The following is a 138,687-nucleotide window of genomic DNA, read 5'->3' as shown; positions in this document are numbered from 1 at the left end:
TAATCAATATATATAATATACATATTATATTATATATATAAATATATATGGATCATGTCACGGGCCACGGGCGGCATGGCCCACTCAGTTGTGTTGTATCGTGCCAACACATGGACCTGAAACTACAGGCCCAACACATCCCATACGATCGTATCGTGCCTAACACGGCTCATAATCCATTGTGCCAGGTCGACTTAAAATTGTGTTGGGCTGCAAGCGACACGGCCCAACTTACACCTTTAATCAATATTAGGCCAGGCCCAACTGAAGAAGGTATATCGGATCTAAATCTTGGTCATGGATGAGACTTGAGTGAAAATCTTGCCTATTGGGCTGGGCCATATTAGGGCCTTGACAGTTGGGCTGGGCCATATTGCAAGCCTAGAAATAAAGTATTATATACGTATTTAATTTAATTTTAATTGATTACCAAAAGAATTATTTTAATATGTATACAACATTTTAAAGGGCAAATTTCATTGCCACCTTTGTTGCCTAAAATTACAAATCTTCCCCAACATTTTAACTACTTGTAATGTAATTGGACCAATAAATTTAAGTATGTTTTCAACATCTCTCCTACAAAAGACAAAATGTTCTAGAACTTATTTTAATGACATTATCCTCATAATAAAACTTATAAAACAAGTTAACCAATGAATGCAATTTTTAACTTCTTCCCCAAACTTTACCTAAAATTACAAATGCTTACTTACAATTTAATTGTTCACATGTTTCCAATTAATTGAATTTTGTTTACAAAATATCCTATGCAAACTTAAACCAATTTTAAGGTTATTTTGATGACTTGTTCACCCCCAACCTATTAGTGTATATTATAAATATAACCACGCCAGATGGCTTCTCCTTTCTCTCTTTACCCAAACCTTGGCTTCTCCTTAGTTCTTCATAATTCCCTTTCTAGCATTCTCCCTAGGCTACGCTAGTAGGGCTTTCTCCCTTGCATTTCCCCTTCAATAATAGAAAATCATGGATTGTTTCTTTTGAGAGAGAGAGACGTTTCCTATTCCAATAATTCTAATAATGTTTCCCTCTGCTTTACCCACTGATTTCTCTCCATCACTCTCCATTATATTAAGATAGATTTATTTCCTTTTTTTCATTATTCATTATTAAGGCTGCGTTTGGAAACGATGCAAATAAGTGTGAATGCAAGTATGTACAGTGTAAAATGGTCCGTATAAATTGCAAAGTTGGGTTAGCTTTGTAATGACAAATTTATCTTCTTACCAAACAAACTTTTGGTTGTAATGGATGCAAATACAAATTTCAATAAAACATATGCCTTTTCTTTTATCAAAAGCCCACTTTAATGCAAATTAACTTCTTTTTTATTGATGTACTTTTACATCTTATTATCAATGTAAATATGCATTGAAAAATGTGTTTTCTATCATTTGTAAATGCATTAATGTAATGTTGCCAAACACAGGCAAAAGTGAACCAGAGTGCAAATTTACCCTAAATCAGGATTTACACTCCATTTGCATTGTTTCCTAACACAGCCTAAAGCACAAATTTCTCATTGTCCATTCTCAATATGTTTTCCAAAGGACTAAATAGTAGAAGAAGATGATGCCCGTGGCAGAATTTCCTCCCATCTTGGATGATGGAGAAGATTCACTTCCTCTCGACATCTTTTCCAGTGAAGCCTTGGCCCATAGTAGACTATCCTAATAGAGTTTATGTGACTAAGGCAACATGGTTTGATTTCTCCTCCAATAGCCGAGATTGGTTTGCATAGTTTCAATTATTAACATTCTTTATCGCAACTAGACCTGTTCATGGGCTAGGTAGCCCGACGGGCCGGGCCGGCCTCCAGACGGGCTTGAACACAGATTTGAGCCCATGAGCTTGACCTCGGGCCTAAAAGCCCGGTTTGAATTTATTTCAGGCCAGGCTTGGGATTTGTCAAAATAGCTTGGCCCGAGCCCAGCCTGGCCCGACCCGACCTTTAAGTTAAACCAAAACCCCTAGCCCTAAATATCTTAACCTCTCTCTTCTCAGTCATCTCTTTCTCTTAGTCTTAGCCGAACCTCAGTTCTCTCTTCTCAGTTTTTACAGTCACAATCTCACACTCTCAGGCAGACAGAATCGGCAAACACTCACCAGTGCAACCAGTGAACTTCGGCAGACCGGTGGTGATCCCTCTATCTCTCTCTCTCTCGTTCCTCTTCTCACTTCTCCTTCTCTCTCGGAATCTCAAATGTAAACTCAGGCACGGCAAGGCGACGAACACAATGCAATTGAACTGTGGAAGAAAGCCCATATGCAACACTCCCTTACCAATTACCATTCTTGAGGCTTGACCCTGAAGTGCAACATGTGGAAGAAAACACAATAGTAGTGCAATTGAACTGATAGGTGAGTTTACTTATGGAGAGCAAATTATGTGTGAATGATGGCACATAAAGAACGTCTCCGGATGAGTAAATCAGGAGCTAGAACAATAGTCCCTCTCTGTGTTGCAGTAATAATATAGCCATCCAGCAACTATAAGAATGGTAACAGATAGTGATTCACAGTGAATTAAAGAATATATGTTGGAGGTCATGTGATCAAACGCTTCAATATCAAGGATCCAAGAATACTGTTTATCAATTGGAGAAAGATGCTTACTAGAAACATTGGTGGCACTAAAGTGTTGGGTATCAGAATTCAAAAGGCATAATAGCTGAGCGTATTGATCTGGCGTGAGACTGCCAATTGAGAATTGTGGAGTCCTAGAGTATCAGTCGTGGTACACGTTACGGCCTGAGAACAGCAACAACGTTTCTAGCTAGTCATGCTTACGAGTGGATGTACCCTTTTCCCAGCCTTCTGGATAGCCATGAAGTTCATATCCCAGCATTCTGTATAGCCATGAAGTTCAAAGCAGCGATCCTTCATATGGCCAACCTTTTCATAGTGGTTGCACTTGTACTAGGAGCATGGGCTATCACTACGGTTCCCATTCTTGGTAGAAATGCTGAAAATGAGAGCACAGGCACGATTGGCACTAGGAAGGGTTTCGAGAGCCAGAATACTTGAATAGATGCTTTTAATGAGTCATTAAGCCCCATCAAGAACTAGTATTGACGATCTTTTTCTTGTTCTGTAGCAAAATCTTTACCCGCACCACATGTATAACCAGGAGTAACAGCAAGATTTATTAGTGCATCCCACAACCCTTTGATCTTGGTGTAGTAAGAGACAATTGAGAGCTCACCTTGGTGGAGGTCACGAGCAAGATAAGTGATGAATAACTACAAGATGACCATGGAGCTACATCTTTCCCAGGCCATCCCTCCGGCTGTTGATAGATCTGGTTTCCGAAGTGATCCATTAATGAAGCCATATTTGTTTTTTGCCTCATAGCTCATTGCCACACGGAGTAATTTTCTCCGGTGAGGGGATGGAGGACAAGAAACTAGCATTGTTCCTGGATTCTTTGAGGGATGCAGATAGTAGGGAGAAGTCTGATTAACTTCTCCGGCCATGGTGAAACGAGAACTCTAAATGACAGAGAATCTCTACGCAACAAACTCAGAATATAGGAACTCAAGTAACAGTCAATCTTGAGCAAGAACAGCAATCATAGTTGTAACCAGGTAGCAACAAAACAGAAGAATTACAACGGATCTTGGATTTGATTGTCACGACTCTAATACCATGACAAACAGTCAAGACGAGTGAGAAAGAAAATTGTATTTCGTTGCATCGATCAAATATGTATTTAAAGATAATACTATGACAAACAGCGAACTCATACTACAATTTCAATCAGTGACGACCTTCCTCCAATTACATTTCTAGCTTTGCTTCATCAGCCATCCAGGTACATGGCTTTCATTTTCTTTGGCTAGAGCACCGATTTTCGACGACTTTTCAAGAGTTGGGTGAGTGGTTAAACCTAGATGAACTCATTTTGCATGTTTTTACTTCTTACATGGTGCTTTTAGCCTCTTTAATATGGCAATTGAAGGTGTTGCAAATCAAACCCATCCTTAAATTAAACCCCCTCCACCATATATAAATGAAGTTTCATGCATCCAACCCATTAATTACACATGCCCCCACCATATTCTTTTACTTTAAAATAATAAATGTTATTAATAATACAAAAGTAATCATGTAATAATCTATATATTTAAAGCGATCATAATAACCATTATAATAATACTATTTTTTAGCAAATTTAAAGTTCATATAAAAATTTGTTATTATTAATAAACATCAAATTAGTGTAATATTAATAAAACGCATTTAAACTAATAAAAATTTATCAATAAATTGGAGCTTGCTCGATTGTTATAGGGTTTGTGTGACATTTCCTATATATTTTGGTTATTAAGAGACATGTACCTGTTTTCTTAACAGATAAGTGAAGATAATGAATAATTCGGGTCCACTTTCACCCATGTAACATCCAACTCCAAGGTTGACCCAACCAGAAGTTCAGTCCATATATTACCAAATCCGAGTTCCCATTTAAATGTATAATTAAGGTTAGGGCTGTTCATAAGAATGCCCAACCCGACCAAACCGACCAACCCGGACCGATCCAACCTGAGTTAGCCGGGTTTTCATCCGTACTGGTTGGTTTTGGGTTGGGCACATACATAAACTAAAATCTCGGGTCAGTTTCGTTTTTTTTGCGTGAAAACCGAAACCAACCCGATCCGAACCGAACTAGTATTCTACTAGTTTGGTAGTTCCTACTTCTTAGTTTGAGTAGTTTCCTAATTCCTAATAGTCTTCTACTTTTGGACTTCTACTAGAACTAGAACTCTAGAAGGCCCATTAGGCAATTACAATTAGAATTCAATTAGGTGTCCTTTTTTAATTTTTTACCTAGATTAGAATTTAGAGGGTTTCTAAATTTTTATTTTATTGATTTACCTACCTAGATTTACCTAGTTTTTTACTCTAGAAGGCCCATTATTGACACTTGTTTTTACATGAAGAATTTATTGATTTTATTCTTTACCTGAATTAAATTTAGATTTATCTTGGACTCTTGAATATCAAATTATCATCTAATTCAGATTTTATTTGGCTTTGTACAGGAGAAAAACCGAAATTGACCCAAACCGATTCAAACTGACCAAGTCGATTTGGCCTGTCAGTGGGTCGGTTTCGGTTCCCACCTTAGCTAACCCGACCAGGTCGGGTCGGTTGGGAAAATCCCAAGAAACTGACCCAACCCAACCCATGAACACCCCTAATTAAGGTGGGGTTTCTTTAACCCATTAGAATATAGACTTAAGGTAATGCTCAACCAAAATCCTACTGTTTGGACAACATGGGCTGCTCAACTTTCTTTAATCTCAAGTCTAATATGTCAATGCCTTAAGGGATGGAGAGCCCACTTAACAAATAATTTATTTAGTTATTTTAAATTAAATAAAAAAGTTTTTTTTGTCTCTATTTGATAAAAGCATATAACAGTTTTCCATTGGATTGATAGGTTCAAATCAGCCCCCCATAAGATTGTCCCCAACAACTTCCCACAGCACATCCTCCCGTGTATTGGGAACATCTCTCGACGATGGATGTACTGTGGGACGTTGTGGGGGGCAATCTTGTGGGTGGCTGATTTGATCTCCAATCCTTTTGGTCACACTTCTTTGGATAATTAATCCAATGTTCTATACTATGCAGTTCTTATGTAAGAATATAACCTTTCTAATCATTTTACTTCAATTAAATATATTGGATGGTAGTGGTAGACCATTAGTGTTAAACTAATTATGTTAACTAAGATATTAATATTTAAATTACTTAAATTAATTAATGTATAAAATACTTAAACCTCCATTAAGATTTGATTTAGAATTTTTCTATAAAATTACAATATTGCCATTACTAATTAATAAATTAATTTTTTAAAATAATAAAAAATTGTTAATTTTAAAATTATGTTTTACTACTTTGAAGCCCATTTAAATTTCATTTCACATAATATACATTAAAATATAATAAAAATATTTATATTACACTTAATTTTTATTAATTTAAAATTTATTTAAGGGAAAATGTCTAAAACTCACCATGAGTTTTTAGCATTTCTCTTAAACACACCACAACTTTTCAAAATGTCTAAAACTCACCATATCACTAACTTGACGTTAAATAGACTAACGGGTGTTAATATATTTCCATTTTAATATTTACACATGAAAAAAAGGAAAAAGTTCAAAAAATATTTTCAAATATAAAATACATAAAAACATAGAAATTATAAAAAATATAAAAAATTAGAAATTTAAAAACAAAATCAGAAAATAAAAATTGTATGTAGAAAAACACAAAAAATTATAGAAAAAACACAGAAATTACAAAAAAATGACAAAAAAATATAGAAAAACTTATAGATTGTAGAAAATAGAAAGTGTAAAAAAACAGAAATTATAAAAAAACATTGAAAATTATAACAAAACACTAAAAATGCAAAAAAAAAACCAAGAAAATTGAAAACTGAAAAAGACAAATTTTCCTCTAACTCATCATTCAAGGGTAATTTGGTCATAAAAATTATTATTTATGCTGACATAGACATCTCTGTTAAGAAGCATTAACGGTGCACTAACGGAAGGTGAGTTTTGGAAAATAAAAATTTACTGACATAGTGAGTTTTAAACATTTTAAAAAGTTGTGATGAATTTAAGGGAAATGTTGAAAACTCATGGTAAGTTTTAGACACTTTCCCTTCATTTAAAAATTAATAAGATATAAAAAATTTGGCCATTCTCATATAGGAATTAGCTTGGTCAGTTTAGGGTGTTAAAGGGTTCTACATATAGAAGAATAAACATTGTAGAAAGGGCAATAGGAAGAGCAATCAAAAGTTTTAATGGCACAAAGAAGAGCAATTAGAAGTTGTAATGTTGGAAGATGAGAGGAATAAGTGGATAAGGAAGTAGGTAGGACAACAAAGAAGGCATCAGACGGATATCGGCTAGTTATTAATTATGATAAGGTGGCATTAAAATGTATGATAAGCTTTAGGGTCACTGGAACTATGATATGACATGTTTTTATGCAATCATGCTAGAGGTGCTTGGTTTGGAAGTGTGATAGGATGCAAGTGGGACAATAGCAGCTTACCTCCCTCCTTTGAGTAAAATGGTGGGTTGACTCACTAGCTAACATCAGAGATCAAAAGAACTTGGCCCTAGACTTTTTAAGCCAGATCTTGTGGCTTATTTGGAAGCAAAGAAATAATTGTGTTTTTGAAAGTATTAATCCTCCGCTAAGAAGAAGGTTCTCTATGCAAATGAAAGTCAGGTGTTGGCAAAATCTTGTTGGTCTCCACTAGCTCGTGGTTGATTAAAAGTGAATGCTGATGCTGGTTTTTGCAATAAGGTCCAACTTCATTTTGGCTTAATAGTGAGGAACCAAAAGGGTTCTGTTGTGGCTGCTAGGTTTGGTCCCATTTCGGTAGTTTCTGCTCGTTGTGTTGAGGCTTTAGCCATTAAAGAAAGTATTCTTTTTGCTTTGAACAAAGGTTGTGATTTTGTCATCTTTGAAAGCGACTACAAATCTTTGGTTGTTGGTCTATCTCAAGAGCATCGCTTTTCTTTTGGTTTTTTTGGCAAAGAAGGAAATAGGGCTACCCATTTTACAGCAAAATGAGGCTTGTTCTCTTCAGGTTTTTTCTTGAGCTTTCTATCTGAGTGGCTTTTACCTGTCCTATAACCATATTGTCTATCTTCTATTAATGCGCTTTTTTTTGTTTGTTATTTTTTTCTTTTAGGTGTTTCCTTACTTTTGTGTTGTCTTGTTTTGTTTGTTCTCAAATGAACTATCAATTCTAAAAAACAAAAAAAAAAAAACGAAAAAACAAAAATATGTCCACATATATCATAGCATCATTAGTGGAATTAATTATGATCCTAAAACCCAAATGGATTCCATTGATTCCTAACTCCCTAACTAATCAGAGTACATAGGTTATAGGTATACGTTTTTTTCTGGTAACATAGTGTTTTCTAGGGTGGCAATCGATGTTATACACCTAGGGTTGTAAACGAATTGGATTCAACCAAATTTGAAACGGATTCTCATGATGTGCAATTGGGTGCTCCTTGCTGGAAGACAACACAGATGTCAGACTGAGTAAGTTGCCTGGTTGAGCTGCAAGAGAGAGAGATCAAAGTGTCTGGGTTGCTTGACATGAGGCAAGCATTCTGATGATTAAATCAATGAAGAGTTTTGAGAGAGCTAGAGAGTTGTGAATGTTAAATCGCCCATACCTTCTGAGGTTGGATGTGAAGCCCTTATATAGGCAAGTTGTCATGAGGCTCACGAAGCACGTCCGAGATCTTTGGCCCGTCTAGTCCAGAGATGGTTTCATGCCTGGAAGTGGACTCCATGTAAGCATGTAGTACTTATCTAGTTGGGCCCAAAGCGGGGTGGGGTGATAATCGGCTCTTCTGACATGGTGTCGACAATAACCCTCTTAAGGAGGAGGTCGCTCGGCACGTCAGGCAGGTCGCTAGCTAAACTTAGGTCAGGTTGGCAGAAGCGGGTTGCCTCTCATGTCGACTTGATGTCTTGCTGGGGCCAGGGCAGTTTGGTGGAAGCAAGTCGCCTCTTACACCGACATGAGGTTCCACCTAGCTATTCGCAGTTCGGTCTACCGGGGTGGTGTCGAGGTAGCTGATGTAGTTGTGAAGTGTTCGAAGTGGTTTGCTTACATTGTGCAGAGGTGTTACCCAATTGTTCTGCGATGCCACGTGTCATGATGTCATTGGAGGACCAAGTTGCCCCTCATTAATTGGCCCCCACTCCCAAGTCCGAGGTGGTCATCCCAGCTAAGGAGTAATTATAACTCAAGGTGATTTGGTCTATTCTCCATCCTCGTTTGTGGTTTGACCAATGGTTCGGGGTCACGTCGGGTTGGTACTGGGGATACACGGATGCCATGCAAACATTAGGTCCCCTGACCCAATGTTTTCTACTAAAAAAAGTACATTAGTGCTTATAGTGTGACTTGAACCCAGATCAATTAATGATAGCGCCAAATCTCTTAGCACTATTTTAAGCCACTAAAATTCCAACTAAAATTTAAAAGCAATCAATACATATATATTACTAACAATTCCAACTAAAATTTAAAAGAAACAATATTTAAAATTAGCATTTTATAACTAAGTGAAATAAACAATCTATTAAATCCAAATTTACATCAAATGATGATTTTAATCCCATGAAATTTATACAAATAAAATATTAATAATAGAATAATTATCTTAGTACTTAAAATTTATAACTTTGTGCATGATATATAATATAATAGGTTCATATTTATGCATCTCGAGTATCGGGCATCGAATACCCTAAAGTCAAAACCCAAACCCTATAAGGTTTTAATCTAAAATCCCAAGCCCTATAGGGTTTTGATAAACGGGTCTTATTAGGGTCGAGACCAGTCAGATACTTGAAAATTCCCATGAAATTGCTATCCCTATCAACTGTGGCACTTCTCTTGGCTAGTTGGCAGGTCGACTTCGATCCTCTCACTTAATGAACTATTTCAAGTAATCTCGGCGGATCAGCTTCTCTATCTCGTCATTGAGCTTATGGCAATTCTCAGTGTCATGGCCAATGTCCTGAAGAAAGTGGAAATACTTGTTCGGGTTCCCTTTAGCAAGATCTCCTTTCATCTGTGGTGGCCATCTGATGTACTCGGCCGTCTTGATTGCTTCAATATTCCCCCCCCTTCGCATTCAACGCAGTGTAGTTTTGATTCTAGACAGGGGGAGTGCAAGAATGTTATCCCGAAGAACTGCTTCTTCTCTGTGGCAACCTACTACGACGGTTGTGGGGGGGACCTATTGCGCCTTGGTGACTTTCTCTTCCACTGTTGTTTACTGCTTCCCGACTTGTCTTTTGACCTATTCTGCTTGCCAATCAGCTCCAACCAGGATCTGAGCACTTCTTCGGCCTTTGTAAACTTCGTCACTTGGTTGAGGAACTCCTCCATGGAGGCCGAAATGTTCGACTTGACCTCCCAATGCAAGTTGGGGTTTCAAACGCCGTTGACCGCTGCAATGAAATTGACGGCTGGATTGAGGTTGGGAATCTAAAGTCACTCCAGGTTAAATCGTTTGATGTAGTCCCAGAGCTTCTCATCAGATGGCTAGACGACATTGAGCAGGCAGGTTGCGGACTTCAGGCATCTCTTGCTTGTGGTGAATTGTGTAGTGAGCAGGTCGATGAACTAGTTTCAACTCTTAATAGAGCCTGTAGCTAACCCCGAATACCACATCCGAGCTATGCCCCGGAAAGTGGTCAGGAAGGCCATGCAAAGGCTCGCGTCATTTGCCTCGTGTAGTTGCATTAGGGCCTGGAAGCTGTCGAGGTGGTCGACCAGGTCGATTGTCCCATCATAGGGTTCTAGGCTAGGGGCCTTAAAGTCTTTCAGCCGTGGGGCCATGAGGATTTCAATAGCCAGTAGCGAAGATTGAGACACCAGCTGTGCTGACGAGGTGGCTTCCTTCTCTTCTTTCTTTTCCGCCTCCTCTGTCATTCGAAGCAAGGTGGCTCCTTCCTATGGTGCGGTGTGTACGTCTGCAGTGCTTTCTCTAGGACCCATTGGTCGAGCTAGTGGCCTTGGTCCCGATTGATGATATGGCCTGACTCAATTCCTCTACCGGGACCTAGTTCTGGTTGTCAGAGCTACGAGGTGGGTCAGGTACTGGGTTCTGATTTTGGTTGTGAGGTTGTTGATTCTGGTTTTGGCCGAAGTTTTGCCCTATGGAATGACCTCACTGTTATTGTTGTAGTTGTTGCATCCCTACCAGGGCGGCAAAGTGTCCTACCCATGTCCTCATCTACAAATTTATCCTATGGACATACTACATCAATTTTTTAAATTGGCATGTGTCGATCCCGACAGGAATCGTTGAGGGTTCGACTAGAGAGAGAGGCACGTTCATGTTGGGCAAAGGGAAGTTGGGATCCTGCATGCAGGGATGCCTAGTAAGGTCAAGGGAACAGTAAACTGCCCAATAGTCACAGAGGGGATCTTTGGGTGCACTACAGGTTGGTCCTGCCCCCTGTGACCAAGTTGTTGTTGACGGGAGCATTGTTGGATGATGCCATTGAAGATATATTTAAAAGGTAGGTGCGAAAGTATGACTTTTTGTATAGTTTCCTACATACAACGCCAATTGATGATGCATGATCTGGTGCTCCCTACTAGCGGACAGCTCGAACGTCGGACTGAGTAGGTCGCTTGGTCGAGTTGCAAGAGAGAGAGATTAGAGTGTTCGAGTTGCTTGACCCAGGGTGGGCACTTTGATGCTTAAGTCAACGAAGAGTTTTGAGAAAGCTAAAAAGTGAGAAAGCTAGAGAGTTGTGAATGCTAAATCGCACATACCTTTTGAGGTTGGAGGTGAGGCCCTTATATAGGCAAGCTGCCATAAGGCTCATGAAGTGCGTCCGAGATCTCTGGCCCGTCTAGTTCGAAGGTGGTTTCACGCCTGGAAATGGACTTCGCATAAGTGGGTAGTGCTTATCAAATCGCGCTCGAAACGGGCAGGGTGATAACCGGCTCTTCTGATGTGGTGTCGTGATCCCAGAGAAGTCAGAGATGATAACCCGCTTAAGGAGGAGGTCGCCCGGCATGTCAGGATGTTGCTAGTTGAACTCGTGTCAGGTCTGCTGAAGCAGGTCGCCACTCATGCCGACTTGATGTCTTGTCAGGGCTAAGGCAATTCAGTGAAAGCAGGTCGCCTCTTACACCGACCTGAGGTCCCACCTAGCTGTTTGCAGTTCGGTTTACTGGAGTGGTGCCGAATTAGCTGATGTAGTTGTGAAGTGTCTGAAGTGGTCTGCTTACATGGTGCCGCCGAGGTGTCACCCAGTTGTTCTCCGATGCCATGTGTCACGATGTCCTTGGAGGACCAAAGTACCCCTCATCAGATTTGATTATTGAAAACTTGCATTTAGGGGTGAGCATAATTCAGTTAAAATCGAAAAAACCGAACCGAATTTTTTATTTAATTGGTTTGGCCTAATCGGTTTTTTGGTCGGGTTTGGTTTTACTATTCGGTTTTTATCTATTTTGGGTTTCTATTTTAGTTACCATATTTGCTAAATCGGTTAATCGAAAAAACCGATTGAGTTTTATAATTATATATTTTTAATATTATTTATATTATAATTTATAATTTTAGATAAATTAATAAATATACTTATATACAATTATACATCGAAGATCGAACATCCATGACCATAATAAGCAATAACATTAATGTAAAAGACTAAAAGTTTTTAATGACTATTGACTAATTTGGGTAATTTCGTATTAGACATGAAAAGTCAAAAACAGGAAAACTCTTCATCTTTCTTCCACAGTCCGCTTCCAGACTCCACTCTCCAAGCTGAGACTAGACTCCAGAAGTCCCAGCCCTAAGCATTCTGCACTCAGGCAAACTTCCGCTTCCGCAGGGTGCAGAGCCGCAGAATTGGTTCCACTCTTCTAGTCTTCCTTCCTCAATCTCTTCTCTGAGTTCTCTCGACTTTCGACTACCGTGCTGCTACCGTCGTTCTTCTTCTTCATTGCTAGTTACAGGCTTACAACAGCCAATAGGTAACTAATAAACTAACTTCTTCTTCTTCTTCTTATTCAAAAATCTAGAGTCCCAGGCACTCAGGCAAACTTTTGCAGCTCTGCTCTTCCATCCTTCCACCGTGCTAGCTGCCGCTGAGTGTCGACTATGTCTGCCTTTCTTCTTCTTCTTCTTCTTCTTCTTCTTCTTCTTCTTCTTCTTCTTCTTCTTCTTCTTCTATGTTTTTGATAGAACATAGACTAACTAATAGAAGACTTGCTCCAGGCTCAATCAGAGCCTGAGAAGACCCATGCGTACTGTCGGCAGCACATAGACTGACTGACTACTACCGACTAACTGAGAAGACTTGCTCCAAGACTGACTGACTACGAGCATATGTGGTGCACATGCAACAGCCAAGTCTCAACCATTCTTCAGGTGGTAAATTGTTGTTCATCCTTTGAACAGGAGCACCCACCAAAAATATTTGGGTTTTAACCAAAAAAATTTCGGTTCAGTTTATTTGGTTTTCAAATATTTTGGTTTTGGTTCGGTTTATTATATAGCTAAATCGGTTTTTAGAATTTTATTTTTTTTGGTTTGGTTTTGAATTGAAAAAACCGAATGCTCACCCCTACTTGCGTTCAAATAATTTTAATATTTCATATTTGAATTCGGATTCTAATGGGTTCATATTTACTTTGATTCCACATTAATTTTTAAAATACAAAAAAAAAATAAAAAAGTTAATTATTTTTTAACTTTTATATAATAAATATATAATATATAAAATATATATTTTTTTAATTTTAAATACAATTATATAAATTCTATATTTTAAAATCAATAAATATTATAATATAATCAGGTCGGATTGAGTCAAATATGAATTCGATCTGATTACATATACATATTATCCAAATCTAAAATAATTAGATCGGGTGATGGAATTTTAGATATCATTGATAGGCCTATATCTACCCTCACCCACCCTAATCCACATTATCGATCTGATTGCATTGGCTCCCCACAAAACACACCCCTCACGTGCCCTGCAACATGTCTCATCCATATAATAGGAAGATCTCCCTAAACACGTATAGAAGATGTTCCCCCATGCACGTCTATGATGCAAATGGGGTGCATTTTGTGGGGAGCCAATCCAAATAATAAAAGTAGAGAAAGAACTTATTTCTTCTAATTGCATATGTCTTGTTCCATTTTGATATATCTTTTATTAATAAGTTTATTAATGAAAGGATGTATAATTCATCAATCAATTTAAATTTATAAACATTAAGAACAACATTCGTTAAGTTGTCTAAAGACAAATATTAAATCATATTATTATCTAATGTAGATTATTATTTATAGCTATTGTGGATAGTTTGGTCATAATTGAATTTACACAATGCATATTATAAAATTTTGTGTTGTATAGTGCGCAAAATTTAGATTTTAAAATGTTTAATCATATTTAAATGTTGGATGGTATTTGATAATGATTAAATAACACCTAAAATTTAAAAAAATATATATATTTTTTTCAAACTTTAAATACATTTAAGACATTGTCTAATTATTGTATTTGAAATAATAATTCAAATACAATTTGTTAAGTTGTTGGTTTAATATAAAACTAGCGAGGAGCGCCCGTGCTCAGCACAGGTGAGTAATACGGAGTAAATAAGATCTTAAAAATTTAACATAAATTAAAAAATAGACAAAAAAATAAATAAGATCTTAAAATTTTATTTTAGAATGAGCCCGCATGGGCTTGTGCCATGCCATGGGTCGAGTTGGTTCGCGGGCCAAATCTTAGGCTAGGCCGGGCCATGAACTGGGTTAAGCCTGTTCATGAGCTATGTAGCCTAGTAGTTCAGCCCGACCCATTAACAATGCTAAATTAATTAATTAAATAATTAGAGATATCCTTTAACAATCTTGTATTAATAATACATAAAGTTGTATTTATTTATTTACTAATTTTACTAAATTATTTAATTAGTTAATAATTTAATAATCTAACAAATTATGATTGCTAGCAAAGTAAGACATAGAATCGTATATATATTTATATTACTTTCTCACTTGATTGTCTATTTATCTCATTTATTTTATAAATTTATTTATTTATTAAATTAAATTAATTATTATTTAATTATTTACAATTATTCCATTATATAAAACAAAAATACAATGACAAAAGTCATCTCTCCCTCTTTCACTCTATTGCCCAATGGCCATAATTATTTATTTATTTAATTACTTATTTATTTTATTAAATTAAATATATTATTGTTCATAAATTTTTATTTTTTAAATAAATATTTTTTCCAATAAACTTTTAATTAAAAATTTTACCTTTCACAAAATGTTTTCCTATATAATAATTTACCTTTGACAAGCCATTTACCATTATGTTTGGTGGTAATATTTACATCTGTTTTTGGGATTCGAAATTTGTATTATCAATGTTCAATATGTAGAAACGAGACATACATGGTTAATAATTACCATTAATGGTTAATATTTTTACCATTTTATATTAACTTATTAATGATATTTAATATCGAAACTGGTCCAAATCCTGATCTAAATCTGATATAAATGAGATTTGATTATAATCCAAATATTAACAGATCAAATTTGGGTCTCATATTCCATCAGTCCATTTGCAACCCTACATATGTCGTGCATTCGTGAATCAGAGCATGTTAATTTATAACACAAAATTGACAGAGCAATTCTTCCGAACAAATCCCTTGGGTTATCTCCCTTGGATTTGAAAATCATCCCGTACACGAAAATCTTGAGCGACTATTTCCCCCACTTATGTTTGAGGAATCGATCAGCCTAAAAAATGAAAATTTTCTAAGTGAATTACCGAATCGGCTGGGGGGAAAGACCAGAAAGCGGAATTGGCAAATCAATTTCTGTTATCATTTCTTCTTTCTCAAAAACCATATTACGTAAAGATGTTGCTACTGTGGTTTTGGTTTTGTGTATAAATAAATTTGGAATTAATATTGTCTGAGACGATTAATAATGAAGTCCGTTTGCCAAACAACCCCTTAATTTCTCAAGTGATAGGAAACCTCTATTTTGATAGGGGTCTGGAATCGAAATGGGTCATTCCAAGAACAAAAATCCCATTCCAGTATTCTCATTCCCGTTTCGATTCATATCTGAACCAAGCAGATTATAGAAATAGACCATTCCAATTCTAATTCAAATGGATTCCAATTTGATTCCAATTGTGACCCAAACAGATCCAACCTATACCATAGATAGGTTCCCTTAAATTGTGGCATCTATTTTGCAGAATCTCAACTTACCACGTGTCATCTATCCAAATCATCATACCCACCGCTAAACTAATTTCGGCCTGAGCTCTACTTCCTTTATAAGAAATTACCTGATGAAGGGTGATTTGGCTTGACCTAATAAAGAGGGGACACATGGACACGACATAACCAAGAGATGACAACTCAGCCTGAGATGACCAGTCCACAATAGATCGAGCTCGGATATTCAACCACCTCGGGATAAGGCGACCTCGGAACAAGGTCACCTTGGTACCAAATCGCAACAGGACCGCTCCTCTCCTCTCCGGGTGCCAAATCGCAACAGGACGAGATCACAAGGTCACGCCGAACTGTAGTTCAAAACAGCCAGCTCACAAGGCCCAATCAGCAAGAACAGGTAAAAGGTAAAGAGGAAGCGAGCTCAGCAGCCACAAAGACCGCTCCTCTCCTCTCCGGGTCATCCCCTTTGTCCTCCGAGCTCCTAGCGACCTCGATGCCGAAGGACTTCAAAATGCCTCCTCTCGACAAGTATGATGGATCTTTTGATCCAAACGACCATGCAGACTCTTTTCAGTCCCAAATGCATCTAGTTGGGGCTGACGAGTCCTGCATGTGCATGGCTTTCTCCACCACATTCAAAGGAGTAGCTCACACATGGTATCGGAACCTCGCGCCAGGAACAATCAGAAGTTGGGCGCAATTCGTAGATTTGTTCACCTCGCACTTCATCACTAGCAAGAAGTGCCCGAGGTCCCAAGAAAGCCTCCTCAACGTAGTTCAAAGAGAAGGAGAGTCTATCAGAAGCTATATCAAACGCTTCAATGACACCTGCCTACAGATCCCCGACCTAGATCCGGAAGTGAGGCTCACGGTAGCGAAGAAAGGTATAAACCACAGGGAGTTCAAGTGGCATGTGGTGGCCAACAAGCCAAAAGACATCACCGAATTCCTCAAGCTTGCCGATCAATTCACCAGGACCGAGGAAGAGATGAATCAGAGAACGGATAATCCGACAAAAAAGAGAAAAAGGGAAGGTGACAACGCAGGCAACGACGGGAACGAGAGAAGAAATAGTAAGTCCTCTACTAGAGGAGGAAACAAGTCTGGAAGCCGAAAGGATGAGCTACACACCCCTCAACGTGAAGCGAGGAGAAATCTTGATGGCGATCAAAGACTCCTCCTACGTGAAGTGGCCACCTCGGTTGAGGGGAGATCCCACCACCAGAAACAGAAATGTCTATTGTCACTTCCACAAAGACCATGGACATAGTACAGAGAATTGCAAGACCCTCCGCGACGAGATCAAGGAGCTCATCCGTTGCGGATATCTAAAAAAATTCATACAGAGAGAAGACAAGAACCAGGCAGATCGCCAAACAGATTGGCAGGGGGCCAAAGAAGAAACGCCCCCGAGTTTAGCAGCAAACAGAGTGAGTAGCCGCCACGGCAGTTGCCCAAAGAAAGGTCGATCTGCAATCAACATGATTACTAGCGGGTCCATCATCGCGGGCTGCACCTTGGTAGCAGGACGAGCTTCAGTTCGCGAACTAGAGAATGAGGAGCAGAATCCGCCGAAGCAACCCAGACTCGAAGACCCCATCTACTTCATGGAAGATGATGCATGTGGGATCCAATATCCTCACGGCGACGCTTTGGTGATAAAGTTGAGGATAAATGATTTCGAAGTTAAGCGCATCCTGGTAGATTCGGGTAGCTCAGCCGACATTCTGTTCAAAGACGCCTTCGACAAACCGCAGCTCCAGATGAGCAATCTAAAGCCAACAAACACTCCCTTGGTAGGCTTCAGCGGCAAGGAGGTCAGACCCCTAGGGCGAGTCTTAGTACCCGTAGAGGTTGGCACGTGGCCAAACATTGTAAGGTTTGAGCATACATTTTTAGTGGTTGCAACTCCCTCCCCGTACAATGCCATAGTAGGTCGGCCCATTACACATGCATTACGTGCGGTAGTATCCAACTACTACTTGACAATAAAGTTCCCTATGGACTATGGAGTAGGGGTGGTGCGAAGCGACCAGCTCGAATCTCGCAAATGCTATGTTGTCGCCCTCAAGGGAAAAGCCAAGCTAGTGGCTAACGTTGAGTTCAAGCGACCTACGGAGTATGCCGAGGAGCGAGCTACATCGACAGAAGAGACGGTTCACATCCCGGTCTCAACAGATGATCCAGCTAAGACCCTCCAGATCGGCGCTTCGATTGAGGAACTGCTTCGCTCTTAGATGGTAAGTTTTTTACTTAAAAATTTAGATGTATTTGCATGGTTTGCGACAGAAATGCCCGGCATAGATTCTAAAATCCTAACTCACAAATTAAATACTAATCCCTTAGTCAGGTTCGTTAGACAGAAAAAATGCAACCTCGCCCCAGAGCGCTAGAGGATAGTCGACGAGGAGGTCGGGAAGCTCCTTGCATCAGACTTTATCAGGGAGGTCCATTACCCGAGCTGGGTAGCTAACCCAGTTGTGGTAAAAAAGGCTAACGGTAAATGGCGCATGTGCATCAATTATACCGATCTAAACAGAGTATGCCCAAAGGACTGCTTCCCACTACCCAAGATCGACCGCCTAGTGGATGCGACCACAGGGCATGAGTTGCTGAGCTTTCTAGATGCTTACTCGGGTTATAACCAAATCAGGATGGACCCTGCCGATAAGGAAAAAACGGCCTTCATAACCGAGCTTGGACTGTACTGTTATAAGGTTATGCCCTTCGGTCTAAAAAATGCTGGGGCAACCTTTCAAAGACTTGTAAATAGGATTTTTGAGCCGTTAATTGGCAACAAAGTTTTATGCTATGTAGATGATATGGTCGTTAAGACCCAATTTTCAAAATTTCTATTGGATGATTTGCAAAATGTTTTTGAAATTTTACGAAAATACAACATGAGGTTAAACCCCAACAAATGTGTCTTCGGCGTCACCTCGGGAAAATTCTTGGGCTACATAGTCAACCGATGTGGCATCGAAGCCAACCCAGAAAAGATAAAAGCCATCTTATATATGAGACCACCTCGCAAACTAAAGGAGGTTCAGAGACTAAACGGCAGGATAGCCGCTCTGAGCCGCTTCGTGTCTAAGTCGGCAGATCGTTGCCTTTCTTCAAAGCCATAAAGAAAAGCAAGGACTTTGAGTGGAGCGCGAAGTGTCAGCTCGCCTTCGACAAGCTGAAAAATACCTAGCTAGTATCTTAGTTCTGACCCGACCCGAGGAGGGTGATATTTTAAAGTTGTACCTCTCCGCGAGTGACGAGGTAGTCAGCTCGGTACTCATAAAAGAGGTAGATCGGGTCCAACGACCCATCTACTATGTTAGCAAAGTTTTGCAGGATGCTGAAACAAGGTATCTAGAGATCGAGAAACTAGCGTACGCGCTTGTCACAGCAGCTCGGAAGCTTCGTCCCTACTTCTAAGCCCACATTGTCATCGTCCTCACCAACAAGCCTCTGAGGTAGATCCTGCTCAAGCCCGAGGTATCCGACAAATTGATGCAATGGGCCATCGAACTTACTGAGTACGACATCCAGTACGAACCTCGAACGGCGATTATGGCCCAAGCCTTAGCCGATTTCGTAGCAGAATGTACATTCGGCATCACAACCCCCGAACTGGTCGAGCTGGAGCACACGGAGGAAGCTTCAACCATTGCGGCACCAATCCTGGTTTGAGCATGTCCGACCTGGGATGAGGAGCCCTGGATCCTCCATGTCGACGGATCGTCCAATCAGCAAGGAAGCGACACGGGCATAATTCTGTACGGTCCAAGTGGGGTGAAACTGGAATATGTGCTCCGGTTCAGGTTCGCAACATCCAATAACGAAGCAGCGTACAAGGCATTAGTAGTCAGGCTCACTTTAGCAAAGTAAAGGCTTAACACCTCATCATCTGCAGTGACTCCCAGCTCGTGGTCAACCAGATCAACGACGAGTATGAAGCCCGCGACCCCACCATGGCTGCTTATTTAGCCAAGGTCAAAGAGGTTCTATGCGGCTTCCAATCTTATTTCATCAGGTAGATCCCGAGATCCAAGAATGCAGAGGCTGACGCCTTGTCTCGGTTAGCCAGCACAAGCAGCAACACCATGCAGACCGTGTACATAGAGGACCTACCTCTCGGGGGGAAGGGGTAGGAGAGGTCTCTCCCATAGCACAAGCAGAGCCGAGATGGATTGACATAGTCGCAAGCTATCTACTTCACGAGACCCTCCCCGCAGATCGCAATGTGGCCTGAAGGGTATAGCGCCAATCAGCTAAGTACGGCATTATAGACGGATAGTTGTACCGAAGATCTTTCACACTCCCCTACTTGCACTGCTTGCAACCCTCAGAGGTCGAGCTCGTTCTTTGCGACACCCATGAGGGCTTGTGTGGCAGACACTTGAGGGGCAGGGCTCTCACGTAGAAGACGCTACGACAAGGGTACTACTGGCCCACAATGAAGGCAGACGCACTCGATCTCGTCAAAAAGTGCCACAAGTGTTAGAGGCATGCCAACATCCACCACCGACCTGCTGCCGACCTCAAATACCTCACCAGCCCATGGCCCTTCGCACAGTGGGGGATCAACATTCTTGGCCCATTCCCGCCAGCGACAGGACATAGGAGATTCCTGGTGGTGGCAGTGGATTATTTCACGAAGTGGGTGAAAGCGGAACCCCTAACGACAATCACAACCCGCAACATACAAAATTTCTTCTGGAGGAATATAGTATGTCGCTTCAGGCTACCTCGGGTACTCATCTCCGACAACAAAAAGCAGTTCGAGGACATCAAGTTCCAGAATTGGTGTGTCGAGATGGGAATACAACAAAACTTCACCTCGGTGGCACACCCCCAGGCAAACGGGCAAGCGGAAGTCACCAATACAGTCATACTCCATGGCCTGAAGGCTCGCTTAGCCCGGTCCAAAGAACTGTGGATAGACAAAGTGTCCAGTGTGTTATGGGCCTACCGGACTACCGTCAAGACCGCCATGGGTGAGACCCCCTTCAACCTCACCTACGGCACGGAAGCGGTGATCCCAACAGAGATCGAGGTGCCAACACTACGCTTGGAGGCCTACAACGAGGAGACAAACGATGACGAGCTTCGTACCAACCTCGACCTGGTGGAAGAAGTACGGGACCTGGCATACATTCGGACTGCAGCCTACCAACAGAGAGTGGCTCGGTACTATAACGCCCGGGCCAAGAAACGACTCTTCCGTGTCAGCGACCTGGTTCTTCGAAAGGTTATGGTACTTAAGCCCGGTGTTGGTAAGCTCAGACCAAACTGGGAAGGTCCATATTGAGTAAGACGGGTATTCGGGGAAGGTACGTACGAGCTCGAGACCCTAGAAGGGAAACAGGTACCTCGAGCATGGAACATCTGCAACCTGAGAAGATACTACCTGTGATCGTCAAACTGGAGAGAGGACTGCGAGTCACTACCAAAAGCCCAAGGGCCATGATGCCGAGCTAACATAAGACCTCAACACTATGATAAGTCCCAGTCGCCTCTTCGGCATAGGCAAATCATCCCCCACGCCTAAGGCATAGATAGTTCGGGTATAAACCCTACGATGTCTAGCCCAGTTCGGCATATAATAATAGGTTGGACCCACTAGCTTTAAGGGACAACCGATATATAAGTGAGTAGCCCGTGTGCAGACAGGTCAGGTATATACCCTACAATGTCCGCTCACCCCGGCGTACATTATGCGAAGTTACCCCTATTGATAGTCTAGCTCGGTAGCTCGACAGTTCGGGGTAACCTACACATTTCTACTCCTACTTGGTTATTTCACCAATTTGGGAGTTATTTGCACTTAGAACATTTTTGAACAAAAGGCCAGTCAAAAAGTGTATTTCATTGATATCAGACTTTGAGTACAAAAAAAAAGTCACTATAGACCGAGCTCGGAGGCCCGAGTATACAATATAGAAGATAAAGGGTCTATTCGTCTTGGTGCTCTTCGCCCTTGTCTGAGGCCTCAGTAGGAGGGTCCATACTCTCATCAGCACTGGTCTCTTCGATGTCGCAGAGCAGCTCGCTGTCACTTTCCGCCTCGGAGTTCGGATCTTCGGCAGCTTCGACAACCATTTCATCTATGACCCTCGAAGTAGTAATGGCGCTCAAGTCGAGCTGAGGGAATTCACGTCGGGTCAGCCACCTACTGAGCTTGAAGCCCTTACGATAGCCTTCCGTCCCCGCCTCGATCAGTTCTCCACAGAACTCCTCCGAGGTCTTGTATTCCTCGACAGCCTTGATCTTAGCCTCCTCCACTTCCTGAAGGAGTATCTCAGTTCGCTCTTTTACGAGGGCCTCAAGGTTCTCTACCTCCCTCTTCAACGCCGCCTTTTGCCCCACGAGCTCCTCCTTCTCGGACATCAGCAGTGTTATCAGTTCCATTTTAGCCCACGCATCCTTCTTCAGCTGGTTGACTTCGCTACGAGCTAAATCTAGCTCGACATGAGCCTCACAAGATGAAGATTCAACTGCAAGAGCCCACTTTAGATGCACCTCGGACTGGAAAGTCAGGGCATGTATAGCGGAGTTCACCTACCAAGAGAAGAGAACAAGAGTTTGTACAAGAGAAGCTAAAGTACAAAGCCAAAGAAGTCAAGACAAAAACTTACCACCATGCAATGGGTAGTCGCTTGTGCTCCGAGCTGAAAGACCGACAGCTCGGCCCAGTTAGCAACCTCCTCCGCGTATACCGCGCTCTTGCTCTTAAGAATGTTGTATTTCGGAGTCAAGATGCTCTGAACTGCTCCCTCGCTGCCTGAAGATGCAGCAGCGGCACCAGTAGGGGCGGGCTCCAAATACACTACATCCTCAGGCGCGCGGGGTGGGGAGAGTTTCCCTGATTCCTCCTCGTCCAGGTCGATCACGGGAGGTTGCTCGGCGGGCGTTGGCAGCTCGGGCTCTGGATCATCAGCCGGCAGAGACTCAACGTGAGGTCTTTTGGAAGCTCGCTTCTTCTTCCCCTTCATTCTACCAAGGAGTTCGTTTGCAGGGATTTTCATGGTTGCTGTAACAAAAGCAAACCGTCAGAAACAACATCAAAGTCTAACAGAGGCAACACAACAAGTGGCGACCTACCAGGACTCAGACCAGCCTGCACGAGCATGTCTTCGGTCACGTAGTCCGTGAACTTGAGATCGAGCTCCACCCAAGATCGGAGCGCTTTCCTTGTCTTTAGGTCCAGTCTGACACCGGGATCCTGAATGGCTGCCCTCCAGTGTGTTGGGAAGGGTCATCCGTCAGTGTTACAGACCACGAAGTAGGCCCTTTTCCAGGCTGGGACCTTATTTGGGAGCTCGTGTAAAAACTTATAGCCCGGACAAGGAGATAGGTAATAAGTCCGCCTGTGCTCGGGTAGAACACAGGAGAAGTTCTTCTTTATTGAATGGATGGAAGGGAAAATGTCAAGATCAAGGGGCAGGTTATAGTCATGGAAGAGCAAGATGATTCCTACTACGTTGTGAATGGAGTTCAGATGCAGCTGATCTATGGTGATGTTAAAAAGTTTTATAACTTCTACGATCAAGGGGTGAAGTGGAAGATGAAGACCACCTTGAGTTGCTCCTCGAAGATCACGATCTCGTCGTGACCGTGCTCACAGGGAAAGTTACCTAGGGAAAGACTATAGACAAGGTCGCTCGGAAGCCTATACCGAGCTACTAAGGGCTGGAGCCTGTTCACTGTCATCGTCGACGGGCCGAAGTTATCTGGCTTCCGACCTTGGTGCGAGGTGGACGCCAGACCACCTGAGGCCTCTCGTGCCTCCCGGTGTGATTCCACCTCAGGAGGACCGCGGACCGCTTCTCGACCCGAAGTAGCTTCTTCGGTGTGGCAATCTATAACCTGGGCCGAGGTACCCACCTCGGCCCCAGCGGAATCACCACTCTCATCTAGGAGACTATCAAAGCTAAAACTAGACATGAAAATGACAACTGAATCAAAAAGGAGAGCTAGGGAAGACTCACCAAGGAGAGACCGAACTGAAAGAAGACACCAAACTAGAGAAACCGAGCTAAGGAACTTGAATGAGACCTTAGATCAAAGGTTTGCGAATTTGTGGCGAAGCAAATGAGTCTCGGGCCCCCTATTTATAACCGCTGTGTCCGAAAATCAACGGTTGAGATCAAAGAAATCCAACAGCTCCTAGGAAAACCGGTTGCATGATCCCCGAGGTTGAAATCAGTTTAGCGCATTTTTTGACGTCCGCGGAGTTTATAGATCATGTGACATCCGCGCGTAGACTAGACGCGACCTGGCTTATTCCTGGTTGAGCCAGGTGGCCGAACAGGTCCGACCAGCGATTCGCTCGACAAGCTGCCTGGACGTCAGGCCAAATCCACTTGAACTTGTCAGGAACTCCCTGCACCAGGTCAGGACCCCTGGCTTGGGGAGTGGGGGGCAATTGATGAAGGGTGATTTGGCCCGACCTAGTAAAGAGGGGACACGTGAACACGACCTGACCAAGAGATGACAACTCAACCTGACATAATTAGTCTGTAATAGATCGAGCTCGGATGTTCAACCACCTTGGGATAAGGTGACCTCGGGACAAGGTCACCTCGGGACGAGATCACCTCGGTACTAGATCGCAATAGGATCACTTCGATCCCAAGGCACTTTGGCATTCAACTCAGTTCGGAACTTAAAAGTATCAGCTTGGGGATACCGACTTCAGATCACTACGTGGTGATCCCAGAAATCCCTCTAACGGATTCCAAACCTCACGGGATCACGCCGCGTAACAGCTAGCATTATCTCCTCCCTGCCCGATTCAGGCGGAATAGATAAGCCTTATCAGTTGACAACGTTATCCCTCAATTAACACGGAAACAGATTTCATCATGACGAAGATCCCAGAACCGATCCGCGAAACCCGCGAGGACTCAACTATATAAAGGCTCAACCCCCGGTGGCTCAAGGTATGCGTGATTTCTCTGCTCTCTAACTCTCAATATTCTCAGCATTTTTTCAACTCACAACAAGTTTACTAACTTAAGCATCGGAGCGACCTCGCCGGGTTAGCCACCCCAGGTTCCCTGATCCTATTTTGCAGATCCACCTACCTCACCATCCGACTGAAAGCCAGATCAACCTCCAACAGGGAGCGGTCATATCGTGCTACATCATTACCCATCTCTCATATTTATCCTTCTGCATTACTGTGGAAAATTACTCTACCCTTCTATCATTCTATCTAAATAAAAAATTCATTACTTATTATCTGATAAAATTCCCATGCGATGATACCATCTGAAACCAGGAAATTGTGAAATTCTGAAATGCCATTTGGTCGTTATTCGGAACCCAATTTCCTTATTTATAATCAGACATTTACATGGACGACCTTGGGCTTGCATACAACGGAAGGGACCCTACTCTAGACAAAAGGGAAGGAGAGAAAAACAAAGAAACTCCAGGAGCCGATTCATGTTTGGAATTCCGACTTAAAAGTTAGCTTCTATGTTAGTGTGACCCTTGAATGAGTTCTTCCTTGCCGTAGCCAGCACTGTCTTGTCTGCAACTATAAAATATGCGGAACCAGCCACTGCCACCAGAGCATCGAAGTACATTAAGAAACAGAAATTTAATGAGAGAGAGAGAGCAGACCTGTAGAGATGATGAGAACTTGAGCAGTGGGGTTGAGATTAGCTCTGGCCCAAGGCAGCATTCTAACACTAGCAAACTGCGTGAGATGAAGCAAAATAGAGTTGTGTTATCGATATGAAAGTAAAGGGTTGTACTATCTTCTGACCATATTACAGAAGCTTACTAGCAGCCGCCTTCACCCCAGCCAGTACGCCCTCTGTTGAAATAGGAACACAAATTTCAAAATCATGATAGGAGAACTTGAAAAAAACTCCCCGAAGCCAAAATGAAAAAGCTACCTAATATATTGTGCAAGCGATCTTGGTAGCCATGAAAGCAGAAGATATACTACAATTTTTCATTCGATAGCTTCGTTAAGCTCCAACCATTCGAAATTCTTGTTGAAAAAAATAGAGGAAAACCGATATACAAAGCTACTGACAATAACGAAAGTTTCAGAGTGACAGATCAGGCATTAGGACACCAACTCCGACTAGAAACATCATCCTCGACCCAACTCAGGACAGATCTAGTCGCAGAAGTTGATGGAGATCGGTCATCACCACATCATTTTTGTTAGGAACTCAAGGGAGGAGATGCGAGAAACACAGGTCCCGCAAACATACCCTCGACGAGCTTTGAGTCAGTGAGACAGATCTGTTTCAGAACCATCTCAGTCGACTCCGGCATTGCCCCCTATAACAAAGATGAAACATTGCATCAGTCGAAGAAGCTATTATGAAAGAACAAAGATAGAGAGAGATGGGAAGAGAGAGAGAGGAAAAGAGAAATAGAGAGAGGAGGAAGATAGACAGCAAGAACGGGAAGATGAATTAGGGAGAGTGAGAAGAAAGGTTGAAGAAGAAAAATACCAAAAGAGAGAAGTGGTATTTACACTTGTCTTTCATACAAATATTTTCACACTTGCCTCTCATGCATGTGTGAAGCAAAAACATAAAACCACTCGACATTAGTCTATCATGCATGTGTGTTCATTGCATGTGTAAAACATAAACATTACTTGGACAGTTCATACATGTAGCCATGCAATGGAAATATTTCATTGTTCATTGCATGTGTGAAGCAGAAACTTCACTTTGACACTTCATAGGTGTAGCTACCTCTTACAGGAAGATTTCATTTCATGAAAGAGGAAAGCACCCCTTTCGCTTTAATATCTATACTAGCAGAAAGGCCCATGCTAAGCACGAGCAAAGAAGATAAAGAAAAAATTAAACAAAAAACATGAGTCAGGCCGGGCTTTGTATTAGTTTTAGACAGACAATAAGCAAAATAAACCCAACCATTAATAGTGACAAAATCATAGAAATGGAACTATTATAATTGGTTCGGTCAGTTTGGATCCATTAGGTAGACCTAGACCTGTTCATGGGCCGAGCCGAGCTTTGTATATGTATCAACAAAATACACTCAGGCCCAAGCCCCAACCCAACCCGACCATCAGGCCCAAGTCTTGAGTTCGAGCCCGACCCTCATAAGGCCTGAAGCCTGGGCCCGAGCCCGAGCTCGGCTAGAAAGTTTTTTCTTTTTTTATTCAATAAAAAGTGTTTTATTTATATTAAAAACCTTCAAAAACTCACAAATAATAAGCATCTCACTATTACTTGAAAAAAAAAGAGAAGAACAAGAAAAAATATTATATATATATATATTAAATGAAATATATTATTATTATTTAATATATAGTATCAAGTCGAGCTTAGGCTCGGATTGGGCTTTTTTGAGAAAGCCTGAACCTGACCCGAAAAAAAAACGAGTCCGGTGCTTTAGGCCTAAGCCCGACCCAAAAAAAAAGTCGGGCCCGATGCTTTAAGCCTGAGCCCGAGCCCATGGGCCTAAAACTATGACCAAGCTCGACTTAATAACGGACCGGGCCAGCTCGTTGGGCTACCTGACTGCAATGTCACACCCCCTTTATTTATTTAGGGTGTATTTAGATTAAGGGAAAATCTATGGTACAGAAAAGATATAATATGGAAATACTTTTTAATAATTTTAAATATAACTACAAAGATTTTATATATTAGAATCAATAAATATTATAATATAATATAATCAAAATTGAATTTTAATCAGATCAAATGGAGACAAATTTGGATCTAATCTGATTAATGCAAATTGCAAAATCTATATAAACTTATCTTTCAAGCCGTTGACCTAATTGGTGAAATACGATTTTGTGTAAACACATCCGGTCCAATTATTGATCAATCATTGTTGTCCTAATTGGTTGAACCGATCAAATCGTCACCTGACTATGATTCCAAATTTGGTTTTAATAAAATCCACCATTTGATCAAAAACTATTTGAGGGTAATTTGATTATTATTATTATTATTATTATTATTATTATTATTATTATTATTATTATTATTATTATTATTATTTAACAACTTAAATAAAAACTTACTACTAATGATCAATTTCAATTTGAGGAAAAATTTATGCTTCCTATTTGCAACCACATACAACAGTTTTGATGTTGGATCATATAACTTAGGTCTGTCCAACAATACTGTTGGACTCACTTAAATAAAAGTACCAAAAACATTTAATTAATTTTGTCCACCTCACTAACGATGCACTGTGCCCTTAAGGTCAATTTGGTTATGAGTGGATAGAACTTCACACTTGATTGACAAAGTCATGAAGAAATTTACCTAATACCAATGCATGCCGCCAAAAAAATAAATCTCAATAGATCATATCAGAATTGATAAAACTTTGAAGTGTACTACTCTTAAAACTTTATAGTATACTACTCAATAGATCATGTCAGAATTTATAATTTTTATTTATATAGAAAACTCATAATATTAGTCTTTATGTTTCTATCACACTCTTCTCAAAAATATTAAAAAGGACAATGAAAAATTATAAATCAAAACACCTTTTTCTAAGTCAAATCACTTTTTTGAATAGGTGTATTCAAAGAGATTTTATCATATGAAAAGTAATAAAAATGTCAAAGTGTCGTTGCATGTAAAAATAAAATCCGTCACTGCTGATTTTTCCTTTATCTGAGATTTTTATCACCTGATGATTCTCCCCTTACCAATGATGTTCCCACCAAAACATCCACATAGAGGCGCCCTTGAGTGGAATTAGATATGAAAGGTTGTCCTAAACTGTACTTTCCAATATACTAAATAACAGAGAAAAACAGTAAATCAAGAAATAGTAACGTATAAACATCAAGCGCTCAGTGGAGAAAAACAAAAAACAAAAAAAGGAAAACCAACACAACCCAAGCGGATGTTGAGAGACTCTTTACCAATGGGTAACCATGTGCATCATTTTCGTTGACCCTTGCCTTAGCTGCTACTACCCCAAAGGCCCAAACCTTAAGTTGCGATGTGACGCCTGCAGCGTATGTCAGAGAAAGGGAGGCTCATAGCCCACAAAAAACTGTTTTGGTTGGTGTTAAATATTTATTTAATACTGATTGGCTGATTGCAGAGGTGGTAGTTAACTACTTTGATTTTGGCAATTTTAAAACTTAGAGAGAGAGAATTACAGAAAACCTCACTCACAAGACAAGAAATGCCTCAACTTCACAAAATGATCAGCCACTGATAAAATTTGTTTCTTCCAATCTTTAATAAGACATAGTAGGAAAACTAAAAAGTTAACAATTTCTAATAGAAACACATAATAAACACCAGCCTCAAAATTTTTGATCCAAGAAGTGGAACTAATAGAACAGAAATAAGGTGGAGTTTTTGTGCATACCATGAATTTTACAGTTGCATTTTGAAATTTCATCATCATCTGGATATCTTCCATGTGTGTTGAAGAAGGACTTCCCAGTTTTCTATATTTGGTTTATAGCTCTGCTCAATGTCAACTAAAAAGATACACAAAAATCAAAAGGGTATGTAAGCACTAACTCTTACTAACATGAAAATTAATTAAAGAAACTTGCCTCCTGAAACCAACAAAAAAAAATACATACAAGTATATGGAACCCCCCCCCCCCCCCATGAATGTTGTGCCACCAATGTTGACGTGGATTTCCTAATCCAATACTGAACATAGGTTGAGAATTTGTATCCCCTTGTATGATCAAACCTTTCTGCACCTTGAAGAACACCAAAATTCTCTGCCTGCAAAATACAGTCACATTTGGATATCCAGTTAGGAATGGGAAATAAATTTTGAAAGGAAAATCACAAGATTGATGAGATTCTATCTGCTACATTATAACAGCACCAATGGCCTCACAACTCATCAGAAAAACTGCCCATCCAAAACACCAAACTAATTGGGTGCTCCTAATAATCTCAGGTATAAACCTTGCCCTTGTTCTTATGATGCCACATCAATCACTTTATAGTTAGGATTGATGAAATGTAGGGCAAAGGTTCATGGAATAATCATGTCATCAACAACCAACAAAAAATACATATAAAAAAATTGGTGTCTTTGATCAATCTGAAGTAGGTCTTTAAAGGCTATTCCCAGTCCTCTGTAGTTTCTTGCAAGGTACACCACTAAGGAACATGTAGTTCTTAGAAGTTTATCTCTGCAATACCAACCAAAATGCAGGCGCTGCTGCAACTCCTCGTCAAGACCCACATCTTCAGCCCAATTGCTAAAACTGATAACTCGCCGAAGTTCCTCTTCCAAACTTGACCTTATTCTCTCTAAGCATGATACTTCCTATGATATGAGAAAATAAAGCAGTTAAACTTTTATTAAAATCTGTTAAAAGGGTGGCTCTTGACATTTCTTACTCATTTCTAGCGATCACAAGTCTTCTAATTCTTGTGCTTGTTGGTTTTTTGGCAATGAAATGATAGACTGTTGAAGCCCTCCAATACCACATTTTGGGATGATTTCAAAACTGACTTTTTAGAGGCCTTTTCTGATGCTCTCCCCCTCCTTAATTTTCTTTCTTCTTTTCTCCTTGAGGGAACTGTTATATGATCTACATGATTACTCATTTCACCATCCATCAGATGTTTCTTGGAACACTCTTTCAATGTAGAGTGCAAATTAAGAACACAGGATACTTTGGCAGTCATAGAGATAGTGGTGGCAATTAAGAACACTAGAAACCACCACTTCCATCATCGTCGGTCAACCACCATCACCACCTTTCATGACCACCACTTGCAAAAAAAAAAAAAGAAAAGAAAAGAAATGATAAAGGGAATAATGCAGCACCACCCACAGGGACACCACTTCAGACCCCAAAAGAAAGGAAATGAGAGAAAACTACACCACCGATGTTAGAAACCACTGCCACAACACAATCCAACACAAAATCAATGGGGCAAAAACAAAACACCTAAAATCAAAAAAAAAAAAAAAACTCAGAAAGAACAAAGAAAAATAAGGCATGGGAAAAATCCTTAAGAAGGAAACTCACCTACCTCGTTTAAACCATGCAACAGGAAGCCAACTACTCTACAACCATTTTCGCCCCCTCCAAGTAGCGACTCCGAACTATCCAACGAAACCAACAACCCCCCGCACCGATCACAAAAACAACCACCTCGATTTCCTTTGTTGCTCTTACCAAAAAAAGCAGAGTTGATTTTCTCCTTTTTATTCGTAGTGCTTCCACAGTGTCAAAATCGAGACTTCCAAAGATCTTATCCTGCAAACATCACTAAAAAACAAACCCTTAGAGAATCCTATAAAAAGAGACCAATGAAGAAGAATAGGAAAGAAGAAAGAGAAAGAGTGTGTGTAATGGGAGTTTGGTGGTTTATTCTCTTGATTGGGTGGAAACAATAACAACTTCTGTAAAATAGGCGAAAGTAAGATCTTGGGACCGAGCGAGATAATTCTACAAAAAGAAACGAGGCCATCATGCTTCCTCAGCTAGAATGCATGGGAAAGAAGGAACGACATTGTGCCTGCCGTAACATATAAAAAAATGGAGAAAAGCGTAAAGGGGGGTAGACTGGGAGAGAGTGAGACTGTGTCTGGCACTGCATGCCACACTACTAGAAAAGAAAGGGGGAAGACAGTTTGTATCTGCTGTAACGCATAAGAAAAGAGAGGAATGAATTTATGCAAGGAAGAGAAAGGGGAAAGATAGAGAGAGTGCAAGACTGCCAAATATTACACGCGAGGATAAAGGGAGATTAAACCACGTGTCGAGCATTTGGGGGCGACCGTACACCTCCCAAATGCTTTAAGTAACTTAAATAATAATTCTTTTACTTTTTAAACTTTAGATTTGATACTTTAGTTAATTATATTCATAATTTATTATTTTCTCCTTAATAATATAAATTAATAGTAAAAGTTATAACATTTTTTATGAGGTTAAATCTTAAAAATATGTTAAAATATATATTGTATTAAAACTTTCAATCATTATGAATTAACTTAAGATGTGTTTTATACTATAGTTGGAAAAGTATTATATATTTTAAAGTACATCACTTCACCATGGTGTATGTTTTAATAATTCATGATAATTTAATAGATTATAAATATAGGGATGATTAGTTAAATATGAATTAGGATATGCACCTTGTCAAGATGGTATTTGGATTCATTGTCATTTATTTAAAAATAACATCAATTTAATATCATAAAAGCATTTTCCTAAATAGAATTTGATACATTGTTTGGTTAAAACATTTGTCACAATTTTTGTATGAATCATTTATTATGAGAAACTTCATTTCAATATTTTTCTCAACACTAAGACATTTTCACTATTTAGCTTATGTGTTTTTTAGTTAAATATAAATTAGGATATACATTTTATCAAGATGGTGTTTGGTTTCATTGTTACCTATTTGAAAATAACCTTAAATCAAAATCATAAAAACATTTTTCACAATAAAGTTTGAGACAGTTTCGTTAAATCATTTATCAAATAAACGTTTGTCATGGTTTGTATGAGAGTTATTTGTTATAAGAATATTTTTTTAATGCTTTTTTAACACTAAAACATTTTCACTATTTATCTTATGTAATTCTTAATTAAATATAAATTAAAATATGCATATTGAAAAGATGGTATTTGGTTTCATTGTCATTTATTAGATTTTGGTGTAGTCACAATTAATTGATATGTTTTAAAGTAACCATTATCTTAAACAAATTTCATTTAATATGATACATTTTATAACAAAAAATAACAAGCTCTAATCAAAATATTGAACACCACCTTAATAAACTCAATTTAAAATTTGAATATTAAAAATGTTTAATACAATTATATACTTAGTCATTTAAGATAGATTCTTTTGGTTTCTTTTTCTATTCCATAACTAATAAATATTAATAATTATTATTTTGAATAAGTAAAATTATTTTATTGTAACATGTTAATTTTAAAATCATATATAAGAAATTATAATGACTATGACAATGGTCACAAAAAACCTAAATTAAACTCTATAACAATGAAATTCTGTGAAGTTTTTTATAATAATAGGGGGTGGTCCATTCAAATAAAATATAACATACAAATATATTTTTTTGGTGGAGAAGTTTTTTTATTTTATTCTTTTGAATTATCTAAATAAGTATATATACGTGTTTTACACGTGACAATTTTTTATAACGATGATTATGATAGTAAATAATATCTTTTCAAATATTTTTTATATTTTTTTATGTTTATAAAAATGACTTTCATTTATCACACTTATTTTTATTTAATATGATGAATATATGATATTAGAAATATGTCAAAATGTTTTATGGAAAAATACACTACAGCCAACTACAGAATTTTGAATTCCATAGCAACCCTACACAATTCAAAACAACAAACATCCTACCCTAAAACACCAATACCCACCTGTGTATTGGCATCAATTCTGAACTGACACCTACACCATTTGTACGGTGGGACTAACAATTCTTATAGTATACAGAATAGTCATTCTGCTAATGTTTTATACATTTTTTTATATTCTATATTTTTGTGTGTTTTTATATTTTTTAATTATTATTATTATTTAATTATGATATCAAAGGTTTACACATTTTATTCAAAATGGTGAGTTGTTAACTCACCACCAAATAAAAAAAATAACTCTATTTTGGGTTAATCTAAAATTTCTATTTTATTAATGACATCAATAAAAATCAATTTTTCTATCACATATTTATACTATAAGATAAAGTTAAGACTTAGGGATGATGATAAAAAGGACATAAGAATAAGGCATCGACATTTTAATACAAATGATATACAATAACGATTCAAATCAAAGAGAATATAATATATAATGACATGTATCATGAGTTACATGATATAAAGATGGACAAATACAATAATATAAAAAAAGTAAGTCCTATTAACAGATTCAAAATATTAAGAGATGATTCATTACAAACATATATATCATAGGGTAAAAACAAATTATTTTGTATACTAAGTATTAAATGAGTATTTAAAAAATTAAATTCCTTTAAAAAATCTTCAATAAAGAAAATATTGACAGTGAAAAAATTGTATAGATATTTGTATACAAATAAAGATTTAAAAAAATAGTGCTATGACAATGGATTTAAACATAACATATAAAAAACAATTGTAAAGTTTATATATTACAATCATATTCATACAAATGTAACAAATTTTCAATATTATTACGTAATAATAAATGAAATAATCAATAGAAGAAAATGTGTGAAGAGACCTACACCTTATAAGATCATTTTAAGACATTTTATCAAAAGACTATTTCTTATGTATTTATCATCATGTTTAATGATCAGATATGATTAATTAAAATGTCAATCATCGATTTTATGATATATTTTAATGGATAAATTGTATCACATAAATATGTTAATACATCATATGAACGAAATAATACATAATATTTGTATAAATTGATAAATATAGTGATTGAAAAAATTAGCCTTGAATATATTATTTAAATTATAACTATCAATAAAAGTACTTACAAAGCAACTATGAAAATGTTGAAGGAAAAAATAAAACGTAAATATTATACACAATGTGCAGTCCATTTTATTAATTTAATATTGGAAGATTTTAAAGTTATCTAAGGTATATTATTGCAAAGGTGAAGAAAAATTACAATCTTTTATTTTTAATCATGCCACAATTTTCAACTTAATGATAAAGTTTAAAAAATGCAAAGAATTAATATGTCGATGATGATTAGATTTGCAACTTATTACAATGCTCTACAAAGTATTATATGTAAAATAATAGAGTAAAATATTAGTGGAGAAAAAATTTGAAAAAATAATCATTACCACCAATTTTTTGAGAGTATATTTCATATATTGTAATATGATTGAACCTATTGTTAAAGTCTTTCAGATAGTTTATTGTAAAAAATGGGTAATAATAAAATTATATATGGAACAATGCGAATAACAATTAATAATACAATAAGTTGACACAGATTCCTATAAACACATTATAAACATCACAATAAAGAGATAAAATTCCCAACTTGCTCACAATATTCATAAATAATGTGTTTTTTTTTAATTTATATTGTTACATTCAATCTTTTATGTTAATGGAATATTTAAAATATTAATCAACATTATTAATTCAATATATTATTTAAATTTATTAGGGAATTGAGATAAGATTTGATGTATGTATTGTTGTTATAATAAAGTTTGAGATGGATTAAGATATAATACATAGAGTCCTAGATAGTGTTTAAGAGTTTGAGTTCGAATATGTTTGATCTTTGTTTTAGTCTATAAATAAGATATAATTATCACATTCATAAATGCATTATTTTCTAGTCTCATTGAATTCAAACTTGGTATCAGAGCCAAAAGTCTGAAACTAGAGGCCTCTCACCGTGCTTCATGTATTCCTAGCCACCCGCCGAGTCCCCATTGTCTCTGTTTACATAGTAGATTCCTCGTTGTTTATTGTTTAATTTAAATTTCCATTCATGTTTTGTTTTATAGTCAATTCTCGTAAACTTGTTTACTCCATCTTTTAACTGTTCTCTCTATTTATAGTTTACACAGAAAATTGAGAATCTAGTCTCAAGACTCTAAACCCGTCTTAATCCAAAATAATAATAAGCAGTCTAGTCCCTTTGTCGTTTTTCCCTTTTCCCTTTGAGAACTTCATTTCAAGTCCTATATAGATCTTTTCAAATATCTCAAATTGTGCCATTAATCCCCATCCCCAAGAGACATGCCCCAACAATAATCCTTGGAAGGGGATGTCTAAGCCTCATTTCAATTCTAAATCTGCACTCGTTTTGATTACTTCATCTTGGCCCGTTCTCTCTCATTCTTCTTCCCTAAAAGCTCATCTTAACAGTCTGTTTGGTTTGTGCGACTGAGATGGGAAAATAGGAATATTCTTTAAAGATTCTTATTTTTCCATGTTTGTTTTGAGCGAAATGATGAGATGCCATGAGAACTAGGTTCTCAATTTTTAAGGCACGAGGTCTTACCAATTAGGTGCAACCCCACTGCGAAAGGAAACAACTACAAAAATTTTATCGAAGGAGGTAAGCTCATCAAATAGTGTCGTCTTCTTCTCAACCACTGTCCAATCATCTTCTCACCAGCGCCATTTCCAACGATCTTTCTCAAAGGTAAGCTCATATTTCGGTTCCTCTCACGATTTTTGTTTGTTTCTATACCATTTTTACCTATTTTCATGAATGAGCTCCCCACAAGATTTTCCCAACGCCTAGAGCCATCTATGGTCGTCCAAATTCAAAAATACGTCTGATCTACTATTAAAGTCATTTATTTTAACGCCGAAGCTCCAAATCTATCATCTGGTATCTACATTTTTCTAGATTTATTGTTTTTTTCTAGATTTGTAATGTGTTATATATTTGTTTCAGAGTTACAGTTAGATCTGATGATGTTGGTTTCAAATACATTTATCTATGTTAGATTTCTTGTGTTGTAGATTTGTTTTAGGTCTGTTGTAGATTTGGTCTCAATTACATTTGTCTTCTTCTCAATAATGCTTGAACTCATATCTGTATTTTTTTTTTCATTTTTTGTTGTGTTTCATGTTATCTCAAACAATCCAAGGGGTCTTCCAGCTAAGGTACTACATCTCAATTAACCCACACAAAGGGGTTATCATTTTTTGTACTAGAGTAGTATATACTGATTTGGGTATTGGATACTCTGTTGCAAATGATGATGAATAGTAGTAGTATATGCTGGTTTGGGTGTTATTTTCTCAATAATACTCTGTATTTAGTAGCAGTTTCTTGAATCAAGCTTTACATAATCAAGTTTTATATAGTAGTATATGCTGATGATGAATAGCAGTAGTATATGATCTATTTTTGATCATGACCATTGAAGATGAATCAAGCTTTTAATTGTGCCATGTCATCACGTCGCCCCAAAACAAGTCTTGTGATGTGAAATTGGAGAATGTATGGATTTGTCAAACTGGGATGGATCCAACAATCCTATAAAATTTTCTCGGCAATCAAACATTGGGAAAAGATTTGGTAGGAAAACTGGTCTCAGCAACCAAACACAGGTGATAGGATTGAGAAAAAGAATTTTCCCTTCTCATCACATCCTTCCTCATCCCATCCCATCCCATCATTTCTCGGCAACCAAATGAATCATAAGGGTGAATTGCTGGAATCATCTTCGAAAGAGATTATACTTGGCAAGAATCCAGCTTCGATGGTGGTTGAATTCTTGGATATCAATGCTAGGCCTGTCTTTACGGCGATATCACTTGTGCCCTTCGATCCTTGCATTTGTGTACTTGCAAACAACTTTTATAGTTGTCCAATCTAAAAAATAAGAGCTACGGATTCATTGGATGCAACACGAATTGATCGATCATTAGAATAAGTGTTGCAAGGAAACAAGTTTGGGTACTTTATTTGATATTGCTCAAGTGCATCTCCGGTTGTTATAATATTGGATGTTCGGGAACCACAAAAGGAAAACAAAAGTACAAATAGTGCGCATACTACTCTTCAGAAATTCAAGTTGTAAACCACTTACGTATCAAGGGTTTATCCAATAAGACCTAGACAGGGGATCTTTGAATTCATTTATAGAAGCAAATAGTTCTGCATCTGCTCGTTTGGTTTTGGTCTTCTTCTGAGAGATGTGGGATGCCCGAAGCTTTGATGAAACTCCTCTCTCTCTGTTCGAAGCCCCTTAGCGTCAATGTTCCTGTTGATGGTGGTTGGGAAGGTAGAGATGGTTTACTCTAGTTTTGTGATATCGGACGTTATGCCTTTGGTGATTTCTCCATGGCCGTTATCTAGGCCAACCAGATTCTTGAACTCTTGATCAACTCCTGGTCATCACTTTGTTCATCAAATTTCTCTTGCATGTTGTTGGTTGTTGAGACTGAGGAAGATCGTAGTGAAGAAAAGAAGCTTTGAATTTGCAATAGACCCACTTGTTTATGCTCATTGTGGTTATTTTGAAAGCTTTGGACCTACTCTGTGAGGCGGAGTATAAGTCTTACATCAAGCGCACCGGTAGTGCTCACGGTTGGGATGTTCTCTTCTATTTGACCCATAGAGGTTTATTTCAAAAAAACAAAAAAACCCACTAAGAGTTTGGGGCATTTCATTGACCCATTAAGGTCTTTATTGGCCGTTGTTGGCCCTTTTTCAGATTTGTCTGTTGTGACCCACTTCGTATTGGCTTAAGAAGCCAACCCATTGAGGCATTTGGATTGACCCATTGAGGTCTCCATTGAAGTCTTTATTAGCCATTGTTGGCCCTTTTCAGATTGGCCCGTTGTGGCCCATTTCGTATTGGCTTAAGAAGCTAGCCCATCAAGGCATTTGGATTGACCCATTGAGGTCTTCTCTTTTATTGGAAGCTCCCACAAAAAAAAAGAGGGGTAATAGGTTTTCATCATGCCAACTAGTCAATATGTCGTCATCATCATCATTCCACCAGGCTTGTCACTATCTTCAAAACAGAACACCATCAAGATTGCCATTTCATCACCTACATGTCACATCATTGCAACTATCATCATATTGCGGCCATTTGAGTTCAAACACATGAAGATCTCTTCTTCCCATGTTTTAGGGAATTGAGATAAGATTTGATGTATGGGTTATTGTTATGATAGAATTTGAGATGGATTAAGATAGACTACAAAGAGTCATACATAGAGTTTAAGAGTTTGATTTAGAATATGTTTGATATTTGTTTTAGTCTATAAATATGATGTAATTATCACATTCATCAATGCATTATTTTTTAGCCTTTCTTGAATTCTAACTAAATCCAACATTCCAATATTTCATGGATCTTGGTGTTAAAAAAAATTATTAAGATCTTTAAAAAAGATGATTACAAAGCTAAAGCCTAATGAAGATAATGTTGCTATTGCCTTACAAGAAGTGTAAATTTTTCATATAATTATTACTTATTAGTTTCTATAAATTTATAAATTATATAATATGTTTTAATTATATAACACCAATACTTGTTATTTCAAAATTCAAATAGGTCAAATTATTGCATGAAGCATTAAGAGGATTTGAGAATAATATAGCAGAGAGAGCAAGAAATAAAATTGAACTATGTATAATAGAATTTTAATATATTTTAAAATATTAGTCTTTTAGTACTTAGGGTCTGTTTGGTTCGTGATCAGAATTGGAATGGTCTATTCTCTCTACTTGTTTGGTTCAGATAGGAATCGAAATCGGATTCCGATTGGTGCGGTTTGGTTCATTAAGAGGCTGGACTCAGTTTGTGTCAAATACAATGTGTATACATTAAGTGGTGATAGAGGTGTAAAGTCGGTCATGCTGGGCCGTGTCGTTAAGAGGTCGGCACGGCACAGCACATGGGCGGCCCACGCAAAGTGCGGGCTATGTCGTGTTGGTCCACGGTCGTGTCGCCCTCTCCGGTGAAAAGTTTAGGGGTTGACCCGACGTAGCCCACGGCCCAGGCTTGTGCCATGTCGCGAACTAGGCTAGCCCGTGGGTCAAGCCTTGGGCCAAGTTAGGTCGTGCATCGGGCCAAAGCAATTTATTTAAAAAAATGACAAAAAACTTAAAATTTTAATTTTATATTAATTTTGTGTATACAATTGCTTATATATACATTAATTAAATAAATTAGTATAATAAAATTAAAAAAATAATTATTTTATTAATATATTATATACCATATATTATTATATAATTATAATTTATATAATATTATATAAATAAATATAATTTATATAAATAATATATATGGAATGTGTCGGGCCATGCCGCAGGCCATGCTGGGCCAAGCTGTGGGTTGGGCTGTTCACGACACTATGGACCTAAAACCCCAAGCCCAACATGACCCGCATGATTGTGCTAGGCCTGGCACGACCCGATTTACATGTCTAGGTGGTGAGCAAGCACATTAAATGTTCTTTTAAATATATTTTGAGTTAGAGACTTTTTTGGGGAACCCCCCACCCAAAAAAAAAAACCAAAACCGCATTGACACAAAGCAACAATTTTGGCATTGATGGCATTGATGACATAAGCAACAATCTCTATTATGTAATTACATTCCCAAAAATAGCGTTGAGCATTTGTCAACTGTGGAATGTGAATCCCATTCCGAGGGAGGGTGTCAGGAATGGCCATTTATGGGGGAATGGCACCCCGCCTACTCATTCCCATTTTGGTCTACCAAACATCAAAAAACGGAATGACCCGTTCTGATTCTGATTCCAAGGTTCTATTCTCTCAAACCAAACAGACCCTTAGTTTTTTATTTTAATGATACCTGGTACTAAATTGTTTTTTTTCTCAGTTGATTTATGGTTAATGTATGGCCAAGATATCCTACATCTTCGCAAAATTACAATTAAAGTATTCTTACCAACTACTTCATAAGTGGTTGTGAACACAATTGGAGTACCTTCGACCTCATTCATACAAATTAAAATAATTATATATTCTATGAGATCGTGTAAATGTTGATATATATCCATTATAATATGAGATTAAGGGTTAAACATCGTATTATAAATATGATGCATCAAGAATGTTACTTTGACTCAATTAATCTTAATTATATATAAGATGATCCAATATTGTCGTGGTTGGAGGAAAAAGAAAATACAACAAGGGTATTAGGTGAATCATTTGATTCACCTATACCTAATACTTTTGTTGCTAGTTAAATGGGTGTAAATGTTGATCAATCGATTAGAAAACATGAAAAAGAAAGAAAAGATACAATTGATGATAATAATGATGATAGTGGTGGTGACAATAATGGAGATGGTAATATTAATAATAACCATGGTGGTGATAGAGAAAGTTTCTATAATTAAGATAATCAAGATGGTGAATTTCTTATAATTCAATATCATTTAGTGAAGAACATTGTTTTAGGCATAGGATTCACAATTAAAGGAAAGTTATGCTTATGAAAAGAAAAATGAGTGAAGCCAAAATTTATGGTAGATCTGTAGATTAAATGATATAAAAAGGGCAATATACTATTCACTTTTTTCCTCATCTCAGTGGTGAACATCAGGCGGTAAATCTCCCCCACCTCTCTCTCTCTCTCTCTCCCTTCTTTTTCTTCTTCTTTCTTTGTTCTTCCAAACTTAGAATCGAGCAGAGATCCCTCTCCACTTTGTTTTTTTTTGTGAATGATGAGAAAGAAAAAGAGAGAGAGAACTCAATGCAAGCTAAGTCTACAACGAGCTAAGTTTGACAGATGCAGAGAGGGGGACTTTGATGTAGAGGAAGAAGAATTAGAAGAAGAAGAAGAAGAAGGGGGGAGAGAGAGAGAGAGAGGTGGAGGAAATTTGCCGCCCGATGTTCACCATTCGGAGGAGGAAGAAGATGAATAGTATATTGCTCTTTTTTGATATTTTTTTAGAAAAGTTAATAATTTTCAAAAATTATATTAGAATACTTATTTTTTATTGATATTAGGGGCCAAAAGTTGTCCTTATCAACAATAACCCCTAAATTTAATAGTTGGAGTTGAAAATTTAATAAACAAGTTTGATGAACAAGATTTTAACTTATAGGTTTGTATATTGTAATTATAACCTTAGTAGACATTATGTTTCTATTGTCATATGTTGATTATAATATGTTTTTTTTTTATGAAAACCATTAGAATATGTGATTTTTATGTATATATAGTCAATTTAAGTCTTATATTTAGTGTTTTTTCGTTACATTTAACATATTCGATACTTTGAACCTTGGTTTATTTATGTAATTTAATCGGACATTTGATATGCGGATTGTATCGAAAAGAAGAAATTTTGGGCTTCAATAAGTCATAAATTGATTTGGTTATATTTTAGTTTTGAGGTCCAAAAAAATGGTATAAAGGAGTGAAGAAACTAAATCAAAATCAAGTGTTGACAAATATATATATATAGTAATATATATTATATTACTTTTTGTGTATATATATATATATATATAAATTTATATATGTATATTATATATAATTTAAACATCAATTAAAAACATAGTACATTGTATGCATACTAATATTTTGTAAAATAATAAAAAAATAGCATGAAAATTTGTATACGTATGTTTTAAAATATGTATTTAAATATAAACAAAAATATGTATACATATGTATGTATGCACAAGGTTTAAAATTTCGACATGATACATAAATAAACTTCTTTTACCCCTAAACCACTCTACAACTATAATTATTGCAATGTTAGGTAAGTTTTTTTTTTTCAAAATTTCATATTATTTTGTGATTTCTTATATTTTATTTTATTTTTTGTTTTACTTGAGTTTCATATGGAGCTTGTTGCCTTTGCCCATTTGTTGAAATCATGCACTATTGCAAAAGGTAATGAGTAGACAATATTTCTTGCAACATGGCTAAGAATACTAACTTCATTTAAAGGGGTTTTCCTAAATTGTAATGGAAAAAAAAACCCATAATAGGATTAACTCACTATGCTACTTTGAAATGGAGGACAGGGGGCATCCAACTCTAAGATTGTCAATACATAAACTACGCGTATTTGACTATTACAAACTTCTAAAGTATGAACAATTTATGGAGAGTTTCAAATCTACAACTTTTTGACTTTAATGTTTACTATGTAAACTTGTAAGGGCACGTGCCATACATGTGTGCAAATAAAGAATAAATATATAAGTTAACATTAGGTAATCAAAATTAACTTTTATGACCCACACCAAAACTAGGGTAATATAGGTATTATAAAGGCAATCATTTCTGTTCCCCACTAGAAATTCAATTAGTTAACACAAAAAAAAAAACTCTAAAAATATAAAGGAAAAATACAAAGAAGTTTTTGATGAAATCATTACTCTACAAACTATAAATCAATGCTTCCGTCAATGTTTCAATATACTAAAAGTGAGATCTTTAATTGGAATTCTATTAAATTATTATTTTTAAAAATGGCTAGATATTCTAAGTGATCAATCCAATCCCCATCCTATGTGTGGAGAACAAAGAAATGCTTAAAAATAAGTGCACAAATAAAACACGATTAAAGGAGAAATAAATGATTCTTGCTCACTCATCAAAAGCAATAACCCCAAGAAATTCATCAAACTCAAGGCTTAATCTTCCCAAGTTCCTAAGATTTTTGACAATAAGGTAAAGGAGATACTCACTGAACTTCAAATGAAAATAGGCTTGAAAAATGAAAATAAGATAAAATGATGTTGGCCCCGTTTGGCGCATCTTTTTGTGCGAGAAGCCTAGTAGCTCGCATTTTGGTATTTTCCTATTTGGTTGGGAAAAGATTTAGCTGCTAAAAGCTGTAGCCTTGAATGAAGCTTTTCACCTTTTTTTTACAAGTCATCTTTGCGCAGAAAGACGCGCTTTAACCAAACGGTCTTCAAGCTCTTAAGATCTTGATGCAAAAGCTCGCATCGCCTTTTGACTGTCAGAGCTTCTAGAAGATCTTTCAAAAAAGATTTGCCAAACGACCATGTCATTTTGGACTTTATCTAAAGCTTAGTTTGGGAATTGTACAAATACATGTACAATACAAATTCAAGGTTTACAATACAAAGTACAAGGCCTTGCACTATACATATTTGTATTTGTACTCTGTTCAAATTGAGTTCAGAATACTAAAATATCATACACCCCAATATGGTGGAAGGGGTGTATCTATACTTTGAACCTTACACAACTTATTTTTTTATTTTTTATTTTCAAAAAATAACTCAAGGATAGGTATTAGGCCTATTTATACCCCAAAATAGGTTAAAAGCCCAAACCTCTATCATTTGCTATATTGGTGATCCATTGATAAAATATCGATAGATGTTAATGAAATTTTGAACCTTGATTTTACCTTTTTTATAAGCTAACCATAAAAAATAAACTTCCATGTGGTTTATCAATGGGATAAATAAATTGAATAAATCAAATGTTTTAAAAATTGACCCGAAGGCCAAACCATTTTTTCCATTTATATGTGTGTGTGTGTGGGGGGGTGTGTGAATATATATTTTATCAATAAATAATATATAAATATGTCTTAGATATGTTATATATATTTTTATATTTAATTTATGTTTTTTAATTGAGTTTTTAATTTTTAATTTATAAAAATATTAAAAATTGCAATTTGAGGCCAAAAGGGTTTTTTTTTCTCCGCAAAAATAGTGGGGCAAGGTACCTTTGGGACGCATAGATCTTGAAAGGTTACCCAAAATAAAAGTTCAACCAATTGAGTCAACAATGAGTCGAAAACACTTGATAAATATATAATACCTAAGTTTTCTGGGTCCTCGGTTATTTGACAATTCTTATGGGTTGAACGATTGAACCTACCTGAATCATTAAAAGCCATGATTAGTAGTGGCCATGAGCCGAGCTCTTCATGAGCTACTCGAGCTCGTCTTGGCTTAGTTTCAACCGAGCTTCGAGCCGAGCTTGAACCCAATTTACTGGCTCGTTTATTAATCGAGCCAAACTCGAGCCTAATAAAGCTCAGCTCGTGAGGCTTGCGAGCAGGGCTCAAGTAGCTACATACATATAATAATAATAATAATAATAATAATAATAATAATAATAATAATAATAATAATAATAATAATTTTTAAATACCAAATAATTTTTTATTTTTATAAAACATTTTCTCGAGCTCGAGTTCAAGGTTATAGCTTGAACCGGACTCAAGCCTCGTACTACTTAGTCTACCTTGGCGAGCCTAACTATTCAGTTCAGCTCGGCTCGAATCAACCCCTAGCCGTGATCCATTGAACTTTCCGATTTTATATCCGGTCCGAGTTTAACTTTGACAACATCGGCATCGGTCGTCGCCTCATCGGGGGACGACGGGACGAATATGTACACAACTGGGTTGGACTATAGAATGAAAACGTAGGTCCAGCCCAATGGGCCTGGTCACTAGTTTATTTATGGGCTTAATTATCAGTTAGTCAGCCTTAATTCTTTTAAACACATCCTCTGAGGCTCCCGAGCGTGTGAGGTGAGGCCCTCCGCTCTCTGTCTGCCACCCTGCCATATTTAGCAACGCCATTAAAACAGAACGTGAGAAAACAGGAAGAAAAAAAAGAGAAAAAGAACAGAAAAACTGTAAAAGTAAAGCAAAAGAGTCCCTAATTTATTTGCGAAGAAGAACCAGTACGAGGGTTTTTGGTTTCTCATATTTTCTTTTCTTTCAATTTTCGGTTGTTACCTTCTCTCTGCAGTCATTTTTTTTTCTGCCCATTGATTTAATTTGGTTTAATTTAATTTTCAGATCTCTAAGGATGAACCTGAAGGGAGCTACGAGCTCCGCAGCCGATGGAGGGAATGATCCTCCTGCTCCGAAGAGGAATTCGAAGAAACCCAAATGTACATTTCTTAAAATCTTTGTCACTCTTTCGTTATTTTTTTTCTCTAGATTCATACGGTCATTGTTGTTCATTGTTCTTCCTGTTGGTTTTCTCTAAATCTTGAATGGCCATTTTTTCTTAGAAAGTTTTGGGAATTCTCGGATTGTAAATATTTACGGGTTTGTGGGTTGCAGAAGATTCGATACCAAGTTGCCTTTCTACTGATTCGTTGGTGTTTTTTGAGTTTTAGATTGAAAATTGGTTCATTTTGCAAGTTAATGGTCTGTCTATTTGCTTCTGCTCTCTGTATATCAGCCTCTTCAGTGCGTATTTATTGCTTTAGTGATATTGAGCCCTCAGGAATACGGTAAAAGAAATTGTGGATGAGGACATTATCTTGCATGCAAACTATTCGCATGATGGTTTGCCTGGTGGAAATATAGAAAATAGAAATTGTTGCACATGTAATAGAGCATATATAAGTTCACATCCCTAATCCAAAGTTGGTGATATGCATTGTTTTCATGGATTTTTTTCTTCCTTTTTTGTTAACCAACTCTATCTGCAACTTCAGAGGTTTTACGGTTCAAGCCTCCAAATAATATGGTCTATTTTAGCTAGGAACTTTAAAGTGTACTTTTACATTCATATTTCATATGATTCTTGGGTTTCTGAAATTTTTAGGCAAATATAGGAAATGGTGGATTTTAATGCTGTGATATGGAATAAGATAATATTTTTGTTTTCAATGATTGTAGAAGACAATGCAAGAATAACAGTGAACTGGCTAAGGGGCAAAAAAAAAAAAAAACCAGCATGGGTTTATACAAATGAGATGAAGGAAATTTAGCATTAAATGGAGATCACCTTTTGTTAGGTTCAGAGATCTGCAAATACTTTTACAGATTCAATGGCAAAACAAGGAGCTACCAGAGCAGAGGTTTTCTGGGAAAGTGTAAATTAATGGTGTAAAGTATAGTGGCTGGCTAGCTCAGTCAGGCAAATTTGATTGTATTCTACACTGTACATATTTTCTTACCAATCAATAAAATACAGGTGAGTTAACAGCCCCAAAAAGTAGCATTTAATGGGCTAGCAGAAGAAAAAAGTGGTTTGAAGTGGTCAACTCAGCTCAGTCTTAGTCCAACTTTTAAGAGCCGCATTTTCTGTCAATTATGAGCCTTTAAACCACTTCATACCAATTGCTACATTTTCTTTGTTCTTCTCCTTGTTCTTTTAGATCCTTCATACCAATTCATTCCTCACAAATGCGGTCATTGATAGTCTATATACATGACCAAGCTATCTCAGTTGACTTTCCCTATCTTGTCACTAATTGCAACTACACCTTTATCCTCTCTAATGTACTCATTTCTGATTCTATTGTTTCTAGCCTTGCTATCCATCCATCTTAACATCCCCATCTCAGCTACATTTATTTTTTGAACATGTTGTTTCTTGATCCTGAAATGTGTCGCCCAATATAGTAATGCTGGTCCCATAACAATCTAGTAGAATTGTCCTTCTAGTCTCATTGGTATATGCTATTCAAATAGCAAAATGAATATACATCTCATTTCAGCCACTCTGTTCTAATTCTATGTGCAATGGCCTCTTTAATTTTTCCTCATCATGGATGATTGATCCAAGCTATTTACTCTTGTTGGTTTGGGGTATATCTTGATTGCTAATCTTGATTGCACCACCGCTATTACTAATATTTTTACTAAAAATTGCAAATACATGTAAACTTAGTTCAATTTATCTTGAAACCATTTGATTCTTGTCAAGACATAACAGGGGTATTTGTGACATTGAAAAATCTAATAATCATGAGATATTATTTTAATTTGCTTCATTGGTTTAAATATCAATGAATAGGGAATGGTTCTCAAGATTAGTTCACACATTCCACATATTCCCTCTTATCTTCTCTTATCCACTTGATTTTTCTTGTTTCTTTTCTCCTAATTTTTACATCAACACCATTAAAGAATCTTAAGTAGGTATGAGAGCAAGGAGTTTTGGTGAAGGGATTCTTTGTTGGCTGCTGATATCATTATTGCTGCCAGCTAACGTCACCAGGTTGTACAGCTGGCTGGTACATGATTCTTGTTAGTGATGGCTTAGTTGATTTATTCTATGCAGCCATATATCACAATAAAATACATGTTTTTATCTGTGGCTAAGGAAATATAAGACAGAGAAACTACTACATATTCCTAGGCTAAAAATGTTATAGGAATCTATTGGATGAAAAGAGAAGATGAGACAGGGGGACGATCAGTCTCCATGTACTATTCTTTTTACAGGCAGTATGGAAGAGATTGATTACCTAGAGGCTTCTGAGCAGCAGAGAGATTCTCTTGATGCAAAGCAATATAAGAACCTAATTGAGATAGGTTTTTGACTTCTTGACTGGTCTTAGCCTAGAGTTTGATTTACTTATTTAAAAAGAAATGTAGATACATCACTAATTCAGCCATGGGACAGTTCATTGAGATTGAGCACACAGCCTTAGTGATTGCTAAATAGAGGTAGGATAGTGGTGGTAAGACAACTGCTACTTAGGAGGGAGAAGTAGTGTGTGATTATTGTAAGAATCTGAAACACACTAGGGATCATTGTTGGAAGCATTATCCTTACTTGAAACGAGAGCATTTCAAGAATGCAAAAAGGGGGAATGCACATTCAATACACCTTCCAGTTCTTAGCCACAGTCTTCTTTTATTAGCCCTTCTACTTCTATATGATCTACTGATTTAAATGTTTTATAAAAGCTGAAAGCATAAAAGTCTCCTATTTCAACTTGAGAGCATTGGGGGATGCAGTTTTGGCTTTCCTAGCACAGTTGTCAAGTTGTCAAGGCGTTGCTTGGCTGCTTTGCTTCAATGTCTTGATTTGTAGCAACAAATGTCCGTATATACTTGGACATTTGATGAAGAGCAGGGATGAGGTGCCTTCAGATTACTAAACATTTCAACATGGTGGAGTTGCAGTATGGGAAAAAATAATAAAAGTTTTGAGCTCAAAAACTGCTAAAAAGCACGTGGAGAAAGGTTCACATATGTTTCTAAGAAAGAGGAGTGATTTCTTAGTGCTTATGTGCCTACGCTCTTTAACAGAATGGTGTTACAAAGCAGAACATACATGTGGTTGAGGTTGCAAGTAGCTTGCTCTTCCTCCACAAAATGTTGGGCTGAATTCAAAATGTGGTATTTCTCATAAATAAGCTGCCATCCAAGGTTCTTTATTTCCAGTCAAGACATCAATTGTTTGTCCTGCTGACTGTTCTGTGACTGTTCAAGGTTCTTCATTAAGAGAGTAGCAAGTTCTGTGTCTGTTCATTGTGAATGTAGATCATTGTGATTACTTGAGAGAATTTATCTGGGATCTCTAGTCTAAAGGAGTTTCTTATGCCTGAATTTGTAAATTTTCAAATATTTTCTGGGCATTTAGGTGGCGAGATCAAAGAAGGGAATATTTGTTTTTAAGAGGAATACATCTTGGATCTTCTCAAAGAGATAGGGAAGTTGGGTGCTGAACTAGTTGATACACATATAGACCCAAATCACAAACTAGGAACTGATGATGGTGATATTCCTTATGACTGAATAATGTATCAAATGTTAGTGAAGCAGCTATTATATCTTTGTTTGATACGAATGAATGTATATTATGTCATTAGTGTTGTAAGTCAACTTATTCATCAGCCTCAAACCTCACATATGTAGGCAATGGATAAAGGGCACCATAGGAAAGGATCAAAATTTCGATACAATACGCCTCTATTGGGTGTTTTGTATCGTATTGTTGGGTTCTTGATACACCCGTTTACAGTTGTTTTGGGAACCCCCTTTTTTTTAAATAAAAAATACACTAAAAGCACCCCCAAAAACGAAGTTTTGAAAACACTTAAAAACGCGCATGGTTTTTAGTACCAATATGCCTCTACCAATACGCAGAGGCATATCGATACTTTGAACCATGATAGGCACTTGAAAGTTGAAGCCTACACATGCTGATTGGGCAAGATCTATTGATGATAGAGGATCTGTTTTTGGCTACTCTAGCTCTATAAGAGATTATCTTGCGTTTCCAGCTATGTAAGAAGACACTTCATCCAATAATAGCTCCTAATACTTCCCAAGCCATTGTTCTATATTCAGTATCTGCACTAGAATGAGCTGCAACATACTGCCTTTCTCTACATTGGCACGTTATTGTGACAATTAAGTTGCAATAAATATTGCACACAACTTGGTTCAGCATGATTAGACTCAACATATAGACATGGATTGACACCTCATTAGAGAGAAAGTAGCTAGTGTGGATTCCATTTGTATATTCAACAGATTAATTGGCTGACTGCTTGACAAAAGGAGTTCTGAAAAACAAACTTGAAGATGATCTATGTAAGATGGCCATTTACAATGTCTATTGCTCACTTTGAGTGGGGGGGGGGGATGTTTAGGCATAACATGGATATTTATGTCATTGTCAAATCCATGTAAACATGGGCATTTTGTAGTTTGGATCATTGATTTGAATACCAATTCTGAAGATTGAGTCACACATTCCACATATTCCCTCTTATCTTCTTGCACTCCATTTTCTTGTTTTCTCCTTATTTTTACATCAAAATCATTGAAGAATCTTAAGTATGCTAAAGCATCTATCTGTTTTCTATTTAGCCAACCCTTGCTCTTATTAACCAAAACTATATCATCAATGAGCAACATATATACCATGGGACCTCATAAATGTCTACTTAGTTTTCCATGACTAATGCGAAAAGATACAAACAAGTGTTTGCCCTTGGTGTAAACCCATTGTGGTTGCAACTTCTTGCATTCCCTTTCTTAATTCTTATGCTGGTTACTCGTTACTGTCCCTTTATACGTATCTCTAATCATATCGACATGCCTTCTTGAAACTCCTTTCTTTCCCAAACCTAGCAGATTGCTTTTCTATGAGTCCTATCATATGCTTTTTGTAGGTTAATAAATACTACGCAGAGATTTCTCCTCTGTTCCCTAAGGCCGTGTATAATTCACTGCTGTGGGTTTCATTCTTTAAGTTTTTGCTCATTTTGGGCAAGAATGAATTGTAGTAAAGTGTTTGGTTACAAAATTCTTGTTGTGGGCTTCATTCTTTTTGATTCTTATTCCCTTAGGGAATTCACTAACATTCTGTAATTCTGTTCATTGGCATCCAAACTTGCAACTTCTGGTACTGCTGATCTCTGGTACCGCCCGCTGTTGATCTCTAGTAAGACTCTCCTCTGTCTGTCTGTATCTATCTATCTGCTGAGACCATAGTTCCTAGCTTTTATGTTAATGGTCAAATTCTAAGGCTTCAGGGTGGTTCCTTTGCGATATTCAAATGCAAAATTAAATGAGCAATTTGATATTGATGCCATCGATCCACTGATCTGAACATAAAAATTGGGAGTCACACCATTCTCATATGATTGCCTTTGAATTCTATGAGAAGAATAATTGCATGTCCTCTGTTTAGCCTTAGTTAACTCTGTCGGTTTTGTATAATTATTGGGCCTACTGTTATTACTCTCCACCTGTTCTCTTCGTTGCCAAAGGAGTGTTACCAGAAACTGGAGTTTTAGACGTGCAGATTGAAGAAGAGGATGCCAGACTCTCCTAATACATATAATCAGAACTTGAGATTGAAGAGGAACATGTGCCATGCCCAATTAGAGGAGGTTTGGCAGAAATCCTGGTTTCCACATTGTTCTTCCTGACTTTCACTGAACCTGGTTCTGAAGATTTTGAGCATATCTTGGCTATATTATCTTCACAGTTTTGAGAAGATGGAGTTATGTTTGAGGAATCGGCATGGCTTTTCTCCATTAACCTATTCTTGCATGGCTTGGCTGCCATCCATCTTTCTAGCCAGCTCCATCCTCAACTATTATTCTTATCTAGCTCATGATGTTTTAGAGAAGTCAATGACCCATTTGGCTTTGTGTTTGAGTTTGAGTATGATCTCCATTGTTGTAACCAAGAGTTATTGCATCATCAATAGAAATAGAAACAAAGAACAGTTGTAGCTTTTCGGATTTTCTAATGGTTACCTGTTGAGAGGGAATAAGCAATTGCTCTCTTCCTTTCATAGCTCCTTCTTGGCACAGTTTTGGCTTTGCTCTAACTTCTTCTAGTATTCCTTGACCATCACACCAACCTTCCTGAAGATAGTGACAAAAGAAAAAAGAACTGAGCATACTTTCTTATGAGTAGTTAATCATTAAGAAATATATTTTAGTCCAAGATAATGAAGTGTATGGAAAAGTGGAGTTTTTTTTTGGGTTAACTAGTTGGGAAGTAATAATTTGAGTTTTAATAGGATAGTTTTCAGTGCTAATTTTCTTCTACTATAAGTAATATTTGGTTGTATATGTGGATTTATTGATTTGTTTTGTGAAAATAATTTAGTGCTTTGTTGGTGTGACTTCATCAGACTATCTCATACCTGTGACATCTCTAAGAAATTGGCGTGACTCCAATCTGGAATTAGAGTTTTGAATGAGATGCTGAACACTCTAGTTCAAGGCTGTGTTACTCAACCCACTTTTCCTAATTTTTTTCTATATATAGCCGTTGTTAGCTAATGTTCTAAGCCTCTGATCATGTTGCATCAAAACCACTATTTTATTTTTTTCCTCTGTTCTTTGAGTTATCAACCTTGTCAAACTAGGAAAAGATGTAGATATATTCTAGAGTTGTTTCTTGTCAAGTGGTGGTCTTAGGAGCACAGTATTTGCTTGATTTCTATCATTTATTTCATTGTGGGAGAAAAACATATTCTTGAATTTCCTCTGTCCTTTTTTTTTGATCGATATGAATTTCCTCTGTCCTTACCAGCCTCTGCTGAACCTGGTGCTTAATAAACTATTGTACACCATTGTGATTGCCAAGCAGAGTGAATATGGTCTCTTTATTTCAGAATCTTGTTCAAGTGCTTTTCCATTTTTCTATCTCTAACAACATGGCCTATCTACTAATATGTTATTTGGATTTCTCATTTGCTGATTTATTATTACTTCACCAATTTGATACATGATGGAGTTAGCCTATTGGTTCATCCATAACTTGAAGCTAACTTGTCATTAATCTGATATATATATATATATATATATATATATATATATATATATTCTTGAATTTCCCTGTGGGAGAAAAACATATTCTTGAATTTCCCCTGTCCTTACCAGCCTCTGCTGAACCTGGTGCTTAATAAACTACCGTACACTATTGTGATCGCCAAGCAGAGTGAATCTGGTCTCTTTATTTCAGAATCTTGTTCAAGTGCTTTTCCATTTTTCTATCTCTAACAACATGGCCTATCTACTAATATGTTATTTGGATTTCTCATTTGCTGATTTATTATTACTTCACCAATTTGATACATGATGGAGTTAGCCTATTGGTTCATCCATAACTTGAAGCTAACTTGTCATTAATCTGATATATATATATATATATATATATATATATATATATATATATATATAGCAAACTAACAAAATAACCAAAACAAAGAATTCACAAGACCAACAGCCAATCAGACTGATCTCATTCCAAATAGACATCGAGAAGCAGCCTTTTACCTTCTGAGATACAGCATGAGCAGCCTTATTCTGATTTTTATTTACACATACAAACTTAACAAATCTAAATTTAGAAACAGCAAGATTGATATTGTCCAAAAGATCCTGATACTCCTATGACAGACAGCCAGAACTGAGTTTGACCCATTTAAAGCTAACATAGATAAAAGAGAATCTGGACACACAGTAACAAAAGAAATACCCCTGCTATTAGCAAAAAGATGAGCTTCTTTAATAGCAATATAAGTTCATCAGAACTTAATACTAACCCAAAAGACCCAATCGAATTGCAACAGTACCACAATCATAATCAACTGATGGTGGCTCAGTTGGTAAGTTCTCTTGCTAGTTGTAGTGGAGAGTTGGGATCAAATCCTGTTGCCACCAGGATTGGGGGAGGGGACAGGCTACCCCCCTATTCCTTAGCCCCATGAAGCAAAAAACCAGTACCACCATCACAATGAATAATGGAACTGCCCCTTAGATTAGTGGTATTATTATCAAAACTAGGCCTGTGGTCAGAAAGAGCAAATATTTGAGTCTTTTCCAACTAGTGAATGATAAGTATTATTTAATTTAATGAAGCTGGTGTTATTGATAAAAAATTGATAAATATTATTTATTTTTAAGATGTGGCAAGAATCAATGCCAAAGTCTTTGACACGACTGGGCAAGTATGATTCTGCACATAGGGTAGTGGTGTTTTTTTTTCCCCAACCAGTAAACTTCCTCCAGAACCTTTCAGCTGCTACTAGAGTGCAGAAATCCAAAGGCCTGGGATTCTCTCCCAAAGGACTCGAAAGCAGAAATCCATAGGGGTGGGTGAATGATTTTTTAAATTTGAATGAGAAAGAGGGTTTGGCACATGACATGACAGAACCTATGCCCAAGTGGAATCAGAAACCTAGAGTTCAGCCAAATGTGATGAAGGAGAGGGAGAGAACTGGTCAAACAATTGGTAGCGTGGGTTGAATTGGGAAGTGTTAAAAGGTTTGGAGGCCTAGCCCATGTCATTAGCTGGGCTAAATAATGTTGTAAGAGGAAATCAGAAAATAGGAGCGGGGCCAGCTCGAAAGATTTTAGCTTGAGTAACAAAGATGAAGAATCACAACCCATTGAAAATAAACAGGTTGAATGAAACCTTGGGCTGGATCAGTGGATCCTAAGGCCAAGCCCATGAAGGAGGGGCAGCTCATGCTTTAATGGGTCATGTGACTCCCACTGAGGGGAGATTATTTTTTTTCGAAGAGTAAAATATGAATTTTATTAAAAGAAAAAGATCAGTTACATGTAGTAGGTGACAAGATGGCACGTAGCTTACAAAACAGAGCAAAACTGAACTAGGTACAGTCCAACACTACGACTGGTACAGATACATCATTGAATCTCAAGCAAACTCCAGAAAATTTCCCCCAAATCTGATCTGTTTACTTGATTGAAATTTGGTACACCCAAACCCAACCTGCAATTAACTTCCCAACCAGAGCCACCAGAACTTCTGTGTTCTTGAGTTTGTCTTCAAAAATCCTTCTGTTCCTTTTCATAGTGTCCAGCACACAGCAAATGGGATGCAGCTCCAAACTATTCCTGCTTTCCTACCTCCCCCAATTCTTGGCCAGGTGGAGAAAATTTCTGCTGCTGAGCTTGACTGAAGCGCACTTTTCCCAAATAAAGAAGTGTAATAACTCCAAATTATTCTTGCAGTCTTGCAGGTAGAAAATAAGTGCAGAACAGATTCTTCATCTGCACTACACATGACACAAAAGTTTGCCATATGAAACCCTCTGCTCTTCAGATGATCAGATGTTAAGATGCTGTCCATGGCAACCAGCCAAGCAAAAGCTTCCACTCTAGGTGGAATGGGGTTCCCCCAGATTCCACCCTTATAAACTGATCCATGCTGGTCCTTTAACATAGCTAGATAGAAAGATTTCACTGAGAAAATCCCATTCTTGCACTCTTTCCACCACAAACCGTCCCTCGAGGAAGTGGATACCTCCACTTTCTGAAGCAAGTTCAACAACTGAACAGATCGGATTGGTTGGGCTTGACAATTAGGGCTGAAAATCTGCAACTCGCGGCAGCATCAAAAGGTGTCTCTTTGCTGAGTACCTTTCTGTAGCAAACTATCGTCTTCCCAGAATGATGAAATCCATATTGTAAAAGGAAGAAAAATGTTGGAGATGAGTTAGATTTGGAAGAGGATTGGTTGGGCTTGGCAATTAGGGGTGCAAATGGATCAGATCATGATCTGATCCTATTTGGGCGAATTCAGATCACCCAGTTCGGATCTTTAGATCGGATCTTATCGGATAATAGGACCTGATTAGAAATCGGATTGGATTAGGATCACCCCTATCCGATCCGATATATGCTATATATTTATTTATATATATATATATATGCTATTTATTTATTTATAAATATATTATTTATATTGCATTTTTGTAAATTTGTTATATTATTTATTTTTTCATAAAAACATATATATATGTTTATTTAAATTGGTATATTTTAATTTTCTTTTAATAATTTATTAATTTTTAAAGAAACAAATTGGATCAGATCAGATCAGATCCGAATATTCGACTTCCTGATCAGATTCGAATTCAGATCCATGTCTATCAGATCCGATTGGATCTTCGGATTGGACCAGATTGGTTCTTAATAGTGTCGGATCGGATTCGGATATACCTTGATTCGAATCCGATCTGATCCGTTTGCATCCCTAGTGGCAATGACAGTGACTCAGACTTAGAGGACTTCTCAAGGATCGGTAGTGTCGATTTGGAAGGCAGATGAACTAGTATGATCTGCAAAGCTTCAACACTGAGTTGTTATTTATTTAGGAAGAGATTGATGAACATCTTGAGAAGGTGCAAAAACAACAACTGAACAACGATGAGACTCTTCTAGTATTAGAAAATGAAATTGTTGGCTGTGGAAACAAGGAAAGTTTGATAATTATCAAAAAAAAAGGAAAGTTTGGCTCTTTTAAACAAGGAAATTTGGGCCTCAAATCTGAAGGAAACACAAGGTGTACGAGAAGTGCTTTCGAGTCCTTCTCAATGGCTCTTTGAGGATTCTTTGATGAAGGGAAAACAAAGAAGTCTTATCGCTTGCCCCAAAATGTTTCTTGTAAAAATTTGAACATCAGTTGAATTCATTGGTGGGTGAGGCTCTTGAAGCGTTTGCTGTTCAAAAAGTTATTTGTGCACCTGCTACTTCTGTTGATCCTTCTTCCATAGGTATGCATGTGAATTCGGTTTTGAATATTCTGAATACTGACATTTCTGTTGTGCTTGTTATAGATATTTCAGAATCCCACTTTTATCCAGTCATTGACTCTAAGGGTGTGGGGAGAGATCAGACTGGATGAGATGTGGGAATGGCTGTAATAGGAGGGGATATGGAGGTGGGTGAAAGGATTTGGCATCTCATTTGTGATTCCCTTGAAGATCTGAAAAGAGGGAATGGGTGGGTATGAGGAAGATGGGCAAGATGAAAGAACAATAACCAAGGTAGTGGAGGGTGTTGGAGGAGAGAGTAGGGTAGAAAAGGGGGGGGGATAGCAGAAGTGGCAGGAAGGATGGGCTTAAAGTTCTGGGGATAGAAAAAAGCTAGGTTCTATTCAAGAAAAAGGAAGAAAAGGATGTGGGGTGGGGTGACAGTTGGTTATGTGAGAGGCCTTGGGAGTGCTAGGAAGAGAAGGATGATAAAGGACTAAGGGACTTGTTGAAAAGAGAAAGACTGGAGATAGTGTTTCTTCAAGAGACAAAGTTAGCGGATTTTGACCAAAGGTGGGTTAGAAGTGTGTGTGGAGCTCAAAGAGTGTTAGTTGGAGTGTTGCCCCATCTCCCCATCTTGGGGAGCCTTTGGGGGTATTATCACAATGTGGATAAATGATGTAGTAGAATCCTTGGAGGAATTGATTGGTTGGTTTTTTTTTTGTATTAGTCAAGTTCAAAAATGTGGAAGATGGATTTATTTGGGTATTAACTAATGTTTATGGACCCAACATTTATAGAGAAAGGATGTGGGAAGAGCTCTTTGCAATTAAAGGGCTTTGGGAGGGGCCTTAGTGACTGGGTGGGAACTTTGATGTGATTAGATACGTTGATGGATCTAACAACCTGGGCTGACAAGTGACAGTTAGCATGAGAAAGGTCAATGATTTTATAGAGGTTTGTGAATTGAAGGAGCTTCCCTACTACAAGCTAGGTTCACTTGGTTCAATTTTCAAGAAAACCCCTTGTGTTCCAAATTGGATAGATTCCTCTTCAATCTTAAGTGGAAGGCTCATTGGGATGGGTTGAATCCTAGAGCGTTATCTAGAGTAACTTCATATTATTTTTTTGATGAGTAAAGATAAATTTATTAATTCATAGAATCAAACTGATACAAGCATCCCTTGGAGAGGCACAAGCTGTGACCTCTCTTGATAAAGTACAAAGTAAAAATAAAAAAGTAACATTTTTTTGATCAATAACAGAATTTCATTAGATTAATATATTGCAACATTAGAACAAACAAAGAGAGTTAAAAAGGCTTAACCCTCCCCAAGAAAGCAACATCAAGCTCACAATATAGCCTAGTACAATTGATCCCTTCCCACACCCTGTTTTGCCAAAGCATATTCAAAGGCATTCATTGTTCTTTTCACCCACTGAAATTGGATGCCCATCCCCCTAGTTAGCCATTTGATTTCCCTTCTTTCATTAGCAAACTTCCAAAGACCACTTCCCCTCTACAGCCAGTTCAACACTAACTTTGAGTCCCCTTCAATAATGATTTTTTTTTGCATTCAGTTCCTTACTCTTTCTAATACCCTCTAATACAACATAGATCTCAACTTTCAGAGTCCCCAACCCCAATGGAGCCTGAATACATTGCCACCACCTTCCCCTCCTCATCTCTAAAGACACCTCCTACACCTGAAGGGCCTAGATTACCTTCATTGCTCCCATCAAAATTTAGCTTTATAAAACCATTGCTAGGTGGTGACCGCATAGGAGAAGTAGTAGACCGAGCCCGAGCAGAATAAGCTACTTCCACCTGACCCTATCTCCCTTCCTTCTTACTCTAACAGCAGATGTGTTTAGTGACTTGATTTCAAGGGCTGATGCCTGCAGTTTGCTACTAGGTTGGAGAATTGGGGGGAAAATGTGGTGGTTACCCATCTACAATTTGCAGATGATATTCTAATCTTTTGCGAAGGGGAAAGGGAGGAAATGTCTAATCTACAAAGGATGGTAACCCTTTTTGAAAAGATCTCCAATCTCAAAGTAAATTGGAGCAAAAGTTGTGTAGTAGGGTTTGATAGGGAGAAAGGAGAGGTTGAAATCCTAGCTAGTTTGTTGGGTTGTGAGGTAGGTGATTAGCCTCTACAGTACCTTGGACTACCCTTGGGGGGAACCCGAACTCTGATAGCTTTTGGGATCCGATAATGGAAAGATTCACAAAAAGGCTTGCGGGTTGGAAGAGGAACTACATCTCTCTAGGGGGTAGAATAACTCTAATAAAGTCAACCTTGACTAATATGCTAGTTTATTACCTCTCAACCTTTAAGATCCCCATAAAAGTGGGCAATAAACTGGAGAAACTGATGAGAGACTTCTTATGGGAGCTGGGGGATACAAAAAAAGGATCATTTGATAAAGTGGGAGGTGGTATCAAGGAGTAGGGATAGTGGAGGCCTAGGGATAGGAAACATCAAACTTAGGAACATGCATTGTTGGATAAATGGTTGTGGAGGTTTCCCTTGGAACAAGAGAACTTATGGCATAAAGTATTTGCGAGCATTCATGGCATAGCAAACAACGAATGGGACATTGGCCTTGATGTAGGGCAACAAGGGCTTCTCCTTGGAAAGCAATTCACAGTTTGCTACCTTCCTTCCGCTAGTCAGGTTTGATGCATGCATGGGTAACAAAGTATGTTTCTGGGAGGATGTCTAGCTTGGGGACACTCCTCTCAAAGATAGATTTCCACCTATCTATTCCTTGTCCCTTAACAAAAGGAGAGTGATTTCTTCAGTGCTTGTTAATGAAAACTCTTGGGATCTAGGATTAAGGAGAGGGTTAATGGAATCTGAAATGGGCTTAGTAGATGATCTTATCTCCCTTCTTAATATTGCATTCTTGGACCTCTCTTGTCAGGACAGTAGGATTTGGTTAGAGTCTCCTTCTGGCTCCTTTACCTGTGCCTCTTTGTTCTCTACCCTCCTTCAATCCTCACACCCAAGAGGCCCTTTTCCTACAAAGGAAGTCTGGTGTAATCCTGTACCCCCAAAAATAAGAGCCTTTTGCTAGGAGGTGGTGCTCCAGAAAATTAATACTCTAGATAATTTACAAAAAAGGAGGCCAAATCACTGCCTCTCCCCTTATGTTTGTTGCCTTTGTTTGGGAAATGGTGAGACAGTAACACATCTTTTACTTTCTTGTCCCTTTGCTTCTTGTGTAGGTAGTTGGTTTTCTTCCTTATTTGGTTGCAGGTGGATCCCTCCCTCGGATGTGACAAGTCTTTTTAACCCAAGTTTCTTCCTACTACCAAAGAAAAGGGGAAAAGGAATAACAAAATATTCCAAGGGGCACAAAGATCAACAGAACAAATCATTGATTGCGTAGCCATTAAAGTCATACATTGGCTGTGTAGAGAACACTTATGTGGACTCCACTGCTGTGGTCCCCACTGTGTTCGTATGGCAGCATAGCATATATTTTTTTTTTGTTAGTTATGTCAGTGTTAGTTGGTAGTTGTTTCAGTTTGTTGTTACAACTTGTTATTTCAGCTTTATTATTAGTTTATTTGCCATGTAAGCAATAAGGGCAATTCAGCCCTTTTTACAATTAGTCAACATATATAAATATTAAGAGTGGGTCGGCAGATCATTATGATCGACCCTCTCTCTCTTTTCTAAAACCCTTTGTGTGCTTCTTCTTTTCTCCCTCTCTTCTTCTTTTCTTCTTCTAAAATCTTTCTTTTGCTTTCGAATTCAAGACTGATTGTAGTCTTGATCGACTACTTGGTATCAGAGCAAGGATTAGGGTTTCTCATGTGAGTTTGATCCAGCCAACCACATGAGAGTTGCCTAGGGCTGGAAGATTAAGAAGGAGGATCGGCTGATTCTTGGAGGCTACTGGTAGTGTGCGGCTACTACTAACAAGATTGTAGAAGGCTGGGAGAGTTCCAGTAGTCAGGAAAAATTAGAAAAGGCTTCGGATCCCCAAGATTAGGGTTCTGCATCAGACAGAAGGTGGCGGTCAGAGATTTTCTTTCATAAAGTAGTTTTTTATTTGCTTGAGAATAACCTAAAAATTCAGAACTGTCATTGGTTTCAGATCAGATTTGAACTGGTTTCATACATAATTCTGTTTTTCCTTGTTTTTGGAAGACCTAGGCCAGCTGTTATCAATTGTTTAGGTGCTGTTTTCTATTACAGTAGCTTCAAAAGTTTTTTATTGCTAATTCTTAACCAAGAATGGAGTTCAAGAATCAGGGGGAAGGTGTTTTTGGGACTAGCGATTCTGGTAACATGTCTGAGAATGCCTTTCAGATTACAACTGTGAAGTTTGATGGATCCAACTACTTAGAATGGGCCCAATCGGCCATGATGGCCATTGGGGGTAGAGGAAAACTTAGCTACCAGTTGGGAGATGTGAAAGAACCATCTAAGGAGGACCAAATGTATACCAAATGGGTTCAGGAGAACTATTTGGTTATGACATGGCTGTGCAACTCTATGTAGCCACATATCAACCGGAACTATTTGTGGACAAAAACAACCAAGGAAATCTGGGATGTCATGAAAGAGACTTACTCCCAACCCCTTAATGTTGCTAGGACCTATGAATTGAAGTGTGAGGTTAATAACCTTAAGCAAGGAGAGAAACCAGTCTCCGTTTACTTCTCTACTTTGAAATTTTTGTGGCATGAAATTGACCACCTAGAAACACTTGAGTGGGAAAGTCAGAAGGATGCGCAGACTCATAGGAAGCAAGTTGAAACTAATAAGGTTTTTGAATTCCTAGCTGGTCTGAATCCTGACTATGATATTGTGAGACAACAAATACTAACAAGGGACAGTGTGACCTTATCTCAAGCCTACTTGGTGCATAGTGAAGAGACTAGGAGAAAGGTTATGATGCAACATCAACCCTTCCCACCAGCCTTAGCAGCAGTTAAACCTAAGTCTGGGGGTGATACAGAAAGGGATATAAAGAAGGAAGATAAGCGGGATCTAGTGTGTGAACATTGCAAGAAACCTAAGCATACTAAAGACACATGTTGGAAGCTGCACCCTCATCTAGTCCCAGCAAAACTGAGGAACAAAAGGGGTAATGCCCATATGGCTGTTAATACCGATTCTGCATCCTCATCGGGCACAAAAGGCATGCCTCTAGACACCTTAGCTGCTGTTCAGGCTGCCCTAACACAGTTGGAAAAGGAAGTTGGGAATTCAACTCAATCATCTCAGTTATCATCAGCTCCTTCCACATCAACCTTTGCTCATTTAGGTACTCGGGCCTCAACTTACCATGCTTCAGCTTCAGGTAACACTGAACATTGTTGGGTAATAGACTCAGGTGCATCTGACCATATGACTAGCTTGCCATCACTGTTCACTACCTATCACTTATCTTCTGGTAGAGTTAAAGTGTCCATTGCTGATGGTTCCCTTGTTCCCATTTCTGGCAAGGGAGGGATCAAGTTGTCTAATACCATTTCCTTATCTTCAGTTTTGCATGTTCTTAAGCTTGATACTAACTTGCTTTCAGTTAGTAGTATTACAAAACATCAGAATTGTTTAGTAACTTTTTTCCTTGACCGATGTATTTTTCAGGACTTGGAGACAGGGAAGGTGATTGGGACTGGCCGTGAGACGAATGAGATCTATCTGCTTGGAGAGAGTTCTCATTGGAAAGATCATGAAGATAGGAAGCCTTTTGTTTCTCAGTCTGTTAGTCCGGTTATGCTTTGGCATAATCGGTTAGGTCATTTATCCTTTCGGTCTTTGAAGAGTTTGTTTCCAAATTTGTTTAAGTCTGTTCAGATGTCAAATTTGAGATGTGAGAGTTGTGAGCTTGCAAAGCATTGTAGAACATCTTATTCCTTGAGTAATAAAAGAAGTAGTAATTCTTTTGATGTTGTGCACACAGATGTTTGGGGCCCGTATTACATCCCTTCTATGGGGGGGGGGTACAGATATTTCTTGTTGTTTGTTGATGACTATACCCGTTTTTCTTGGGTTTACCTTATGCGTTCTTGAGATGAGGTTCTTGCTCTGACCCAGATCTTTCATCAGATGATTTTAACCCAGTTTGGGGTCAAAATCAAAATCTCCAGATCTGATAATGTGAAAGAATACTTTACCAAGCCACTGGCCTCTTATCTACTTGATCATGGGATTATTCACCAGAGTACTTGTCCTTATACACCACAGTAGAATGGGGTTGCTGAGAGGAAGAATAGGCACATATTGGAGGTGGCTAGAAGCATTATGTTTAACTCCAATGTGCCTATCCGTTTTTGGGGCGATGCTATTCTTACAACAATGTATCTCATTAATCGAGTTCCTTTACGGGTTCTTGACATGAAGCCTCCCTTTACCCTTCTATACCCCGATAAAGAATTATTTACTGTTCCCCTTAAAACCTTTGGTTGCACTTGCTTTGTTCAGAATTTTGGACCTCATCGTTCCAAATTTGATTCTAAGGCCTCCAAATGCATTTTTCTCGGTTATGTACAAACTCAAAAGGGTTATTGCTGCTATGAACCTACTTCTGGGAGGAGATTTGTCTCGATGGATGTTACTTTCTTTGAGGAGGTACCCTATTAACCTAGGGTTTCTCCTCAGGGGGAGAGTAGTGAGAGTGGGGTTAACTCATCAGAAGTTCCTTTACTTGTTCCATTGAGTGATGAGGGATGTAATGGGGAGGGTTGTCAGAGGTGTCAGGATTTGAGAGTCTATCACAAGCGGTGGAGGCAGGTTGATTTCGGTCATTAGCAGTCCAGGCCAGCCCCAGTTCCTTCTGTGGATCTAGATCCAGGTACCACAGTCCCTTTATCAGATCCAGGTCCCCCTGAAATACCTTTCACTATTGCTACTTTACCTTCTTTGGATGACTTTGACCTCCCCATTACAGTTCGTAAAGGCAAACGACGTTGCACCACATCCACAACTCACTGCATTTCCCAGTTTCTGTCCTATGATCGCCTGTCCCCCTCTTACATGTCCTTTCTTACATCCATTGTTGATATTCCTATTCCCAAAATAGTGCAGGAAGCCTTGTCAGTTCCTGAGTGGAAAGATGCAATGAAGATTGAAATGGATGCCCTTCTGAGGAATAATACTTGGGAGCTAGTTGACCAGCCTAAAGGAAAGAAACCGGTTGGATGTATATGGGTATTTACTGTGAAACATAATCCTGATGGTTCCATTGAAAGGTATAAGGCCCGGTTAGTTGCAAAGGGGTTTACTCAGACTTATAGTATAGACTACTTGGAGACTTTTGCTCCAGTGGCAAAGATGACCACTATTTGAGTTCTGCTATCCCTTGCAGCCAGTTATTCTTGGCCCTTGTTCCAGATGGATGTTAAAAATGCCTTCCTCAATGGAGACTTACAGGAAGAAGTCTACATGCAGTTGCCTCTTGGATTTTATGATGCAGAGACAGGTAAGAAGGTTTGCCGGTTGAATAAAGCCTTGTATGGACTAAAGCAGTCCCCCAGAGCTTGGTTTGATAGATTCAGACAAGCCCTTGAAGAATTCAGCTATGTACAGGCCCAGTCAGACCATACATTGTTCATTAAAAGAGTGGACTCTTCCTTGACTTTGCTTGTTGTATATGTGGATGATATTGTGGTGACAGGGAATGATAACAGTGAGATTGAGTCTCTTAAACAACTCCTTCATCAAGAGTTTGAGGTGAAAGATCTGGGAGAGCTACAATACTTCTTGGGTATTGAGGTTGCTAGATCTAAACATGGGATCTTTTTTTTTCAAAGGAAGTATGTTCTAGACCTATTAGTAGAAACTGGAAAGTTGGGTGTTAAGCTTGCAGATACACCTATTGAACAGAATCACAAGATCAGTGCAGAGAGTGGAGAGCCTCTTGAAGACAAAGCTATGTTCCAACGGTTGGTTGGAAAACTCCTCTATCTTTGTCTCACACGACTGGACATCAGTTATGCAGTCAGCGTTGTCAGTCAATATATGCATTATCCTAGAACTACTCACCTCCTTGTAGTTGAGAGAATATTAGCATACTTGAAGAGATGTCCAGATAGAGGTATATTATTCAAGAATAATGATCAAATGAAGATAGAGGTCTATACAGATGCTGATTGAGCTGGGAGTGTTGATGACAGAAGGTCTACCTCTGGATATTGTGCCTTTGTAGGAGGTAACCTTGTCTCCTGGAGGAGTAAGAAACAAAGTGTTGTTTCTCATTCTAGTGCTGAAGCTGAATATAGATCTATGGCTAATGATGTGGCTGAAATCCTATGGCTGAAGTCATTATTTGAGGAGTTGGGTATTGATTATGAGAAGCCATTAATGTTGTATTGTGATAATCAGGCTGCTATTAATATAGCTCATAATCCGGTACAGCATGACAGAACTAAGCATATCGAAGTCGATCGACATTTTGCCAGAGAAAGGGTTTCGTCTCAAGTGTGTCTCCTGTATATCACCTCCAGCATGCAGCTCACAGATCTTCTCACCAAGGCTGTTCCAAGGAAGAAATTAGAGGCAGACCTATGCAAGTTGGGAATGACAAATATCTATTCCCAACTTGAGGGGGAGTGTAGAGAACACTGATGTGGACCCCACTGCTGTGGTCCCCACTGTGTTCGTATGGCAGCATAGCATAGATATTTTTTTTGTTAGTTATGTCAGTGTTAGTTGGTAGTTATTTCATTTTGTTGTTACAGCTTGTTATTTCAGCTTTATTATCAGTTTATTTGCCATGTAAGCAATAAGGGCAATTCAGCCCTTTTTACAATTAGCCAACATATATAAATATTAAGAGTGGGTCGGTAGATCATTATGATCGACCCTCTCTCTCTTTTCTAAAACCCTTCGTATGCTTCTTTTCTCCCACTCTTCTTCTTTTCTTCTTCTGAAATATTTCTTTTGCTTTCGAATTCAAGACTGATTGTAGTCTTGATCGACTACTGGCTAAAAGTAAGTGACTTATTTAAAGACTTTTCAGTGGATGATATACAAAGGGGTTGGTCAGCAGTGGCAAACTCTTCAACTAGACAGCCTGTTATTCAGCCTTCTTGGACACCTGCACCACAACAAAGGGTAAAATTAAACCTTGATGGAAGCTCCATGGGTAATCCAAGCCCTCGGGAGTTGGGGGAGTCTTAAGGGATGAGGAGGGCAGAATGATGGCACTATACCCTGGTCCCACAGGAGTGGGAGACTCTTTGAGAGCTGAAATTTTGGCTCTCCTACAAGCCTGAGATTTGCCAAGCAATGGGGATTGCAGAACTTGGAGGTGGAAGGGGACTCTAAATTGTTAATAGGGTGGCTGCAAACAAAGAGGTTGGGTGTATGGAATTTTAGACAGAAAATAAGGGAAATAATCTGCTTGGCAAGGGAAGCTGGAGTAATTTTCAAATGGGTAAGGAGGTCAACCAACACTGTGGCAGATAGCTTGGCAAAGCAGGGGACTTTTACTGTAAATCTTGATGTTGTTTGGGGTCAACACTCTTTGTCTGAGTGGTTGATATCCTTCATGAAAGTTACCGTTTCCAATAAAAAAACATATCAGCTAATGCATTTGTTGATCTCCCCACCCATTGTATCCTTATAGATATATTACGTGTCATCCACTTAAGCTTCTTGACTCCATTCTTATAGGACTGCATTGTAGTCTTTGGGTCCTTCAACTAGCCTAGTATCACCTTAGAATTCCCTTAAATCAAAGCCACTCTATACCTAGATAAGTTGCTAACTCAATACTCCTTGAGTGGCAGCCAGCAATTCTGCCATAGTAGAGTCTCCAAATCCCAAAGGACTTGAGTAGAAAAGCACAATCTCTCCAAGTTCATTCCTCACAACTCCTCCCAAACCAAAGGAACCTAGGTTGCCTTGACTGCTCCCGTCAAAATTCAGCTTCAAAAAACCTTCAGGAGGGGGTGCCCAATTTGTTGCCACCCTAATCTTTATGGGAGAACACCTTGCTACTGTTGACCAATTCCTCTAAATATCATTAAAGGAGAATTGGTGAAATAAATCCATGGTCTTTAACTAGTGTATGACCCCATTCAACACAAACTCTAATTCTTGGTAGCTTTTCTCCTCTTGGAATATTCTTGCATTCCTTTCTTCCAAGATCGTCTAAATCAGCGCTGCTCTAGTACATCTCCACATAATCCTTCCTCTTTTGTTATCCTAGGCAAAGGTAGAAGGATTAAAGAGCATGCTCACTTTTGTTGGTATATTCCTCCTGCAACCAAACAACAAAAAAGGCCCATCCCACAACTCTACAGTAAAGGAGCAAGATTAATTAGGAAGTGGTAGCAATCCTCACCATGAAACCTGCAAAGAATACATTGGTTATGTGAAATACAAAGAAAAGGTCTTCTCATCTGTAGGTTGTCCAAGGTGCTTATTTTCTTGTAATGCACTTCCCAATAGAAAACCATAACCTTTGGGGGGAACAAGCTTGCACCAAACTTCCTTAACAAGGAAAAATTGTCGAGATGAAGAGAGGCATGGGGACTTTTTAAAAGGGGCATATGAGGTTCCTTTGGGCTGAGGAGACCAGGCTTGTTTATCTGATTCAGAGGGATCCAAACAAACCTTATTGAGAAGGCAACAAAAAAAAAGATATTTATCAAAAAAAAGATAAGCAGTCAATTTCCTCATCCCTTAACCCTTTATGGAACCCAAAGTCCCAATTTGAAGCCAAAGGATTTACACAAGGGGAGAGAAATTTTGGGACAACATCTTTTTTGTACAAGGACATTGAAAATAAGGATGGAAAGAGGTCATTTAAGGGGCAATCCCTAATCTAGACATCCTCCTAGAACCAAGCGGAGTTTCTACAACAAAGATCATGCTTGATAAACTTGAGGAATTGAGGAAGAATATTGTTAATTGCCTTCTAGGGTGTTGCCAAGTAGCCTCTGAGATGCATCAACATCCCATCCATTCTCCGAGCAACCATGGATACTTCCTACTAGTTCATGCCATAGCCTGTCTCCCTCCTGTGGCGAATGCCACAACCACTTCCCCAACAAAGCTAATCAAATTACTTAACCCCAAGCCTCCTCCTCTTTACTCTTACACACAACCTCCCACTTGATCATATGGTCCTTTTTACTTTCCTCTGGTTCCCAAAGAAAATCTCTCATTATTTTCTCCAACTTCTTTGCTTGCCTAGGTGATCCTAAAAGCGGATAGGAAATAAGTGGGCAGATTCAAGAGTGTGGCTCTTATCAAAGTGATCTAGCACCTAAGGAGATATAGTTATTCTTCCATGAGGTTATTCTCTTTTCAAACTTTTCTAGCATTAGGTTCCAAAATCGACTCTCCCTAGGGTTTGCCCATAATGGAAGCCCTAGATAGGTTAAAGGCCAGGAAGATATGGAACACTCTAATCTCTTTGCCACAGTCTCAACCTCTGTAACCTCCAAATTGACCCCTACCATTTAGCTCTTTTCTAAATTGATTCTCAAGTTGGAAATTCTTTCAAAGATTTTAAGCAACTCTTTTAGATTTGCTAGCTTCCCAACATCACCTCCATCATAGAAAATTATTAGGTCATCAACAAACAGAAGGTGGGAAACATAGTTTTCAAGGCGCCAAGGCGAGGCTAGGTGACAAGGGGGCGCCTTGTTGCCTAGTCGCCTAGACGTCACCTAGGCGATGGATTTTTTCAAGCAAAATTATGTATCCTAGGTAGTTACCTAGGTTCCATAATCATATTTCCTTAATGATTGTCCATTATTTTCATGAGAAAACTATAAACTTCATGTTAAAGTATAGAAAATCAACATATTCCAACGCATTCACGAGAAAAAAAAAGAAGAGAAATTTCAAAAAATATAAGGGCTGAACCCTTATTTCTGTTATAGGAAAAGAGGAAAAGAAAAGGTGGAAGAAGAAAATTGGTATATAGTATTAGATACACAAAATTAGTAAAGTAAAAGAAGTAAATGTGTTGGTTAGACAACATTTTAAGTTCTTCCTTACTTGTTGGTTCAGGTTTTGAAGTCTTTCAGGGTTCAATACAGCATTTAGCAATGTTTGTGTTGATTAAACCCTAAAAAATAAGAAAATAATAAAAAGAAATTAGTATATAAACACACAAAATGAATATTTTAGTTTAAAAATGTCTACTTTAAAATTATAACCTCAAAAAATTAAGAATATAAAAGTTTTGTCTAACACACTATAGAAAACTGCTTGGTGATTAGGCAAGGTGAGCCTCCAAGGGTGCCTTGTCACCTAGGCGCGTTGCCTTGACAACTATGGTGGGAAATTGGAATTCCATTTCTACCTATTCTCCAACCTCTTATAACATCTTCTCTATCAGCCTTAGAGATCAATCTACTAAGCACATCAGCTAATAGAGTAAAAAGGAAGGGTGAAAGCGGATCTCCTTGCCTAATCCCCTAGCTGGAAAAAAGTCCTACACTACTCCATTAACCAAGATAGAATAGTGGTAAGAACTAATATAAACAAACACCCAACTACACCACCTTTCCCCAAACACATAGTTACATAAAACCTCTAACAAAAACTGCCAATCCACTAGATCATATGCCTTTTCAAGATCCAACTTACACACAAAGCCTTTTCGCTTAGATTTCCTCATTTTCTCTACACATTCATTGGTAATCAGAATTTGATCTACTCTTTGTCTCCCTTATATTAATTCCCCTTGGGCTTGGCAGTTGATAAAAGGTAGAACCTCTTTAAGCCTCAAAGAAAGGACCTTAGCTAAGATTTTATAGATACTTGTCACCAAGCTAATTGGTTCAAGGTCCTTAGGGTGCCTAGCTTTAGATTTCTTTGGGACTAAGGCCAAGAAGGTAGCATTGACCCTAGGGCTTACAGTGTGCTTGTCTGAAAATTCCTTGAAGACATCACAAAAGTCATCTTTTACTACTTCACAACAATCTTTGAAGAAAGCAATTGTAAAACCATCTAGGCCTGGGGCTTTAGATTTGTCCATCAGAGAGATGTCTGTTTAATCTTCTCTTCCTCAAAGTTTCTTTCCAACCACCTTACCTTCTCATCACCCAATCTAGGCCAATCCACTTCTTCCACTAATGTTCTCTGATTCAAGGGTCTTCTATAGATAGACTTGAAATGATCCACAAACCTCCTGGCTATTTCCTCTTGATTGGTAAAGTGAAGGATTGGTGGAATGAAGATTTAAGAGGGGTTAATTGGAAGGGAGTTAGATTTCATAAGAAACTGTAGAGGCTGAGATCCAAAATAAAGGAATGGACTAGACCATTTTGGGAGAATTGAAGAACAAAAACTGAGCTTGATTTCTTGGATTAAAGAGTTGGATGAGAAGGAATCTCAAAGGATTTGAAGGAGGTTTTATTGAGAGAGGATATTTGTTGGAGGAAAAAAAATCAAGGTACAAAGGGATGGAAATACCCATTTTTTTGAGTAACTTTAGACCATTTCCCATTAGGTTAGGACCCGGAAGTTTCTCAGGAGGCCCTACCTTGTTTAGGTTTGCAAATATGTGGTTAACTCATCCAAACTTTGTACCCTTAGTGGAAAACTGGTGGATGGAGTAGTTGTTTAGATGTTGTTGAAGGGAGTGAGATTTCATAAGAAACTGCAAAGATTTAAGAGTAGGATTAAGGAATGGAATAGGGATTATTTTGGAAGACTAGAGGAATGAAAATTGAATCTTGAACTTTTAGATGAGAAGGAATGTCAAGCCTTTGAATAAAGAGGATAAACAATCAAGATGGAATCTAAAGAAGGAATTGGAGGTGGTTCTTTTGAGGGAGGAGATGTGTTGGAGACAAAATTCAAGGCATAAATGGATCAAAGAAGGGGAGGACAATGCAATTTTTTTTTTTTTCATGCAATAGCAAATGGCAGAAGAAGGAAAAACTTTGTGGCCAAAGTGGAAGTTAATGGGGATTTAATTTGTAACTAGGATGAAATTGCTAGAGCCTTTGTGGATCATTTCAAGTCTAATATCAAAGATAGTTGAATGATAGGCTAAAAGTGGATGGGTTAGATTCACCTTCTTTGGATGCTGATGCTGCTAAATACCTAGAATCTGAGTTTGATATAGAGGAGATTAGAAGGATAGTGTTCTCTATGGATAGATCTAAGGCACTGGGACCTGATGGCTTCACTATGCTTTCTATCAAGATTGTTGGGATGTGATCAAAGTGGATTTGCTTGAGGTCTTTAATGAATTTACAAAGAATATGCAGCTGCCTTAATTCCGAAAAGAATATTATTTATTTTTAAGTAGCTGACAAGGAAAATGCAGCTGCTAGTCCATTGGGTATAGACATTTGTCAACGAAATAGCTGATGGTTTGGCTAAAAGGGAGTGGGTCAGATCAATTTTCTTGGGCATAATTGTTTTTTTTTTTTTGAAAAAAAGGTAAGGTAAATTTATTAACTGAAACAGAACCATACAACTCAGCCCCAAACAAGGAGCAAAACTGAGAACAAACTCCCAGCTTACATTACAATTCAAATACACTTCAGGACCTCAACTGAGTTCCAAATACCCTAGGCTGGAAGCCTTTCACACCTGCAGTCAATGACACTAATTTTCCCACGGCACAGGAGATAAGACAGTCTACATCCTTAGCTTTATTTTGAAAGATTCTTCTCTTTCTCTCTGTCCAAATGGAACTGATCACAGCTGCAGGGATAGCCCACCACACACTTCTAGACAGCTTAGAGAGACCTTGCAGGTCCCAGCTCCATAACAGATCCGATACCTGTTTTGGCATGACCCAGGAAAGACCTTCAGAAGAGAGGAAGTGGTCCCATAATGCTGCCGAAATAGGGCAATGGATGAGAAGATGATTATTATCCTCTTCTGCTTGACCACAAATCTCACAAAGCATGTTCAGAATTAGGATTCCTCTTCTGGCCAGATTCTGTTTAGATAGGTTTCTATCCAAAACTACAGCCCAAAGCAGAGCATTCACTTTGAAAGGAGGAATCTGGTTCCAAATTTTAACAGCATGACCTTTTGGCAAAGGAATTCACAGTGAAAATCCCATCTGCATTCCACTCCCAGATCCAAGAATCTTCTTCCAAGGGGTTCTAAATCTGGTTTGAAAGCAAGCCCAACAGATCCACCACTTGATCCACTTCCCAATCTTGAAAAGGTCTTCTGAAAGCGGGAATCCAGGTTAATCCATTTCCATTAACTTCACAACAATCTGCCACCATTGAATCTTGGTTTTCTGCTAGTTGAAGGGGAACAGCTCTTCAAAGGACCTGTTATTGCACCATTTGTCTTTCCAGAACTTCAGATGGTGCCCTGAACCCAACTTAGGGGACAGGCCATTGTGAAGAAGAGGGTAGTCTTCCATGATTTTCTTCCAAAGAGAGCAACCCAGGGAAGGAAGGTTTGATATGGTTAGCCAGTCCCCTGATTCCCTCTATCTGTTTCATACTTGGCTGCAATTCAATTCCTCCACCAACTAACTCTTTCTCTTGCAAACCTCCAAATCCATTTTCCCATTAAAGCTCTGTTAAAAGTTTTCAGACTTCTCAGCCCCAAACCACCTTTTTCCTTTGGAGTACAAACCTGTTTCCAGCTGACAAGATGGATTTTCCTTTTCTCCTCCCAACCCTTCCAAAGGAAATCCCTCTGAAGCCTTTCTAATTTATGAGCCATTTTAGTGGGTATTGGGAAGAGGGAGAGGAAGTAGGAGGGAAGATTAGAAAGAGAACTTTTTAGGAGAGTGATTCTGCCCCCAAGGAAAGGTATTTGGCTTTCCAGGAAGCCAGTTTCCTTTCTAGTCTTTCCACCACCGGATCCCATATTAGGGAGGGGGAGCATTTAGCCCCCAATGGGAGGCCTAGGTGTGAAGTAAAGTGTTATTGATAAAAAAACTATTATTTATTTTACACAAAACCTTAAAATCAGAAACAACACAAAGAACATGATCAACAATAGCAAATATAGCAGAATACAATAGCAAACTAGCCTAGAACATGATCAACAATACCTTCCCTGTTGTGAAGCAAAAAATTCACCAAATCTAACACAGATGTAATATAATCTCGCTGTACTCTGAATCCCCATGGATTAGCACAAATAACAGCTTTTACAAAAGGAGAAGATTGAAATAAATGACCTAAGGACTCAGCCTGCCCATTGCAAAGCAAGCACATGTTATCAGGAGCAATCCCTTTGCTAAACAGAACATCCTTTCAAATCAGATGATTATTAAAAAGCCTCCAAAAAAAATCTAAATCTAGGAGGGACCTTGGGGCCACAGGCTCAATCTGCTCAATGGTTATGAACTATGATTGTAATCATCTGTGTGTCCTTTAACCCATCTGTGTAACGCATTAGCATCTTAGGGTTTGATGCTTTGTTAGTTTGCTGGTTTTTGATGGTTGGTCAAGCTCAGTTGCATCAATAGTCACGAATGTTGATCAACTCAGACTTTGTTGATCAAGTTCAAAAACATTAGCAGCTTCAGATCAATAGATTGGTATTAAAGATGAATATTAGCAAGCCGTGTTTAAATTTCATGCTTAAATTAGCAAACCATGTTTTCTAGTATAGAACATGATAAACCTGCAAACCTAAAACTGCTATTCACGTAAAATGGCAATCAATAAGTAAACCAAACTTGCAGAAGTTCTTCACCTTATTTTCTTTAGTCCGTAGATAATTTATAGCTCTTATACATCATTTAGAATAATGAATTGCAGCATCAATTGCTTCTACTTGTTTGAATCCAAGTTACATATGTAAAGTTGTTAACTTTTGGTCAGTCCATTTGATTCCCTGGTTTGAACATAGAAGGGGTTAAAATCCGTTGACAAAGGAAAGCAAATTTCTTACAGTCCCTCTTAATCCGGTGGTAGCTTCATAATATTTCTTTTTGATTGGAAATGGTAACTTCATTCATCATATCAGAAGAAGGAAATACATCAGTCACTCCAAAAAAGAGTCCTGCCCCACAAAATAAATCACTGTTGCAAAACAGCCCAAAAAAGCTCACTCCTTGTTGGTTCTTGTTTTGCTAATCCATCAGCCAAGCTATTGGTTGATCTTCTAACCATCAATTTCCTTTGTAAGATTCCATATTTCTTTCATGACTTGCTTATGGATCCAGATTCTCAGGTTTCCATTTTGCATCTAATCTATTCCTATCCTTGAATCCCCTTCCACTTTAATCTGATGTAGCCCCATTTGTTTTTCCAATCTCAATCCTTTCCGTAGAGCTAACAACTCAGCTTTTAATGAAGGTCCTGAGTAAAGGCCCCGGGTTACCAAGTCAGCTCCCATCAAAATTGGGTTTTATCCTTTGTTGTGCAGATGGTACCCAACTTTCTTGAGCTGAAGTTATGGGTCTTGAGGACTTGGCTACTGCATTCCAGCCCTTGATTATATCATCCATACAACTCTAGTGTTTTTTACCCAGTGTACCACATAGTTTTCAAGGCGCCAAGGTGAGGCTAGGCAATAGGGGGCACCTTGTCACCTAGTCACCTAGTTGCCTAGATGGGTGCCTAGGCATCACCTAGGCGATGGATTTTTTTAAAGTAAAAAGCATATATCCTTAAAGTATAGAAAATCAACATATTCATAAGAAAAAGATGAAATAAAAGAAAATTCGAAAAATGGGGGGCTGAACCCCTACTTTGTTATAGGAAAAGAAGTAAAGAAAAAGTGGAAGAAGAAGTCTTTGAGGGTTAAATACAACATTTAGCAATGTTTGTGTTTGTTAGAATTGACAGTACAAGGGTAGTTAAGTCTTTTATCTATCTCATTAAGGTTACGTTGTTTATTTTGTCTGGGTTTAAGTTGTGTGTCCCATACTTAATGAGGGATAACTCTATCTTTTGTAATCTAATACAAAGAGTATAAATACAAAGTGGGTCTGCTGAGAGAGGTGACTTTTCTTCTTCTCAGACTGAACCCTTCTCCTTTTCTCTTCTTTCTCTCTCTTCTTCTTCTCTTCTTACTTACTTCAGACCTAGAACTGAACTAGGGTTAATTGAATTATTCACATGGTCTCAGAACCCTAGGAAATCAGTTTTTTTCTCTCCCTTGGTCCTCCTGAGATCGCCATATCAAAACTTCTCTTTGAAGTAACTTTTAAACGAATTGGAGGATTGATAAGGACCAAAAAGGAGTGGTCGTTTTTCCTTCTTGGAGGTAAATATGCCTCTAGTTGCTGTGGTGGTTTGCTAGAAACCCTCTAATTGATGACACGAAGGGGGCTGGTTGTGGACAGGTGTGAACAGAAATCTCTAATCGACTAATAGTGGAGTGTGTTCTCTTTCTTTTGGGCTGGATCTCATCCATGTGGCAGTGTTGATTGGTAGGTATGCATATGAACTTTTTTTTTTTCTTTGTTTATGCCTGGATATGTGTGGTGATGGTAGGGTTTTTGGGTGCTGAACCCATGACAGCAGCAGTGTGGTCATAACAGTACTTTATTGTGTGGTTTGTGTAGTGCTGAATAGTAAAGGGCGATTTTTTGCTTATAATAGTTGATTTTTTTGTGGTGTGAAGTGATTTTGTTATGATGGTAACAACTGGAGAGGGTAGTGATAATAAGACAAGTGTTATGATTTCTCCTGATTACCTGAATGTTCAAATGATCTCTATCAAATTAAATGGTGAGAACTATGTGCCATGGGCTAAATCTATGGAAGTGTTCTCAAGAGCCAAGAAAAAGGTGAAACATATGAGAGAGGAGAAACCCTCCTCTGATTCTCTAGGATTTAGTGAGTGGGAATAGGAGGATGCACAGATTATGACCTGGTTGTGGAATAGCGTGGAACCTAAAATTAGTGTTAATTTTATGTTCCTGAATACAACTAAGGAAATCTGGGACTATGCTAAGAAACTCTATTTTGGCCAAGATAATACCACTAGAGTGTACCAACTTTACTAGGAGTACTTTAACCTGAAGCAGGGTAATCAAAGCTTAGAAGAATACTATGCAAGCATGAGAAACCTTCGTAATGAGCTTAATGTGTATCACCCTCTGGCTCCAGCGAGAGCAACTTGACCCTACGAAGTCTTACTCTCTCTTGGACAGGTCTGGTTTTGTGGTGACAAGAGGGGGAGGTCGTGGAAATAGAAGTGGTGGAGGTGGTCGTGGATTTCCAGGGACTCGAGGTGGTCCTACGTTTAATCGTATTGGTAGCCGCAGTGGAGGTCAAGATTCAGGAGGAGGTCATGGTGGAGGAAGAAGTACTGGTACTAGGAGATGCACATATTGTGGATTAGAGGGACACACTATTAACTTCTATTATGACTTACATGGTCCACTCAACACTTGGGCTAATCATGCTATGACTAGTGGTGGTAGTACAATTAGTGAGAACCAGCAGGCTGATCAGATCCCCTCCACATCTATTGGTGCTTCTGGGAAGGAAATGGTCAGTGGCCCATGTGAGGTGTATGAGAAGTTAGATGCACGTGCTACAAACTAGAGTCTTTGGTTGTGTTTGTTTTTTTTTTTAGAATTTAGGGCCTGGACTGGGCAAGTTAGATGCACGTGCTACAAAATGCATCTTCCTTGGCTACTCCAGAACCTAGAAAGGGTACAAGTGTTATAACCCTAGCTCTCATCGGTCCTTTGTGTGTTCTGATGTCACTTTCTTTGAGTCAATTCCATTCTTCTTGAATGCTGATGTCCCTCCTCCTGCTCCTATGTTTCTACTTTCAGTTCCAGTTGAGGACCCTCTTCTTATGGTTCCTGTTCTATCTTAGTCGTCGTCTTCTCCAATGCAGGTTAATACTGAGAGGCCACCAATCACACAAGTGTATACTCACAGAAGAGCATTGGCCCCTCCTCTAGTTCAGCCCTTGTCGACGGATCCTACAGTTGCACCTCTTCCTTCTGACCATAATCTTCCTATTGCATTGCGGAAAGGTAAACGTAGTTGTACATCTCATCCTATTTCTCAATATGTTTCTATTGCTCACCTTCACGCTTCCCATCGGCATTTTATATCCTTGTTATCATTTGTTTCCATTTCTAAGACTGTCCAAGAAGCCATCACTTCTATAGGGTGGTAACAAGCAATGGAAGAGGAATTGTTTGCACTGGCACACAATCATACATGGATGAGAACTTATCACTCTCCCTCCTAGTAGCATGTCGTTGGATGTAAGTGGGTCTACACAGTGAAATGTCTTCTAGATGGTAGTGTGGAATGGTTGAAAGCCAGGTTAGTGGCCAAAGGCTATTCTCAGTTATATGGTGTTGACTATACAGAGACATTTTCTCCTATGGCTAAGATTGTTTCAATTCAATTTATGATTTCTTTAGCACAAATGCATGATTAGCCCCTCTTTCAGCTTGACATAAAAAATGCCTTCTTACGTGGTGATCTAGTTGAAGAGGTATATATGGAGCAACCACCTGGGTTTGCAAACTTAAGAAGGCGATTTATGGACTAAAACAATCTCCACGTGTGTGGTTTGGCAGATTTAGTGAAGTAGTGAAGAACTTTGGCATGAAACAGTGTCAAGTAGACCATTCTGTGTTCATCCGTGAATCAGAAGCTAGGAAAATCTTGTTAGTGGTGTATGTGGATGATATTGTCATAACTGGTAGTGGCATCAATGGGATTGGCAGGTTGAAAAACTTTCTACAGGATCACTTCCACACAAAAGATCTGGGTAGCTGAAATATTTCTTGGGAATGGAAGTTGCAAGGTCAAGACATGGAATTAACTTGTTCCAAAGGAAGTATGTCCCTGATTTACTTGAAGAGACAAGGTTGTTGGGTGCCAAACCAGCTGAAACACCCATGGAACTGAATGTTAAGTCGAGTATTGATGCAGGTGAAGAGTTTGATGATCCTGGATGGTACAGGAGGTTGGTGGGAAAATTGAACTACCTGACTATTACTGGACAGATATATCATTTGCTGTAAGCATGGTGAGTCAGTTTATGCACGAGTTCTGCATTGGAAAGCAGTTCTAAGAATAGTTAGGTACTTGAAGGGAGCTCTAGGTCATGGTCTGTTATACAAAAGTGGATGAGCTCTTGAGATAGAGGGGTATACAGATGTTGACTGGGTCGGATCTGTGTTTGATCGGAGATCCACTACAGGGTATTGTACCTTCCTTAGTGGCAATCTAGTAACTTGGAAGAGCAAGAAAAAAACAATGGTGGCAAGAAGCAGTGCAAAAGTTGAGTATAGGGCTATGGCTCATGCTACATGTGAACTAGTGTGGCTGAAAAATATTTTGCAGGAAATCGGGTTCTCAATTGATGGACCCATGAGGTTGTACTGCGATAATCAAGCTGCTGTCCATATTTCTTCTAATCTAGTCTTTCATGATCTCAACAAAGCATATCGAAGATGACTACCACTTTGTAAGAGAAAAGGTGATCAATGGAGTGATAAATACAACTCATGTGGGTTCAGGAAACCAGTGGGCAGATCTGTTTACAAAAGGGTTGAGTCGAGGAAGAGTGGATTACATATGTGACAAGCTGGGACTATATGATATAGACTCTCTAGCTTGAGGGGGAGTGTTAGAATCGACAGTACAAGGGTAGTTAATTCTTTTGTCTATCTAATTAAGGTTAAGTTGTTTATTTTGTTTGGGTTTAATTTGTGTGTTCCATACTTAATGAGGGACAACCCTATCTTTTGTAATGTAATACAAAGAGTAAATACAAAGTGAGTCGGCTGAGAGAGGTGACTTTTCTTTTTCTCAGACTGAACCCTTTCTCCTTCTTTTTTCTTCTTTCTCTCTTTTCTTCTCTTCTTACTTACTTCAGACCTAGAATTGAACTAGGGTTAATCGAATTATTCACAGTGTTGATTAAACCCTAACAAATAAGAAAATAATAAAAAGAAATTAGTATATAAACACACAAAATGAATATTTTAGTTTAATAATGTCTATTTTATAATTATAATCCCAAAAAAATTAAGAATATAAAAGTATTTTATAACACAATGTACAGAACTGCTTGGCGATTAGGTGAAATAAAAGTAGCATTAGCACCCGATTTTATTTTGCTTATCCCAAAGAGTTCCTCAAAAACCTTCAAGGGGTCATCTCTTAAGATGTCCCAACAGTCTTGGTAAAAAGCCATTGAAAAGCCATCCGGTTATGGAGCTTTTGATCTATCATTAGAGAAAATTGCTTCTTTCACTTCTTGAGCTTCAAAGTTTTTCTCCAGAGTTTCCAATAGCTCCCTATTCCCTTCCTGCCACTTCAACTCTTGTGAGATCTTTCAATCCTCCCAGTTTATCAAAGATGGACTTTAAATGGTCCACAAAGGCCTTTGTTATATCCTCTTCAGTTAGAAATGATCCATTCAATTCCAATTTTGACCGTCTTTATCCTCTTCCTCCCATTTGCCAAGACATGGGAGAACCTTGTGTTACCATCCCCTTCTTTGAGCCATTTGCATTTTGATTTTTGCCTTCCTATTATCTCTTCCTTTCTCAAAATTTCTTCTAGTTTTACTTTTAGATTCTGCCTTCCTCCCTCCCTTCCACCCCCAACTGCCTTTCAGCCTCCTCATCTAGCTCCATTAACCTATGACCAATCTATTCCTTCCTCTCTTCTACCCTTCCAAACTCTTCCAATTGGTTAAATTTTAGCTTTTATAGAATAATTTAATAGTTTGTAATTATCATATAAAGAAACTTGAATAGCGTAAAGAGTTGGATGTATTGTTGGAGTATTTTAGAATTTAAAGAGGTTATATTTATTTTAGTATTGAAGTTTGTAAAGGAAATCAATCCCCTTGCTTAAGTATATAAATAGTCTTTTTTGTAATCTCACATTCAGATTTTAAGAGTTATCTTGATGAATATAAATTAGTGAATTATGTTCTACAGGAGCTTTTTTTCCCAAGTATCTGTTCTCTCCTCTAGTAATTCTTTGTCAATTCATTCTATACTTTCTCAACTATCTCAACTAGGTTTTTCTTTTTCTCTTTTTTTTCTTTTCTTTCTTTCTTTTTGGGTTTCTTTAGTAGAATAACATCTCTTCTTGGTCCCATTGGAAATATCAGTCTTAGTCAACTTGTTCATTAACCCTTAACTAGCTATTGAAACACAAATAATAAAAAGTATCATTAGGGCAATCCTCTGGATTGTCCATGGAGGATGGTGGTGGTAATAGTGGTATTGGGGCACACTGGACCATCCATGGCTTGTCTACATTAGCACCTATGCCCCACCTTGTTTTGTGGTTTTCCCCAAATAATATTACCATTCAAGGTTTCAATTTTTTTTTTTTTTTTTAATTTAAAAACTTCCACATAAAAGAACTTATTTTAGTCATGTGTCTAGGTCTTCTCAGCTCAAGTTTATCATATACATAAGGAAACATGCACACATGTGGAGTCACTTTGGGACCAAATTTATGTCATCATGCATATGATCACTTGGTCTGTTAAAGTTCTCTGAACAACTCAACTAGCAAACTCACTCCCTTATTATATTTATTCAGATGGATAAACTAAAGATTATCTCGATCCTCCACCAATACAATATGTAGTGTTTGAGCAGTAATATTGGTAGTTGGCAGATTCTATTACCATTTCTACTGGTTTTAGAGCACCATCAGCATGGTTAGCCAGTTAGATTACACAGGACTGCGGATTGTGAGAATGGTTAGCAAGTGTTAATGAGGATATTTATTACTTAGCTTTTTTAATGCTACCTTGTTGTTTTTTCCCCTCTTTGCTAATTAGATGAATCGCTTTAGGTATTGTATATGCTTTTGAAAACATTCTTTTTTAGCTAAAGTTTGATACTTCTCAATTGCAGATTCTAGGTTTACGCAGCAAGAACTTCCTGCTTGCAAGCCAATTCTAACTCCTGGATGGGTAAGTTTGGCTTAAAGCTGGTAGAATTGTTTTCTGATCTGCTGGACTGTTCTTTATTGCACTCTGAAATATGGTCTCATGTAATATTTTTTGTCAGGTCATTACAACCTTTATATTTATCGGAATCATCTTCATCCCGATTGGTCTTGTTTCCTTGTTTGCATCAGAGCGTGTAATATTCATAATCCTTCTCTGATCCTCCACTGCACTTGCACCTTATTCTTAGTTTATCTTGGTCTTTCATGTTAAGTTTACTTCATTTATAGGTGGTGGAAATTGTAGACCGCTATGATAAAGACTGTGTTCCTCTGAATTATAGCGAAAATATGCTTGCATTTATACAAAGCAATGAAACAAACAAGACCTGTACAAGGACTCTGGAGGTTGGTACAATTCCACTAAGAACTTTGGTGCACCAAGAAAGTGGATTTTTTGGTGTATTCTTGCTCTATACGTGTTTGGAGCATAATTATATCTTTTGTGAGCCATTAATTGCACATATGTTTCAGGTTCCAAAGCACATGAAGAATCCTGTATATGTTTATTATCAGCTCGATAACTTCTACCAGAACCATCGCAGGTGGGCACTCTTCACATGAAATGAGAATTCATTTTGTCATATTTTCCTTCAGCTTCAGGATTGAATTTTGCTAGTTTTTTATTAGGGTTTCCTTGGTCTGTTCCCCCTCTTCCTTTATTGTTGTTGGAGGATAAGTAGTGGATGAATAGGTTTGACATCATTGTTTTGCCAGCTTACTGAATACTGACTTATCATGTAGCAAGGTCTTTTAGTATTGTAAATATGATTTTGTTAATTATCAGATAAATTTAGCAAATCTTATGGCACCTTTTGCTGGTTATTTTGTCTGACAAACCTTTTGCATGTATAAAGTTTTTCTAGCATTTTGTAATAAACAAATAAATACAGTCATTATATAGTTTGAATTATTGTTGCTATGTTTTTGGACATAAGAATTGTTTTTGGTCTTCCCATGAAGAAACAATGCATAATGTTCCTCCTAACAATGACGAATAATTTTCTTTCCATTAATATATATGCATTATCTATTGACCGTTGATATTTTTTAGCTTGGTGGTGTATTTGACAATGTGTTTATTTTAGACCCAAGTGGACATATATTTAATTAAGAAAGCTAAAATAATTGGTTATTCCCACTCCTTGACCATATCTAAAAAATTTGTAGTATTAAGTTACCTAATACCAATGTTCTTCTATGTTAATAGTAAATAACTAAATACATGTAAATTACTGTTTCCAAAAAAACTTCTAGGCATTTTACCAGGATACATTGATTTGATCTCATATTGAGGTCATTTTTAACTTTTATTAATCAGGGCTATGATTAGGATGGGCCTAGGTAACATTTTCTTTAACCACATTATGTTTTAAGAAGTCTGCTTGTATTTCTTGAAGAAAATCTGGACACATACTCTCCTGGACAGTAGATGATACTCTGTTAAAATACTTGTTTCCAGGTATGTCAAAAGCAGAAGCGATAAACAACTGCGGAGCAAGGAAAGTGAGACCGACACAAGTTCCTGTAATCCTGAAGGAACCACTCCAGGGGGGTCTCCAATTGTTCCTTGTGGTCTCATTGCTTGGAGCTTGTTCAATGATACCTATGGGTTTTCAATTAATAATCAAGTGTTAGAAGTTAGCAAGAAAAACATTGCCTGGAAAAGTGACCAGGACAGTAAGTTTGGTTCTGATGTATTTCCAAAAAATTTCCAGAATGGAAGCTTGATTGGGGGTGCTAAACTTGATGACAAAAAACCAGTAAATGCTTTATTTTCTTCTCATCATTCTTGTTTTTTTCCTAGTTTGTTTGGTTTTAATCCTGACTTTCTCAGATCCTTATGTTTGGCTATTTATGCAACTTATGACAGTTGAGTGAACAAGAGGACCTTATTGTTTGGATGCGAACAGCAGCACTGCCAACTTTCAGAAAACTTTATGGGAAGATAGAGGTGGACCTTGAAGCCAAGCAAGTGATAACGGTGGTAATACAGAACAACTATAATACTTACAGTTTCGGGGGCAAAAAGAAGCTAGTTCTGTCAACAACAACTTGGATAGGTGGAAAGAATGATTTCCTAGGCATTGCATATCTTACTGTTGGTGGAATGTGTCTGTTCTTTGCAATAAGCTTCATACTTGTCTACGTTATAAAGCCAAGGTGAGTGACTGCTCCAGTTGGTCCATGATATTATTTTCTCTTGACCATGTCTTTAATTTGAAGGGTTGTGATTTAATAGGAGCCCTCAAAAGATGGGGAACTTGTTACCCACCAATGGGTTTGTTTAGGAACGTATGACAATGGGTATGGGTGGTTTAATCAACCTGATGCCAAAGTGCCAAACCATTTTCCTCGTCTGAGCAGCAAGGCCCCTTATTAGATTGCCACTCTAATTTAAATTTGTTAGTTTCTATGGAATTTGGAGAGACAAAAAATTTCTTCTTTTTTCTCCTGGAAACTAAGGGACCCATGTGATGCACAGACTGGTTTTAAAAATGCCTCCATATTCTGAACTAACTTTTACTTTGTGTGTTGTTTGTGAGAGAGGGACCTTGTTAATCTTAAAGAAATTTGTGTATTAATTAGTGACAAAAGCGCCAAGGATTTTAAAATAATTTCCCTGGGTTGTTGCCTTTAGTTACGTTTAGGCCTTCCACTTTGGCTGGCTTGGGTTGAGTGTTTACCAGGCCCAATGCTGTATAAATTCTTCAAGTCAGGTTCTTGACTTGTACCCCTAGTTATATTTCCAAAATTTTTATTATGAAAATAAAATAAAAAATTGATAAAATTTTGAGGATGCTTCAAGCCGTGATGAATGGTTGGACTAACATATGACCATGGGTATGGGTGTTAATTAGATTAGAACCTGATGTCAAACTGATTTCCTTATCTAAGTGGTGAGGCCCCTTATTGTATATTGCCACTCTAATTTAGACTTGTAAGTTTCTATTGAATTTGGAGAAAAAATAAATAAATATGACCTCTTTTTCTCCTTCACCAAAAATGCAATTATTATTTTTTGCTTATTCCCTAAGTAACTTTCTTGATCTAAAATTATGACTAGAACTTTTAGTCCTGTGGAAGACCTATGTGGTCAGTGATCACAGGATAAAGGTTCCCCTTCTACAATGTTGGATACTTGTGATATGAGGTTCTTTCTTGTCTTCTTCTTCTTCTTCTTCTTCTTGTTTTCCTCCCAAGTTTTTTCTTCTTTTATTTATTATTTTCTTGTTTTTATTCCTGTTGTTTCTGTCCCACCAAGAAGTAGCTGTAGACTTCGATACCTGGATGGATACCTGTACATGCCTAGCATATTGGTTTCAGGCATGATATTTGCTGGATACAAACACTGCATGACACTTCTAGATGTAGTCTATAGCATTAACACATAAAAATAGAGTTCATATTTGCGCCCCACAGAGCACGCCCCACATGTACATCTCAGTGTCCATTGGGAACATCTCCTGTACTTTTCATTGGGAGATGTTCCCAAAACACAGTTGGGATGTGCTGTGGGATGGCCATGGGGCGGCAATGTGATCAATGTAAAATAGGATATCCATACCTGTATAAATGTCCTGGATTTAAGGAAATAGTCCTATCCTTGTTTCCCACCAAGTAGCTGTAGTCCTGTAGACTTTGTTTGATACCTGGATACCTGTATTTGGTATCAGGCATGATATTTGCTGGATACAACACTGGATGACATTTCTAGATGTACTCTATAGCATTAACACTTTTAAAATTATGTAAAATAGGATATCCATACCTGCATAAATGTCCTGGATTTAAGGAAATAGTCCTATCCTTGTTTTCCACATCCTTATTTGTGTCTGTATCTCACAATTTATGGCCTTCAAGGATACAATATTTCTTTCACTGATCAATTGTTTCTACTGTTCAAATTTTAAATATAGGTCAGTTTGTAGTTTGTAAAACATGATACTAGGAATCAGGTGGGCTGGGCGGGGTTTAAGCTCAATCCAGGCCCAACCCTAAGAATTAAGCCTAAGGCCCAAGCCTGGACTGGGTTGGTCAATCAGTCCATACTAAAAGTTGAAATAAAAACTTAATGTGTATATGTATGGTTTGCCAAAATAAAAGTATGTTTTATACATGTATAGAGTTAGGCTGGGGCCTCGGCGGGGATTAGGCTGGGTTCAGGCTACCTAAGGGTTAGGCCCAGGCCCAACCCCCCCAAAAAAAACCTGAACTCCCTGAGCCAGCCAGAGGACTGAACAAGCCCAGCCGGTGTAAAATTGCGTGTTGGGTTGGCCAGGTTCAGGATGGGCCTGTCCAAGTTTTACCCTTACACGATACATACCAATACTATATATGAGATTATATGTATGGCCTGTGTAGATTGTAGATAATCACTAATCAGATAAAGAAGCATCAGAATAATACAATTACGATTCTCTGTTTCAAGTACCAGTTAATGGTTGATACATCGGCTGAACCTGTGTTGGCATTTCTGCAGGCCTCTGGGGGACCCTTCCTTCTTGTCATGGAACAGAAATCCGTCTGGACATCCAAACTAGAACTCTTCCTTACCTGCCATTTTCAATTTTTAGGCAGCACTTTGGATGCAGGACTACACTAGGCATTCATGGAGGATGGTCTTCCATCGTTATCCTATTTCATCAAGATGATATATATAATTGCTTATGCCATGGACTAGTGATCCGAATGTATATAAAGCTTTACTGTTGATACTCAGGGAACCATTGGGCATCAGTTGTATACTTGTATACATTTCTCTTCAGAAGAGGCCAAATCTAGAGTTAGGATCAGTTGTTGAATATCATTTTCCCATATAAGTCTTAATTTATGTTCCTGGCATTTTGTGCACTTTCATTTCCATCGATCGGTCAGAGAAGGTTTTAGCCCGTAAAAGAGTTTTTTTTTTTTTTAATCTGTAAAAAGGTTAGGACCGTATCCAGTTCAACCCCACCCAGATTCCAGGTGGTTTGGACCAACAATGGGTTATGGTCTCTTCTCTCTTGGCCTGACGGGTGCATCTTCCTGATAATACTAGTTCATAAAGATGTTTCTTCTGCGTGAGTACTTTGTGTAGCAATATAATATTGATGCCTTTATTCTACAAACAGTTTGATACTTTGATTAAAATTTTTGGGTTGACAATTGATAGCAAGGTTCAAAATATTGGCGTTGTGGATTGTATTAGGAAGCTTGGATATAGATATACTTAGATACAGTGGAAAGATATAGGTACATATAAATACATTAGAGAAATTCTTAGATCCCACAAATGCATTATTAGCACTAGATTTAAAATTGAAATAACCATGAATAAGATATAAATATATAAGAAATACATGTTTTAATGGTACATATGAAAAAAATACATTACACCAGTATATGATAATGCATCGATCAATAATCCAAAATACATGAAACATATATTTTAGATTTTACAAATTACTACATGTAAGAAGCCAATTATTATGTTCTTATTTATTTAAGTTAAATTATAAATTAATAATCACAGAAATATATAACTAACCTAAAACATATATAACATTCATGAGAATTGTCACATGCAACCATTATATTTTAGTTACTAAATCATTTTTTTTTAATTTTATTACTTACTTTTATATATTAACAAAAATAGTCAACTTAATATTCAATTCTCAAATATTTTGGAAACACTATTTTTATTTATGTAATTAATAAATACATTGTTATTTAATGTAAAATAAAATATTAATTAATAATTTATAAAAGTATAATCTTAATTTAAAAATATATCAGATTTATTGGAATTTCTTAGATACATATCATATGAAAATTCATAAATTTTAATTACGAAAATAATTATTTTATTCTTAGTATTTTTTATTTCTATAAATTTTATTCTAAAGTTAAAAACCATTTTTTGGAATAAATATGGATTAGTGTGGATTTGATAGATCATTCATTTCATTAACGTTTATAAAATATTAATATATTATATTATTTATTTGGATCACATGTGACCCCCCAAGTTTGATGAAGCTTATGCTATTTTACTTATTAGCGTGGCATGAGATGGTCTAGTGGTCTAGTGCTCAGCCACCGTAGCTCAATTAACACAACCCACCCCAAACTCAGAAGCCTTCCCAAATAGGCTTTAAGTTTTAATCAACCACCATCTTGCCACAATTATTGGAAACCTAAAACTGTACTTTAAACTTGATAGATGCCTCAAATTCCATATATTTAGTGTATCCTAAGGTTTAAAAACTGGTTGGTAAAATATGGTTGATAGAGTGAATTGTGGCACACAAAATAATCCACTATATCAAGAATACAAAAGAGAAGAATGGGGTGTTTGCTCTTAAGTTGATATGACAAAAGAATATGATTGAGTGGAATGGGTGTTTGTGTCCAAGATTCAAGAGGCCTTGGGATTTAATCAGGGGCGGAGTTAGGAATTTTTTATGAGGGGGGCTAAAATCTAAGTGGATTGGGGGATAATTTAGTGCTATCAATAGTCTAGGTTGGGTAGAAGCAGAGTTAGGAATTTTTTATGAGGGGTGCCAAAATTAAAGTGGATTGGGGGGTGGGGGGGTAACCATTGGGGTGGGGAATGGGGGAGGGGGGAAATATAGATGAAGAGTGGAGATTTGTTGGGCAATAGGGGGGCCATGGTTTCTTGGGGTCCTCTTGTCTCTACCTCCGGGGTTGGGATTAAACCTATTCATAGGCCATGCTAGGCTTTGCCTTTATATCAATGGAACATATTCAGGTCCAACCCTAAGCATGATTAGACCATCCGGCCTAGATCTTGAGCCCAAGCCTGACCCCATATAAAGCCCAAAGCCCGACTAAGAAATTGAGAAAAAGATTTGTACTCTTTATTTAACAACAAAATTGATTTATTTATATTAAATTGACTTCAAAACTGAAAATTTTATTTATTTATCTATTGTTTTATTTATTAAATTAAATATATTATTATCCATAAATTTCTACTTATTTTAAACTTTTAATTAAAAAATTTACATTTTGCAAATTCATTTTTTTCCTATACTATAATTTAGTTTTTGCAAGCCCTGCAATGTAAGGCCCCTCCGCTAATATATAAATATTATTTAACAAAAAAGTTTGGGGGGCCAATGACCCCCTCCCCCCGCCAAGATACTTGGCTCTGCCCTGGCTTTAATTCATACGTGTATCTTCTCCAGTTTTCTCTCTCTTGGTAAATGCTAAAAATTCTGAGACCTTTTGTTTTAGAGAGGCGGTTGCGGCAAGGTGACCCCCCGTCTCCATATCTGTTCATTATTTGTTGACAAAATGAAGCTTTCTATTATGTAATATCACATCATGTTTGCAGATGACATTTATGATTTTTGGAAAAGAAACGTTTGAGGGAATTGGAGACGGTGAATTATTCAAAGTTGGGCATTATCATACATAAATAAGAACTAAGAATCCATCATCGAATTAGAAACTTCTGAAGAAGCATTTCCCGTTTGAGGATTTTATGGAGGTATCCATTAAAATTTAAAAAATCCGAATGCTGGATGTGGAGTGGAGGGGTATTTGCAATGCTAGGAAGTTACCGTGGAAGGGGTGCATTCGAAGAATTGGAGATGGGTTGTCTACCAGAATTTGGGGGGACCCGTGGGTGCCTGCAATGCCGAATTTCTAGCTCTAGTTGCCTACAGTTCATGATCCTTATTTGATCGGAAGAGTCGGTGACCTGTTGGATCAAACCTGATTTTGACCAAGATTCTGTCCGAGCTATTCTCGGCGTAACGGTGAGCAGACATAGGATGGGTGAATCTGGGCAGCTGAGAGGAGTGGAAGGTTCTCTGCGAAATCAGTGTATATAAGCTATAGGTATCGGATGGAGGCTCCAGTCAAGAGGATGGTTTTTGGTGCAAATTTTGGAAATTAAAATTTTATCCATGAGGGACAAGTTATTTGGAGACTCATCTAATTCTGGCTGTTCATACTGTTGTAATACAACAGAAACCCCAGAACATATATTTCGGACTTGCTCTGTAGTTTGTGCCATCTGGTTTCGTTCGACGCTGGGATGGAGATTATAGTATTGTGCTGCTGCGTCAGTTGCTGGTTGGGTTCATGATCCGGTGAGTGCAAACATCGCCTAAAGAAGATGAATAATGAATCATTGTTGCGGTTTCTAATGTTTTCAACTGCACTGTCGATATTATGCGCGATGTGGTTCTTCCTGTTGACAAACAGTTTGAATGTCGGACTGAGTAGGTCGCCTAATCGAGTTACAACAGAGATATCATAGGAGGTCTTATTGGCTACGTGTCATGATGTCATTGAAAGACCAAACTACCCCTCATCAAGAAATAGGAAGGTGATTACCGAAGAGAGGGTGGATCCTGAAGAAAGGCTTGTTCGTTCCCTCTTAACTCTTATCTCTTAAGAAGAATCATTTAACTTTAAGAAACAAATGGTTGTTTGTTTTCTCTTATCTCTTAAAGTGTATTCATACAACTTTTTGTTTTCAAATGATACCCTAAAAAATACAAATAAAAACTCTCATATATGAAGTTAAAATGAATATTTGAAAATTTTCAAAATTCAGAATTCTAAACAACATTTTCTGCATTCAGAATTCAGAGAAATAAAAGTTCACCAATACTAATATATCTCTTAATGTAATTATTGCACTTTTAGATATTAAACTTAAGAACAAACAAACAGACCTGAAGTGTTGCCTCACAAAACCAAGAGGAGGTCTTATTGGCCACACTTATTCTTGTTCATATGTCAGCACATTCTGATTGATATATTGGAAATTTCTAGTGTTGCCACTCACCTGAAATTCAAATATGTAAATAGAGTCAATAATGTTCTAGCACATTCTCTAGTTGTGTCCTTCAGGGGTGCTATTACCAGTGCCGTTTTGGAGTCAGTGGTTCTTGATGAATTGGTTTCTATATGAATATTTTTGTCAGTAAAAAAAAAAAAAAGAAATAAAAGTATGGTATGATACATTGTAACATTTTGAACCTTTTGAACATGGCTCAAACGACAAATTTATGAGTTGGGATTGAACTTAACGGATGAATTAGCTTCTCCTCTGCATATAAATTCATTACAAAAAACAATGCATCCTCATCTACACTAGAGCTCACTTGGAGAGGTATGTCTTGGAAGCAATTTTGGAAAAATCAAGGGTGTTCAACTCTATATCCTTAATTTCATGTGGTGATGTGTAAATGGTTGTTCAGGGAACCATTCAATCTAAAAGCTCAAGTTATTAGGTGTGGTCCTTGAATAGATTTTTATTCTTTAACATATGCCCCCTCAAGTAAAAGCTTATGGGTTTGAAGTATGGACAAGAACAGTCCCATCCATACTTTGTGCTGAAATTTAATTAATTATAATAGGTGCGACGAAGATTAAATGCTAGAATACTTTATTGTACAAACTTTGATACCATGTCAAGAGGTTAAATTGTTAAATAAAGTCCCTGAATAGATTTTTATTCTTTAATAGTTGCATCTCCACTCTTGTGGATTATAGTTAATGTGCCAAAAGTTAGAAGTTTTATATTTTATTTTGTTTTACTCTACAACATGTACAAAGTTAATTTTAATTGGGTTTTTAGTTATTTTATTTTAACTTGGCTTAGTTGTAAGAAGCTTTCATATGGCTTGCTTAGGAAGCCACTAGAATACATTACTCTTTGAAGAAAAACTAGAATACCTATGAAGATATTGCAACCTTTTTCTTACTCTGTTTTGCTCTCTCCCTTGTTTTAATCTATTGCATCTAAAACCCTTATTTTAGAATAGCTTTTTTCCTTGTAAACGCACCCACTGGAGGCTGAAACGACAGCCATCATCTAATAATGGAATTGAAGAAATTGTTAACCTATGTGACTCTTATGTCATGTCCCATATGTGGCTGAGAGCATGAGACATTAGAACACCTATTATTATATATATTACTTCAGAGCACAAGTGGTTTGGTTTGGAGCCTTTTATCACATTGAGCTATGCTGAAAACCTCTCTTAATTTCCCTCCTGGAGTGGCTGGCCAAGTAGACAGAATTGGGCCAGCAAACATCAAATGGGAGGGATATCGTTACTTGGGCTCTACCTCTTTATCCTATGGAAAATATGGAAAGAGCACAATAAAAAACCCGCACTCGGTTATCCGGTGTTGGGTCTTGGCTTGTGATTACCATGGAAACTTTGTTGTCGACAGGTCAACGAAAGTACTTTGTGGCATTGTTTTAAAAGGCTATTAAGGCTAAGCCAAAGGCCTAAGCCTTGAAGCAAGGCTAAGAAAAAATGGCCTGACCTCAATAGCCTCATACCCCACTAGAAAGGCTTAGGCCTTAAGTTGTTTGAGGCTTGCGCCTTTGGCCCTTTGATCTCAAAATGTTCAAGGCTTAGGCTTTAACTGTTTGACATGCTAATGTTAAGTTTTAAATAGGGGTAAAATAGAAATTTGAGAAAAATGATTTGTTTTGTATAGATTGACATTTTGAACAAATACATAAACATACAAATAATTAATAAATGCATATAAATGTATAAAAAAATAGCTAACTTTAGTTCATATTCCGTATTGTTCATGCTTTATTCTTACCCCACTTGCCCCATATTTGATGATCTATTTTAAATTTGCATCACATGGGTGGTCATTCTTCACTAATGCAAACAAGTGCAAGAAACGAAATGATAATGCTTTGTTCTTAAAACACTATTGGTTCATATCCCTGAGCTTTAAAGATTTGACTATATTGTTTTGTTCTAGCTTTTAGATTTTAGGGAAAAAACTACTATGTTAAGATTCTAACCATGCAAGGTTCAAAGTATTGATACGATATGCCATTGTATCTTGGGGGTACCAATATCCATTTTTGTTGTATTTAAAAAATTCTTTTTAATAATTAAATAACATAAAACTAAGCACAACTTTAATGCAAAATTTTGAAAAAAAAAATAAAAAAAGAGGTGCATGGTTCAAAGTGTCGATATTTTATACACCCTTTCAGTGCATTGGGGTGTATTAATACTAATTTTGTGTCTAATATATCAAACAAGCCATATAAGATCTTAATTTTATGTTTTTTATGTCTTTATTGTCTTGAATATATCCTTTTTTTCTTTTGTTCGAGGCTTATGCCTTAAAATGCCTTGAGGCTTACGCCTCACTCTTACAAGACCCAACCGCCTCGTCTTTGCCTTTAGCCTTTTAAAACCTTGCTTTGTAGCTTTCCTAAAGCATTTGAGTGCCTTGCTTGAAGCATTTAAGTGGACCATATTGACCCTTGGCAAGTCAATTTGGCTTTTTCAATATTCAAGTGGAAGGAGATGCAAACCCATCTTTGACCTTCTGTTGGTGGCCTTAACGAACCCTATTGACCATATGTGCTTTGATGATAATAAACTCATTAAGAGTACTAATAGATTGAACTTAAGTGTACAACTGTACCACATGCTTTTCATTAATTGAGCTAAAGTTTTAACAATATCTTATTAAAATGTGTAAAATGGGCACTTGTCTAATGAACTAATTACTCTCAAAGAAAGAAGAAACATACTAAGAAGAAGAGGAGAAAAAAGAAATCATCCAATTCAGAGCTTCCAACTTGTGTTTATCTCTTTTTAGGACTTGATGTAATCATTTGTAAGGATGCACACAAAATGAGCTTAATTGATTGACCTTTGTTTAATCAAGACCTTAGAGACCAATGGTTAAAATGCTAATCTTTCCCTATACTTTATATTAAGTTTAAGTGTGAAAATTCTAAGTCAAGAGGCCTAAGGAGTTGGACCCAAGTGTTTGGAGTCACCTAGCTACTTGAAGTTTCTAAGGTTAGTTATATCCTATAGTCGGCTGCCCATATGATAGTAGTCAATTACCTGTGACAATCGAGACTAGTGTCATTGAGTAGTCGACTACTCATGGAGTAGTAGTTTATTACCTATGATAGTCAAGCTTGGTATCACAATGGCTCTAGCCAATAATTGGCTAATGGAATAGGGCAAAGTTTTAAAAGGCGAGAGGCGTAGTTGAGGCGTAATGACCTAAAAAGGTGAGGTGTAAGCCTCAAGGCATTGTAAGGCATAAGCCTTAAAGTATAAGGAAAAATTAATTAAAGTTTGTGAATTGATGAAAATAACACATAATCTCCTAAATTAGTTGACTAGTTTAAGGAAAAAATAATCAACTAACAATTATAAACATTTTACATTTCATGTAAAAAATAAAATTTGAAGAAAGCACATATAGTTGGTTTGATCTGTTATTATTATTATTATTATTATTATTATTATTATTATTATTATTATTATTATTATTATTATTACTACTACTACTACTACTACTACTACTACTACTACTACTACTATTAGATCTATTAGTAGAAGAAATAAGAAAAATAAACAAACTTGTAACATTACATTTAGAATAATAAGAAAATTCTCACTTGATTTATCAAAAAGAAACTAAGAACTTGATTAGTCTTTTTTTGCATGAACTCTCTTAAACACTAGGAAAAACTAATAGAATTTGATTTGCTATATTGGTTTTTCTTTTCACTTTCTTATTTGGCCTATAATTATTGAAGTCTTCTCTCCATATGTTTAAATTATAAAAATGTATATATTTTTTTTTGCATTAAATCATTAAGAAATCATCCATACTTGAGGCTTTCGCCTTTTTACGCCTCAGGCTGCCTCACGCCTTGAGGCTTGAGGCTTATTCCTCATTCCGATAGAGTCTTAAGCCTTACAACTTTGATGTGAGGCTTAAGCCTTGAGGCAAAATTTGTATGCATGCCTTGCCTCACGCCTCAAGGTGTATGCCTCACGCTTCAAGGCTCAAGGCGATTATGAAGGATTAAATCACTATCCCCCTAACTATATCATTTCTGATAATAGGCTGACCCATGCTTTGAACTCACATCCTCTACGTTGCACCCAAATTTTAATGTATCAATATGATAATCCCGATACTAGATGTATTCTATCCATATCCATGGACATGGATAGGATACGCCACGACTAGGTACTAGACTTGTTCATGGGTCAGGTAGCCCGACGGCCCGACCCGTTATTTTTTGGGCTTCGACAAAATTCTAGGCCCGCGCGCCCAGTCATTTTTCATGTCGGGCTCAAATAAGCCTGACTCGATACTATTATGTATAATAAAAAACATTTATGTTATATATAATAAATATATATAATATATATTTGTTTCTTAAATTATTAATTTACTATTAGGAAATACAAATTAGTTTATTAATTAATTAAATTATTATAATATTAGTTTATAAAATTACACAAAAAATAAGATTTTTTGTATAGATCGGGCTTCAGGCTTAGGGCTTTATAAAAGGCTTGGGCTTGGGCTTGAGCCTGCACATTTTTTGTTGATAAAGAGGCAAAGCCCGACCGGCCGTACCCATGAACATGTCTACTGGGTACATATCCTATGAGTTGTGCATATTGACACAATATGCCTACTTATTGGGCCCTATAGCACCATATTGGTTGATTCGATTTGATATGCACCGACACAATCATATTATTGCCTAGTTTGACGAAACTATATATTAATAGATTTCTTTTGGATTATTTTTGAATTTGTTAAAAATGAAAAAATATTTATTATTTGAAAAAGTAAAGTTATTGTTTTTAAAAAACTACTCTACAAACAAAATTTTTCAACAAAATTAATAAAATTGAAAATTATAAAAATAATTTATTTTATCTACTGTAGATGATTTGTATATTTTATTTTACAATTATATGTAAAATAAAATAATTATATGTTAGAAATGAAATCTATTTTTTATTTGAAAAAAAGAGTTATTATTTATGTAAAAATACTAAATATATAAAATTTCCTAAAAAATTTATAAAAACTAAAAATTATAAGCGGTAATTATTGTATGATGTATACATGTTTTAGAGTCCTAACATTATTGAGTGCAATGTTTCTCTTCATATAATTGTGCATTTCTCATGTGCTTTATACCTTATTCACAAATAACACAACTATATATATATATTTAGTGTTGTTAATGTATTTATGTGATTTATATGCATTTCCCTAGCATATTCAAGCATTTTGATATCTTTCCTTTATATGCATTTCTCTCAGCATTTACATTATCTTTCCTTTATTTTGATATCTTTTCTTTGTATATATATAAAACATTTTCAAATCTGAATGGAGGCAATTGCCCACACTGGCTTCTACTTAGATCCATCATTGTTTGTGTCGTATCTAAGTTAATTGAAGATGACACCCGATACCAATATTTTGATCCTTGACTGTACCAATTAATAGAAACCTGTCACACACCATCTAGAAAAAATGACTTTAATTTTGAAATGGAGAAGAATAGGCTGACTTGACAAAATGCTATTGATTTGGTGAAGAAATTTTTAGAATGTGATCGTTCCCATGCTCTGGCTCATCATGTTAAGTCGGTGGATCTTTGTATTAGGTGGTTTAGAGATCGGACTTTATTTGTAGCTTCCTTAGGGAGGATTTCAACTCCTGATGGATTTCATGTAATAAATTCAGTTTTATGGCTTTCAAGAAAAAAAAAAATTGGCTCTATTTAGGAATTAGGGCAACCACAGGTTTTGAGCGCAAGGCTACAATGGGACCTAGATGTCTTTTATTTTCTTTCTTCTTTTATTTTTGGTAATGAAATATAATTATTGGGAACCAAAAAATGAATATTGGAAAATCCATTTTAAGAGATATATGGATACGGTAAAAAAAAACTAGGATGCACTATAAAACTAAAAGAAATCCTAACAAAGAAAAACATCAGTAACATTAATAGTTTATATGAAGTATGAACCACCTAAACATACTTAAGAAGCAAAAATGATAGAATAATTAAGATATGTACCCATATCTTAATTATTAGGAAACCAATATAATTATTGCTAATATTTATGAGTATATAAATTTTAATAATCAATATATATATAGCAATATATTTAACAATGATTATTTTTAAACTGTAATTAGCAGTAATTATAATTTAAGCTGTAAATAGTAGAAAATTATATTTAATTACCAAAAAGTTATATTTAATTGTCAGAAAATTATAGTTAATTAGTTTTAGCTAAGAAATTAGTAATATTTCTGAAAATATGATAATTTTCAGAAATTTAAAATACAGTAATTTAATAATTATAATATTTTAATAATTAATAATAAAAAGTAACAAATCGTTTATAGCTCAACCTAACCTGATTAGATTTATAACTTTGCAGGTTCAAGAAACTATTTTCTTTTGAATTAGGTCTAAAAATAAGTTAACCTAACCCAGCAATTAGATCTAAAAATAATTAACAATAATTATTTTTAAATTATAATTAATAGTAATTATAATTTAAGCTATAAATAGTAGAAAATTACATTTAATTACTAAAAAATTATATTTAGTTACCAAAAAATTACATTTAATTAGTTTTAGTCAAGAAATTAGCAATATTTTTGAAAATATGATAATTTCTAGATATTATTGTATTTTAAATAAATACATTAATTTAATAATTACAATATTCTAATAATTAATAATAAAATGTAACAAATCGTTTATAACTTAACCTAACCCGATTTGATCTATAAATTTTGCAAGCTCAAGCAACTATTTTCTTTTAAGTTAGGTCTAACTGAGATATGCACCATGCCCACATATTATTAGAGATAATCAAATTCGAAGTCTAATTGGGTATCAAACTTTTAGAGTCCAATGATGGTTTTAGCAGGTAGGGCTCAAGCTGAACAACCCCTAATAAGCTCAACTTGAAAGTTATATGCATATATGGTAAATATTATTATATAATATTTAAATAAAAAATTTTATATTAATATATATAGAAATGTTATAGTTTTATAATAGACTAGAATTAAATAAAAAGTTTAATTTATAAAAAAATATAGTTTTATAATTAACACGAGCCTCTTTATCAATAGAAAATGTGCAAGCCCGAGCCTGAGCTCGGCCTAACCATCGGGCCTTGATTTTGAGCCTATACCCAATCCTTATATAGAGCCCAAAGACTGATTTGTACACAAAATGTCTTATTTTCAGTATACTTTTATAAACTAATATTATATTAAGTTAGCAATAAATTAATAAATTAATAAACTAATTTATATTTCCTAATTGTAAATTGATATTTATTAATAATTTAAGAATCATATATATATATATATATATTATAAATAACATAAGTACTTTGTTATATATGTAATAGTATCGGACTAGGCTTATTTGAGAAAGCCCGAGCTCGAGCCCACGAGGCTAAAATTTTGTCCAAGCCTGAAAAATAACAGTTAGGCCAAGTCGGGCCATCGGGCTACCTGACCCATGAATAGGTCTAATTGTATATATCAGAAATCATATAAAATAAAAATTTAAACTTCTTTCTCAACTTTTTTAAAAAAAAATGGACCTCTCCTAGCCCAGTCCACGGCTTGGGTTGGCCCAAGGCCATGGACCAGCCCAGCCCATGGCACAGCATGGGCTCGTGCCGAATTGACCCCCCCAAATTATTCCAGGGGAGGGAGGCACGACCCAAGATCCCATGGGTTATGGCACAATATGAGCCGCATGTGGGAGCCCAGCATGACATGATTAATACCTCTACCTGAATCCACCCAATACTGGGGATGGGGTAGGGAAATTCGAGGATTCTCCATCCTTGATGAGGATGGGGTGCCTTGCCCTGTACCCGCTTGACACTAGGACGGAGTGGGGATGGGGTAGAGTATCTTGACTATGGAGTAGGGACAATGATGGGGTGCCCCGCCCTGAACCCACCCTGTTGTCATTCCTATATAATTGTTAACTATTAGTGAAATTAATAAAAATGTTAGCTTTTGTAATTATTTTTATTTATTTAAAGTTAATTAAAATTTAATTTAAAAATAATAAAAATAATAACAATTATTAAAATTACTACAAATTATTAATAAAACTAAATTTATTAAAAATATTTATATATATTAAACTAATAATAATTATTTTCTATAAATCAATATTAAATGAAAAATACAATTATTAAAATCTTATATATTAACAATAACTTTGAATACTTTTAGTTAATTAGCAACAAATTTTGATTATTAATTAATAATAAATAAAATTATTAAATCTTTCAGATTTTCCTATACATCGCATGTATCCCCTCTAGTATGTCATGTTTTAAAACTTTTGGGAATACCGTTGGATTCAGTACTAATGTAGTAATCTTTGCGCGGAGTATAGAGCTGTCCTTGATCGAATTTTGTATGCTTACCTCTTTCTCTCTTCCTTCTAACTCTATGGTCTTCATGGATTGAATTATTAGAAGAGATAGAGACGCTTGACAGTTGTGGTATTGGGTGGATAAGGTCTTGTAAGGAGTTGAATGAGCTTAAAGTTGTGTTCTTGCACAAGCACAATTACAGGAAAGGGAACAAGGTGGCGAACAGGCTTTCCAAACTGGGCTTGTGATCACCATCTGCTCGTTCATGATTTTTCATAATCACCTACGCGTGTACAGCACTTGATTAATGATCATGGATTGGGCTTACCTTATGAGCTGGTTACCTTTTTGTATGGATTAATTTGTTAAGGGTAAGGCTTCTATGTCTCCCCGGCCTTCTTGGGCCATTTGTTTCTGGATTATTAATGAAATTTATCAGTGGCCACTCCTCCACCGGAATAAATTTTAGGGTTAAAAAAAGCTTGAACTAAAAAAAGAAAATGTCAGTTAAAATATAGAATTCACACAAATATATGGATTTGATTTATTGCCTCCTAAGTTAGGCACTTAGGTTTGAATCTCCTTGCTTTTGACTTTTTGTAACATAAAATTTATTGGAAAATAAATCTGGATTTGAATTGGTGCCATGAATAGCAGAATTAAATGTTATGATTAGGGTCCCTTCATAAAAGTTGTAATCAATAGGGACGAATAAATCAAATCAGTAGCTTCTGCCTAAAACCAAATGGAATCGACCTTGAACTAGTCTTGAATCGACCCTATACTCAATCTGTTATAGGGTAAGGTTTAGTTTTAAATTCTTGGAACCGACCTCACCTAGACTGGTTCTAGGGTCTAGGGGTCTATCCTACACGAACTGACCTTGGTGGAACCGGTCTTGGAACTGAACTTGCATTGAAATAGACCCAAAACTACTTTTGAGAATGTAAAAATTTGAACCTAAGCACTCATAGTTACAAAGGCTATTGTCTCACTTGACCATTGAGTTACTTAAGTGATTTGATCATTTGCTTTCATTTTAATATTTGAATGTGTATAATAAGTAATGTAAAAGTTAATATTTAGAAAATTTAAATTAATGATAAGTTTTGAACCATATACTAATATATTATGATAATCTATATATTATATTACTCAATTTAATCAATAAAGATAATAGAAGTTTTAAACTATATATTGTATTGAAAATCAAGTTTTTACAGAACATGTTTGTTTTTTTAGAAGGGGGGTGGGGGAGTAAAGAAATAATAGGTTCTACAAGTAGGGTTGCAAGTTAGGCTGGGTTAGGTTGGGTTGAGGCCAACCCTAGCCCAATCATAAGTTCTAAACACCTAACCCTAACCCTAACCCCAATCCTAACTAAATTCTTTCAACCCTAACCCAACCCGAAGTCAACTTTGGGTTGGGCCCAACCCAACCTTCTTAGTCCCTTAAAATCTTAATTTAATTTCACAAGATATATTAGTCTTATGTTTTATTAGTATTTGTTTGTTGATGTTTTTACTTTTAATACAAAATTCAAAAAAATAAGTGTTTGAAATGACTATAGTTTTATTATGAGTTATGATTTATGATAAAAGCTGCAAATGGGCAGCAAACAGTAGAGAGGAAATGAAGAATAAAATATTCAAAAAACATAAAATATGTTATTAAGGTTTTAGTCTTTCCCATTAGGATTAAGTGGAGTGATTATCTTAAAAGAAAGACACAATAATATGTGGTAGAGGATATACAACTATCATGCATCTAAACAAATTAATGTATGGCGTATCATATATTATTAGACAATGTATGCCTTTAGACACAATTAGATTTGATGTATATAAACATTTATTTGTAAATGAATAAAGTATATTGTTATTTCATGTTAGTAATGGTATATTATATGCATTGCCCCTTAAATTAGACACTTAAGAGACTTAGGTTAATTTAGAGAGTTCTCAGCAAATGGATAGACTTGAATTTATTATTGACAAGGTTGACACTGGTGTGCTGCCAAGGAATTGGAGCAGTTTGTCTTATCTGCTAGGGTTAGATCTCAAGCACAACTAGTGGGTATTTATTAGAAGCACTGAATCTGAACCAATTTCTAATTATGCCTTGGACCTTGAAGATAGATGGGCAAAACTTTAAAGTTATACATAACCCAAGACTTGATTATGGTATTGTATTAGGTGTTGGACTGTGTTGTATTTGATATGCCAATCAATGAAATCCACCAAAGGTCAAATACCTGGGTACGTTGGGACAGTCTAAGAATTCACCTGAGTGGGTGATCGTAGTTATATGATCGATCCCTTTGTTGGGAAAAGTGAATATTAGGGTTTACACTCTCTCAAATGGAAACCTAAACTACCAGCAATGAATTTCAGTTGTCTTTGAAATTTGGTTTTGCAAAATATATTTATATGTTACTATTTTATGAAAATGTTTGTAAAATGTTTTAATCTTAGGATCTATCTGAGTAGAGAGTGTGGCATTGCACTTGTAGCCAATGGAGAGGTCTTTCCCTGTCAGATAGTGTTTTGATCATAATGGGCCAAGAGGTTAAGTGTAAGAGACCATTACAGGGCTGATTAACTGATGGGTTGTCTTACATGAATACATTATCCTTAGGTCTTCATAGGGTGGCTGAATCCAATGATCATTTATGTGTAAATGCTGGGTCCAAATTAGACCAATGTTGATTAGGTCAGGGGTTCATTGTTCTCCTGAGTAGTGAATTCGGCCTAGCCTCTTTCAAAGGTTGGGCTGAATCCATGTGGGCTTATGGGTATGAAGCACCTATCCTCTCAAGAGGATAAATCTTATCTCTTAATAGAGTCCAAATCCAAATCAGATTTTGATAATCTCTTAATTTGACTAGGAGAGTTTTCCATCAGGAGACAAAAGAAAAAGATGGTGAACCAGACTAGAACACCTCTATCTCTTATCCACGAATAGGCCCTGGGACCAATCTTGGAACCACCAAGGCCAAAACCGGTCATAGAACCAACCTTTACAAGGTAAGTTCTAGTTCTAAAAACTTGGAATTGACCCCTACAAGGTAGGTCCTGGGTTTTGCCATAGAACCGAACTGAACTGATGACCCATGCTCACTCCTAGTAACCAATATCTTTCAAGAATTATAGATATTTCTTTAGAATTAATTACTTAAACAAAGGAATTAATGAGAGAGAATAGGAGTTAATTAGAAAAACAAATTTGAATTGGAATTGGAAAAATAAAAGAGAAAGTGATAAACAACACCTTTTTATACCATAAAATTTATTGAAAAATAAATTAATTACTTAAGGGATATTATCTAAAACTCACCATGATCTTTTCACATTTCTCTTAAACTTAAAATGACTTTTGAAAACCTCTAGAGAGCCCCTGTTGGTGAAACTTATTGTCCAAAATTCACATTCTATTAGATTTTTGTTACATCTTTGAAAGTGACTCTTGGATTCTCATCAACCAAAAACATAGACAACCAGTTCCCAAGTCCCCCTTATTAACTCTAGGCCTCAAAAGGAGTTCCACACTCGGACCATCAATCAACTTCTCGGTCCGATGAGGCTTTTCCACTCTAATTCTCAAACTTAATTTTCTCTATTTCTCCACGACCCCACCTCATTATCTTTCTGATCTTCATGAATTGGGATCTTCTCACAGAGGGCATCTCACCCTTGGGAACATCTTCCATGAATAATAATATAAAATTATGAGAGATGTTCTGGATGCATGGTGGAATGTCCAGAGATGTTCTGGATAATATCTGGACTCATCCCCATATACACCATTCCCAACACATTATCATGAAAGCGGACCAAGGTTGGGACTCAAAACTGTATTTTGGTTGGGATTCCCCTTGGCTTTTTGCAATCTTGCATTGGGAATATCTTCCCATGAAATAAAGTACGTAAGTAACCGTGGTATTCTCAATGTAAGACTGTAAAGGCTGCTCGAATGGGTTTTGCCCTGACCAAAGCCAAACTCCTTTGAATCCCCACTACCACTACTCCTATTGAGACCCAATTCATCACCTTCCTTAGGGGAAATTCTTTCTGTATTCCCAAACTACCCTCGTCTTCAACCTCCTACATTGAAATCTTCAACCTCCCAAGTCCCAATTCTCCACCCATCTCTTTGGATAAAATCCCTTTCAGATTGTAAGACTCCAGCAACTTACAAAAACAAAAAGGAACCAAATGGATTTCATCAATTTCAACCAGGATAAGCGTGAGGAGCTTGTCCTAGAATCAACAAATATGAATCTTCCAGAAACATCACTCACCGCTTCAAAAGTTTGAAAACACCAAGCATGAAGAGGAATACTGTAAACGTTAATCCACACCAAGCTTGTTGGACCCAAGGCCCCGTTTGGTTCGCATGAATAGAGGTCTGGAATTGGAATTGGAACGAGCTATTCTGATTTCAACTGTTTGGTTAAGTAGAATTTGAATCTCATTCCCATTCTTGCTAAAATTGCATTCCCCCATTTGAAATGAAATCTTATTTCTGTTGATTCTGATTTCTATTCCAACCAACCGATGGTTGGTTCGTTGGTGTGTTAGTTGGTTTGTTTTAGCATTGATGTGGAATTGAATCCCGCAACCAGTACTTTAGGTTAGAAAGGGTTTAAGGGGAAATTATTAATGATGCATAACACCGAATACCCAAAAAAAAAAAAACCATTCCCATTCCTATCTGAACTAAACAGACTTGAGAATATACTATTCTGATTCCAATTCTGAACAATTTCGATTTTGATTCCAACAATAAACCAAACGGACCATAAATTTCTGAATGTACCAACCAGCGGAGTCCAGATTGGGAGACCAAAATCGAGTGTGTTGACGATCCAAACTATTAATTACATCCTAACATTCAGTTTCCTTGGGGAAAACTATTGACCTCCAAGCAGCATCCGCCCACTTTTTTCACAGCTCTTCTTCATCTGAGTTCGAGTTAACAAAACGATCTAGCACTAAAACACCACTTAAGAAAGCCCCAACACGCTCTCGTTCAAGTACACATGCACCTCCCTTGGCATCGTTGACGAGGACATTGAGAGGAGTCCAAATCCTAGAGAGAGAGACTTCCTTGACTAGTGTGCCTTGGAGGTAGGGGTGTCAATTGGACTGGATTTAGTCCATTCCGATCCAGTCCAATGTGAGTCCATTATAAATGGACCAGGTCCAATCCAATCCAATGAATATTTTGGACTATTTTAGATAGATTCAATTTAAAGTATGGACCGTCCAATCTATTCAAATTCGTTTTGATTTAGATTAGTTTCAATCCGAACTCGGTTCATTGACACCTATATTCTTTATCTTATATCAATGGATCATATATTGGTTTAATCCAACCAAATCCAATATAAATTTATCATGGATAGACCAGGTTCAATCCAATCTAATAAATATTTTGGACCAAATTGATCCGATTCAATATGTTTTGTTGGTCCATCCAATCCGTCCAAATTGATTTTAGACTAGACGGGGTCTAATCCAAAACCGGTCCATTGATACCCTTATTACTTGGAAATTGGCATGGTTGAGATCCTATTCTTCTGTTCCTCTCCTCACTATTCTCCTTTTCTTTACATTCCACTCAATCAATAGGTCAGTTTTTTTTTTTTTTTTTTTTCATTGCCCGTTTAGTAGGTGTTTGGTATCATGTCTGTTTTCAGTGAGCTGTTTTCTGGAGGAAACTGAAACACCTTGCCACGCTGGAAACGGCTACAAAACACCAGATTTGTTATTTGGTGCTGTTGCTACCTGTAATCTGTTTGCATAGTTCAAAGTATTATATATATATATATAGTACATGACACATACTGCACCAGCATGGATCGGTGCTTATCTTATGAATGACATTCATCTAGCTTCTTATCTAACAGCCAATATTTGCTTATTTAGATATCCAACAGTTAACATGTATCAAGATATATATCACTGGTTTGGATTGTTCAAAATGGAAACGCAAAGAATTTTATAAGTCAAAATGACGTCGAGTTCTTCACGAGCTATTCGAGCTCGGCTCGTAAAAAGCTTGGCTCAACTTGATTTCAACCGAGCTTTGAGCCAAGCTCGAACCCAATTTAGAGGCTTGTTTATTAATTGAGCCGAGTTTGAATAACTACATACATACATATACTACTACTACTACTACTACTACTACTACTACTACTACTAATAATAATAATAATAATAATAATAATAATAAAATATAAAATTGTAGAATATAATATATATAATATTTTTAATTTTATATATAGTAATAACTAATTATTATAATTCTTAATTTTTTAAATATAAAAAAATATTATATATATTATTTTTATAAAACATTTTTTCTCAAGTCGAACTCAAGCCGAACCGAGCTTGAGCTTGAGCTCGAGCTCGAGCCTCGTACTATTTGGCTCAGCTCGACTCGAATCCACCCCTAGGTAGCATGCCCCACAAAGTCACATTCACCATATTTTATTGTGCACGATGATGCATTGTTTGAAGAAATGCCTTGAAACACCTATGTGGTTGTGAGTTAAGGGGAGTTTGAGGACTTCCAAGATATTTTCATTTTTTTTTTTTTGATGGTAGAAAATGCTGAGCTACACAAGACCGGGGGGGGGGGGGGGGTAGCTCTTCCCCTCAAATCAGCACCACAAATGAAACTAAGATCACTAAACCTAAAATCTCTATTACTAACTTGACACCTTAAAGTCCTTTAGGCTAGCCAATCAGTCGCTTGATTTGCTTCCCGGTACATATGCTTGAAACTGATGTTCAAGTTGAAGAAATCAATAAGCTTGAGACACTCCTTGATAATGCATTCCAATCTCTAGGGAGGAATCATTCTACCATTGAGACAGTCAATGACAATCTTAGAAATCTCCTTTGATGGTGATACATTGGTTCTTATAGTTGATCGCTCTGTTTATAGCTTCCCAAGCCGCCCATGCTTCAATAAGGTTAATCGTCGTTGATCCAATTCTAAGGGCCTTGGTTTCAAGAACTTTGCCCTGATGATTCCTAGCAATGCATCCAATGGCACAACCTCCAGTATTAGAACATGAACATGTAGCATCAAAGTTTATTTTGATGCAGTGGGTTTAGTTTTGAACCACCAAAACATTTTTCATTTCTATTCTTCCATATGAACCAGTAAAAACAAGCAATTTTCTGTTTTATGAATTTATCCTTGAAACGCCAATTCTGGTTCAAAGTAACATCATAGGATCTAGGCACAGGTAACACTTCAACCAACCTATTCCAAATTTATTTTACTGATTCACACTTAACAAATAGGTGATCAATATTCTCCTCATCCCCACAATGAACACATGCTGGGTCAATTCTACAACCCCTCGCAATAAGATTATTTTTAGTGGGAAGTTTGTCATTTAAAAGAAGGAAAAGAAAAGTTTTAATTTTCGGAGGAACCAAGAGACTCCAAAAATTATTTATATAATTATTTGACAAACAGGCTCCCCTATTAGAACGACATTCCTCTGAATAAGCCGATTTAACCATCCGGAGTTAATTTCCACACTCTCTTATCCTCCTTATCATCCTGGGGAAGCAAAAATCATTTTAATTACATCCTCCATCCAAACCCTTTTTCCATGGACGATCACCCTACTAACTGGGAAATCCATGTTGCTCACATCAATTTGGTCAATGAGCTCCATAAGAGGACCATTTTCAGCCCAAGTATCTTTCCAGAAAGAAACGTTATTACCATTTCCTATTTTCCAAGTGGATCCCCTTTTAATCAAATCTCTAGAGCCTATAATCCCCCTCCATGCCCAAGAAACACCTTTTTGGTTTTGAGTCATCAAAGGACAGACCAAATCATATTAGAGAGAGAGAGAGAACCAGATTAAAAAGTGGAGAGTGAAAAGCAAATAGCAATTTGTATTTGTGTTTGTAAGTGTTAAAGAATATATTGCTACACCCGAAAAAAGAATAACATAATTGTTTGTGTGATTAATGCATTAATAGGTCATTAATGGAGCTCTCGGTTCCACCAATATACCCTCCTAATTCTGGAGCCTTCTCTTCGGAACCAACAATCAAGCAAGGGAACCACGTGGCAAATGAGCTGTTTTTTTAAGCCTATAAGGAGTTTGAACTTTAAAGGAGCTAAAAGCCTACATGGCAAGGTTTCAATATTAGACCAATAATTCTGAATCAGAATAAAATTTCCTCTTTTGTTCTTAAATGAAACGCTTGGCATCACTGCCTCCTAATAATTAAGAATGAAACTCAGGATGGTGGTTGAGGATATTCTTGCAATTACGGACGAGTGTTAGAGCACTCCAGGGAGGATTATCAGAATCTTCCAATAAGAATTTAATGAGAACAACACAGTCATTTTCAAAAATTGCCTTAAAAATTCCGATAAATACTGCAAATTGAAGCACTCTCAAATAGAACACAAGCCTCAGACTCCAAGGTAGAGCACACACTAAAGGATGCAGTCCGAGCTTAAGTCATGGATCCATAATGGTCTGGTCTCTAATGATGCATCCGGCAACAGACCTCCGATCCGGAGCCGTGGCCCTGTCAAAATTAATTTTTATCAAACCAACCGGCATTGAACAACAAAATTTCGGGCCTTAGCAAGAATCAATTCAGGAGACCAAACTTCACTTAGAAATGTAGCAATATTTCGAACCAACTAAAGATGCCAAAGGATGAAAAAGAGCAAAAGGTATGGAGGGTATGAGGTAGTGGAGGGGGCGGCCTCTGATGAAATCCAAATTGAATGTCTTTACATTTTCATTCATATCCGATATCTCTAAATATATGAATATTCAGTTTTTTTTTTTTTTTTCGGGAGGATTTTATACCTAAGACTGATTGATGTAACAGATGGTCAGCTCCAAGCATTCAATGGTCCGAAGAGATTGAAAGCACAGATTAAAATCAGAGTGGTTGTTTATTTTTTCGTTACCTATAGTGCAATTTTGAGCTGTAATAGTGAAGGGAACCCATAAAATAAGCACCATGGTTGGGTTAATATCTAGAACAATGTAGTAAAAGCATGCATGCGGCATTAGTGCTCAGTATAACGGTTGTTAGATGTCTGTGGATGAAGTTATCACCTAAATTCAAAGTGAGAAAGATGAGATAATTTTTGCCTAATTGAGTATTTGATTGATAGATTATACATTTGAGTGGATCTTTGAAATATATCCTGGATTCCTGGTATTGGATTTTGATATTTGAAAGGGTTATTTACTTTTGCATAGAAAAAGTAAAAAATATGCGTTATTTATTTCTTTAACTGAATCCAACATGATGATAGACTTGCGCTTTAATGAAAATTAGGGGCGGTTGGAAAAAACTTTAGCTGTTGGGTGCCAACAACTTATGCTGTTGAAAGAATTTTTGGAAATGTCACGTTATTTTGAGAATAGATAAACTAATAATTATATCTTAATTTATTTTGACAAAAACTAAAACATGGGTGTGAATAGGTGAATTGCCCAGAACGTGTCCAACCTAGAAACTGTCTCAACAGCTTATGATGTTGGGCCCCAACAGCCAAAGTTAATCCGTCATCCAGGCCCAAGCTTAAGATGAATTTTTTATTATTATTTTTTGAGCACAACTTAAGATGAAAATTGAAAACCTTGGGAGCATGCCTAGCCCAACCCAAAATAAACTGAGTGAAACATAAGCTGGATTCCGACTTTAATTCAATACGACTTAGGTTGGATTGAGACTTGGATTGGGTCATGCCAAACTGAGTTTTTACATCTGTGCCTCATGAGGGGCGCCCCACAGCATATCCCCACCTTATATTGGAAACATCTCTTAGTGATGTTTTATCATCTCTTCTATTATTATCGGGAGATGTTCTCAATACAAGGTGGGAATGTGCTGTAGGGCATTGTGGAGCGTCTCCTCGTAGGGCATGTATGTGAACTCTGCCGAGCCTAATCAGTTCTAATGGGATTTGAAAGGACTTATGAGTATATTTTTATACAATCATCTATTATAGGGCTTTGTTAGTCTAATTCACGACTAGAATGGATTGAAAAAATGTGTAAATTTTATGAACAAATGTATATTTCATACATACAATTAAAATAAAGAGGAGAAAAATCCATTATAACAACAATGGGGTGCAGGTATAAACAGCATCTCTGAAAATCCTAGCTCCCTTTACACCCAAAACCCAATCTCTTGATCATTCTTTGTGATGTCAAACCGTAGAAGCAGGTATAGGACACATATAAAAACGGGTCAGGTTCATACTGCGAGAGCTCAGCCTGTGCACAGAAACGAGTGTTGGGTCGGGTCGGGTCGGGTCATGGAGCGAACGACAATTAAGAAATCAAGACACAAAAACGCAACCCTTCGATACCATGCCCACCACTCCATACTTTCCTCTAACACACTGAGCTAATAGGCCAGTTGCACTAATAAATAAATTATAAAATAGGTTTTATTAAATATGAAAAATTACAAGGGTTATTTTAAATGACCTTTAGAGGCAGATAAACATAACAATGGCCCATGCAGGTCTCGAACCTGCGACCTTCGCGTTATTAGCACGACGCTCTAACCAACTGAGCTAATAGGCCAATTGATTCTACTGTGGCTTAAACCTAGGAAATTTGATACTATCGACAATATTAGTTTGCACTTTTCCAATGTTTTAAAAATTACTTTTCATAACAATATTATTTTTCCGTCGGTTGGTTGATCATTAGTTCAATATATATATATATATGAAAAATTTATGATATGAGATGGACCAATCAACATTCGACTTGTCTGTTTTGGTGAATATGGGGTAATTGGTTTTAAAAATAACAATTTAAACCACATTTCAAGAAAAGGGAGACTGTTCACCTTGATCTCCTTTAAGCTCTCAACCGAGCAACCTAGCAGCAGCAACCCTCTACACCTCCGTCCAACTCGGTCCCCCTCTTTCTCTCATTTTTATCTCTTATCTCTCTCCCCAAACACAGAATACCCAGTGGGTATTACCCACTGTTCGTCTTCACAATTGGAACTAGCAGAAGAGATATAGAGGACTGTTCACCTCCTTCGATCTCTTGACACAACAAAAACTAGCTGCGGCAACCTTCCCTCCGATTTCTCCTCCTCCTCCTCTCTCTCTCTCTCTCTCTCTCTCTCTCTCTCTCTCATTTTTCTCTATTCTTTTTCCGCCATCTTCATCTTCTTCTCTTCGTTGCAACCACTTCCCTTATTATTATCTCCACCATTGCAATTGGTACACTGTTCACCATCATCTTCAAACTCTCAGCCAAAAAGAGCAGCAAAGACAACCTTCCCCCAACTTCTTCTCCCCTTCTCTCTCTTTCTCATTTTCTCATTCTTTTCTATTTTTCTCCACCATCATCTTCTTCCTCTTATTCTCTTCGTTGCAACCACTTCCCCTGTTCTCCCTTTCACCGCTGCGATAGACCCCCCCCCCCCCCCCCCCTGTTCACTACCTTCACTGTCACCTCTATTGTTGTCGAACCCAAAGTTTTCCTTTCCCTCTCTCCCATCCTCTCTCTCTATCTTCTTCTTTCCCTCTCTTTCTCCCATTGTGCCCTGTTACTGTAATTACAGCCAAACCACTACTGCAACTTCAAGCGACAAGCGGTGTTCTCCCAGAATCCCAGCTTTCTCTTCATCCCTCTCCCTTCTCTCAAACGCTCTCTCTTCCACTCTTTTCGTTCTTCTTTCCCCTTGTTCGCCGCTATAATAAGGAAGAATCGATGCCATTAGTTGCTAAAACAACCACAACATCAGCTTCACCAACGTAGCCTTTGCAAAGTGATCCTGTGGAGCAACCCAATGTCCTGCACCTAGTTCGCATTCAGGCAGACTTGAGCACCAAAGGGAACAGTCGACCCATACACTCTAATTTCCTTTTTTTTTCATTGCTGACTTTGTCTTCCGTATTTGGATGTGAGCTCCGTTTTACATTTTCCTTTATTTCTACCATCACTTTCAGTTTTTCTGAATATTTTAAATTTTAATTATACTATAAAATCATTAGTTACCGATTTCTAAAATAAATCCGGTAATTAAGGCATTTAGGGATTTTCGATATGATATGTGGCTGCCTGACCAACTTTCTCTCTCTCACTCTGTCTTTCTCCCTCTTTTCGTCTTTTCCTTTGTCTCTCGTCTCTGTCTCTGCCAATTCTGTCCAATCGGCTTTGGTTGTCTCTCATCATTAAGAGTGGCCACGAGCTATTCGAACTTGACTTGGTTCAGTTTTAATCCAGCTTTGAATCGAAGTTGTACCATTTGACTTGATTCGGCTCAAATCCACCACTACTCACCATCCCACGACGAGTCGTAGAGTCCGGCTTTCATTGTCTCTCACCATCCCACCACGGCGAGTCACAAGGAGCAACTTTCTTTGTCTCTCACCATCCCACGACGAGTCACAGGCAAGTGAATGCTGTTGTTTTTGGCGATCGTTGTCTCTCTCCCTCTCACTCTCTCTTATTTCTGTTCCCCTCTTCCTCTCTCACCCTTTCACATTGTCTCTTGTTTCTGTTCCCTTCGAACGCTATTGTGTCTCTCCCTCCAACCAACTCTATCTCTCTTCCTCTCTCCCTTTGTCTCTGCCGGCTCTAACTGACCGATGATGATGCAAGTGAACGCTGTTGTTTTCTTGTAATTTTGCATGATGGACACGTGTATTGCAAGCCACCTCCAGGCGATGAGAAGATTGATAGCTTCGACTGGGATAATAACCTACAGCTACTTGCGAGCAGTAAGAATTATTTTACTTTATTTATTATAAAAAATAATTATTATTATTATTATTATTTTTTTTTTTCTAATGATCGATGGGCATTAATCCTCTAGCTAATTAGGAAGTGTTTGTGTCTTCGAATTTTTTATACTTACCGGATAGGCATAAACATTTAAGTGACTGTTTGACTTACTAGTTGAATAGGCATAATCATTCTCGTTGGTAGATGGTATGTTTCGGTTGAACATTTTCTATATATTGAACCTTGTGCATGTGCCTTGCACTGTCACACTTTCTTTCCACTACAGTAATAACAAAGGCAAAACTTGCATTTGCTAAGTCAAGATACTTGTGACTACACTTTCATCCATATTTATTTTGGATAGTTCGAATGGTTACAACTTACAAGTGTATCATGCATACATTCCATGAATCTTAAAGTATTTGTTTTGGAAATTCTAACCTTTTTTACTATCTATGCTATTTATTTCATATGAGTAGTAATTTTATTGTATGCTAATTTATGTATTAAGCTAGATTTTGATAATAGCCCAAAAGAAACAAAAGCTTGATATGATGCTGGCTGTTTGGTGCAAGAATTACTAGGTGTACTTGGATGCTTGATATTACAAGCATTTTAATAGTCCCACCAATTCAGCATTTGTGGCCTATGAGAAGGTTAGATATGAAGTTAATGAAGGGAAATGTTTCAAATCTGGGGTGGGCTTAGAGTATTGTCCCACCAATTCCAGACTCTTCCCCTGCAATATAGTAATAATGTATTCAGAAACTTCATTGACACCATGAAGGCTAATCCAAAATGCCAGATATTTGTTAAAATAGTTGTTTTTATTTAGAGTGTCAACCACTAGTTGGATCAGACGGAAAACTCCATGACTTGAAGACAACTCAGTCTTTTAAAATATTTGATTTACCTGATCCAAGAAATAGAAAAAAAAAATACAACATAATGTCATGTTCACAGTGTACCATTCATTTCATAGAACAAAATAATAATAATTATTTGAAAACTTATCTTTTGTGAAGTTAATTAATTACTTTCATTTAATTATATTAAGTAATATTAATTAATTTTAATATAAATAATTTTCCTCGGTACATGATTTTATAATACTAGAAAAATCTCTGGAGTGATATCCACTTTTCCTAGAACACAGTTTTCTATCTCATTGTTCAAGCCTCATTTTACATGACTAAGGAAAGGGGAATTTATATAGAATAGAGGTGTTCAAGAGTATCTATCATGGAGTATCTACCTTGTATTTAACATAGATTATTTGGACGTAAAAAACAAGCTCTTATCCCAATTAGAGCCCGTAAGACTTCGTAAGGTTCAATAGGGTTGCCGATGGATTGGTTCTACCTGACTGCCCAAACTGAACCAAACCGATTATGTTGGTTCACGTCTCATGATTTTGTTCTGATTAATAATTGGGTCAGTTACAATGAATTAATGAACTCTCAAGATTTATATTCCTTACAATGCATTTTAGACAATGTTGATGTAAATATACTCTTTTTTTTTTTTCATCTAATTAGTTTACTTTTCCATTCGCTTCCCTACAAGCATTAATTACAGGGACATCACTTATACAAGTATTATACATTGTAGTAAAATTTACTTGTAAAATCGACAAGTACATACATAAAGACAAAACAAGCATAAAATCATAAGTTAAAGGCCTATAACTGCTATGCCCTTATCGAGAAAGTTAGGGGAAAGACAACAATAAATTAAGGATGTCTAACAAATTTGATTTGCAATAGGCCAAAACCATTGGAGGGTTTAAATGTAATTCACAATTATAAAAATCACAGTTTATATTTGTATTAACGTTAATTAAAATAATGAAGTGATAGCCCTTGTGAAGCAGGGCCCCTCTGCTAGTTTTTCTCTTAAAACAGGCCGGTCAAATACATTTTTGAGAAAATTTTACTTTAATATCCTGAACTTTGGGGGTAGTGTCAAGTTAATACCCGATCTTTCAAACATGTCACTGCAATACCCAAACTCTCAAAAAGTGTCAAATTGGTCCAAAACTGTTAACGAGCGTTAAGTATCATGTACAAGGACAAAAATGCCCTTTGCTTATCATCTAATTTTCTTATAATTCGTATCCGATCTCTAACCAATTGAAGTTCAAAGTTGCCCGTTGTCATAGGCAATGGCAAAGAAATGTTACACAACTGTTGTACATACCCATTGTGAAATGCCTACACTTCTCTGACTGTTGATTTTTGAGAAAAACGAGAGGAAACAGATGAGAATGCCCATCTGAATCGATCTCCAAGTTCTCCCAATCAAATCCGGCCGGAGGTGGTGGCAGTGAAGGAGGAAGAGAATTGACCCCGCTCAAAGTTGCAACTAGTGATGATATGGGGAAGGAGCGGTCCGATGCCACCGATAGACACCACCAGTAAACCAAGAAAAAATATTGCATGTGCCCCATTAATAGAACCTAGGTCAACGAGGTAAAGGGCTGTGGAACAACTTCCTCCTTTGTTTTCTTTTCCCTTCTCTATTGATTTTCTTGAAGCTGCACCATTTTGTTTCTCCTGGTTTTAATCCATGCTTATTCGGCTCAAATCGGTGGCTTTCCCCTCTTTCCCTCTCTTTCTCGCCATTGGTGTAACTTCCTAGCTATGGGGTTCCTTGATTTTTTGTTTCTCAAGTCTGCAGGAAATCGATCTTCAAAGAGAAGAGAAGAAAAATGGAAGTTGGAGCTTTGAGATTAACACTACCAGGTAAAAATAACTTCACCTGTTTCCTCTAATGTTCTCAGAAAATCTCCATTCTCTCTTCTCTTGACCCAATGCACCACCCTACTGCAGTTTAACTTGACAGAAATCACCAATTTGGGAGTGAGTGCTTCTCTACTTCGGGCTGAAACCACCTCACTGCAGTTTAACTTCTTCCAGTACTGGGGTGCACCGCATCCGTCTGTTGATCTCAAATCGGTATTGGGTTGCCGCCGTTTCACCCTCTCTCCTTCCTGTTCTGGTTAGAGGTGTCATTGTTTCCCCTTCTCTCCCTGTTCTGGTTAGAGGTGGGCCTACCATCTAAAGCTAGGAGACAATGAACGGTATCTTCATTAGTCCAAAATCTCAAACACTTCAACTGGTTCAATCTCAAGATAGAAGAATTTGGATACTACAGTGATGCATTTGAAAATTCGGGTACTAACTTGACACTACCCCAAAAGTTCAGGGTACTAAAGTAAAATTTTTCCTAAATTTTTACCATTAAAACTTAAAACGCCTATGTGGCACCTATGTATACTCAAAATAGCAATACCGCATCACACTTCCAAACATCACCTTAGTCTCTCTATCAGCTGTAGATCAATCAACAATCAAATTTGTTTCACTCTAAACTTGCCATACAGTGATACAACCTCACTTGAGTCTTCACTCGATCCTTCTTCAACATCTTCCCCTATAACTCCTAAATCGATTCTCTAACGGCTGCTCAAAATCAACACCTTCAACCAGAACTCCACTTCAAAAGCTCTCCACTCTTAAACCTCGTAAGAAGCGATTGAATTCCAAACACCTTTGGATTTCTAGAGGAATGAATGGAATATTGCCATAACTGTAAAATGTCAGAGATTAATTTCATTAGGATAAGATTATTTTTATCTTATGCTATGTTTGGTTTGAAGGAAAAAGTAGGGAAAGGAAGGGAAAGATATGAAAACCTATACAACGTTTGTAAAGGTTTTCCTAACTTTCCTTTCCCTACTTTTTCCTTCAAACCAAACACAGCCTTAATGTTATACTTTTATGCTATAATCACCAATTAAATTGTAATGCAATCAACTGATTAGGCAGATACGTTTTTTAGTACAGTTCAAAATTGTTACGGGAAATAAGAAATAATAAAAGACCAATTCTACATGACTATAAAAACACTTGGTACAAGAAATATTATCAGGGGAGGATAAAATTTTTGAGACATTTGGAACCAAAAAGAAATGGGTTCAATCCTTATGTTAGAGGAATTATGCGACTCCTTAAGCATCCTTTCATGTAGTTACCCCCCCCCCCCCCAATATATTCCTCTAAAGAATGTGTTAGGAAGACTCTTACATGTTCTAAAAGGCAAAGTCATTTGGCTATTGTAAAGTAACTTAAGGATAAAATTTTTGAGATATTTGGAACCAAAAAGGAAATGGGTTAGAATCCTTAAGTTACTTTACAATAGCCAAATGACTTTTCCTTTTAGAACATGTAAGGGTCTTCCTAACACATTCTTTAGAGGAATATATTGAGGGGAACTACATAGAAAGGATGCTTAAGGAGTCGCATAACTCCTCTAACATAAGGAATGAACCCAAGTATTTCAATTCCACCCTAAAATCCACAAATATACATTCCCAGAATTTAAATATATAAAAAAACCTAAATCAAAAGAAGAGAGCCAAAGATTTAAATTGAAAAGGAAATAAACAGGAAACATCCAATGCTTCTCCTAACAATAGCCAGAGGTGCAATGAGCAACCTTTGTGAAAAGCAAGTGTACAAGGAGCATTTGTATCCAACATAATTAATTTTTTCTCATTCTTCATAGGGCTGCATGGCAAAACAATGACACATTGGCACTCCTAAAGCTTGTAGATAATTAAGACAAATAACTATCAAATAGAAATGCACATAGTTACCCCATGGGTTTAATTCCCAATATGGTTTTCATGTGTTGTTGCTTCGCTTTTTGGGTGTGTTCTTTTGGATTTTGAGAGGGGGGAAGTCCCACTTGGGAGGAAAGCTGCCAACACTTGACTGGGACAAAAATGCCCATTTTAATATTGAATTTTTATGGATAAAATGGTCGGGAAATGGATAGTCCAAAGATTGCAGTATCTCTCTCTCTGAGCCTGAAGCAGCTTTTTACGGCTTGCTAGAGAACCCTTGTCCATAATCTTCATTGCAAAATAGCACTTTGTCCCACTCAACTCTGTCACGTAGAGACTCCCAATGTCCCCACACTGAACCTCTTCAGCAGTCTGAAATGGCTAAAACCCAAGACCCCATCTTTTGTTCGGACAGACTGGATAACTTCCCATCTCAAATCATTTGCTTTGTGAGGCTTGCTGATACTGCTACTAATGCTGCTACATGTACTCTCGTCACTCACATCACTGCTTCTGCTTCCTCTACACATGCTGCTCTTGCCACTCTCAATAAAATCATGGTCACTAATCCGCTGGTCTTGGTGAGTACTAATTCCATCACTAGCTTTGGTAGAAGCTGACCTGTCCTTTACACTTTGCTCAGATATTTTCTTTTCCAGATCACCAACTTCCAGTGAACCCCTAGTTATATTCACTGCAGGTGCAGGACCTACCTTTCTTAAAGGTTCTGTTACCGTATGATCTCCCAAGGAGCTATTTGGATCAGTTTTATTGGGCAATAAGTCATCCGGCCCCTTTTGACAAGGATTTGATGATTTTTGATCCCCTGAAGCTTCTGAACAGATCTGCTTGGATGGTATAGGTTGTACGCTTCTTGGTGGATTTTTTTTGGGGTAAGAAGCTCTGATTTTCTTGTTTTTGAAACCTGCAAAGGCAAAGGTCTATGAGGGGTCAGTTCTGTTTGATTACCAGCTGCTTTCTGCTGCTGCTCTGAAGAATCTTTGGCACTAGTTTTCGAGACCGTCCTAAGAATGAAGACTCTTTAAGTGGAGCAAATTAATGAAACCTATCACTTGTCCCTAAGTTTCAACCTCGTAGTGGCCCCCATCAACAGACCCAAATACTTCCTCGCTAACTTCACAATGAACAGCTCGAGGAGAAAATTATATCTGGTTTCAAAGATCAGAACTTTAGAGTTTTTCTTTAGCAGAGAAAAGAGTAGTACTGCTGTAGTGAGAGAAAGAACTGTTTTTGTTCTGTCCAAGCAAAATTTGAACCCATGCACTTAACCTAGAATAAAGGAAATGTAAAGGTCAGTTAAACGGTTCTTACATAAAAATAATGATATTCAAAGTAAATAAAAATCACTACAACAAGACACAAATTACAAAACAGAAGAAGAGAACCTCCCTGGTCCTGCAAGAATAAAAAACCAATAGACCAGACGGCCAGGGAGATACACAAATTACGTACAATATACTAATCCCAATACTTCCAAACTAAACATGCTAAATCACTATCCTAACCTGATCACTTCATCTTCCTAAATCGGGATTTTCCAGTTGCAATCCTATGGTCGTGTGTGAGCAACCACAAAATTATTGTAGTAGGTTAATGTTAATGAGTTTACTTCTGTTAACTTTAGGGCTACAAACATGACAGAAATATTGAGTAACCATTTGATATGTAAGTATATCTAGAGATCCCTTTCAAGTCTCACACCAAATAAGATCACAGGGTTGTGATGGTACTAGCTTTCAAATACTTTTAACAATCTTCAACTATAAGAACTAAAAATTTATTGACCATAGTTAAGATAGTCCATATTAAAAGTATATACTGTTAAAATAATCCTAACATTGTACACCAATAATCTAAAGGTTTGTCTTTATTACTTAGTAACGTTCCACACGAAAATGGCATTCATAGTCCATACCCTGTGTTAGCTGTTTTTTTTTTATTGATAGCTCTATGTTTACATAGAAGTGTCCCTCAAGAATCTATCGAGTGTCAGGGTCCAACACATGTTTGACACAAACATTTCATTCATTTAGGAGAGTTAGCCCATGGAACATTACAAAGAAACTAGAGTTTGCTCCTAGGAACATTAGAAAAGTTCCAATGAAATATTACCAAATCTCTCTTTAATGTTCAGTAGCATTGAGCATTTCTTTGCTATGCTCCCATCCAAATATGAAGGGTAAGAGTAAGCTAAAAGCTTAAATATAAAAACTTAGAAAGGCAACAACATGAGAAATGATTCAAATTTCATCTATCAGATAAATATAGGATTCATCATTCATATTAAAAGGACTTCATATTAATAAGTAAGATATGTAATGTTCATCTAGTATCGCTTTGGATTTTCAAGTAGAATCAATATACATAGTGTGCTTTGGAAAATACTGCATAACATTTGACAGAAAATATACTTATCAAAAGAAAAAAAAGAAAAACATTTGGCAGCAAACAATCCATGGAGATCTCATTCTTCAACTTCAAGTTGGTATTGCTTTATGGCAAAACAGTGTAAAAGACAGAGGTTAAGTGGGCAGCCACAGAATTTTTTTAATAAAAAATCAGACCAAATTGTTTTTATTAATATGGAAATCTCTGAAAGCATTTTCAAATAATCAAGTAATAGAATGAAAACCACTTGTCACATGGTGCCCTACAGGCAAGGCATGTTTCCATGATTCCAGCCACTTAACAAAGGTTCAGCCCTAAGTCCTCCAGTTAACATGGAAACATTCATTCAAGTTGGCCTCTTCTAAGAGAATGTCTGGTAAAAAGATTGAGGGCTGGACCACCATTTTTCTCTACCAAGAAATTGCTTTCTTTCATGCTATTATACAATGTGTAGCATATATTAAAGTTTGAATTCTATCTCTGAGCAATATAACCATCAAGTATCATTAGAACTTCAAAGTAAAGCTAGGGTTGCCAAAGTCCAAGTTATGTCAATACAGCCTGAAAAAAGTGCTTGTAGAATCAAATAATGAACTTGCAAATACGGAAATGGCCATCAACAACATGGGGATTTACTTAGGATTATAGGAAAGCTCGAAGTTCGTGGAGGCAAGACGACCAACGCTAACTTAAAAGGAAAACCTGGATAAAATATGTGTGCATTTCATAAGTTTGAAAAGATGGAACTCATAGGGTATTCATGATTCTATCATGTATAGAATAATATTTTATTAGCGTCCTTACTTGTAGACTGTTACAGCATTTCAATTGTCAACATATAAAGGTAGATCCATCAGTGTTGCGCCCATTGGATGCTCTTAAGGTCTATTCCTTCCTTCACCATCTCATAAAGAGGGCTCATCTCTCTCAACTTCTCAACCTGCTGCACCGTAAGCTCAATTGCCCGATCAATTTCGGTCTCTGTTGTAAACCTTCCAATGCCAAACCTAATTGACGTGTGAGCCATATCCTCATCCACCCCCAAAGCCCTTAACACATAAGATGGCTCCAAACTGGCACTTGTGCAGGCACTGCCACTAGAAACTGCAACCTCCTTCAATCCCATAAGCAGGCTCTCCCCTTCAACATAGGCAAAAGAGATGTTTAGATTACCAGCATACCTCCTCTCCATGCTTCCATTCACCGCTACACCATCAAGCTTAGCCCTAATTCCATTGAGCAGTCGTTCCTGCAGTGCAGTAATCCGCTTCTCATCGTATTTCATTTCCTTCATTGCTAGCTCACACGCAGCGCCCATGCCAACGACCAATGGAGTCGGAACAGTCCCACTCCGAATCCCTCTCTCCTGCCCACCACCATTCATCTGCGGCTCCACCCTAATTCTGGGCCTTCGGCGGATATAAAGTGCCCCAACCCCCTTGGGTCCATAAATTTTGTGCCCACTGAGTGACATCAAGCTCACATCCATCTTCTCGACATCAATTGGGATCTTTCCAAGAGCCTGCGCCGCATCCGTGTGAAAAGGGATGTTCATTTCTTTGCAAATCTTGCCAATTTCTTCAACCGGTTGGATGACACCGATCTCGTTATTGACAGCCATGACGGAGACGAGCCCGGTATCGGGGCGAATAGCAGAACGAAGGTGATCGAGGTCGAGAATACCATCGGAGCCGACGGGGAGGTAGGTGACGTTGAAACCCTCTTGTTGAAGGTGGCGGCAAGAGTCGAGGACGCACTTGTGCTCGGTCTGGGTGGTAATGACGTGGCGCTTCTTGTCCTTGTAGAAGTGCATAACGCCTTTGACGGAGATGTTATTGGATTCGGTGGCGCCGGAGGTGAAGACGATTTCTTTAGGAGAGGCGTTGATGAGGGCAGCCACCTGGGCTCGAGCCTTCTCGACGGCGATGTCAGACTCCCAGCCGTAGAGGTGGGTGCGAGAGTGAGGGTTGCCGTAGCGTGAGAGATAGAATGGGAGCATCGCGTCCAAAACCCTAGGGTCAACAGGGGATGTGGCTTGCATGTCCAGGTAGAGGGGTCTACCGGAAATTTTGACGCCTTTCATCGTAATCTCCCCTGCGTCTTCATACTGCTGCTCTTGAAGAGGAAGAGGAGACGGGGTTGGTGCAGTAGCTGTAGCTGCTACGGAGAGTGTTCGGAGGTGAGATATTAGGCCTCTGTTGCATGTTTGGCGGAGCTTCGACGCAAAAAGCTTCGTCGTCATTGTTTGTCTCTTCAGTCTTCACCAGTTCACCGTTTTACTTTGCTCTCAGCCAAAACAATCGGATTGAATTCGATCTATACAAAATCGAGCACAGATCTCCTGCACTCACGTTGGTGTGTGCAGGCTTCCACTCAAGTTTTTACACGTTTCACTTCACATGTCACCCAGGCTCATATGTGCGGGATTTGTTATACAGTCGTAAGTTTTTTCCATGAAGGGTAAAGTTCTTAAATTACCCTTATAGTTTACCTAATTGATTAACTGTATTCATATTGTTTGAAAATTGACTCACGATATCCTCATTGTTTTTTACAATTGACTAATTCTACCATTGTCGTTAACATGCGTTAATTTTTTGAAACCTAATTTTGCCCTTACCAATAGCAAACTGATTTGGCTTGGTCCTTAATCGGCGACGATAGCCCTCCACCTCTGGCCTCTCTCTCTTCCCCTTCATTCTTTCTCCCTCTTCCCCCCTCTTTACCCTGTTTCATCACCCAGCTGCAGCGACGGACCCCTCTCTTAGCTTAGGGCACAAATAATCTTGGAGAAATCATATTTCTAGATAGTTTGTTGAGGTTTCGGTTGTTCAATCATGCTGCAACGATGGCAAAGAAACCGAGGAGTTCTCAGATACCAAGCAGGAGTTCTCAGATACCAATCATGCTGCAACGATGGTTGTTCAATCACGCTTGTTCCAGCTATGCTTATAATGTTTTCCTTCGTTCTTGTCATGCTATTCGTTCTCGGATTCTTTTCTCCTCTGGTAGACACAGATGATCCCCCGAAATCAAGAGATATGAGTTTGTTCATCCACAAGACTGTGTAGAGGTATGCCACCTTGTAGACGTGGCTCTTCGGCGACTGCTCGAGCAATGTCTATTGGAGGTCTTTCCCGGTGGATCTCTAAAATGCCACACCCCATCGGATTCGGTGCTGTAGAAAATGCTCCGAAGAAGCTCCAGCAACATCAGAAACGCCGCAGCTCCTAGAAGATCTCCAAGTTTTTCAGGCAAAAGATCCCCTAGAGATATATCTCGAACTCCAATCTCCTCTGTCAAAAAACCTCAATCTGATTCTCATCCGGGTTCCACATTCAGTCAGGACACAACTCCATCGACTGGATCTTCGTCAGCTTTGCTATCGTCATCTCCTTACTAGGGCTTTAACACAGTATCGACCAATCTCTCAAACTAGGGCTTTAACGCATAACGTAGTAGGTCAGTGACACAGAGGAAGAAGACTTCAGTCTTTAACACAGAGGAAGAACACAATATCGACGAATCTCTTCCCGTCCGTTCTCTTTATGGTCAGGAACGTGATTTTTTTGGATGAAGACCAGATTGGACACATGCGGCGAAGACCAGATTGAGGAAGAATTGAAGGAATTTTCAAGGGTAAAATGGATATTTCAATTGTTAATATTTTACCGGCAATAGTAATTTTCCAAAACAGTAGGGTATACTTAATCAATTAGTTGAACCATAAGATAGTTTAAGAAAAACAAAAGCATATAGACAAAACCAAACCCTATGTTGTAGACCTGACAATTGGGTTGGGTGGGTCGGGTTTGGGTTGGGTCAAGATACTTTGGGTTGATTTTGGGTTGAGTTGAATTTCGAGTTGGGTTTTTAAATGCTAGACCCTAACCCTAAATGTTTGGGTTAGGGTTGACCCATGGGTCAATTCGAATCATCCCAAAAAATAAAGAAAAATTACATGAAAAATGTCAAAATTAAAAGAATTAACCTTACAATTCTAAATATAAAATAAAAAACTTGAACATTTAACAATTTAAAGAGTAAATAATAAAAAATAAAGACTAAATAGAAAAAAATTAAAGAATGGAAACTTCTAACAATGCATAAATAATCCCAATTAGACTTGACAATCGAGTTAGCAAGTTGACCCATGATCCAACCCAACGCAACCTAGTTTTTTTCAGGTTGAGTTGGATCGGGTCGTTTTCACATTTGGGTAGCTAAATATGAGACCCTAACCCTGTTTTTTCGGGTTGGGTCAGCTTTTTGCCAAGTCTACTATACTGCCATTACTACTGTCCAAAGATTATTGTTTGAAGGGGTTTATTGCTTCTTCTTCTTAAAGAGTTACTTAGATTCCAGAACATGAAGTCACATACCAAAGATACAAGTATTGATTGGTTTTTAGTAATATAGATTTTGATTCATTAGGTGCTTAGATTTTCAGGGTTTTTTTCAGGCGTCTTTTTCTTCTTCTTCTGACCTCAGCCCTCAGGACCCTACAAATCAAATGTTCTTAACAATGTGAAGCCATGGATCAACAACGTCCCTAAGCTATCCAAGTTGTCTTGGTACACCTCCGTGCACACATTGAAAGTTGTATTTCCATTGGGACTTTTAGTCTTCATGAGATTAAAGGACTCCCAAACTTTGCTTGATTGATTTTAAGGATAGAGGCATGGGTGGTTGAAGGTCAAAGAAGAGTGGGAAATTTCAGATTTGAAGAGTGGAAAGGTTGAGGAGAGTACAGAAAGAAATTTTAGATTTAGAAAACAGAGGCTTGCTTTGCAAAACTCCAACCCTTGATTGAAGATTTAAAAACAAATGGACTTTGTTGCAAATGTCTTCTGACCCTGGCTGAGGTATGAAGAAGAAATGGAGGTTTGCAATTGTCCATTAATGGTGTCTACCCAGCCAAGTTGGGTTTGCAAAGTATTTCCCCTGTTTTGTTCTCTCTTGAACTTTCCTTCTTTCACTTTTTCTGAAAAAAATATAAAAGAATAATGGAGGAATCAGGAAAGTAAGACCCGCACATGTGAGCCGAGATGCATGGAAAGTGAGACATGTCTAAATATGATTTATAGTGCACCCCCACATACACCAACAATTTTTTGAAGGCTTTAAATCATATTTCATTCATTCAAGAGATTGATACAAAGAGATGCCAACAAGGCCAAATAAAGTTCAGAGACAATATCTCAAGAAGAACAAAATAAAGAGATGGATGAAGGAGAATCGAAAGAACTTTTGCAACCAAAGCAAGGTGAATTGGGAGGTTTCCAATTCATAACCGGCGAGCGGAATTGGAAGGTTTCCAACAAAAATAAAAAGTGATAGTGGTGGTTACAAAGCCAAAAGCCATAATCTGTAACTTCCTACCACTCCAATCCAATCCACAAAAGACGCATGACCAAGAATTATAACTGACATCCAGCACACTGGAGAACTGTCAGTTGCGAACTGCCATCCAAAAAATGTCGAAGAACTATAATGTCCATCCACAATGCCGAAAAACTGAAACTGCCATCTAGAAAAGGAACTTCATATCAAAATGCATGTAGAAAGAAAGAAAGCATAAAAATAACAGGGAAGAGCGATAATAGAGCTAGCAAAAGGGGAAACAAAGAGAACAAGCGAATAAAAAAACAAATGGAGAAGAACATAAGAACAAACAAACAGAGAAATGGAGAATAGAAAAGGAAAACAAAAGAACAGATGGAGAACAAAAATAGAGAACAAAAAAAAACCATATGAAAACAGGGGAAAAAGGAGAATAGAAGAACAAAAAAATAGAGAAACAAACAAAGAACAGAAAAGAAATGAAACCTCGAGAGAGGTTGAGAGAAAACCTCTCTCAAAACATAGAGAAGCAAAGCAGGGGGTTGACTCCCCGAAGGGAGTCACCTCTATCAAACAACTCTACAACGAACGATGAACAGAAAAGAAACCCTATGCACACACCAACATGAGTGCAGGAGATCCAGGCTTTAAAAAATCAGGGGGACTTGGTTTTCATAACGATAAGAACCCACAAGATTTTCCAACTTGTAAAATGGGTCCGAAAATACTTGCTTTTCCGATTTGCCTAAAAGAGAATTTAATTTAATTGACTTCAAATATTGGGCTTATGACCAACCATTCGTTAGTGTGCTAGCTGGTTTCTTCCATCATTGATGCAAAATCAAAATCCCGCAAGTAGTAATTTGGGAAAAAGGGGTCGGGGGAAGTTATTATTGGCAATGTTTTCAACATATTGTTGACCTGACCAGTCGAATTGTTCGAACCATTATTGGCCAGAAATCTGGGTTTGGTTCAATCAAGACTCATCAAATGGTTAAGAACTATTTGACCATTGGCTTGTTTGACCCAGTGACCCATTCGACCTGATGACCAGGTTGCAGGTTGCACACTGAATACATGCAAACTTTTGTATGCCAAGAGCCGTGTCTTGCCCCACTGTTTTTCGTAAGAAAAACCCTTTTTTGGCTTCAAATTGTAATTTTTAATATTTTTTAAGTTAAAAATTAAAAGTTGAAATAAAAAACATATATTAAATATAAAATAATACATATAACATAATCTAAAACATATTTGTAAATTATTTATTACTAAAATATATATTTATACAAACACACACACACACATAAACTTAATACATATATATGCTGATGTGGCATGGTCTGAACTGTTTGATCTAGCTAGTCGAACTGGTGACCCACGAACTGGAGGCAAAAACGGTTTGGCCTCCGAGTCAATTTTTAAAACATTGATTAATATAGGTTTCATGGTTTAGCTAATTTACTAATTTTTTTGGATAAATTACAAGGACCCCCTTGTATTATGGGGTTGGTGACAAAGGCTCCCTTATACTTTAATTTGCAACAAAGACCCCTGAACTTTAAGTGTTAGACAAAGACCCTTTAACCGTTAAGCCAAATGATAGAATACATTAAATTACCAAAATACCATTAAACTTTTTCTAGTTTCTTTTTTGCCATTTTCTCTTAAAATCTAACACTCTCTCCAACATCGAATTCCATCCATAGTGTGTGTATAAAAAAACATCCCACCTACCAAGTAGTATTTGACCAGCCTACACCGTCATTCCTCCCGTGTTCGTTGCCCATTTCCATAGTTCGAAGCAATAAAGCAGGAAACAAACTCTGTTTCTACTCATTCACGGTGAAACATCTCCAATCAGACATATAATTGCAAAATCTATCCTTTAGTTGTACACTTCTTATTTTCCAATCCCCATTCTTCCAAAATCTTCACATTTCTTGATTATCAGAAAAAAAGAAAGAAAAATAATTCAGAATCAAATCCTCCCCACTCGTTGGTCCCACCGAGGCTCTGGGGCAAATGGGATTTCTTACTTTTTCTAACCACTCTCTACCCATCGTAATTGTAGCCATACATTTCTATTATGAATTGAAAGATGTGTGACTACAATTCACAAACAAGTAGAGAGTGAGAAGACTGGGGGCCATTAGACCTGTTCATGGCCGGGTAGCCCGACGGCCCGGCCCGCACCCCGGCCGGGCTTGGTCATATAATTAGGCCCGCGGGCCTGACCTCGGGCTTAACATAGTAAGCCCGATTGTGTTTCGGGCCGGGCTCGGGATTTGTCCAAAAAGCCCGGCCCGGCCCGACTCAGTATTATATATTTTATAAAATATATAATATGTATTTTATATATTATATAAAATATATAAATAATATAATATTTATTAAAATATATATTTATAATTTAATATATATATTTTATTCTTTTCTTTATAATTTCAATCTATCTCTCTTTATTCAGTTGCTTCAACATTAATAATAATAATAATATAGGCTAAATTCCGGGCCCGGGCCCAGGCTCAGGCTTCGGGCTTTTTATGAGGGCCGGGCTCGGGCCCAAATTGTAGGCCCGATGGTCGGGCCGGGCTTGGGCTCGGGCCTTAAAAAAATTTGTTAATACACAGTAAAAGCCCGGCCCGGCCTGGCCCATGAACAAGTCTAGGGGCCATACTATATCCCACGGTTCAAGCTCCATTGGATATGGCTTGCAATTCGACCAGCTGATGGATTGATCATGATATTCTTGCCTTAGAATTTTGTCCACTTGTTGATCACATTTCCTCTATAAATATTTTGTGGATGAAATCTCCAATCAAGGCATATGGCTTCATTCATGCGCGATGTGCACCTCTTCTCCTTTTTATCCTTTCTCTTTGCTTCCACAATGTGATTCAAGCAAAACCCCTCTCTGACCTAACTTGCTTCAGTATGGAACCCGAATCACTCTTCCACGATTCTCTCTTGAAAATCTCCTTCATAACGACCAGCGCAGAGGATGCTTAGTGAATTGGTGATTTGGTTTTCACCAAATATTTCTACATCCGCATGAAATATCTTAAATACTTCTACATCCGAATGTAGGGGAGCCAATGCGGAATTGAATTGCGTTCGGGTGGGCAGCAGAGACGTTGTGGTTGGAGCTTGGAACTTGGGTCAAACTAGAAAAATCGAGAACCAGTCACATTCGGTTCTATTTTTTCCCAAAACCGATTTTTTCCCCAAAACCACTGAACTGGCCGGTTAACCGTTTAAATGGTTTTGATCATTTTTTTATTTTTTTTAATTTTTTTATCAAAATGGATCGACCGTTCGGATTGAACAATTGGGCCATCCGAACCAGTAACTGGACCCCTGACCGGTTCAGTTTTAAAAACCATGCTTGGGTCAGATATCCGACTAGATACGTCTATGTGGTCAGAACCACCATGGTAACCAGAGATGGAATGGGGGTAATACCAAAGGTCTAATGGTTAAAGTTTAAAGGGTCTTTGTTGCAAATAAATAGGAGGGTCTTTGTCGCAAATAAAATAGGAGGGTCTTTATCGCTAATCATTGTAATTTATCTTTTATTTTTACTAAGGCCACGTTTGTTTGGAGTGTAAATGCTGGACCGGTGTAATGTTACATTCTGATCCAGTTTTGCCGCTGTTTGGATGAAGTGTAAAAGAATATCGAAGATTGATGTAAAACTCCATTTCGAAAGACTTTTACATCGATAATAGATGTAAAAAGTATATAAAGTTTTTCAATGTAAAACTCCTGCCACTGCTCTCCACTTGTAACATCTCTTTTTTCATCTCCCTCCCACCACTCCAACTATCAAGGACAGAGGATGAAAGATGAGTTTTCGTTTGGTTAGGTTTCAAGGGCAAAGAATGAAGAAAGGAGAAATCTTTTTTTCCGACAATATTCATTCACATGGCTTCTCCACCTATTACTATCCCATAACCTAACAGCGTTGCCATTTAGCATTATTAAATCCCGATAACAGAGGATGCTTACCACCAAATCCCGTTGGTGCCATCAGCACTTAGGTCTTCTAAGCTCTCCGTTGGCATAGAATCGTCATCGTTGAGATGGCTAGAGACAATTGCGTTGTTGTGCAAGCACTAGCTCGCGATGGCTTATGTAGCAATGACGGTTGAGATAAATGTTGGGAGAGGAGTCTGAGGGCATTAACTCTGAAGATGTTCCATACTCATCAATAATCGTCTGGTGGTTGGGAGGCGGAGGAGAAGAAAGAGCTTCCAATTTTGGCAAGTGAGAATGGGAATTGGCTGCTTGGATTCTCTAAATATAGCGGTTAAGGTGGTGGTTGTTGTTGGAAATTGAAATAGATAGTGCTTCGTTTTCTCTTGGTTGGCTGGTAAGAACTACAATCTCTTGGTTAGAAAGATTGGAGGGTGAGAATGGGAACTAGCTGCTCTGATTCTCCAAATACAGTGGTTAAAGTGGTTGTTTTTGCTGAAAATTGAAACAGAGGGTGCTCCATTTTCTCTTGGTTGGCCCACAAAGACTGCAATACATACAAATGTATTGGTGTAATAATCCAGTTCCCATTTTCTCTTGACCAAACGTGAAGAGTGTTAAATGGGACCAACATCCGGTTCCCATTTAAACTCTCATGAACCCATCGGTGTAATAATCCTCGGTGTAAATTTAGATTTACACTACAAACAAACGTAGCCTAATGGAAAAAGTTAAGGCTTAGTTTGGATGGAGTACAGATACAAATATGTACACTGCAAATACATACAAAATACAAGGTTTTGCACTCTATATATTTGCATTTGTACTCATTCCAAACTAAGCCTAAATATCAAATTTACCCTTCACTAATTCTTAAATTTTCAAAATAAAACCTTAAGGCTATGTTTGGTTTGAAGGAAAAAGTAGGGAAAAGAAGGGAAAGGTAAGAAAACTCGTACAAGATTTATAAAGATTTTCCTACTTTTTCCTTTTAACCAAACACAGCCTTAAACCAAACACGGCTTAAAGGAAACATAATTTGCTGCACACCTATCAGACAACTACTAGATGTTGTATTTGACGATTGGTTTATTTACTTCCAATCGCTTTTAGAGGTTGGGGATAATGTTTTTGGACATTTGAAGCTTGAAGAAGCTTCAAGAAGCTCTGAACCCTTGAGAACATATTTCTGCCCATGTGCAGGGTAGATGAAGTTGTTCTCAGACAAGTCCGTTTTTATAGATCTCAAGTGACACATCCATTTTTATAGCTCCCAAGTGACACATTGAATTAAAAATAGATACTCAAAAGTACTGTAACTTGCTACCTCAAGAAGCACAACCAGCTTGGTATTCATGATAAATCCTAGTAGCTTGTGCAATATTTGCTAGGTAGGAACTTTTAGTTCTTTGTTGTTCACCTCTCTCTCTTGAGGTCTCTAACAGTTTGATCAAGAAGGCCTTCATGGTCACTGCAATCTAACTACACAAATCCCTTGAAATGTATATCACTAGAAACCTTTTTTTTGTGCTACAATAGTCTCAGAGCATCTTGCAAACAAGTGTTGGGATTAGAGGATCAAAAGATAGATCTACTAGTGGGTACAAACGCTAAAGTTTGGAGAAACTGGAACTAGAGATCTGAGGGAGACTTGCTTTTGATTGGTGCCTACTTCACCTCATTCGGAGCTAGAGCCTCTGCTAGTTACTCTAAGGATTCAAGCCTGGGTGCAAGTCCTCTTCCATGGTGGCTTCCATTACTTCTAGTGTTAGTGCTCTATCCTGCTGCAATGGTTCTTGGCAAGGTTCAAAATATCGATACACCCAATACGTCGGTATGGGCATATCTGGTGAATCAATACCCTTTTTTTATACATTTTTTTATTTTTTTTGCAACCGGTTCAGGGGGCCAGTTTAGGTCTCCTCCATCCCCTAGACCAGTCAAACCCCGATACACCCACTATAGGGGTGTATTGGACGGGTGCCGGAGGCCGATATGAATCGATACTTTGAACCTTGGTTCTTGGTGCTAGTATCAATCAATTGACACAAGGACGGTGGCCCACCGAGAAGTCCCACGAACTCAATCAATATCCCAGCATCACTGACCCAAATTCGATAGCCCTCTTCAACTCCTTTAAACTATGGCATGTGTACCCACCCTCTTTGTCACCTGGTCGTGTAAATTCGATCAACATCAAACTAGGAATCAACTAGATGCCACTAAATCCAGAGATGGACATATAGAGGAAAATAGAAGTTAAGGCAAATATCAGTAATTCTTGTCCCCACCTTTGTCGTCTCTTTTGGATTTGACCCAACTGAGAATGTGCCGACCATATTCTCTCTGCTTCAGAAGTTTGGATCAGATCCCTCCATCTCTCCTCTACCTCTCCAATGGCACAAGCTACACCAGCTCCCACTCCCCTGTTGAAGGATGAGTTCGATATCGTGATACGCACCTTTTGGAACCTCAATTTTCTCAAGATGTGGAGTCTCTTTTTCCAACCTTACCATCTCATCATCGTCCAAGATGGTGATCCCTCCAAGATGATAAAGGTTCCACATAGTTTTTGTCAGGAGGTATCGGAAATGAAGAAAATTTGTTCTTTCTTATTCTGATATGGCAGTATTTATAATTACAACAGATTTGGTTGGTTGTGGTGTAACAACCAGCTAAACTACAAGTGGGCCATGTGGTTAAACTACACGTGGGCCCAAGACTCTAATCCTAACACCTCCTTCAAGTTGGAGCGTAAGGACATCAAGATGCCCAACTTGGAACAGAGATGACGGAATTTTTCTATGGGAAGAGCCTTTGTGAAGAGATCAGCTGGCTAAGAATAGCTTGATAAGTGATGAGTCTGTAAGGAGCCATTTTGCACTTGTTCACGAATGGAATGACAGTTAATTTCAATGTGTTTCATTCTTTCATGAAAAACTGGATTGACTGCTATGTGAAGTGCTGGCTTGCTGTTACATTGCAGTTGCATAGGTGACGAAAGTTGAATGGTGAGTTTAGATAAGAGATGTTGAAGCCAAACTAATTCAGTTGTGACAAAGGCCATTGCTCGGTATTCTACTTCAACCGAGGAGTGAGAAATAGTCGGTTGCTTCTTGGTTTTCCAAGATAGAGGAGACAAGTTGAGTAAGGTGATTTAGCCAGTGGTTGACCATTGGGTGACAGGACTAGCCCATTCAGAATCAGAGTATCCGTTGAGAACAAGGCTGCTATTGCTCGGAAGAGATATGCCATGCAATATAGTGCCTTTGACATATTGAACAACGCATAAGGCAGCATTAGAGCCAGTCCTCATCGCAAATCCCTTTCCTTCATTGCATGCTCACAGGGTGTGATTAACCTTTCTCATTACCCGTCCTTTTTCCTCTCTGATACCATGTAAGGAGGTATCAGGAATGAGGAAAATCTATTCTTTCTTATTCTGATATGGCAGCATTTATAATTACAACAGAGTTGGTCTGTTGTTGTGTTACAACCCAACAACCGGCTAAACTACAAGTGGGCCATGTGCTTAAACTGCACATGGCCCAAGACTCTAATCCTAACAGTCTCGATCACGAGCTCTACAATCGCAACGATTGTAACAAATGACAATTCAAAAAGAGAGGGTGATTGAAAGAATGAGTGAATGACAATAGTAATAGTTGCACCCCTAAGAGTTTCTCCGTCTAGTCGTCTGGCTCTCGTTCTCCACCCCATCCACCACCATTCACCTCCCATTATGGTGATACTTTCCCTTATTCCTTGTAATACCACTGCTTCTAATGAGCAATATCTCTCTAGCGTTGCATCTTGACAACCATTGGCATTCCTTGGTTGCTCTGCTTGGACCACCAGTCGAACGGTAGTGCCATTTTTCTCTAATTTTGGAGAAAGCCATTTTTTCCAAAATATAACAGTCATCTATGTGGCATGTGAGTGGATTGTAAGAAAACCCAAATGGTAGGGGAGTAATTAGTCAATTGTTAGAAAATTTAAGGGTACTTTAAGACAATATGTAAACTGGAAGGGAAGAGTTAGTTGATTAGTTAAACCATGAGGGTAATTTAAGAAATTTGTCCTTAAATATATTAAGTCTCTCAAAATGACTTAGATGTTGTAGACCTAACGGAATTAGAATCACCTATTCTTGATGTCTATTTGGTTCAATCAAGAATCAAAATTGAACTCTAATTGGTGTTTTATGGTTCATTAGCAATTGCAATCGGAATCAATTGAAAATTTTCAATTTTCTATTAGTTTATTTTTTATTTTATTAATACTTTATTAACATTTTATTAATAAATCATTACATTATTATTACTTTAATAATAATATTGTTATATTTTGTTAATAATTTATTATTTTTGAATAAATAATATATTTTCCTTTTATTATTACTTTTTTTATTATCTTATTTTTACTTTCATAATATTTTATTATTACTTTAATTGTATTGTATTAATATTTTATTTATACTTTATTATTATTATTATATTTAATAATTAATATCTTTGTTCGATATTATTAATTTATTAATATTTTATTATTAATATATTATAATTTGTTATTTTTATTTTTTTATTATTAATTTAATAATAATTTTATTATTTTATTAATATTAGGGTTTGGGGGGCTTTATTTCATGAGTTCTTTACTTCTTGACATACTTTGGAATGGGAATCCCATTCCCTTGGGTGGTGGGCTAGAATGGCCATTCCCCCATATGGGGGAAGCCGTTCTCGTAAGAATGGCAATTGGAATAGGATTCCTACCAAACAAACAGCAAGAATCGGAATGGGCCATTTCTATTTCGATTCTAGGCACCTATTCCTAAAAATTAAATGGACCCATAAAACATACCCTCCATCAATGAAACGCTATGGCCTATTTCGCGTGTAGTAAATGACTTACCTGGATAAATGCATTTATTTGGGTAAGTATTTTCTTCCATTATTTGAATGAGAGCAATTGTCAATGTTCTTTTATTCCCCAAGTAAATATGTATAATAATCAATTTATTCAAAAAGTGACATTATTAGGGATTTTTGGTGCACATGGGTTAATAATTTACCTAAGTTTTAGGAGAGTATTACTTCCCTAAGTAAATGAGTTGCTTGGGGAACATTCTTTTCCATCAGACCCACTAATACTAAAAAATGAATACACGTTTATTTCTTTTCCATGGGACCTTCCAACATATCCACCCCCACTTCCTGAAAAACAAATGAGGCCTACATGTAAATTCATTTAAATCTTATTTTTCCCTTTAATAGATGAACCTTGTTATTGTTTAACTATTCTATTATTTGAATAATAAGGATGGCCTTCACTGTTTTATTTGAAAAATTGATGGTCAACAATTAGCCTAGAAAATAAGTGTTACAAATGGTGCATACATACGCTTAACTGTTAACCAATGAATATCCCTTGCATTGTATGGCATCAATTGGAGGAACTAGTCAGAAAGTCTCTTTGCATAAACAATCCCATTTTTCTTATGTCGATGTAGGTGCTCTTTAAGCATTATGGCTCATATAGGAGAAAAAGCTTTCAATTATTAAATCTAGTTCTTTAGAAGATGCATTTGCTTCTCAATCCTTATTTCTAAATAGACTTTTCATGTCAAATCTTCTTCTGGCTTTGTATTTGTATTGCCAATATCAACTCTTGGTAAAAAATCGATAATCAGATTCTATATAGACAAAATTCAGCTTGAACTGGGTAGGGCTCATCAATCAATCTCAAGATCCATGTTAAAGCCTTTGTCACTATTCTCGCTAATGGTTGGAGAGGGGGAAAAAGTGGTATTCTATGTCACCTTCATTTGTATTCAGATTTATAATCTTTCTGGTTCTTTTTGAAAATTTAGAAGGAAATGAAGGGTAAACAATGTATTTTCAAGTCCTTTTGAAAAACTCTGTATATTTAATTTAATTAATGAAGACTCAAGGTATGAATCCTAATTTAATGGTAAATTACAAAGACCCCTTATAATATGGGTACTATGGGTTAGTGATAATTATCCTTGAACTATCATTTGCAACAGACCCTTAAACTTTCATTTTTCTAACAAACTAGTCAGGACCCATGCGACGCACGGGCTTTGTTTATCAGCAAAATTGAAGATGGAGTTCTATAGCATTTCCAAATAAATGGTGTCCATCTAAGTTCAATTCAAGTATTACTTTTTGGGGTTAAAATCTAGTTTATCCGATCACAATCTAAGTTGTGTTTTAGTGAGAGTGGCCAATTTCCTATTCTTTAGATAAATTTGTATTTTTTTTGTATCTTAATGCTAATTTTTATTATTTTTTTAATTTTATTCATTTATAACAATTCTATAAACCACTTTTGTGTTTCGAACCTAACAAAGTCCTCCCCATAATCTATAGGGGAGGTTTTTGTTAAATCAAAACACAAGGGAGTTTCATAGGATTGTTAGAAAACCCAAGGGGTTTATATAGTTTTCCTTATTTTTAAATGAAATTAAGTTGATTTTAAAACAATTAAACTATGTTAAAACTAATATTTTTTTATTAATTTTTGAAATTAGTAAAAATTTGATTTATTTAAGTATATTAAGTTTTTTTAATTTAAATTCCTTATGAAATTTAATTAACTATAGATTTTTTTTTTTATTTTTTAGTGGAACTTAAGTTGTTTTAAAATTAATAAAATTAATAATTGTTAGATAATTTTGTATTAGTTTTATATTAATTTTAAACTGTTATTCATTTTTAATTTATTTTATTCCTTTTATTAATTAAATTATTTTTATTAACAATAATATTTTTGTCAATAATAAAAATTAATAATTATTTTTATTTTATTTAAGTAACTTACTAAATTATTTTTATGATGGTTAATTAATTTTACTTATTTTCAAATGGAATATAAATGGATTATAATTTTAAGTGGAAGTAGATTATGTGGCGCAATAATATATCCATGAATATATCAATTTCAATAGAATTAATTTTTACAGATAATTATAGTTTGATGCAAATATATCTATTATATCTATTATATCTATATCTATATATCTATATATATATATAATATGTATATAGTTAAATTGAAATTGATATATAGGTAAAGCTAATGAATTTTATGCAATTTAATGGAGTAAGGGAGATAAGAGAGAATTAGTGGCATGAGTTATTGAAGGAGAGAGGAGATTATTAAGTTATTGGGAAAAGGGGAGAGAGAGAGAGAAAATGGAATTTTAATGAGGGGTGTTAAAACTCTTAAAAATGATTGGCCATTTGAGTTATTTTGTTCAATTTTAAAATTAGAAAATAAAAAAAAAACAGAAAAAAGATAGGTGCCTTTGAGAAGAAACCAAAAAAGAGATAAGTGGCTTTGAGAATAAACCATAGAGCAGGAAAGTGCCAACTTGGCACATTGCATTTTAATATATAGACCCTTGTCCTTAAAACTTTCATTTTTCTTTTCCTTGCCCATTTTCTCTTAAACCCTAACCCAAAAATGCCTTCATAGTTGCACCTCCATTAGTTCTCGTCAGAAAATACTTCCACTGTCTCACCAATAAATATCTCTCTGTTATGCCATCATCGGAGAAGAAAAAAATTCCTACAAGAAAATTCTTCTTTGCATTTATTACACCATCTTAGAGAAGTAATATGTAGTTTATCACTATTTTATTTGGAGCTAATTGTAACTCATGAATAAGTTTGCCATCTAGGATCTATTAAAGTAATCAAGAGGACTTCAATATTGTATTTAGAAAATTGATCAAATCACAAATCGTTCAAATAGAGGGATGGCAATGAGGTGAGTTCGGGGAGGGTTTTGTAAATTTTAGACCCCACCCGCCCCCTAAATCTCCTAACTTGTACCCTTCTCAAAACCTGTAATGAGTTGGATTTTGAGAATTTAAACCCTCCCCACACATGAAAATGCAAAACCCTGCCCCAAGCCAATCCTCTTCGCATTCAAGGGTGGGGTGGGTTGGGTTTAGAACCTATATCTAATTTCATATTATTTCTTGTTATATATAAGCAATAAATAAGTAAAATAACACAACCAAACAACAAAATTTTCAATTATTTGATTAAAACATTTAAAAAACACATAAACTATCAATTACCCTTCACATAAAATTCAAAATATTATTAAATTTGAGTTATTCAACACCTAATACATAAAACTTATATACTTTCCAATAATATGCAGGTTAGGGAGGGTCGGGTTTAGTCTAATACTTAACCCTACCTGTACCCATACAGGTTGTAGAGTACAAAAATTCGTTCCCACCCAAAATCCGTCCTTCAAGCAAAAAACCCTACCCCATGGAGCAGTCGAGTAGGTACCCACTAGGTAGGGTAGAAATTGCCATCCCTATTTAAGAAAATGGTAGTTTGAGACTTCAGAAAATTTTAAACAACCAAATGAGAATATTTTTCAAAGTTAATTTAGGAACCTTAATAGAGGGGATATTTGTTGCAAAGTGAAAGTTCAAGGGGATCTTTATTGCAAATGAAAGTAAAGGGGGTGGTTGTCATTGACCCCATACTAGAAGGTCTTTGTAATTTACCCTAATCTAAAATCGAATCTCCATAAGAAAATAAAGAGGCTATGGAAAGAAATTGAACCAGTCATCATCGAAGAAACTTTGATGCAACAAAAATGCAACAAAAAGATCAAGATTATTTCAATCATTGGTACAACATTGTCCCCCTGGATCTGTAAACCATCTGGTTTACTTGCTCCAGTCGAATTTGAACTCTTGATTCTAGTGCTATTAACATACCTGCACGGCTGCACCTATGGGTTACGCAATTGTCAGGGTCTTCTTTGTGAAACTCGATACACATCTGAGACGTAGAGACTGCTAATATGTAATGCCAAATTTAGATATTTAATACTAATAGGGGGTATATGTATTTAGAGCTTTACTCCTACTTAACAACCTTCACCAAGCTTTTTCCAGTGATCTTCTGAAGCCTCATGGCATTCATCCTTCCTCTGATCTTTGCAACATCTTCCCACTGACCTGCTTTTGCATAGATGTTTGCCAGCTGTACATGAAGATCAGGATTTTCAGGTTCTAACTCAACAAGGCGTTTTGCAGCCATCTCTGCTACCTTTCTGTCCCCTTGAATTGTTGCAGGTCCAAGTAATGCTTCCCATATTTGAGCATTTGCTTGGAAAGGCATCTCACTAATGAACTTCAAAGCTTCTTGAAAAAAACCTGCTCTTCCCAGCATATCTACCATGCAGAGGTAGTGAATCATTGTGGGTTCTATACCAAAGTCAACAGACATGTCTCTGAAATATCCAAACCCTTCTTCTATTAAGCAGGAATGGCTGCAAGCTGAGAGGACAGCTATTAATGTTACAGAGTTGGGGCTGACCGCTCTTGTCTTCTTCATTTTTTCAAAGAGAGAAATGGCTTTGGCTCCTTGACCATTCAACCCATAGCAGATAATGAGTGCAGTCCATGAGCTTACATCCTTTTTCTGCATCTGATAAAAGACCCTCTCTGCAAGCTCTAGAGCTCCACATTTACCATACATATCAACAAGTCCATTACCAACAATAAGAATCCTCTCTAAACCACTTCTATATACATAGCCATGTATCTCCATCCCTTGTCCCAATGAGACCAAGCTGGCGCAGCATCTAAGTGCAGTTACAACTGAGAATGAATCAGGTTCAAGCCCTCCAGATATCCGCATCTCTACAAATAGCTGCATTGATTTTTTTGCATCTCCATTCTGAGCATGGCCCCGCATCATTGAATTCCATGAAATGAGGTTTCTTTCGGGTATCTCGTCAAAGACGCGACGGGCTGAGAACATAAACCCACATTTTGCATAGACGTCAATCATGGCAGTCGAAACAAAGATATCAGACTCAAAACCAGACTTGATCAAGAAGCTGTGAATTTGGGATGATCCTTGACGGCAAGAAAAACTTGGAAGGAGAGTAGCCATGGTAAAGGAATTGGGTCGACATCCTGAAACAAGCATGTCATTGAAAAATTCAACAGCGAGGTCCGGTTGATGGTTTTGATTAAATGCCGATATAACAGCAGTCCAAGTGACAACATTTCTCTGGGGCATATTTTCAAACAGGTAATGCATGGGTTCTAGCCAACCAAATCGGCCATAGAAAAGTAGTAAACTATTACCCACAAAGAGATTAGAATCATAACCCAATTTAATGGCATGGTTGTGGATAATGAATCCAGAGGTTGGGTCTCCGAGTTGGGTCGAAGCTTTGAGGATGTAGGGGAAGGTCTGGTTATCAGGCCGGAAACCATGATTAAAATGGTGGGCATAGAGTTCCAGGGCTTTAAGAAAATGACCAGCTTGGACTAGTTCTTGTATTACAGAAGAGATGGTGGGATTTGAGTCGCAGGGTTGGGTGTGAAGTAAAAGAGCAAAATGATTTGGATATGGGTTTGGGATTGTATACCTTCTTCTACACATGGACCTGAAGCGCATCATTAAGATACACTCGGATTGAAAGTCTGTTTGTTGTTAAAACATTTAATAAGATTGGGGATCGAATAATGCTTGATTTGCATATTGGAGCTAACCTTATCAAAAGCTTGATGAACAACTCTTAACACAGAGCATGTTGCTTCTCTTGAATTACATACGAACTCGAACTTAAGTCGGGTTCCGACCTCACCTCTGTGTTGGACTTTGGTTGGACTGGTGGATTCATTGGACGCATGAACCCATTAATCGTAATCGATTACAAAATATAATTCAAAAACACCTAGCCCGCCATTCTCCTTGCCATTTTGTCTGGTTTTCGTTGCTTTCCGAACGGTTGATGAAATCGTTGCTTGAATTGCTGGAGTTTGGTTTTATTAGGTGTATTTGTTGATTGACTTTTAGTTCTCTTGTCAAATATCCAGCATGAGATAGTAGTAGAAGTCTGAACTCCCAAGCGGATCAGTGCTCCTTGGGCAATTAGTTCTATTCTAAATGTTATGGAGTGTTTGGTTCAAGCCCAGGAGATGGGGTTTGCAGCTATTATTATCTTATTGTTTCAGTCATGGATAATTCCATATTGAAATTCTCTTTTGTCATCTCCTGATAACAAGGTTATAAAACTTGGAAAAAAAGCATCTCTCCAAGTGGAAATTCTCCTCCTAAAACTATGAAGTCTGATAATTTTCCACTTGTGGATGCTTTAAATTCGACTGAATCGTCTGTAATTCTTGGGGTGGTCGAAAGTTCCAATGGTTCCAATATGATGAAAGAGATTGAGTATAATGAAGAAACAAATGGAGATGTTGGAGACCGGGATGATGATTTTGTATCAGAGGACAGGGATCCAGATAATGCACTTGAACTAGATGAGGATATAAAGTTTGAGAATGAAATTTTGTCTAAGGAATTTATAAACAAGAATTCTATGCTGAGGATTTCAAGGATTTACACATTGGTTCTGATTAGGGGTGATTTGGCCCAACCTATTAAACAACGGACACATGGACACCACTCGATGACTAGACGTGTGATTCAGCATCCTCAGCCACCTCAGCTAGAACCAAAGTTCGGGCAGCTCGGGATGACCATACCTATCGAGGTAACGCATAGCTGATTTCTAGAAGCCTACCAGCTGTTTCAGAGCCCTTCGGGATCACGCCGCATGACCGTAGGCCTTATCCTCATCCCGCTCGGATCGGATGAACACGAGGAGCCTTATTGGCTAGCACGTTATCTACCTCTTGGGGCGGAGCAGACTCCTAGCGGCGTGAGTCGATAATCTTGGAGGTGTTTCATGAGACCCATGGAAGACCATCTATATAAGGGCATCAGCCCCTGAGACCTAGGTACACACAATTATGCATTCTAGCTATCTTACTCACATACATTCAACTCACATTCATTGAGTACTAAAGGATCGAAGTGGCCATGTTGGGTTAGCCACCCCGGGTTCTCTAAGCTTTCTTTCTTTGCAGTTCGACTAGCCAGCTAGGCAACTAGCGTCCCCGGGTTCTCTGAGCTGTTTTACACACAACTTTTTTTAATTTATGTATTTTATCATTTTTGCATTTTTATATTTTATTAACTTTTATTCATTGAGAGCTTTAATGTCATAAATAAATAATAAAAGTTAATAAAATATAAAAACGCGAAAATGATAAAATACATAAATTAAAAAAAGCACTCAGGCACATGCATAATATTATGTATTTATCATATTAAACAAAAATAAGTGTGATATATCCGAATTATTTTTACACACAAAAATACAAAAAATTGTAGAAAAAATTGAACACATCTATACAATTCTATATTTATGCTACTATTAAAAATATTAATAAAATTGTGAAACTTTCTTTTGACTAACATACTCAATTTTGTGTTTAGTCCCTATTTAATTGTAAGGT

The 138,687-nt window shown here is 37.3% G+C and overlaps 3 protein-coding genes, 1 non-coding gene and 2 pseudogenes across 8 annotated transcripts; 2 read left to right on the top strand and 4 right to left on the bottom strand.

The window, feature by feature from the left end:
• Positions 1-17,031: 17,031 nt before the first annotated feature.
• LOC104607022 (uncharacterized) lies at positions 17,032-18,108 on the top strand. The gene has a single exon (XM_010272514.1). It carries the CDS (start codon positions 17,032-17,034, stop codon positions 18,106-18,108), a length of 1,077 nt encoding a protein of 358 aa, XP_010270816.1.
• Positions 18,109-21,685: 3,577 nt separating this feature from the next.
• Positions 21,686-25,038, bottom strand: LOC148792236 (uncharacterized). Its single transcript, XM_088902670.1, has 3 exons — positions 22,967-25,038; positions 22,501-22,895; positions 21,686-22,423 (listed from the first exon to the last, which is right to left on the bottom strand). The coding sequence occupies exons 1-3, from the start codon at positions 22,992-22,994 to the stop codon at positions 21,818-21,820; spliced, it is 1,029 nt and encodes a 342-aa protein (XP_088758796.1). The 5' UTR covers positions 22,995-25,038; the 3' UTR covers positions 21,686-21,817.
• A 19,814-nt stretch (positions 25,039-44,852) lies between these two features.
• On the top strand, positions 44,853-84,778 carry LOC104606960 (ALA-interacting subunit 1-like). The gene is made up of 9 exons (XM_010272420.3): positions 44,853-45,040; positions 45,159-45,253; positions 79,840-79,898; positions 79,996-80,070; positions 80,165-80,281; positions 80,408-80,478; positions 81,396-81,696; positions 81,807-82,096; positions 84,417-84,778. The coding sequence occupies exons 2-9, from the start codon at positions 45,169-45,171 to the stop codon at positions 84,475-84,477; spliced, it is 1,059 nt and encodes a 352-aa protein (XP_010270722.1). The 5' UTR covers positions 44,853-45,040; positions 45,159-45,168; the 3' UTR covers positions 84,478-84,778.
• Positions 84,779-107,708: 22,930 nt separating this feature from the next.
• Positions 107,709-107,782, bottom strand: TRNAI-AAU (transfer RNA isoleucine (anticodon AAU)). The gene has a single exon. It is a non-coding gene; the product is annotated as a tRNA-Ile (tRNA).
• A 6,555-nt stretch (positions 107,783-114,337) lies between these two features.
• LOC104606959 (cysteine desulfurase, mitochondrial pseudogene) lies at positions 114,338-120,479 on the bottom strand (annotated as a pseudogene). 2 transcript variants are annotated; one of them, XR_016085970.1, is made up of 2 exons: positions 117,792-120,477; positions 114,338-115,868 (listed from the first exon to the last, which is right to left on the bottom strand). The product of XR_016085970.1 is annotated as a cysteine desulfurase, mitochondrial pseudogene, transcript variant X1 (transcript). The 2 variants fall into 2 exon arrangements; XR_016085971.1 differs by lacking the exon at positions 114,338-115,868 and adding an exon at positions 117,469-117,689 and having other exon boundaries at positions 117,792-120,479.
• A 14,463-nt stretch (positions 120,480-134,942) lies between these two features.
• Positions 134,943-137,342, bottom strand: LOC104606958 (pentatricopeptide repeat-containing protein CRR2, chloroplastic pseudogene; annotated as a pseudogene). Of its 2 annotated transcripts, none has more exons than XR_016085830.1 (2): positions 136,876-137,342; positions 134,943-136,290 (listed from the first exon to the last, which is right to left on the bottom strand). The product of XR_016085830.1 is annotated as a pentatricopeptide repeat-containing protein CRR2, chloroplastic pseudogene, transcript variant X1 (transcript). The 2 variants fall into 2 exon arrangements; XR_016085831.1 differs by having other exon boundaries at positions 134,943-136,122; positions 136,876-137,341.
• Positions 137,343-138,687: the final 1,345 nt, after the last annotated feature.

The sequence above is a fragment of the Nelumbo nucifera genome, chromosome 4 (assembly GCF_055504915.1).
Source record: "Nelumbo nucifera cultivar China Antique chromosome 4, China Antique-T2T, whole genome shotgun sequence".
Classification (NCBI taxonomy): Eukaryota; Viridiplantae; Streptophyta; class Magnoliopsida; order Proteales; family Nelumbonaceae; genus Nelumbo; species Nelumbo nucifera.
This window is presented reverse-complemented; position numbering and strand designations above follow the sequence as displayed.

Coding starts and splice junctions, on each gene's coding strand:
- LOC104606960 (XM_010272420.3), top strand. CDS start 45,169: ATGAACCTGAAGGGAGCTACGAGCTCCGCAGCCGATGGAGGGAATGAT. Junction 81,697..81,806: donor AACTTGATGACAAAAAACCA/GTAAATGCTTTA, acceptor AACTTATGACAG/TTGAGTGAACAAGAGGACCT. Junction 82,097..84,416: donor GTCTACGTTATAAAGCCAAG/GTGAGTGACTGC, acceptor GCATTTCTGCAG/GCCTCTGGGGGACCCTTCCT.
- LOC148792236 (XM_088902670.1), bottom strand. CDS start 22,994: ATGCTCGTGCAGGCTGGTCTGAGTCCTG. Junction 22,896..22,966: donor GCAGGCTGGTCTGAGTCCTG/GTAGGTCGCCAC, acceptor CTTTTGTTACAG/CAACCATGAAAATCCCTGCA. Junction 22,424..22,500: donor CGACTACCCATTGCATGGTG/GTAAGTTTTTGT, acceptor TTCTCTTGGTAG/GTGAACTCCGCTATACATGC.
- LOC104607022 (XM_010272514.1), top strand. CDS start 17,032: ATGGCGATCAAAGACTCCTCCTACGTGAAGTGGCCACCTCGGTTGAGG.